This window comes from Meleagris gallopavo, chromosome 11 (assembly GCF_905368555.1).
Source record: "Meleagris gallopavo chromosome 11, MGAL_WU_HG_1.1, whole genome shotgun sequence".
NCBI lineage: Eukaryota > Metazoa > Chordata > Aves > Galliformes > Phasianidae > Meleagris > Meleagris gallopavo.
In genome coordinates, this window is record NC_139414.1 from 16,672,215 (window position 1) to 16,797,082 (window position 124,868).

The 124,868-nt window shown below is 38.2% G+C and overlaps 1 protein-coding gene, 1 long non-coding RNA gene and 1 other non-coding gene across 3 annotated transcripts; 2 read left to right on the forward strand and 1 right to left on the reverse strand.

The window, feature by feature from the left end:
* Positions 1 to 24,715: 24,715 nt before the first annotated feature.
* Positions 24,716 to 121,575, forward strand: PEX5L (peroxisomal biogenesis factor 5 like). Its single transcript, XM_085233407.1, has 15 exons — positions 24,716 to 25,228; positions 78,707 to 78,772; positions 80,491 to 80,595; positions 94,620 to 94,731; positions 97,400 to 97,609; positions 98,731 to 98,860; positions 99,276 to 99,372; positions 105,019 to 105,114; positions 110,721 to 110,837; positions 111,761 to 111,904; positions 112,725 to 112,795; positions 113,984 to 114,181; positions 115,415 to 115,580; positions 115,939 to 116,096; positions 116,801 to 121,575. Exons 1-15 carry the CDS (start codon positions 25,208 to 25,210, stop codon positions 117,003 to 117,005), a joined length of 1,896 nt encoding a protein of 631 aa, XP_085089533.1. The 5' UTR covers positions 24,716 to 25,207; the 3' UTR covers positions 117,006 to 121,575.
* On the reverse strand, positions 46,916 to 115,571 carry LOC116217059 (uncharacterized). The gene is made up of 4 exons (XR_004160976.2): positions 115,446 to 115,571; positions 115,212 to 115,345; positions 114,152 to 114,276; positions 46,916 to 47,630 (listed from the first exon to the last, which is right to left on the reverse strand). It is a non-coding gene; the product is annotated as an uncharacterized LOC116217059 (long non-coding RNA).
* Positions 87,618 to 87,722, forward strand: LOC116217072 (U6 spliceosomal RNA). Its single transcript, XR_004160999.1, has one exon. It is a non-coding gene; the product is annotated as a U6 spliceosomal RNA (small nuclear RNA).
* Positions 121,576 to 124,868: the final 3,293 nt, after the last annotated feature.

Here is a 124,868-nt window from a genome sequence, read left to right on the forward strand (position 1 = left end):
AGCATATTCTGACACACTGGGGAAGAGAACTGAATATTCATGTGCCGCACTACTGGTGAAGTCCCGATAAATTTGGGAAATGATGAGATTGTGGAGACTCTCCTTACTTTCACTATACCTCCTGGGAAAAGCATCTCATTGATACAAGTCATGCAATCAAAGCAGATGATGCCGTGGAAGAGACCTGAGCCTTGAATCAGAGCTCTCTTGTTCTTTAAATCCATTTTCTCCAGAACAACAAGGGATGCCACAAGTTTGACAACTGTATTGTTCAATCACAGTCACTTATAAATGATTGCTGATCACGCTGCACTCATTAGCTAATCAGTTCTGTAGCTGTTTCCACAATGTATGCATATGCAATCATGTAAACATCTGATTTGTGATTCTCTGTTGCCAAATACCTTCTTCTTTATTGATTTGTAGCAAGATCAAATGAGTGCAAAGCATAACTATTCAAACTCAGGTGGGTTCCACCCATTGTGTGTTAATAAAAGCAACTGGCTAATGCCCTTGACAATAAAGAGCAGCGCCTTCTAAAAGGTCTGACAATTGCATTTCAAAAAGACAAAGTAACATCAGTAACAAATTTAAGAGAAATCTGTATCAACACTAGTCAGGCAGCAGGAAATCAAGCCTACAATATTCCTCTTTTTAAAAATCATTTGCTTAAACCAGATAGTATTCTTGACACAGATAAGCTCTGGGTATACATACACTCATACCCATAAGTTTAGTGTCCAAAACTAGAAGTCCTCTGCCTCTATCCTTGCCCTTTCTATATCCTGTCTATACTATCAGCAAAAGCTGTTTGGTAGCTTTTAATCTGCCTGACACGTACTCCTATGATCTGAACAGAAATATTCTGAGTGCATCCTGACCACAGACACACTGAGCTCTTGTGTTCTTTTTTAGCTAGACATTATGACCCACAAAGGGTTTTGATGCTGCTGAAAGAAGAACAAAAATCAAAGCAGGTGTTGTGCTTAGAGTACCCAGTTTGCTCTTCATTCTTCAGAAATCCTGTTCTCCCAGCAGAGGAGCTGAACAGCCTCACTGAATGCAGCAGGGATATGGTGTCCATGTGGGATGGTGGTAACAAGCCATAGAAGGGAAAAAAAAAAAAAAAAAAAAAAAAAAAAAAAAAAGGTCTTCTCATTAAATAGAGCATGGAGCCAGAACACATGTGAAACTCACTTCTGACCCTCCTCTGAAGTTTGTGTCATCTTGGGCTTCTCCCTTAAATTTGTTTTTTTTGTTTTTTGTTTTTGTTTTTTTTTCTTTCCTCTCATTTTGTCCATCTGCCTTGAATTATAACAACTTGAAGACATAGAAAGTCTTCCAACTCCTTTCCAAGTAGGTTCTGTTCTTGTCTGGGATATTTCAGGACAACAGCTCTGCTATCAATACTTCAGCACTAAGTGATAGTATGAAGATTGTTCAGACTCTGCCTCCACACAACCTCTGTATTCTAATTTTCCCATTGCAATATTATTACGTTTTTATTTCTCATGATGTGCAGTGAGGTATATATTAGCACTGACAGTTCAGTACCTTCTTTGCATACAGTGCCAAAAGAACACTAAGGATTATTGTGCAAAGTGGCTGATAGCAGGTACTCCTCTATAAATGATTTGGATAAAATTAAATGATGTGAAGAATAAAACTGATGTTAATTGATGGTCATTGCAAAGAGTTATTTTCAGGAGACTATTCCCCATATTCTGTTTCACTAATGCAAAACAACAGGAGAGCAAGTTAAAGCGACTAAGTATTTGGATTAGGTTTATTGTGCAGACTATCAGTGCTGCCCTAAAAGCCCAGACACCCAATTTCTATGAATGCAAATTGAAAGCAACTGTTTAGAGCTCCCAAGCTGCCTTTAAAAAGCTCAGTCCCATAAAAGATAATTTCATCTAATGAAAAGATTTTTCAGAGGTCCTTTTTTTTTTTTTTTTCCCCACTTACGCTTCCAATAAGAGTTGTTGGTTTCTGCTGTAAGGCTGCAGTTACTCTCTGGGCAGCAGGAGTACCTCAGCAAGCTGAAACCACCTCTCCTGCCATGTTTCTCGGCACACTCCTACCCGTGTCTGCTGGCTACTGCTGAACATCAGAATCTTCACACATGTAGCTGCTTATTTACCTTCCAAGTTGCTGCTCACTCTATCATGTGAAGAAAATGAAACAACCAAAAACAAACCAGACAATCAAAAAACCCAAACTACTGTCATTTTAAAATGTGTCATAAGGTAAACAGTGTTCATAACTAAGCCACAGATTCTGTTGGGGTAAAAGAGCCACCGCACATACACACAGAGCTGCTGAGTTAAACTGTATCCATAAAGTGAATTACAGCATATTTTTCAATTATGGCAATCATTTGGCATTGGACTGCACCTTACAGTCTCTATTAGTCAATCCAGTTGCTTACTGATATAGCTAAGAAAATCATCTCCATGTAAACTAGACAAAGCATGGAACACAAATGTAAGCCTAGTCAATGAGTCTGGCTTTGGTAACTCAATGCCTTTGGCAGGAACAGCAGCAGGATGGATTCCTGCCTCCCATCAGTGCTGCTTTTTCCTCCCCATTGCAGCCTAACCACCCCCTTATTTGTGCCACTTAGTACTAAATCAAGTGCTGAGAGCTGAGCTAGATGTTTCCTAACAACATTTCTAAGATATTCATAAATACTGTTAATAATTTGCAGCAATTCTGCCAGACAGCAGACAGAGACACAAATATGGCAGATTCAAAATGTGTAGGGACAGCAGATCAGCCCCTGTGCTCCAACACTGATCATATATGTTGTACAAACATATAGGTTGTGTTAGCTGAGAGGTACAGTTTTGTTTCTGTGAGAAATACTCATAATTCAGATATCTCCTTTAGGATGAAATGAGTTACACCCTGAACTCTACTGCCTAGTAGTCCAGTCTTTTTTGGAGTTCGGCTCACTGCTTTGGGTGGATGTGCTCACTCACAGCCCACGCTGAACGCCCTCTCTGAGATGACGCAGCACCACGTTGGTGGCAGAGCTGGGAACAGAGCTCCAATTTCCTGACTCTCACCCCGGTGCCTTTGGTGCTGAATATTGCTTCCTTGCCTTTGGAACTCAGGCAGAAAATTGAACTTTGCCCAGGAATACAAAATAAACCACAGGATTAAAAAAAGTGCACACTGAAGACTCCTGTTTATAACACTGACTTGTCATTAGCACATACATAATTCCCACTGACATGTACTGCAATGTGGCATTTCAGGCTGCTGCACAGGGTATTACATTGCTGAAGGTGAAACACAGAGCCCTGTGAACCAGCCTCAGGTGGATTTAAATTACTCTCTGCTCTTTCAAAGTGACAGTTTCTGATCTCTGATTTCTATTGGTTACTAAGCTACTAGCAACAAGCATACTGTGCACAGGGAAACAGTTATTGTATATATCTGGGTCACTAGACAGATTGTAATGCAACCTGCTTTCAGTGGTAATGCACACCTCTACACATTTACTGGCTGCAGCAGCTTAGCTGTACTTAAATATTCTGATGTTTAGCTTCAGAAAGGCACAAGAGGATGTGGATGTTGCTGTGGTGAAGTAAATCAATCCTAAAAAATCTGTGGGATTTCACCACATGGATAAGTTCTTGGAAAGCTTAGAGCTATTTGGCACCTCTTAATGTTCCCACTTTTTTTGGATCTCTCTCTTCACTTCAGGACACATGGTTCTGTATAAGGAAACACAGGTAGGACACTCCTCAAGAGGAAATTACAAATGACAAAAAGCCCCTCTGAGGAGAACAGAAGTTGCATAAAATAGAGAATGCTTTGATTTGCATTTTAACGCATGGAAACAAACCAGCCCCATGTATCCATGCCCATTTCACAACCCTTAAACCAGGAAAGCAAGAGCAGTATTTTTGCCCACATCTCCAAATGGCAGCACACACTCATCCAAAGAGATCCTTTAATAGCATGAAAGCGTGAAAAATCAGCTCATATTGCAATTAGTTCTATATAGTTCCAGTAACAGAGGAAATACAGGCAAACAGAGCAAAAACTCTGAGCAGTTTTCTTTATGTAACAGAACCCTTCCAACACGTCTGCATAGCAAAGTAACCTGTTAATTGCTGCGAAGGCTGTGATGATACTCATAACTTGTTTACAAAATAACGATACCTCCTTAATCATTCTCTATTTCTTCCATGTTGTATTGCATATTAAAATGTTCTGGGTTGTTTTTTTTTTTTAAATAGGATCTTACTTATATAACAGCAGGCACATGTGAAGTTAACATGAAATAGGAGCCTTGGCTCCACAGCAATTCACACAAAGAACTATCTGTATGATTTCTCCATGGCTGCAAGCAACACTGTCTTCACTGAGAACCTTTTTTCCCTGCAATTGATTGTAAAAGTTCAGTACTTTTAATCTAAATAAAAGTGCACAATGCACTGCTCGATAAGAATGTCTCATACCTTAGCCTATAACACTGTCAGCTAATCATTCCTCTCTTAAGAATATTTGGTCAGCTGAAGTCAGCCATGTAGTTCCTTCATTTTAGGAGATAAACATTCTTACCTTTTATAAACAACTGCATACATTCATGAGGCTCGTGGTACTGACCTGTAACTGGACTGGGCTTAACAAGTGCTCCCAGGAAAGCCTGCCTGGGCTGGGGATCACCTGTGACATCTCGGCATGCATCAAGACAGGATCCTAAGTAGCACTGAAGAGGCTATGAGTGTCATGGTCCTTACGGATGATAATTTTATAAGGGAGGGTAACAGGCTCAGATGGCAAAATTTAGGGGGTTACCAGGAAACCAAATGGATTGGTGTGTTTTATCTTCTGGGATGAGGTCATGGGAACACATCATCTCTGAATGTAGCACAGACAGCACTCAACAAAAGTGTAAGAAGATTTCCAGGACTAGAATGCCTAACCTTACATAGAAATATTAATATAAAAGGCACAGGAGAAATTTGTAGAAGATAGATAGGATGATAACAGTAAAAGAAAAGCAAGTAGAAAGAAGAATGGAATTGTATGTTAAAGAAAGCTTGGAGAGAAAGAAATCCCTGTTTTATTTGGGCAATCCAGACCTTGGACTGAAATTTCAGGGTCAAGTATGAAAAGAACATCACTAGGATTGTGTCACTGCTCACCTAAACACGGTGGTGATAGCAACCATGACAAGCTGAAAGGCATCAGAGACTATGAGAGCAAGAAACACCGTCTAAACATAGAATGGGTGATAGACAGGATATCAAGACTGAATATCTAGACATCACTGACAATTGCTTCCTTGATTAGCTCCTCACAACTGACTGGAAGAAAAGCTATTCTTGGTTTGAGTCTGAGTACTGTGTTCTTATTGGATCACAGAAATTAAGATGACAAACTGCCCACCAAGAAAGAACAGCCATGCATCACTGCCTGCTAAGTCAAGGAGTTCTCAGTCTGTCAAGTCTGTCTGTATCCAGGCCAGGTGAAGTTTCAAATCAAAGAGTAATTCAGAGAATTAGTTCTTGGAATTTGGTAGCAACTTCAGATTATTTTATCCATACGCAAAAGAGAAGCCACAGGAACAGAATCCAGATACTCAACATGGATATGGAAATCTCCTTCCTTGAACTCATGATTCATCACATCAAAAGCATGTCTTCTAAAATGACAATTTAGTGTAAAAGAAAATATCACTTGTGCTGCTGCACAAATGCTTTCTAATAATGACAACAGAGAGCTAATATAGACCTTAACAGACTGCCCAGCCAGCTCCCCTTGCTGTTCAAGATGTTACCTTTGCAATTGTACTCACTGAAAATGAAGTCTTCTCTAGAATCAAATATTCCTCTATACATATAGAATGCATGGACACAAAGATACAAAAACAAGTACAGATTGTGATTCCATGGTGTGATGCAGCTAATTTGAACTTGTTCTTAGTGACTCTCAAAAAGCTAATATGTTTTCAAACTAGGCTCTTGAGGTTTGATCACGCTCTCGTTAGAGGCATTAACGAAATTCTCAGTGATTTTATTGAGAGCTGGGATTTGGCCCTTAGGAAGATAAGAAAACTTAATATTAAATGCTGCAATCTTCTTAAAAGATATTGTCACTATCCATTGATTTTCAGAAATAGCATCTCATAAGCAGTTAGATCATTTGTTATCATAAGAAGTTGCACTGACGCCTCAGGCTTCTGAGAGTTTCTTTTTACTTTATTTTCTTGTCTGGTAGAGAGATAAATGCCTGAGAAACAAGGCAGTCTTAAAATAATTTTCTTCCATTTCAATTTACAGGTTTTTGTGAGATTGCAGTTGCTGTGTGCAGTTTCCAAAACCATAATTGGCACACATTAAGAAGGTATGTGCATACAGTATGTCATTACTACTGTCTCCTGCAAAGCTTTTCTATTTATGAAAAGAGATTCAGAATTATGGAAAATAACTGTACAGAAATTAATAATACTTGGCATTTATTTTTTCCTCTTGAAAATGCTCACAACTGGGGATTGTTCAGAACTTGTCTAAGTGAAGACCCACTGGAGCCAGAAAATGTCATATTTTAACTCCATTTAGCTATCATTTAGATATAGTTTTGCACACAACTCAGAGCAGAATTTCCCCATTAGTGACATTCCCTCTTCTGAAACTTTAGTCTTTGTTTTGATCTGAACAACAAATTAACTAAAAAGTTCTAATTCACATGCACAAATATCTTCAGGTATTTGCTTTTAGAAAGCACCTCTACACATTCATAGTTCTCTGAAGAACATGTAGGAAGTCTTAAAGGTCTGAGATTTTGGAAATCTTGGAGACTCATCTGATTCCCCTTTCGCTAACTTCATAAGAAACGCTCAAAGATCTGCTATTCTATGCAATGCAAAACTAGATCAACTGAAAGCAATTGGCTTTAATCCTCATTACTTTAGCATCTATTTCATATCTGATTTCTATGCTGCTGACATGTAAAAAGAAAGAATATAAGAAACTTAGTAAGTACCCACATAATTTTTGGTCCTTTAGCTAGAACTGTACCAAAGTTACATATCAATTTTAATTAATTTACTTTTACCCTAACTTTTATTACTCATTTCCTTAGCAGGCCATTATCACTCTACCATGGCAAGCTGGGGATGTGGCCACTCAGCTGTGCACCTACTGGGATTCACCCCTTGTAGAACAAAACCAGAGAAACAGAAGTAAGGCAGCCTCACACCTCATCACCAAAATCAACTGTACTCTCTTTTCTAACAGTTGCCATCATATACCCAAGAACAGTGCAATTGAGCACCAGTCTGTCAAATGGCAACAGCACATTCAAGGAGCTGAGTGCCCCCAACTCCAGGTGGGAGACAGCGACATCTCAGGTAGTGTGACACAAACATTTCAAGGCAATAAGAACAGAAGAAAAATTTCACCCTGGAGTATTGAAGACAATCTGATGGAAAGATACCTGGCTCCTCTTTAAAATGTGGTGCCACTAAAGGAATGTGGAACACCAATTTCTATTCCTCTATAGGTCAATGACCTTCTTTAGCACTCTGCAAGCATTGCTCTATTAGTCAGCTCTGCTCTTTCTCATTCTCCTCCTCAGTGAAGAGTTCCGCAAACTCCTGCTAACTGAGAGTTGCAAAAATTTTTACTGTGCTGAGAATTATTTCTGGATGAGTGCAAATGCCTGTCACTATGAGCAAAGCCATTACCTGGAAGCATTTTGAATGAAACAAATCAGTTCCCTATCACTGATATGGTTTTGTAAGAGGAAAAATAATATAGTGAATTTATTGGCAAAATTCTTACAGCTTTTGTTCAGAAACTTGTATAGGAAACCTACAGAAAAAAGAGCATCACACCACTGTCAGAAGCTCTCAAAAACATCAGATGCTATAGGGTATCTGCAGAGTGGATCACTTTGGGAGTACCAATGATGGAAAATGCTGCTGACATATTCCCTGTCAAGATTTATAGGGCACATTTGCCTAAAAATAATGTGCCACAGTTTGACAGAAGAATGTAATTGTTTCCAGTGCCAATCACTTTCTTTGTCTTCTTTCTTTCACCCTTTCTCTTCTCTTTCTCTGTGCATATGTAGATGATAGATAGATTTACATCCAGAGATGTCATCTTGCTGTACATGGAATACATGTGTCACCAGCCCTTGAAGATAAATATATGAAGTGCCAACTGGATGTAGCAGAAAAATAGAATGCTCACTGCTAGAAGATTCTCTCTGTTGCAGAGAATAGTAAATAAAAGGATGCATGCAGAGATCACAGGAGATAACTAAGACAGATAGATTAGAGGTTACTGAGGGAGCAGGCAGCCAGACTCATACCATTAAGAGCTGGTGTGTTATTTTTCTAAAACACAGAAAAATAAGTAGTGAAGACACAGGAGTGACACAAAGTCTACCATAACTGTGTCTCTGCAGCTCTGTGCTGCCTGGAACCACTTGCAGGACAGAACTCAGGGCTAGACTGGGAAGAACAAGGCAGATTCACCATACTGAAGATATTATCCAAGTACCTTCTTTTTCTCTTGACAGCACTACAACATAATCTTGAAAATATTTATTACCTACAGTATTACACAGTGGCATGACAAGAACAAAGGAACTGACTACTCAAAGAGCAGCGCACTTGGTACACAATGGCAGAATCAGGTCCTTCCTTAGGTTATATGAAGTATTCATAGAAAAAAATCTGAAAACTTCAAAATAGGAGCCTCTGAATTTCATTTTGAAGTTGAAATAAAAGATTCCAGTTCCTTGGGGGAACTTCGGTCCTTGTGAAGAAAAAATTTCTCAAAACACAAGAATGGTTTTATTTTGCAAATAAATTTCAGAGTTGCATGCTTTCATTATGAATATAACTTTAACCTTTAGGAATTTCTCATGATTCTGCCTTGACTTAAGAATGATTTGTTGGAGAAAATTTCATGAGCATTTCTTAGTTTCTAAAATAATAGATAATATTTGTAATTATGTTTTCTATCAAAAAATATTTCAACTATTCATACAAATTTCTTCTCACCTGCATGCCACCTTAGGATTAACAAATCCTAAAATCCTACTGGGAATTTTTATTAATGAGAGCTCAAGCCAACTTTATGTTTACTGAATGCATTAAAATCAGTGAAATACGTTCACCAAAACAAGACTAAAACCAGAAATGTTTCATGACAGTTACGTACCTTTATGTATAAGATCATGCATAAAACATAAACATTCTTATATCCCTCAGAAATTCAATAATTTTACTAACAAACTGCAAGCAAGCAGAACTCTTAATTTCCTTCTTTCCTTCAAACTTTACTTCGTTGGGGCTTTTTTTGTTTTTTCCCTTTTTTCCCCATTCCCTTCTTTTTAAGGATTTCTAGCTTATGCCAGTTCCCAAGCGTTTTTACCATATTTTTGCATTTTATTAATATTAAGTTTGCAACAGCCCTTCCTTTAGATATTAGAATTGTAAAGTTGAATGACAAATAATGGATGACAGCTCTTGTTAGGTAATCCTCATCCTATTGTTGATATTTCTCAATGCTTTTCTTGCCCTATTTTTACAACAAGGTTCCTCATGCTTTATTTTTAACATTTATTATTTACCAGGTGCCACGTGTCCTCATTCTTCACAAAACAGCAAATGTTCTAGGCCTCTACCCAGCAAAGTTAAAGATTTACGATCAAAAAGATGTGGAATTTTTTAGTTTGAAACCCTCTTGAATTTTAAACCACGAAACAATCAGTAGAAATGGTAACAAATCATCACAGTCCACTGCTGACCAGACAAACCTAAGACACTGCAAGATCAATAAGTATACAGGTGCTGTAAAATATTACATAATCAGTAAGTATACAGAGAAGTTAGGCTAGGGAGACTATCATGTTGGAAAAGATAATCAGAGATAAATAGAAGTACTCACCAGGGTTGCAGGCTCACAAGGAACTTCAAAAAGAGCAATATCCAGAGAGAGATCCTTCCTCAGTAGCAGTGAGCCCTTAACTGGGGTCTGGGAGTGATGCAGCCAAGCTCCACCCCCTCTGGTCACACAGCTGAATTGCCTTCACCTGTGCTCCCAGGGCTGACTCAGTGCTCGCCTCAGGTGATCAATCAGAGGTTCAGCTGTGATTCAACAGTTCCAATACAGACACCGAGGTCTCATCTGTTATTGTAAACCCCCAATCTGTTGTCTTTCCATTATTTCCATTCCATTACTTCAAGACAGTGGAGCTGGTGCTTATATCACAATTTGCTATGCATCTATAGTGTGCTCATGTGTTTTGATGTTGATCTGTCCTTACAGTAGTTCAGTAAAACCTGGATAGATAACTTCAGAAGTGACCGTGACATGAAGCTCTGTTGCAAATCATAAAAAACTTTTCTGTTCTTTTAGGTAAAATTAACTGCTACATACTGGATAGCTGGCTTAAAGAAACAATTGGTCTATAAATATAACTTCTAGGTCTATAAATGCAACTCCTTCATTTGATCCACGTCTTGCACCCAGAAACATTCTATAAAATGCCAGGCAACCTTTTCTGCTTTCTCTGATGTACCAGTGAAATGCCTGAAAAAGACACAAAGATGCAGAATTTAACTGCTTTCTCATTATTCTTTTTACACCAACTAACAACCAGTTCAGCCTGTGACAACAGAAGCTAAAACCATTACCAGGCTTCTGAACACTCTTGTCACTTATGTAAGCATTTCAGGCCTGAGTTTTGTCACTTCTCAAAGATGTTACAGTACTGAGAAAATAGCAAATATGAAACAATTTCAGAGTTTAGTACATGCTCAAATTTTTCAACATTAAAAACAGTCCAATGAGTGATTCTTGTTAAATACTGTTATAGCCATGATTATCTAAAGTGATAAGCAGAGCTAGTTTGTTTTTCTCTTATCAAATCAACCGCAATAGCTGGAAAAACTGCACAAGCATTCAGGCATGTGAGCCTTTCTTCACATCTGAAATGGAAGTTAACCTTAAAGCTAAATAAAAGTTATAAGCAAGAAAATTCAGCATGTGTTGGGTCTTCTGAGGCAGTCTGGGACTATTAGTACAGGTGAAAGCTAAGATGGTTGTCTTCAGAAGGACAGAAAGAGAATTTGTAAAGCATGCTACTAGGGTGAGGAGGAAGGAAAGCTACTAATCTCTTCCTATAAACCATTTACTTCTAGGTATAGTGCAGTTGTGCCCTTTTTCCTTCTAAAGAAGAATTCTTTCTAAAACCACCAATTGGGACCCTCACGCTTCTTCACATCAGTTGTTAAGCTGCACTGTTCTACATGCAGCTCCATCACCAACTTACAGAATCCCAATTGTATTGGGATTGTATTGTATTTCCCTAATAATTCTCCAACAAAGACCATGTGCTACTCAGTGTCAGCTTTGCTTTGTGACTCTAGCAGTACATTAGAGCACGCTGTGGCAGAACCCCTTGAAAATGGGAATTTTCTGCAGTATGCTAGCACAACAAATAAAGCTGAAATAAAAAAAAAATAGAGAGAGAGAGTGAGGGAGTCATCTAGCTGTGAGAAGGGATGGTATTGTTTTGGCTCCAGTAGTTTAAGACCATGCTCCAAGGCTAGAGGAAATGTCTTGCTTCTGGAAGGCTGGATACAGGCTCCTAAACTCTCTTCTTTTGTAGCTAAGAGGTAACATGAGATGTATGATGACTTTGGATTAGCATGTTAACACAGTGAGGAGGGACAAGCAAACTGGTGGAGGGATTCAATTAACTTGAATCTGAAGCTTACTCATGTCTGTTCTACTTCTATTAGGTTCTTAATTGAACCAAGAGAAGTAACTGTTTTGAGGTGTGCTTCTTCTGGCAGGCTTTGTATTTATGGGCATGACAAAACCAGAAACATTTCTCTCTCTAGCTCAGAAGACTTTGCTATAGATTAGAAACCCATTATGCTAATCGAAGCATATGAGATGAACAAAAAAAGGCCTCAGGAGGTAACAATCTAGATTCAACCTGTCTTTGTTCTTGTGTGTACAGTAACCAGGAAGAAGCTAATCATCTTTTATTTCTAGTAACAGCTCAATTCCTACAGGATGGCCAATTGAGAATTGGTGGTAATTACCGGTTGCAGGAAGTGATTACTGACCTAAAGAAGGCCTTAGCAATACCTTAAATGTTTACTCGTTTCTGTGCTAGCATAAACACTTTTCTGAGTCCCTCTGGAAACTGCAGGTCATATTTTGAGAACACTGCTTTACAGAAATGACAATACAGAACAATCCTGTCTTTTCTAGAGAAGACTTCAAGCTTGGAGTTGTCAGTACTTCAAAGATCGACACATCTAACTTACCTCCGAGACTACATACATTCCTCTGTCTAAAGATGATGATGACCATAACCCATCTCATCATCTTTGGGGTCTAATTTCATTAATACGTACAATGTTTTGCAGTGCTTAGAGAAAAAAAAACCAACACATTACAGAAGTGGAAAGCTGTGCTAATTAGCTGAAGTGGGACCTTTACAGAACAGTAACTCACACTTCGCAAGGATTACACGTATTTTTCAACTGTAGAGTGTTTGATGTCAGAACACATTTTCTTTTATTTACCACAACCAAAACACATATGAAAGGACACTATGGCAACAGAACTTGCTAAAAAATTGGCTTTTCTTGACTTAGTTCTTCACATTTTCATCTGAAATTATATAGCCTTACTGGGGAGGAATAACTCCTACGTTATTTCTTGTTGGAAGGAAGTGCTGTGAAAATTAACATGTAGATTACACATAGGAATCATGAGTAGAGCTTCGTAGCTTGACAGCTCACAATGACAGCCCAATAGGTTGGAACAGCAATAAAGGGTAAGCAGGGGAATCCCTGGGAGTGCTGAGTGAATGGGAAAGAGCCGGAATTAAGGTGGGCAGAAAGCAATTACATAAATTGGAACTTAGACAAGACAGCAGAGCTAACACAACAGTAATGTAAGAAGAGTGAGATGCAGGTATAATAGATATTTTGGTTACTATTAACTCCCTTCACAGTTTCTGTAGGGTGACAGCACAATCTGTTAGCATGAAAAGAATTGTGAAGTTTTATTTGAACATATTAACATCTCTTTATCCATCCCTGGAGCAAAATCAGTATCATAAAGTCTAAGTGTGTTTTCCGAATCCTTAACAGAAAAAACAGAAAGTAAAATCTAGCTTGACTCATTTTTTGGAACCAACGTTTGCATGAATAGTGCTTGAGCAGCAATTTGCTTGCTTTGATTTATGAAGAGACTGGAACATCAGCATCTCTGAATCAGCTGTTGGAAGGATTTACAGCACAACAGAATGAGATGTCTTAGGTGTTATAAGGAGCAGATACACACCAAGCAAGGTTTCCCTGGCAAACAGAAACAGAAGTCAAGCAGTAATGCAGATTTTGCTGGAAATCACTCCATACTTCAGAGAAGAAAAACAATGGAGAGAGAAAAACAGGACTCAAACTTTTCTCCAAGATGTCTCCATCTATGGGTTTGGTTACAGAATAAAGCATGATGGTAAACAATCCAAACACAGTGAGTAAACGTGAATGTGTTACAAAATTAGGGTGTTCTCTAACTTAGGCTTACAAGATTTCTTCTTGCCAAAGCACAAATGCTCTATGTGCCCTCCAGCTTTCAAAACAAGCAATGCTTTTGCATCTCATCAGACAGACATTCCCGAAGTTCATTATTTTGCTATGACCTTGTCTAACTAAATCTTCCAGCATGTGCTACATATTCTTCCTTGTCTTGTGAAACAGTCTCCACAAGCTCCCTATACTCATCCTTATGTCTAAGCAAATGCATATATCTACTGCACGTGATATCTTAATCACTGGTTCTTTCTGGAAGAAAGTTTCAACATCTGCTCTGTCTTAATTACAGAATCTCAAGGGATATCAGCTGTCTTTTGCATTAGTTAGCAAAGCCTTCCCTATTAGTAATTCTTCAGAGGCCAAATCATTCATCTTAACGTTGCTGCAACACAGAGGGTGAAATGCAGCGCAGCAAAGCAGCACAAAACCTATTTGCCTTCCAAGTCCTTCACTTAAGATTTACTCCCTAAGCCTAAAACACAGGAGGTAAATATCCCTCTGCAACAAGATGAATTCCACCTGACTGAGGCGGAGTTGTTCAGTAAGGAGCAGGCCTTTGGCAGGTATAAATCACCACAACTTTGTTGTCATGGAGCTTTGAGAATTTATCCCTGCTGATGATCTGCTTTGGGATTTGCAGCTTTTATTGCTGTGTAGGTATTGTAGCAGTGAAAGGTTGTCTATCATGATGAAAGTAAGCGTGGCACAGTGATATGTTTGTATTTATAACACTCTGTGTATTTATATGTGATTGTTATTCACTACATTTTCTCTAATCACATCTGCTCTTGCTACTTTCTGAATCTGAAATCCCCCATTAAGATGAATTGCCAGTAACAGCCCGGATCAGCCAACGCTGGCCCTGTGGCATGTATAGCTAATAGCGTGCATGCCCCACTGCCCCAGTGTGCTACAGAGAAAGCAGGACCAGGCAGACTGAGATAGTGACAATTTTAGAGGACCAAGGCTACAGCCAGATTACAAGACATAAGCTCCTGAACCAGGTCCTGTGTTTACATGACCAGAGAACATTTTCTGACAAAGTGAGGAAGTGCTTCTTTCTGAAAATGATGCAAAGACACCATTACAGCAAAACAACAATTTATCTTAAGGTGAACAGAAAGGGAATAATGAAAAATTGTGGCATAACAGGGGTTAGGAATAAAACCTTTTGAAGTATTCTCCTTTGAAGATTTCTTTTATGTTTATTCTGTTGCACAAGTTTACAACATAATTTTTATATGGTTGTCTGAAGGAGAAGTGAGTAGGCTTTTACATTTTTCAGATGAGATTTGCAAAAGCACCAAAAAGATCTCACAATGAAAAAAAAAATATCTCATGACTTCCTGTGGGACTTGTGCTATTGCACCACTCATGTTGTCGTAGAAAATCATCTCTTCTGAATCCAGTGTTTTTATTCTGTTTTTGGCAATGGAGACAGAGCAAGTTACATCACCCCAAAGCCAAAGTCAACATATTTTTCCAAGGCTTTTTGTTTTTTTTGTGTGTTTGTTTCCCATTAAAGCCTTACAGTATCACATAGTGATGAAAGAGACTCTAAAATAAACTTGGTTTACCTGATACTGACAAAGTCAGCTTTCAGTCTATCAGTTTGTCAAAAGACAGAGTTCAGAGCCCAGCCATGCTCTGTCATCATTTGTTTTGCTGGTGTTAAAACCAAGACTTTTCCCACATAAGCATAAGACATAATTCTTTTCCTGTCTCAGCATGTTAAACACAATTGCTGCTGTTAATTGAGATCACATATACATATAAGGACTTCAGTCATTTTTTGTTTCTGTAACCATGAACATATCCTAAAATTGCAAGATAGCTATTTCATTTACAGTCAAAGAAAAGTTAAGATAAAATGCTTTTTCCCCTATGTGGAGTCAAAACGACTACAAACACTTTACACAGGTAATTTGGGAATGGCAGAAAACTGAAAGAAAAGATTCAGGAGAACTTGTTTGTGGTAAAATAGCCTTGCATACTGAGTCTCACAGTGTCTGGTCTATTTAAAAATGACTTCTTTGCTATTAATCATGTGTAGGCACTTCTATGACAGCAGGAGAAAAGATGAGCTGGAGCTTCTATACTCACACAATTCATGACCCTGAAAAATTTAAAAGTACCTCTCATATTCACACACATTGGCAAGGACATAGGGATTTGGCTCACTAAGCTGGAGAGATAGACACGTGCTCAGGATCCCACAGAGTCACGTTCCAGAACAGCCTTTCCTTACGTGAAACAGGCTGCCCACGGAGGTGGTGGAGTCACCATCCCTTGAGGTGCTCAAGAACCGTGGAGATATAGCACTGAGGGACGTGGTCAGTGGCCATGGTGGGATGGGTTGGGGTTGGACTTGGTGATTTTAGAGGTCTTTTCCAACCTTAGTGATTCTATGATTCTATGTGCTTCCCTTTCTGTGGTATCAATTTGCATTGTGTCAGCAACCTGTTCTTCATCTGTGTGATAAGAAATTTTTAACTGGCACAGATGAGATGCTTTGGATTGCTTCAGACAAAAAGAAGAAATAATAATAATCCAATAAAATAATAATAATTTTAAAAGTCTTCTAATAAAAATAACTAGGAACTCATTACACAAATTCAGCATCTGCAATGTGAACTTCCCACTCAGCAGAAAAAAAAGTAATAAGTTTTGGAGCCAGTGCAGCACAGGAAGGCCAAAATATGTAATGAAGAAAGGTTTGATGGCTCTAAGGGCACTGAGGAAAGCACATTCTCCATCTGATATTGGAGGGGTGTGGGAGATAAGCCCTGACTTCCCTGAAGAGCCCTCCCAGAGTGACATCAACTGTCCAGAGGAAAAGAGTTGATGTTTAGGTTTGCCATACACTGGGTCTCAGTGTTGCTGCACTTAACACAACAAAAAATACTGGCTTGTAACTGCTTTCTGGGCAAGGTGTACAGAAAGCAAGGTGTACTTCCTTTAACCTCTCATGCTGAGCTTGAAAGCAGGATTCACACACACACAAGCACATACATATTAAAGAAACACTGATCTAAGAAATGCCAGACTTTCTCTTACTTTGTAGGAAGACGTATGGTATTTAGGGATAACACAGCAGGCTGGGAAACAGCAAAAGCAGGTACTAGCCTAACTTTTGCCAGTAGTGTATCACATGGCCTTGAGTAAATCAGTTTAGAGATTACAAGAATTACAATGATCGGTTGGTTGTTCTACTGTAGCATAACTAAAGGAACACTCCAAATCAATTATGACTGGACACATTTTTCAGAAAACAAAGAATGTGAGAAGCAGAAACAAGCAAACAAAACCCCATCAGAGAAACATGATTTTTAAAACTCTAGACAGAGAATCCACAGCAATCATTTAAAAGCAATTAAAGTAATGTTTATGGTTTATTACCTTCATTGTGAGAATGTCCACCTAGACTCTACTATTGCCTAATTTTGATTTTCCAGCATTTTATCTTTGTGTAACTGCTATACTGAAAAGTGTTCTACTTCCCCATTCTGTATCCTATATAGATACAGACTGGGACAAATCATTTTTATTAAGCTAACCAGGTTCAAGCCATAGGGGTAGGATATGTTCCTACCCAGAATGTCCAGGCTGTCCATCAACCATCATCTAAACCTTCACCAACTCTTTATTCCTTTTTGAAACATGAATCTGAATCTTTGCACATGCTCAGATATTCAACACTGCTGACACCAGAGCAACATAACTTCATGATTCCTGTTTGAAGTTTCTTATTTCGTACCTCTAGGTATCTGGACACCACATGACAGAGAAACCTTACATTCAACCAATTATCTACTGTGATCTCCTAAATACTTTTTTGGCACTGTTTCTCCAGATAGACTGTTGCTCGTCCGGCAAAAGTAAGACAAATTATTTGTTCATATATATGTTTTGGGTTTTTTGTGTTTTACTAAAGGAAACGGCTTATGGATTCTTTCATAAGTTACTTTTATTTCCAAACTCCAAAACTCTATGCTGTCTATATACATTTGCCATTGGTATTTTTCAGCTCCTTAAAGGAAATGAGAAACAGAGCACGGCCTAACAATTCCTATGGGATCCCATTAGATAATGATTCCCACTTTCCGTATTAAGACCAACAGAAAAGCAATTTTAAGCCCCTTTAATGTGTTGCCCATCTGAATTCTCATTTCTTAATCAAAGGTTGTGTGTTACCATGATAAATGTCCACATAAATACATTACATCGCACTACAACATTTATTGACCAAACATCATATGTCAAAAGAAAGTTATTGAGTTAGTCTGGCAAGATATACTTTCCATAAACCAATGAGAGCTGCCATAAATTACATTATTCCTGATTATTACTTCACTAATAATGTCCCATATCAATCTTCCATTACTTTGCCAAGGATTGGCACCAGGCTGAAAGGCCTGTAATTACTAAGCCATCCCTTTTAAAATTCTGGCACAGTATTTGCTTCCCCAGTGCTGTAGCAATTAATGAAAAACAACATTAGCAGTCCGCAGACATTCTTAAAGGGTTCCTTGAAATCTCCCTCATGATTGCTATTGGAACCACTGATCACAAAAAGTCACCATTTGTGCTGTCACGGTTTAACAACCTCCAAAGTTAGTGATGAACTAGAATTTATTTCCCAAACTCTAGCTCCATCTGGACCAAATGTGGATAACGGCACTTTAAAATCAATAGTTTAAAAATAATTAATGAGAGATGAGTATTTTAGTTTTGTAACTTCTCAGTATTGCAATATCTTTGCAGTGATTAAGAATACTCATACTTCAACAAAAATCCTTCTACTCAAATATAACATTTCCTTCCTACCGAAGAGTATCTGTGATATAAAGAAATCAAGTGATATTTTCATGCTGGCTACCCAGAATTTAGCAGCACCATTAAGTATTTTCCTGCCAGGAAACCCCTCACAGAACTGCATGGAGTCATTCCTTAATTGGATGCTTCACTGAATCCAGTAAATTCTTAAGGTTTGTTGAGCACAACAAATAGAAAAGTAGTTAATACATTAAGAATATGCTGTCTATAATAGCAATAACCACAAGTGGATATCACCTAATTAAAGAGCAAGAATTTTCACTTTGAGATCTGAAATGCGTTTTTTTTTTCTCGTGAAGAAACTATCAGAAGAAAAACTTCACTGTCATTGTATCATTGTATCATTTAAGGTCTAGTATGCTTTATGTAGCAGCACTGTATTGACATTTTTAGCAACATTAAACCATTTAAACTAGATTTTCATCAATTATTTTAAGATAAGAAAGAAAACTAACCTCCAATAGCAGCAAGAATGCTAAAATAATTAATCAATTTAAGGAGAATGAGTCAGCAGCAGCTCAGATCGTTAACCCTGTACAGGGTAACAGGCATTACAAACAGGCTAAAAAGGCCAGGTATTTTCAATGAGAACTTTATGATATCGTCATAAGCAGCTAAGGAAACCGTGATCTACATGAAGTCACGGTTAGATAGCTGCATAATTCAACTCAGAAAACAGTTACTGATGATTCAGTTCAAACTAGAGGGGTTTCCCAAGTGGCATTCCATAGAATGACACATAATTTGGTATTCTGATTAATGATAGCTAAATAATAGAAAACATATTTGTTAAATTTGCAGGCAATGCAAAGCTATAAAAGCTTGTGAGAACAAGATACGGATGTGATCAGAATTCATAAAAGGCTTGATAAATAGTTTTGAGAAAAGAGGTTGCAAGCCAGTAAGTACAATGGCTAAATTCTGATTCGGTAGAGCTTAATCAACAAAACCCAATCTATATGACAAGAATTGAGACTGCTTAGTGAAGAGAAAAAGAAGTTGAGGAAGGTGCAGTGTTTTTTTCAAACACGTACAAAGCAGCTACAAGAAAAACATCTCCACATCTACTTTGGCTAAGACAAAAAGAGAAAAGGGCATAAATTTCGTAATGCATATTTAAGTGCAGTCAATAGTAGAAAGTTCCATATAGTAAGAGAGTTAAATACTACAGCTGGTTATCTGGGGGGCTGTGGACTTTCACACTCTGAAACTTCCAGAATCCCATAATCAACCTGATACACGTATGCTGCACTACAATCATAGTAATTCCAGTGAAGATTTTTGCTTCCATATTTTCCTATTTTTTTTTCTGCTTAATAATAAAAGAAAAGTTGAATTACGCCTGCAGTGCTTACAGAGACGAGGCCTTTATCCATGCATTCTGTTTCTGCGGAATCAAAAGGAAGTCTGACTTCACTTCAGCAGGAACACGACAGAGCCCAAACTCAATAAAAGTTAAAAGCATTGCCTATTTGGCTATTGAAATGCACACGTTCCTTGGAATCCTGAAAAGAGTATCTCTCCACTTTCTTCTCATTTCATTATCTATATAGCAGAAGATCCTTAATGCATAAAGCATTTCTATGTGGAAAATAGTGTTACACATACTCCAAAAACAACCTCCCTGCAAACAAACAAAACTTCCTCCGCTAGGAAACCAAATAGGCATCCAGACAAACAGCAGGGACTGCACTTATAGGATGAGGGCTGCACCGGTCTGCCCAGAGCTCATTTCCTGCCATGACTGGATGTGGGCTCTCATGGCTAGTGATGATTTGGGCCCATCTGCAAATAGGCCAAATCTAGCAAAACTAGGCATAGCTGAACTCAGCCAATTCAGAGCTCATCTTTGCCAAGGATGATCCAGGATCCTGCCAGCTCCTCCCACACGCAGGCAGGACAGCTGCAGGCCTGGCCCCACCATGTTCCTGTGGGCACTGCGGGGTGCAGCGCGGGGCGCTTCCCCTGCACTTGTTCTCACAGACCTCACACGGACACCCGGGGAACAGGGACGGGAAGTTCAACTCAAAAACGGACTGTGCAGTTGGTAACTCTGCCGGTCATAACCCGGAATTAAGCCATATTCTTCATTCTGCTGACAGGCTCCAGGCTGGAACTTGCTGACAGATTACAGGAGAACAGAAGTGGTGTGAGCGCAGCAGCACGAAGAGCGGCCTGTTAGCATTCTGCTCAGGGTAGCTACGATCTCATTCTATTTGTTACTGTGACTTGTGGTTTCTACACTGAGTCTTGTTAATTAAATGCTTCATACGCATCATTAACAAAACTTTCAGCTTTTTAAAATTAATTTTGGGTTATGTGTTGCTCAAGTTTGTTATTCATTATAGTACACAAAGCACCTCAAACACCTCCTTTATGTGCCTTCCCTAAAGACGCCTAAATCAGGCTAGCGTGTAAAGGCAAAGTGTAAATACACAAATAGAAATAATTAGCACTTCTATCAATGTGTGCTTGTACTGCTCATACCTTTCTGCATTTAGAAGAAAAAGTATAAATACAGTGTAATTAGAATCTGTCATGCCAACAATATTATACATTTTTAATGCTATATTACTAATAAGATATGAGACTATTAATGCATTAATAACTGAGACCAATTTCCATGGCTTTTGCACTTCACTTGACTGTAAGAATAAGCCAGGTTTTTTTGAGGTCCATGTTTTCAGAAAATTATGCCAAATATTTCTAGTTAACAAAAAAAAATGTTATTTATGAAAATATTCATTAGTATTAATGTTTGTAAAGATCTCTTTCTTAATAAAATATGTAGACTAAGTCTCAATGAACCCAAAGAATTTCCATGTATATAAATCACTTATTATCTCCACGGTTACATGAGCTCATAGACTGATGTTTTATGTAAGATATAGGCATCAGAACATTAATCTCCTATTGAACAAAGCAGCAAATCTGTGTCATTATGACCAAACATATGTTCCCATTGGGTGCTGGCAACACAACCTGTTCCATACGTGAGAAACACCAAATGGTTCATAGAATCTCACGTTGCACAGCAGAGCAGTGAAGACAACAACCTGCTGTATACGCAGAGGGCTGAGTTCCCCAAAATTCTCTCTCGAAGTTTTGCTCCTAGGGCTGCAGGAAGGCAGCACATCACAGGCAACAGCTACCTCCAATGCCACTAACAATCACCCTCAGTTTCCACTTAAATCTCTTCCACTGAGCAATTTTCATTGTGCAGAACTTACAGCTATGGAACTCTTCCTCCTTCAGCTTAACTGCGTCCCACATTCAGAAAAGTGTCCCTGTTGGAGAACAGCACTTAAGTAGATGTTTCACACTGAGCATACATTTGTTTTCCCACATCAGAACATTCAGGTCTGTGTACCACTGCGTGGCTTCCCCAACAAAAACTGTGACTTGCCCTTGCTGTGTGATATCTTGCCATAGAAAACAGGCTTTGCCATTCACATTAGTTCGTTAATGACAAAAACAATGATAACAGTTATTAATCTGAAGACTATGGGCTTCACCTTTTGCGGTTTCAAAGTTGATGAGATAGAACTATTTCTTAGACTGCCAAGATGAAATAAACATTAGTAAGGCCTAAAAGAATGAAATACCAGCAGCTATCGAAAATCAAAATGCCTCCCAGTGGGAGTTAAATGTCAGCTTCTTGATGGTAATGAGGTAACTGCCAGAACCTCCAAAAACACCTTGTGCAGGTCTGTAAATGTCCTCACACTCCCGTTACTGTCTCTAGGCTTCCTGATTACTCTAACTGCCCCATATAAGTACTTGAAAACAAATTCTGAGCATTTATTTGTGAAATAAGGATTTTTATTTGACTTTTTTGCAAATTTTCCTCCGTCGGTTTAATATTAATTAAAGTCTGTTGAGCCATATGGTGACTCTTCTTTAACAAACATTATGACTTTCATATTTTTCACCATGGTTTTTCCCATTTTTGCCATAACAAACAACAAAGCTTAGAGAGCTCAGAGCACACAGATATCATTGCTTCAAATCTTAATGCGGCCACACAAACTGCTATTAAAGGAACACAACAGAAAAAATGCTTTTCACAGAAACAAATGTTTTTAAAGCATTTTATGCAAGCAAAGCCTGCATAATTAAACACACCCTATAACAAAACAGAGCTTTACACTCATATGCAGAGCAGAGTCATAAACAGCATGGAAGCTAGCATTCACCTTTTTCAAAGCAGCAAAGAACATGCCTTTATATTACACATCAGAATTGAAAACTAATATTTACTGCCCCACACCCTGTGGCACATTTTTGAGATTTTATTTAAGCATTAAGTGTTACGCATCAGTTCCAGATTGGGAATAGACAGAGAGAGAAACAGTCTTGCTGAAGCTTCCTCTAGTGAGTATAGCTGGAGCAACAGCAGTTTACACCTGGGGAAGCACAGTGCAACGTGTGTGTGATTTGCACTGAAGGATATTTAAAGAAGAGCTCCTCGAGAAGAAATTGCTGCCATTCAACCAGTGATGCACACATCCCCCTCTGCCTCCCCACTGCTCTGACTGCTGCTGTGCAGCCCATTCCTCTTACTGTCTGGTGCCAAGTGATTGAGTTCCCCGCTGAAAAGAAAGGCAGAAGCTGGATCCACTTGGCTCTCCTGGATCTACCAGATCCTGACAAAATGCGGCATCAGTATGGCACTGTATCAACAAATTGAGAAACCAATGCACCTGCTTCTGCTGAATTAAGAAAAAAAGCCTACTTCAAAACACACTACAATGCAAAACCTCATATCTAGCACTGAGTCTTACCAAATTTTACCAGTGTTTGTCTGGGAGGTAGGGTGGAATGAGGGAAGGAAGGAAGGAATCTTCACAGAAAACTAAACTCTAGTTTAACTAGAGCAGAAAGAGTGCAGATGCAGATACACAACTATTAAAGGCTTGAGAGCCTAACACCTCTCTGTTTAACAAACTGCAGAGACACCAAGGCTCCAAGTTTACATAGGAGTGGCTAATTTTCATCTACACCTAACTTTTCTTCTATATTGAGCGCAGAAGTAGCCAGGTACTTCTCTTTGTAAATCTGTACTCTATATTTTATACCTTATGAGAAACCACAATAATTCACATCTGATCTTTCCACAGATGTGCACTCAATTCCTGTATTACAAAGTAGCATTTCACAGTAAAATACATCTAATGAGTATGCTCAATCCCCAGAAACATATTTTAAGCTCATTTGCTCTTAATTGAGGTTTTCAAAGTAGCTTAAAGGATTTAGGTAGAAAAATATTCATTTCGTATTCCTTTTTATCAATCATCAACACATGGATAAACTCTCAGGTTGCATGAAAACCTTGGTGAGCTGGATGCACATTCATTGATGTAAGAGAACTGCCACTTTGGCTCTCTGAAGGATGAAATAATAAGGTTAAGCAGAAGAAAAAAAAATGGCTAGATTTTGCTGGTGCCATTAATGATGACTTTACAAATCCCGTCCCTCCCCACCCCCCTCCCCCACCTTTTTTTTTAAAGTTAAATAGGAACACTAAAAAAAAAAAAAATGTAGCCTGCTGAAAGGATATCTGTGACTATACAGATGTGACAGTTCCAGGAATGAGAAACCTACTTTGTACTGCTCTAAAAGCAGAAGATGCCCAGGGTTGGTTTGCTTTGGTCAGTCTAAAACATCATAAAAGTTTTAGGGAGTTTATTAGCAAAACTAGAGAGCTGAGTGCTGAAAAGCTACAGAAAAATACTACTGGATGTTTACTGTGCTACTGAATACAGACAAGTTACAGCTACTCTTTCTAGCACACTGGAAGTTAAAGATCTGAGGTGAGGGAGAGAAAAAAAAGCTGGATCCAAGGCAAGACGAGCGGCAGCTGCAGGACGTCGCAGGCCCGGTGTGCCAGTTTACATACAAGGTCACCGCACCGCTCCGGGACACCCAACTCTCCCCGCACCGCAGCAGCGTCGGCGGGGGGAGCGGGGCGGCCGGGAGGGGCGGGGTGCGCCGTGCCGCGACTCCGGGACGCTCCGACTTTCGGTCGCGCTGTCACGCTTCCGTTTTTACACGTACACACATATTTAATTTCAAATGTTTTTTTAAAAATTATTATTATTTTAAGAGTTATCGCTATTCTTTATACACCTCGCCGCAGCGGAAGCCCGCAGGGCCCAGCGGGGCCGCAGCTCCCCGGGACCCGCGCAGCCCCGCCCGGCACCGCTCCGCTCAGCGGGCTCCCGCGGCACCCGGAAGCCGCGCGCTCCCTCTGCGGCCGGAGGAGGGAGGGAGGGAGGGAACGAGGGAGGGAGGGCGAGAGGAGGAGAAGAGGGAGGGCGGCGGAGGCCGGGGCCGGGCGGGGCGGCGGCAGCGGCGGGCCGAGCCCAGGCCCGGCAGCGGGCGGCCCCGCTCCGCCCCGCGGCGCTCCCCGCCCGGCGGCCCCGCAGCCGCCGCCGCCGCGGCCCGGCCCGCCTCCCCCCAGCACCCCGCGAGGAACAGCTCCGGTGCAGCTTGCGGCACCGCAGTGAGGGGGGAGAGAGGGAGAAGAGAGACAGGAGGGGAGGAAGGAGGCAAGGAAGCAGCCCGCCTCGTTGGGTTACCGAGAGCAATACGGGAGCTGCCAGGACAAACTGAATCTTTTACAGAAATAGCTCTTCCAGGGTTAGGCTTTTTTTTTTTTTTTTTTTTTTTCTTTCTTTCAGCCGAGCGCACAGGAGAGCTGCCCGGTGCCCCCTCCCAGCCTGCACCCAACCCGCCGGCCCGAGGGGCGCCCGCAGCACGGCCGGCAGGATGTACCAGGGCCACATGCAGGTAAGAGGCTGCACGCGGCCGGACGGCAGCAGCACCGGAACGCGATCCTGCGAAGTTTCCGCGGGGTGAGCGGGGGGTGTGCAGGGGATGGCACCGGGAACGGCACCGGGCACCGTGCAACAAGTGAGCCGGGGCCGAGCGAGCGGGCGCTGCCGTCGGGCAGAGGGGAACGACGCGCCTGGGGGCAGCTCTGCTCAAGCGGGAGGGCGGCAGAGGGGCGCGCTCAACTTTATAGCCAGATGAAGTTGTGTATTTATTGATGTATAGTGCCTGCTTGTTCACACAGATTCGAGGGAGCAGTCCAGGGCAAACACTGCTATGGCATGCTTTAAGTGACACATGGCTCTTGCCATCTTCTTGATGCATCTCTTCCTGTATGTCAAGTGAAGGACAAACAATAAGAGAAAAGACAGAGCGCTTGCTTTGCAAAATCTGCAAAGATTTCATGTCACACTGAAGCTGTTGGTTTGCGCAATGTGTTGTTAAAAGGTGATGGATTTCTATTTCCTCCCTCCCAAAGTGGGATGAGGATTGATTTTGCTAAGCCCTGGAATGACTTTGTAGAATGAATTTCAAACACATGTCTAAGTGACTTCAACATTTGAGGCAGAAATCTTGCCTCCTGCTGCTATTGATCCACAGTGCCAGAGCAGACAATGCCTCTCCCTGATAAAAACACACAGGTGCCTTGGACATGACGACTTTAACCTTGACTCCTGTTCTCCTTCACATGGCTCTTCCCTGGAAAGCCAAAGCTATTTTGAAAGAGAAGGAAATGCCAAAGCAGAGTAAAGGTTTACACGGCTCTCCCAAATTTCTTTGCTTTCGGACCCAATCTGGGTTTGCACTAACTGCGAGGAATGACGAGATGCTTGTATCGTGTACTGTGGCACCAGTGGTGTTTGTTTGTACTGAGGCTGTTTACAGAGCTGCTCTGGTAAGTGTGAGCTGCCCCCTTCTCCTTGGTGCGACTGCACAGCATTTTAAAACCTGCAGATGGTCATCTGGAACATCCAACTGAAGTCAGTGTCAGACACAGGAGTGTGTACATTGTATGTGTTAAATGTGTTAAGTGAGGGCTCTGATTCAGCACTCTGACCCGAATGATGCCAGCTACTCTTTTATGTTGGTGCTGTCTGATCTCCACAATGATAAATAACGTGTCACAGCATTGCTTGCCTTAGGAGAGCAAACAGGTCTTAACAGGAAATGTAATCAATGAAAGGAATATACATTTTACTATTTATGATAATAAGATTAAAGCATGCATTGTTTTATGGAAACACAAAAACAATCCTGGAAGGATGTTAATGAATTGGATATTGAAAAATAAGTATTTATACCCTGAAGAAAGCAGTTCTTTGCTCTGGCTAATACACCACAAGGTTTCAACAAACATACAACACTTTTAAAAAGGAAGTGTGATGGAACACTGAGGTCTCCGGCAACCTTGTAGGTTTTCTCCATCATTAAAAGGCCAAATCAAATTTGCAGTAGAGAAAAATCAAGCTCAAAACATATAAACATGTTATGATTTATGTCCTTTCATTTTTGTTTTCTTTCAAAATACATTCATAGCTCAAATGTAATCCAATCCTATCCAAATTCACTTTATAACTTAGCTGAATTAAAATACTATTCAGATTCACTACACTTGTTTGCTAAAAAATAGAAACTCGGCTGAGCAAATCAGCCAAGGTTTTTAATATATTTCTGCCCTAGCAGGAAACATTAATCTTCTTCAAAAAACACCTCAGAAAAGCTTAAAGCATTAGGAAAAATGTCCGTGTTTACTATATCCTTAATTAGAGCTTTTACGTGAGTCACACAAAAGACAATAATTACAGCTAATTACATTGCAGTGAAATTATCTACTGTAACATTTATTAAACCTTATTAGAAGGCAAATAGCCAAAGTTACCGTAGAAGTGCAGTACCCAGCCACTTGCTGACCAAAACACAGACATGTCCTAAGCATGACGGCTCCGTTCTGAATACCTCCCAAGAGTTTTTGTACCTTTACTAACATAAGGAAAACCATGTGCAATTACCTGTCAATGTAAAATGAACGTGAACTAAAAAAGTATTCAAATTCGAGTGGTTTAGTATCTGGACTGATTAATAACAATAATCTTGGTTTTAAATGCACTGAGCTCTCACAGCTTCCGCTGCTTTTGAGTGAAATCCTAACTGAGCACCTAAGCATCAAGTTTTATGTATCCCACTGAAAAGCGTGCAGCTATATACAGGCTGATCCCACACGCTGTAAGGCAGAAGTTCTTCTGAATGTACAGTGATTGAATTTAGGATCTGATTTAGAATGCCAGTCATCATTTCCTTATTCCTCGTGTTTTGGTCTCAGAAGTAAGTTCTGCAGAAATTACTCCTCAGTCTAATTACTTTAAAAGATGTTTACAAAGTCAATATTTTATTAATGACCTGCTGTAACTCAGCTAATTCTTCCAAGCCTTCCGAAAATTGAAAACATTAACAACTCTCGCAACATAATGAACATAACTTCCCAGCCTGAGAATTAACCTGCCTCAAACAGGCATCAAGCATTGTGAGCTTCAGTGAAGCATTTTTTGAGTCTATTGAATTCTTCAAGTGTAGGTGAAATATACTTTGTGTACTGCTGAAGTCACCTGAAATGAAGACATTTAAAGTACTATACTGCCTCAGGCCATAATAAGCGTGTCTCTTCTTAAATGTTAGTTGGCAGTACGTTGTTTTTTCTCAACCTCAGGAAGTTAGTTGGCTTATCCTGAGGACCTACGCTTACATTTCCCACTTACTGTTTTATAAATGGATCTTCACAATATGGAAACACTAGTCCTAACTTAAAATCCCAGGCAGAGGAAAAAAAATAAAGCAATAACCTCACAAGAAGGCGGTATTGGCTCAGCCACTGACTTAATATTTCCTGGTACCATTCTAAAGGGTTACCTTCTGATTCCTTCTGCACTGCATGCTTTCACATAAAAGACCAGGAGAAAAGCAGTGGCCTTCAGAGACAAGTAACAGAAACAGGATGCAAAGAGGAACAGTGCCATAGGAGCTCCCTCACAGCTATTACTCTATCACAGCCATTTCATTTTGGTGTACTGTTTACCAGCCCATTTGTTTCACGTGATTGAAGCCTGAGCCTTCGTGGCAGGGCTTTTGCATGAGAAGAACCTGAGGTTAGCTATGCAGACCTCCGTTACATAAGCAGCCCTACCGAGTTCCAGGAAAGTCAGATGTTGACAGGACAAAGGCTGATGGCTACAGAGCACACCTGAGTTACACTTCAGGTCCTGACCTCAGCAGTTCTAGGGGCTTTGCCTGTTCTGGGATTACACGGATGTGATTCCAAATCTGAACTGTACAGTTGAAGGAGAAAGAATTTGTCTAGCAGGGCAATGTGTGCTGTTTACCATCTTCTTCAAGGAAACAGTAGCAGGCCAGATGGAAGCAGAACGTGAGCTGAGTTCATCTCCCAGTCACTGCTCTAAAACGTCTATCATTTTAACAACCAACAATAATACATTTAAAATTTTTCACAGTGTATTTTACACTTGGTATCAATCCCTCCCATTGACTTTTATGATAGCTCTACAAACGGCTGGAAAGTAAATGACAATCATAGAATTGGATTTTCAGCAGCATTCAGCTTCTTAGGAAATTCAGAATAAATGCTTTCAAACCTCTTTGCCTTGATGCTGTACATAGCCAGCTTTCTCCAGCACAAATGCTTGAACAGAAGAGGTGCTTTGCCAAATGCTGGCATGGGATTTTATGTGTTATGTTTGGAAATGGCTTTATTTAGACAAAGCAGAAATTTTGACCACACATGGCTATCAGACTGAGTTCCTTTGGCACGTTTTTGCAAGAACAGACACAAAGTGATGATGTGTTGGCCAAGTTCCAGATCAGACTGTTAGTCTCCTCAGCTTTTAATTGAAAATGCAATCAACTTCATGCCCTTTGTTGTTGGGTTGCGTTCTGTACTGTTAAAGATACTTAATGTTCTACCATTGGCATTTCACATCTAGATGAAGTGATCCATAATGATTGCTCACATTTCAGTAAAATCTCATTCAAGCCCAAACATGCAAGACTGCAGTAAGTCTACAAAAAGAATCACTACATACGCATGAAAATTCTTGCAAAATTAAACCTCAGGAGCTCAGCGTGTTTTATTGCACCTGAAAAATGTTGATAAATATTTTAGAAATTATTAAAACCATTTTTGCACTGATTTCCCAACACCTAAGACACAGTTTCCTCACTGGGAAAAGTGGAGCAGAACTGTCACGGAATTAGTTGCTGATGCAGGTCCCATCTTTGCTTATTCGGTACCTATTAAAAATACTGTAGCGACATTGGTTACACTGCTACTTAAAATAAGTAAAACTCAAGCTATTCATCAATTATAGTTACAAAAATGGAATTGCTCAGCTATGCACTTTGTGCATGAATAAAGCAGCCCATAAAAATATGCAAAATGTAGAATTGAATTCAGTGCTAAATTGAATCTTTGTTCAGCTGTTAAGATCAACAGAAACTTAATAATTTTAAGCTACAAAATTCTACAAGTCTGAGCACAGAGCTGGAATGCCAACTGATCACTGGCAATGTTGATGAATCATAACTCCCAGCCTTACTGAAATTCCATTATGATAAACATGATTTTTCATTATTCAAATGTTTTCTAAAAGTACTTACAATGCTATGGCAGTGTTTATGGTGGCACATTTTCCATTTTGTTTTGATATTTTCCAGTTACTCACTAGTAGCTCTTTAGGTTTTGAAGAGTGGATTATGAATTGGTTATAAATGAAACAAGCTAAAAATAATGAGCCAGTTTTCTTTGAAAGACATTCATTCAAAGAGAGTAGGTGATAAACTGCTTTTGGCTAAGAGGCATACCAAAACTATACGAATGCAGAGTATTTGCAGTGCTGGTATAGAGAAGCATTCCTTGAAGCTGCTAAGCAGTCTTACAAGAACCCAGTAGAAAAGCTTACAAAAGGCTCAGAAACTCGTGGAATTCAGTGTATTTTCGCTGGAATTAAGGGGATTAAAGGAATTAAGAGGAACTCTTGGAATCACAGGAAATCCTAAATTGTAAGGGACCCACCACAAGGATCATCGAGTCCAGCTCCTGGTTCCACACAGGACCACTCAAAATCCAAACCCTGTATCTGAGAGCATGTGTCCAATCAATCCTTGAGCTCCAGCAGACTCAGTGCTGTGACCGCACATGTGGGAAGCCTGTTCCACACCCACCATGCTCTGATGAAGAATCTTTTCCTAACACTCAGCCTGACCCTCCTCTGAGACAGCTCCATGCTGTTCCTTTGGATCTCACATATTTATATAAATGATATTTTATTTCCAGTATATAGCTTTCACAAAAGAGGCACTATTTGTTTTTCTAAAATCCATATTATTCATTGAAGCCCTACCACTATTTTCACAATTCATAATAGCATAATGCAGAAGCTAGTTCTTTAAACTAGACATACAGAAACTCTGCCTCCAAGATATATCTTTGGCAAGCCAAGACACCTTCCATGTATCCATTTTGCCTCATTACTTAGCATGTATAATAGGCTTGAATAGTGATTGTCATTTATTTATTTACCTATTTAAAATAATGATTTTTAAAATCCTAAAATGCACAGACAGAACTATTAAAACCAAGGTTTGATCATCAGTAGAAAAATACTCAGTTGCACGGAGACTTACGCTGATTTTACTGGAAGAGTTCAGGCAAAATTATTCAAACACTTTAAATTTTTTCAATGAAGCTTTAGGTTTCTAAAAACTAAACCACAATCCATTAATGCAGTTTTAATGTATAAGCACAGATATTTTTATCTACATTGATATCAACAATTCATAAATCAATGCTGACTGCTGTTAGGCAACTGAGAATCAGCCTGTCCAAGGTTTGTGTTAGCATGTGTGTGGGTAAATATATTTGCTTTGTATACACTGTCTATTTCAGAGAGTCTATTTTGATTACTTCGCCTTATACTTGTTTGAAAGCATAAGTTTACACATATTTGAAGGCTAATTAGTTTAATGGGTCCCACTGTTAATAGAGCAAGTAGAGAGAGAGAAAGAAAAGGCAAGCCAGCAGCCTGAGAATGGAAGCACGTAGATGCTGTGCAAGGGAAGAAGGCAAAAAGTTTGACTAAAAGCTCAGAAGTTAGATTCAGAGTGAAATACCTAAATGAAAAAAAGCATGGGAAAGACAAGGGAACTGTATACAGAAACTTACAGTACACTTTAGGAAATGCTGATTCAAATATTCATCATTGGAAAACAATTTGTATCTTTAAAAAGATTTAATTTCTAAGTAAGCTGACCCTGCAGAAACTTTACAGAAAGGTTTTCATGTCTAAAGCAGATCTGTTTGAAGCCACCTGACTACTCTAATTAGCTACCCTTTTTGCAATAGTTAGAAATAAAAATGGTAATAGAATATTGTTTAGAATGAAGCTGACAAGCTTGTTTTTCTTACATATCCTGCACAGGAACTATCTACTAGTTGTTTGTACCATAAAGTTTGCACAATCTATTTCAGAAATAGCTGATACTACAAAACAGACAGAAGTAGTTGTCTTCCAAATCAGGTGCCATAACATGTAAACTAGGAGGTGACTTTCTGTAGTTATGCATTTTCATCAATGTCCAATATCATTACTAATAAAATGCCTAAGCATTATAAAGACTATATTCAGCAAATTCTTCTAGCAGTTTAAAATGATTACGAGCAGTGTAATATTCCATTGCTTTCTTCTCAGGCTTTTGAAATTCTGAGTCATTGGTACACGAGTTTTACTTCCAATGTTTGGGGTTTTTTTTGTCTGTATAAGAAACTAAGAAAAGTTTACAACATTTAGATTTGACACATATTACAATGGATGGAAAAAAAAAAGACGCCCAGTCACGTTATCTTGCCCCTTGAATAGAAAACACAAACCAAAGTTTAACATTAGCCCCTGAATATGATTTTTCAAAAGATTCCACACTGAGTCAACATCTCTGTATTACCTCAGTTCCTCCCTAACAGATTTGATTAAATTTCTGTTGGGTTGGCATAATTGGTGTGCACCAGGTTTCCTCCCTCCACCTCTCCGTGGCCTATCACCAAGACACTCAGGCAGATGTGCCAACATTTACTTCTCTCACTTTATCCTCTTTGGTCATCCTATCCCTCCTTCCCATGCTCAAAGGCTTTCTCAATTTTATTTTTGTCTCTCGCTGCTGTAATTTCACATCATTCTCTTAAAGGACCTCTTTTCCTAACATGGATACAAGAATGCAAATGTCTTTGGATAGAATTTTTAAATCAGTACAGAAAATAATAGATGTCAGTATAATTGCAGATGCATATGTGATAAGAAAAAATTCATTGCACTATGCAGTGAATTCAGACAAACAATCTTTCCTGATTACATTAAGACTTTGCCTGCTGTTATGAGATACTCAAATCCTAATAACCTTATCCACTGACATTTAGAAACAACAGCTTTAGAATGTTTTTGATACACTTGTATTTTAGAATCAGCCACGTTATTTTTTCTTGTTTTTCCTTAGATTGATCATTTGGCTTTACAGACTGGTTTTCAAAAGCTGAAGAAAAGCTAAAATTCACCTTAGCACTCATGCTATAGTCTAATTGAACTACAATGCATGGTGATTAGGTGTGATCAACATTAGAGCCAGCTGTATCTTTATTTACATATATGAATAGAAGTGGAAATTATACTGATGTAAATAAGAAAATACTTGGTTTCCCAAACCTTTTTTACAATACCACCCATCTTCCTAATGTCACCAGTCATGTCCCAGAGCTACCGTACAAAATAGAGACTACAGCATGTTCTGGACAGGGACAGAAAGGCTGTTACCAATTGCAACTTCTAATGCAATGGGTATTTGTTTCAAGAAAAAGGTTCAGGATCTCCTTTGAAGTCAGTTGAGAGATAATACTTGCCTGGGTCAGCCTAAGAATATGGAGATCTGTTTCTCAGGACGTACCACTGAATATTAAAGTTCACTTAATTTATTAGTGTTAAGCTAAATCTAGGAATAAACAAAAATTGTAATAAATTTTGAGCATATTATGTAAAATTGATAGAAAATCTCACATTTTGGTGTGACAGTTATCTGACAGTGCTTTTTAAAATCAGAAGCATACTCCTAATAAGAAGTTCTGAAAAAACAGCCTTGGTTGTTTTACACAGAAGAGCAGATTGATATTATTTATGTAAGGTAGGGGGAAGGTCTTAGCCTTCTCTAAGGCACTGTACACTATTGTTATAGATAAAATTAATGAAATAATAAAGTGTAGCTCAACATGTGTCTCATTAAAATGACAAGGTATTTATGCTGTCATTCACTAAGTTCAGATAATTTTTCGTTACAGGGTTCAGATGTAGATGAGATCTGAAATCTTTAGCTATCTGTCATCCAGCAGTCCTTCCAGGAACTGAGACCAACTTAAGAAAGAAAGAATTACAAGGAAGAACAACCAGCAGTAATAAATTATGGGGGGGGGGGAAGAAAAAAAAAAAAAGCTTGTCTAAAATAAAAATGAGAATTGTTAAAAGGTTAAGATTAAGCAAAAAACCACACATGGAATAGCAATAAATCCTCCCCAAAGACAGATGTAAGAAGCATAAGCAGCCTAAATTAAAGCTTAGATAGGCCTTGGAAGTTTATAAAAACAACAGCTAAAAGTTTTTCAGTTACATGATTAAGGGGAAAAAAATACTCAAAATGGTATCTATCTTATGGATAATCTTACTAGTGGTCCAAAACCAAAATGGTTATAAGTGCATGAATCCTGAAGCTGTCAGTAATGTATGAAGCAAAAGCTGTAGCAGAAGTACATGATACAATCTCTGTCCCAAACTTCTGATGGAACTGATAAAAGGAAATGAAGATTTGGTAGCGAATATTTAATAGTACAGATATGAATTCTGATGTGGTCCCATATAAAAGGATGATAGAAAGTTTGTCAAAATTTAAAATAGGATAAGAAAAATAATGATGCAACTAACAGGTACCCAGGTACCCATGGGGCTATCAATAATCTGCAGGGTTTTAAGTAGAGATTCTAAAACATACACAGAAAAGTGTAAGAAGTGTAAAATGGAAAAGATATCATTTAAATTTATCAACAGAAGATAACGTCAGACTGACTTGACAACTTTTTGTAATCATAACTGGATTTCTAGGCAAAGGAAACATGACTGACTGATTTCCATGGTCTTTGGTAAGCATTTGCAATGGTGCCTCAAAATAAATCAGTAGTGAAGCTGGGCAAAATGAGAAATGGTAGAGAAAACATACAGAAGGCAAGAAACCGTTCATGGGAAAATAAAAAACATAGTGCTGAAGTCAGACTGAAGAAAGTTTATTAGCGGAATTCTTTGTGGATGAGTTTTAGAACTGATGTCTTATATGTTCATCCATAAATACACTAAAACCAGAAAGATCTTGACTACATTTGTTAATTACTGGGAAACATCATACTGGTGAGCATCAGTGTGCATCAGTGTGCAGAGGGAAATGTGAACTTCAAGTTGGAACAACACAAACAGTGAAATTTAACAACACAGTATGCAGTTAATCACCAAAAACAAATAAGTAAATAAATCTACTCTAAGCTGTGAAATACCATTTGGAAAATACTGGGACAGACTTGCACATACAGGAGGACTATAAGCCATCAATATACCTGTAAAAAAGCAGGTGCGCTTCTGGTTTCAGAAGAGTTTTTCTAGAAGAGTCAGGAAAATGTCAGTGCCAGCTTACAATGCCACTAGCAAATTTTCAACTGAGTAAAGCTCTGGCTGAGAAGAGAGGCAGGGAAACATGTCCAAAGTAGAATAATCAAGGTGAAGGGAGTCTTATGAGAAGACACCAAAAGATTTTGGCTTATTTTGTTGAGCAAAACGATGGCTCAGCAGGAGCATAATCACAGCATGTAAATGCATCAGGGAGATAAACACCAGACACAGAAAACCTAAATTAGCTAAGGACAAAACTGGCAGAAGAACAAATGGATATTAACCGCCTGTGAATAAATTTAGGTTGGAAATTAGAAGAAGGTTTCTGATCATTAGACCAATCAAGATTTCCAATAGCCTTCCAACTGGAATAGCAGAGGCAGAAAACCTAATTACTTTAAAGATCAAACAATCAATTTGTGAAAGACTTTTTATGACATGCTGCTTATGACAGCAGAAGACAAACTCAATAACCCAACAATATTCTCCTTGTTTTCTGAAATTTCTCTAACTTCAGCAGAAACAAACCCTGATTCTTGGGTGAGGAGAAGTCTCATTCTAAAGCCATCAAGGCACAGTCCTGGAGTCAGGAGTCAGAGTTTTAAGAGAGGAGTTTATTGAACATGAAGCTTAGTGAATCAGGAACTCTCTGAGATAGTAGAACAAATTGGCTTGTACCACTGTGTCCCAGTCTAATCCCAGTTACATCTCACTAATCAATTGAAACACAATCCATCCAATACATTGCTTCATAAATGTTGTACGCTCAAAATCTGTAATAAAAGATAGTAATAGAATTGCTATTAACAGGATAACACTGCGAGGCCAGTCTTGATTTGCACAAATCGGTTTGCTTCACAGAGACACACTAGCAGATGATAACAACCTTCAGGAATAAGACAATGCTGCTTCCTTTGGTCAGAAACTTGCACTGATCAATTTTCGAAGCAGCTTTTCAAGGTATAGCACTGTCAAAAGGTATGAAGTGAAAGAAGTTATCGAACGCAGCAGATCCAGTATGACTAATTCTGAGAAAAGGGCAAGAAGCCGCTCTGAGCACAAAACTAGTTAGCAGGCGTTTCACTGCAGCAGAGTCAAAAAGCAGCCATGAGATTGTGCCAACCAGGGAGGAAGGTATTAGGCAGAAGCTCTTCTACAAAAGAAATGTGGCTAAGGTGTCTGAAATATCATTTTGTCACCAACTGCTTTAAAGTCTGTATCTGCAGAAGGAGACACTGCAACTTCATAACCAGTACAAACACCAGTCTGACCCCGTAGGCAGAGAGGGGAGGATACCCACGTTCACTTCACCCTTGTTTCCTAAGCTATGCTAGAAACTACAGTCCCAATGAAACCTACTGTTATGTGCCACAGCTTTCACTTCAAATAGTTCTGTTTTAAATGAGCTTCTTTGTGATTGGACTATGTGGGCTATTGCTTGTAAAATCCCAGACCAGCTTTCTAGGGACCACCAACCATTCAGAAAAGTTACAAAGGGAAGATATTTGGATCTCAATTCCCTTGTTTAGGATTCTTGCTTATGAGGAGGAAGGAGTCCTATTCTCCCTGTATACTGCAATACATTTAGAGCTATTACCACTAATGATCATGCTAAAAGTTTGCCTGTAGTGGATCTTAGAAATTTAAATGGAATAAAATCACACAGGGATCTTAAGATGAAAGGAACAGATCACTGCCAGTTACTGAGCTATACTCCTCAGACATCTACAGAGACCCTTTTAGTTTAAGGGATGACACAGACATAATTAGAAGAGAACCTGATGCAAGATACTAAAAGTATCAACTAAATAATATATACCATGGATTAATATTGAGAAGCTATTTGGCAATAGAAGAAAGAATTCTTTTTCACCAAATGCTGAAATATAAACTGTGCTGAAAACATCCAGAAACCATGAAACCCAATCATTTTAAGAGAAAGTTGCATAGATTTTTAGGAAAAAGATAAAGAACAGAGGCTCTGCTGGCTAGGTATTTGTTAATTTTTCATGTGAATTTATTGCATATGTAAGTGATTGAATTAGTAGCACTGACAGGAACCCAGGCACAGTAAAAGCTTCCTGATCCTGACACAGCACTGCTCGAGCTGTACAGTCCTCACCATTAGCAATACGCTTCTGAAGCCCTGAGCCTTTCTCTCGAGCAGAGGCTGCAGAGCACACTGGAACTGGACTGAGCAAGATACTGTTTCTGCGATGTGAATTTGCAGACATCCATAACAAAGACTAGGATGAGACCACTACCTTTTTTACATTAATGACTGCATTTGGACTCTGATGTCAGGCTCCAGGGAAGAAAGGCCAGTGCAAGCTAATACCATGCTACCAAGATATTGCAAGGTAAGTTTTGGGGGAAAATGTTAAAAGGATTTTGTATTTTGTGATAAAGAGACTAAATGAAGACAGACAGCTTGCATAAGATATATAATATATAGAAATCAGATTGATTTCCCACCTTTGAGAAAGAAGAACAGTTCCAGACATTCAGAGGCTGGAAATCCTTGAGTGAAATCCCGATCTGCTGGTACATCACTGAGAGAGATTGCTTCTCAACGGTGAGGCTTAGAGAGCAAAGTAGGGAAATGAAAATTGCATATCTACTAATTCAAGCATGCAAGTCTACTGCCAGATATAACCATCTAAAAGGAACGCAGGTATCACAGCTGCTAGGAAGCTCCTTAGGGAGGCTCAAGACCTTTTGGGAACCCTTCCCTCCCTCCCTGCAATGTATTAATCTCTTGACCACATCTGCACTTGGCTCTACATAAAGAATTCATACACGCAGACAGAGAGGGTTGGGGAGTGGTGCAAACAAACCTGCACAAAACATTGGGAATGTAGAATGTTACATGGATTTGGTATGAAAATCTCATATCCAAGAATAGATACAAATATTTTAAAAATGCATTTCAGATGTATTATGAATGTGCAGAGGGGCAGCCACAGCAAAACATTTCATGGCTGTCTTATAAACTTTATTTCTGTCGAGTCAGATTGTGAGAACTTGTAAGAATGAAATCTGACTTTTTTCTAAGAGTAATACTGCTGGAGCTAATGGTGCTGCTAATGGAGCAGGATTTCCATTGGAGTAAGTGTGCCATAAAGCAGCTCTCAGTCACCACTTCCTGTTTATTTCTTATGGTTTCTTCTCTAGAACAAACGGATTTGTTTCACTCCAAACTTCTGCTTGTTACCAAAAAAAAAAAAAAATCACTGTTTATTATTTTCCTTTTTACACCATTCATCCCCACAAATTCTTTCACTTAGAAAGAAATGTAGAGGAGCAAAAGGACTGTTGTTTTCTGATTAACAGTGCTTCACTTAACAAGTTCTTTCTCAGTACATTGAGACAGTCTCTTTTCAGATTTCATTTAGATATTATTTATAATTCATCTGAACAGTTTTATTCACTTAGTGCAGTTACTTCAATATTTTCACTTTTATTGAAAGTTATTGTACTGCTTTAAGCAAGGCATTTGGTTTGCTGAGTTTCCACATGGTGTTTCCCAAGGGGAACAGTACCAAACATAAAAGACCCCCAGAATAAATTCTGATCCAATTTAACAAATAGTGCAAGATAAATAAGGAAAAAACTCAGTCTCATGGTAGCATGAAAAAATGATGTCTCAAACTAGTTAAGTTGTCACTGGAAGACAAATGTTCTGTGAGCAACTGCAGACAAAAGCAGGCAGAAGTTCTCTCTGAACAATGAGACTTGAACCAATGACACATTTATGAATGGGAATTAAGCTACAAATTAGGCATAGAAATATGTTGAGGTGCACAATTAATGGTACAACTAATCCATTAAGACTAGATGGATCAATTTATTTTCATCTTTTTGACCTGTAACATAATACAAGTTGATGAACTTCACCTACTTCTCAACTTCAAGATGACACTTTGAATAAGAACAGCATACATTGAAAAAGCATCTAGTTTAATGTTAAAGACTTAAAGTGATGGGAAATCTCTATCTTCTTGTTCCCAACAGAGTATTTCAGTTCACTTGCAGTGGACAAAAGTGGCAGCTGGAAGAGCTGGAGGAACAACCCTCCAGGCAGCAGCACTCTTGCTATATATGGCACAAAATGATCTTACAGTGTAAAAGTTTCCATTGCCTTTGGATGAACCAGAATTACACCTCTGGTCTTGTTGAAGGAAATTATGACAAACTTTTAGAAAAAGGATGGGTCAAGAAATGGGAAGGCTGCTTTGCTAAACGAACTTAAAATCCATTTGCATGTATCTGCCAGGACTGTGCACTTCTGTACATTATAGTAACCAAAGAATATAGTCTGCCTCCTCCTATGCAGTTTAGTCATGCATGTTTTAGAATTTTATCAAAAAATTCCCTGTAATAAGTTCTTGTAGTTTAATTAACAAAACAGGCAGTGACAGTCTCTAGGACTTAAATAATTCCCCTCCAAGAAAAACCTGGACATGATTACAGATAAATAATTCCTCTTTTCTTCTCCATGGAAAGGAACTAAAGTTATTCACCAGATGGAAAAAGAAATGTAAGAACCATTTCTGCCCACACTCAGAATGAAGGAAAAAAAATAAGAGTCCAAACTTCTCTCATTAAAAGAAATAGGTTAGCATATGTCCCAATTTGGGAAGGTTAGTCAATAGTTAAAGAGCACTAAACACACTACTGTTGGAGACAGTCCTTTCACTGAAGGAATACTAAAAGTCAAGACTAAGGGAAAGCTGAAAAGAAAAAATGGTATTGTTTCTCATAAATATTACAAAAAACACAGATTAGAACAGCAAGTGTCTTATTCTACTAACAACCTTTTATTTCCACGTTCAGTGGAAACAAAAAACACAATATACAATGCCACCACCTCAAAATGCTTATTATTTATGGCAAGCAAGTCAATACTACCAAACTACTCCACACTTTGCAATTACATTCACAGGACGCATTTCTGTCCTGCCTATTTCATGAATATGTTAATTTATTATATTAATTCCCTTTTTCCAAAGATGTACGGTAGTAATTTCTATGTAACAAATACAGAAATTGAGTGTACTGATTTGTACTGTGTAAAAATGGAACAGAAACATGGTGACCTTATCTGTGAGATACATTACTGAGCATTTGGACATTGACCTGAACTAGTGAGTCAGGAAACACTAAGTTATAGAAACTTATATATTTTGCACTTTATGATAGTTAATTTGTTTTACAGAAACTACTCAAGATCGTTAATTCAAAGCTAAATACACGTATCATATTTTTTAATGCTGGATTAGGATTGAAGACAAGTAAAAGTCAACAAATCACACTATAGGGACTCAGTAGCTGAATCAACTTGTTTATGAAGCAATGCCTACTTTTTTATTTAGCACAGTCTCAGTAGACCTGAGGGAGGGCAGTGAATCTCTACCTGGATGCTGTCAGACTTACTTAGCTAGAACAGCTCCTTATCTTGAATTTCTAACATTTTTATGAAATATTTTTTCTCTCCCTAGTACTTTATTTATCCAGTAGCAAAGAAGTTGATGCTTCATAATTCACTGACAGGATTATGTGCCTGTACCTTACCCTTGCAGCTTTATTTACTCAGAACAAAGCTATTCAAATAAGCCTTAATCAAGACATATCATGCTACTGTGCTGGGTTTGTACAAATCCACACATCCTCAGCTGGGAGCATCAGCAAGGAAAACCTGGCCAGCAGTGCCCTGGACATGGAGCTGGATCTGTGTTTGGGGCTTTGTCTTACCCTGTGGTCATTGAAGGTTGGCAACTCCATCTGTAGGTTATGGCAAGCAGTTCCCTGGCAGTGGTGCCATATAGAGAACAGTGCCAAGAAGCTGTTAGGTGAAAAATCGTGGGGAAAGGCATCTCTTTCTTTTCTTAGCTTACTTTATTACAATTAGGGGTTAAATTACATTAAAACTGTTGGAAGTAGTTGCTAAAAGAATAATAATTAAAAGCTCTATCAGTAACTACAGCATGCTAGGAATCTTGTTTAACTAAGGCCTATCTCATGAATATCATGTCAGTATTATTTAGATTACATTTTGGCAGTTCAGCAGATCGAGTTGAAATATTCGAGTTGAAAGATACTGAAGAGTTTCCTCAGTAACTAAATGTGATACGTTAATAGCACAGATAGCATCTGAGGTGCTCGCAATTCCCCCGTATGTCAGACTTGTTGGATTGTGCCATGCTACCCAATATAACTCAATTAACACTGACTTCATATGTGTTAGCAAGCTGCAGTTGTATTTCAGAAAAAGGAGATCATTTTACTGAGCAATTATACACACTTTTAATTACATTTAGTCCCCCTTCAGTCCCTCACCTCCCACAAAAAGTAGAATTTAAAGTGCCTTCTGCGTGAAGCTATAAGCTGAAGATAATTCAGTGCCTAAACTTAACCAATACATCAAGCAGTGGCAATACTGTAAAACAACAGACTTCCAACGGCTCCAGGAAAATGGTCTGAACATTCAACCATGAGACAGAACCTACTGACTCTTGAAATTGTAAATTCTTCATTTTTTATTACCTAACCCCTACAAAAATACCATGGCCGGGTGCCAAAAAAAGGCTACCAGTTTTAAAAACATTTAGCAGTAAACTCTCTGCTGGTTCTCTTTGGGGGAACTTTCTGGTGCTGAGCATCGATCTGCACATCAGAGCCCTGTCTATGAGTGGATAAGGCACAAGAGGCCAAGCTGTTCTGCAGCTTCTTAAAATAAAGCTTTATACACTTTATCGTTACAGCAAATTGAAGTACCAGCCTCTTAGATGATTTCTCACTTAACCTAAAATGTGAAATGTATTTAAAAATAAAAGTTTTCCTGTAAAAGTATGGCCAAAATGAGAGGATAATGGGAGCCTTGGGGAATGTAAAGCGATTTGTGTAGGATTATGAGAGACTTTTTTCAAACAGCATACTTCTGAACAGATTCAGCTCTGTAGCTCTATTTACTTGAAAGTGCTGATTTTACCATGTAACTTCAATTCTCAAAGGGTAGATTTAAGACTAGACTATACAAATCAACTACAGTCTGATTTCCATGCAAGTTTTAGATCATTTATGTATACAAGATACGGGGAAAAAATGGACTTCTTATGCAGATAGTTTGTGTAGCTGTTACCTCAGGCAGAAAAAATGAAGGGTCAGAAAGTCATTTGAAAGGTCACAGAAAGAGAACACAAAGCAATTTCCATTCTGACTTCCTACCAGACTTATAATGAGAAAATATTTAGTGATACCATGAAAATTGGTAGAACTTTAACCTCTCCATAATAAGAACAGTCTTGTCCCCAGAAAATCAATAACTGCATCCTCATTATGACCACTCACTAAGGCTAAAATTGTGACTTCTGGCAAAACAAAAGTTGGGATTTTTGTTCTATACATATTTATAAATATAAAATCATGAAAAAAAATTCAAGGAGATGTGGCATTAATGCAAAGCTAACAGCAAACACCAGAATACCATCAGCAAAAGAATTCTAAAGATTCTCACTCTGTTTTTACAGACTTCAATATTTTTTTCTAACCTGAATATGAACCATAGTGCTATGCTAGAAATCTTCCCATTCACACAACAAAATTAGCAAATCAGCAATGAACACTACACTTACATTTCTTGGTGTGCTGTCAGCCCTGTACAGCCCTGTACATACCAAAGGTCTTCTATTAGAATTCCAAGATATTTGAAAAGCACCAGGACTCTCAAGAGTATTACTGCACACATGGTTCACTGTGGCTATAAATACAGTCTGTTTTCTGAGGTTCTCTATGGCTCAGTTCCTCTCTTTAGAAAAATAATTCAGGGCCATTACCCAGCCTACCTTACAGAGATGTATGAAGCAGTTATATTTACTGATGCTTATCAAGTGCTTCTAGGTTTTTAGACTAAAAGTGAAAGAGGAAAACGAGTCTTGAAGTACTGGGAACTGTTAACTATTATAAAACAGCAAGTTATCATTTTCGAGGCATAGGACAGGAAATCTTGTGCCATTAAAAATTCTCCTGTATGTACATAGCATGAAAGAAGTCGAGAAAGAACATATATGCGTATACTAAGAAGTAATCTGTTTTCCAGCACATCCACAGGGATGTGTGGGAAAACAGCTCAACCTGTTAAGAAGCAGCTCACATCAGCACTTTCTGCAGTATGACCCAGCTACTCCATCTCATTGAGCTTCAGCATCTTTTGCTGGCTGGCCGCAGTGAAAGAGAGACAAAATGAAAGTTGGGAGAAGACATTAGCTTGAGAAAGCTGCAAAGGGAATCAATCACTTTATTTCCTGTAGACTTGCAGGCCCCCAACAGCACAGTACAAAAACCTGCTCATTTTCCATTCATATATGCAAGAAAAAATAATTTGCATGAGACTGTCTTTAAAAATATATATGGGAAGTCTCAATCTAGGTTCTGAAAAGAAAATCACCATAAAACTTCATCATATGTGATCACTCCCAAGTTTTTAGGGATCTTGGATAACGATAAGAAAGATGCACCCTGTATATACATTATGAAGATGTATTTTCACTCTAAAGATGCCTTTAACTCTTCAATTTTTTACCAGCATCCCCATAAAGTCTTAGCAAAAACAACAGCAACACATAAGCCAACACGACAATGACAAACAGAAGCACTGAGTACACACCCATTCGTGTGCAGGCAAACAAGTGAGAGGACAGCAGCAGCCCAAGGATTCTGTCCTAAATACTCACTGGAGTAAGGGATGTGCAGCAGAAGTAAGGAGCTGGCTCTGGACTCCATTGCCCCACCACAGTCGGGATGTGGCAGAGAAGTGCTGTGCCCACAGTCTTATGCACACGGTGACTTTATCAGTATAGTATTCAAGGCATTCTGTCTTGTTTCCAGAATGCCATTGGAAACTGGGGCAGTAGTATCATCTCCACGTTGTAAGCCGTAAAATGCATAGAAAGGAGTCGCTTTTCTATTGTCCATGGGATGATGGCAGATTGGAAATTAAAGTAGAATTTGCATTCCTAAATTTCAGTATTTAAATTACCTCCCTAGGTGCCTTTGAAATCAGCAGGCTCCCCCTAAGGGCAGTGCAGGCTGTTCCTCTCACCTTCGCAGTTAAGACAAAGTGCTTAACTTAGGTTTACATGAATAGCTATCAGAATCCCACCCAGCAATGCCACCTTTTTCTTCTGCATTCAGTTCCTCCCCTCTCGCAAGAGCCAGTGCCTGAAGGAAACATGGCATTTGCAATTCCACTAAGCCCACACCATATGTGTGTGGAGCTGATCTACAGAAAAAATTCCTCCTCCTGCAGTCCCCCATGAAGCAACAACAATTTGTCTGACAAATTCATGCTTTTAGCTAACAACTGGAACACAGACCAATTTGCAGTCAGCAATTTTAATGAAACAAGTTACATTCCCTATTGCAAATCTTAACACTGATGCCTCCTCCTTCTGAAGCTCCAGAAAAACAAAATTGTATAAAATTTTTTTATGAAAATTGTTGTCTGTCTGCTTTCAATTTTGCTCACACAATTAAAAAAAAACAAAAAAACAAACAACAACAACAACAACAAAAAACCCACAGGCATTGGGAATAACCCTGAGCTATGGGCAGAGAAAATGTAGTTTCATTTCACAAAATTTGTATTCTTTTAAAAATAGTACCTCATATACTGTTAACAACCTATAGGCAACTGTCCCAAGCATAAAGTCTAAGTAAGCTAAACGCTGTCACCCTGCAGGTTACATTCCTGGACACTGGACTGGGATCCTCTGTGTTCTAGGCTGCTGTAATGGTCTTTGTCTTTGTTTTTGGCTCACACTAATGGCATTCTTGCAAACAGTTCCCTGACACAATACAGGAGGTGGCAGAGGACACCCAGCATTTCCAGTGCCGGTCTGGTTGCAGAAGTCTTGGGAGTATGGATGTTGGTTAGCTTCCAGAAAAGCAATGGTACTTGGGTGTCTCTAATTTCTTAGTGCAAGTGTAACCACAGGTACTAAGCAACCCTCAACTTCTCCCACTGCAGATCAAGTCCAAGCAGCATGTACCTGAAAGGAACAACTTACCTCCAAATAATCACTGCTTGCTCCTGCTTCAAACCATTCTGCTCTCAGCAGAAGCACATGCTGGTTTTGTAAGCCCTGTTTCCAGTGGGATGGCACGTTATGTGAAGAGAGCACCACAACCACGTAGTGTGATCTCTGGGGTAATACAAACCAAGGAACGTGACAGTGATTCCTCATTCAAGTCAAGAGTGCGTGTTCAGAATACATCTGCTGGAAAGCCAAGCAATGTCAAAGACAACAAGAGACAGACAAGCTGCTGCAGCCCTCGGTGCGTGCACAGTCAAGCAGTATGCAGCAGTTCATTTCAGATGCACACAGTATATTTTCAGCACTATTACCTGCTTTGTCTAATTAGTGTTTTTCCTAATTTCATAACCGGCACTAACCATGTGGTAATAATTACTTAGGAAGAAGCTTGTCATAGCCAGGGGAGAGAGAAGGCATTTTGCTTTAAAATCTCCAAATTGGAGATTCATTAATAGAAATTATAGCATGCACACTATGCAAAAATACACAGAATTATCTCAAAATGAGTAGTCAGCAAAGGGCAGGTAGACTATGCTGATGTCTCTGGATGATACGTATGTTTTGCTGCCTTAGCTATTCTCAGCACTTGCTTTTGTCAAAAAAATAAATGATGCTTTCTGAAGAATTCACAGGCAATCTAGTGCTTGTTGCAGACTTACAACTGAGAATTTAAGGTATTTTTCTTCAGACTAGAATACAGGCAGAGCTTAATCCTCGCACATGTCTTATCTGGGAAGCACTGATATTATATAAACATCTGAGATTTAAGATGACGAATTTTTGCAAAAACATATCTGCAATTGACAATAAAAATGGATTATATTTCTCTGTAAAAACTTGCATAAAAAACTGTGCCAGTAAACGAAGGATGCCTGTTCTCCATACTTGTTTGCATTAGGTCATCCTTTCTGTGATCAAATGCTTTTCAAACATTTTGTAAGGGACAACCAATTTTAGATGGTTTCCTGGCAAGACTAAATTTCACTCTTCTGTGATAGATAATCTTAACATCAAGTCAGCCTTCTTCTAAAACAAACAAGCAAGCAGTCAGCTGTACAAGGGTCCAATCTAATTTAACATTGCTGGAGCATCCCTTCTCTCAAAGCTACCCTGCCAAGCTCTGTTCCCTACTGATGGAAGGGGCTGGGCTCTCCAGGTGCCAGCAGCATGAAATAATAGAACTATATAACTACTCCAGCGTGGAGTGTGACATCAGATCTATCACTGCAAGCCAGAAAATCCATCAAATTGTGACTTTGTTCCCTCAAACACTCATTTACTACACATCACTGAGCTGCTTATTTAGTATTTATGCAAACTCATCATGATGTTATGCTAGGCCTAAGAAGCAATAAGGGCAAAGACAAGTTATATCTAAGGAGGCTAAACAGAATCCTAAGTACATAAAGGAACATTTGTTTCTACTTCGGACATAAGACCAACTTTAGCTTACAGCTCCTTTTGAGAGTCACCAGGAGTGATACTTCTGAAAGTCTTCATAAACCTATGCTGACACATACAGCTCCAGGACTAATCTTTGCACAACAAAAAGAACTGGTAAGGTACTGCAGGGAGCAGTGCTGTGCAGCTCAGCAGGGGCACAAGCAGCTGGATACAGTTGGAAGCAGATGGGTGCTGCTAGCTCCCTTCAGAGCGTTTCCATTGATCAAAAGCAGCTGGATACAGAGCAGCTCAGATGTACTTGGGCTGTTTTACAGAGGACAAGAGAAAACAAAGGAAAGCCCTTTCCTTTTGTGTTTCTCTCAGTTCCCTTAAGGAAGATTTTCAAGATGTAACCAAATGCAGTCACCTAACTGCAGTTTCTCAATTGCAGTTTCCTCTCCAGCACAGTTTCTAAATTGGAAGCACAGTACAAACCCAACTGCCTTCCAAATTGGTCTGTGTGGCACAGCAATCAAACCCCTCAGATGCCACACTGCTGATCAACCCAGCCCTTACACTGTGGGCTCCGCTCGTAGGAAAGTCACAAAGGCCATAATTATTTCAGCTCAAGCTGTTTATGATGCCAGAGGATTGGATCAGAATTTGTGTTATTTGATCATTTGGTTTTGATCAGAATTCACTTTGGGGAAGGCAAAAGATAAAAGAAAGGAAATTCACTTTGATCAGAAGTTATTTTGCATAATCTTGATTACAGAACTTCATCACTATTTACAAACTACAGCAGTGGTATCTGGCTTACACTTTACCATCCTAAGTAATTGATATATCAAATAAGCATAAAAATAAAATCCCTTTAATGCTTGAAATTTTAGAGGTGTTTGAGATACAGACAATGTTTATTAACAATTTCTCCCTTAGAATTATTACATTAATTTTATTACTCCTGTCATGCTCTGTCTGTTTAATTGGATAATAACTGCAGAGACATTGCTGCCATGTAAATATGTACAAGCACCTAACAGTGTTTATGCTAAGGACTCCATATGCTTTCCTGGGAACACGATATTTTGAGTGTGCAGCAAAGGGTGACAAGTTGCTTCATAAGCTGATCTGAAAGGAAAGAGCAGAACAGAAAGTGAATAAATCCTGATATCTGATCATTGCATTGAAATACTGCTGCTAATAACACGAGTGAGCATTAAAAGTTGACCACAAAATAGTATAGGGCTTGCTTTAATAGCATGAGGCCTTCTCCCGACTACTCCTACTGTCACTAGCCATACTCTTTTTCTTTCTTTCCTTGTGTTTGCTAGATCAATGTAGTAGTGAAAAAGAGGGATGAATTATCTGAGTACAGAGAGCAATAACTTCAGCTTTCCCCTTCTCACACTGTGCCTATATTTATGCCACAACACAACAGGTTCCCAGGTCATGTGTCAGTCAAGAAAAGCACAGCTTTGTTGCTTCCTAACCCGGCAGAATTCGCACACAAACAGGACCGCAGCCTTCAGTCAAGCTGCTTTGCACAGGCTCAACTTGAAGGCAGCCCAATTTCTCAACAACTTCATTGATTTCTGGAGTTTGTCTCCAAGAGCAGCTTATAAACATTTCTTTTATGGACGTGTCCTAGTGGAGGATCTGCAATATATCAGTGTTGTTGATCTCTGAAAACAGCAGGTGAGATGGTGTCAGCACTTGCCAGGACAGCACTTGGTTTGACATCCATTTTAAAGTTAAGCACCGTCTGAGAGCAATATCATCTGAAGCTCTCATAAAGGAGTTATCAGATTCTCACTTTTTGTAACTCAGCTTGACTTGCTTCAATAGGGCTGTGCAAGTATAAATATTTTCATTACAACGTATTAACAAATTCAAAGAAATGGTGCCTTTTCACTGCAAGATTATGAGGTAGCACAAAATTAAGAAGTATTTGCTTGAAGCCCTTCAGCACACAACAAAAAATGTGCTGCTGAACTCTTTACCCGTCAAAGTGTCCAGTTCAAATCTAACATATAAGAAGGAAATATATTGGCACTATCAGGCGGTGTTTGAGATTTGGGCTGTTCAAAGCAGTTAAGCTCTTCATAAAAGAACCACTGACAACTCATGATGTCATTTTGCAGGGCTCCACTCAATGTCTGTACATAAGTCCTTAATACAAAATGGGAAAATGTACATTTTCCCCCCTAAATTTAGTTACTCATCTCTCAATTTCCTTTCCCAGTGACATCATTCTTAGCAGATACAGAAGTATTGCTGCACAGTTCCATAGTCGTCATCTTAAGGTGCTGTGCATGCTTGGGAATTTTCCATAAAAACAGGTCAGTGCATTTTCAAATTCCCTTAACTTTATTTTTGGATTTAAGAGGATATGAGGAATAGGCGTAAGTGAAGAGAGCTTTGTAGAAATGGTATTTTTTATTAGATCAGCTGATAAAGCATGAAAAAACAAGCATGCTTTTGGACATAGGGTATCTTCTTCAGCAAAATCTAACTCAACACAGGCAATTTCAGTTAAATATTATTATATTGATGGCAATGCTATTACAAAATGGCTGCAGAACTGGGAAGCCAAGTAAGAAGAGAAGGTGAAGGTCTCTTCACTTAATTTGGAATTCCAATATTCCACATGAAGCCAAATGAAATGTCTCAATCACAATTATGGGAAAAAGAGCACAGGATTTATTCTGACCCATTCTTCCTCCCCTCAGGTGCTCATCCCTGCTCGTCAGTCTGGCTCTGGCTGCTGCTTCTAGTTTTAACCCCGACAAAACCAATAATTACTCTGATGCTGTTGTACAACCATAGAGATACTACTGGCAGAATTGTTCTACTCTTACTAGACGTGTAAAAGAAACAGTGAAATACCATCATTTTTATAGTCCTGTTCCTCTCTCAGAAATGTGGGAGATGTCCAAGTATGGACAGTTAGTGTGACTGCAACAGACTGAGAAAGAAAGTGCAATGAATGAGAGGCTATTGTGTAGCTTCACCATTTCAAGATCTAATGGTAACAGAGCACCTGCACTGAAAATGAAGACGAGGGGAGGGAACCAAACAAGGCCAGGAGAAATTGCTGAGGCCAGTAGGGAAGAGGTTGGGGAGCAATAAAGACAAACTTCCTCAGTGCTGAGATGACTAAGAAAAACTTAAAAATTGATGAGACTATAGAAAATACCAGCCTGCAATCCCATTAGCAAATAAAGACCAGCCTCCACTGTGATTCCTGGCAATGCCACCAACAGCTTACTATTAGATTTTTCCACAAGCAATACAAGAACTGCACAAATAAGCAAAACTCTACTTTTTTTTTTCTTATAAACAGCAGAAAAACAAGTCAGCAGTGTCAGTCAAAATTATCCTAATTAATTTACAGTTAACTTCTGAACAACCAGGTATTTATTAGATGAACTGCAAACAAGTTACATGCAGCATTAGTTATTGCATCAGTGCAATGTTTCTTCTCATCTGCATCAAGTACAAGACTTGGCTTTTTTAATTGAGTGTTCCTAAAAGCAGGACTACAAAAGCAGCTCTTATATGATGAAAGGCTGAAGGTTTTGCAACATCTCTCAGAAAGATCACTATAAGCGCACAAAACTATAGAAAATAAAAAGATACTGTTGGTAGAAGGTCCAACAGAGCATCAAAGCTGACATTGCTTGAACAGCGTGGGAGGAACGTAGAAAGTACTGAGAATGACACTGTTCTATTTTCTTCCCAGGCTTCAGCTTCCAATGTTCATTAATAGAAAATATTTCTATTCAGTATTCATTAAGCAGAAAATGAATGGGGAGAAATGGTCTGGCTGGTTTTATTCCTATCTCTGGTATTAGTTTGCAAAAACCACAGGCAAGTTATTTATCATCTTGTAATAAGGCACCATCTAAAACACAGAAGAAGGCAGCGTATTTCACATGCCTCTAGAGGCTACTAAGGAAAGAATAACAATACTGCTTCTGGACTGTAATAAAGAAAGAGACTCACTGAGCTCAAAAACAGGTTTAGTTCTATCTGTAATTACTATGAGATGGTACCGGCAATGGCCACTGCTCCTGGCTCTTCTCTGCCCTCATCGTCATGCACATACTGCAATTAATGGCACAAGGATTAAAGTTTGCTGCTAAGGTAAAAGAAAAAAGGCTATTTCTGCATCTTCTCTGCTTTTGTACTTTTGCTTCCCTTGGCTTTGAATTAGTCCATCTGTAAGACAGGACCAAAATAGTTCTTTATTGTACCTGCAAGTGTTACTGTGGCTCTGTAGCTCAAGTACCCAAGAAGGTCACACAAAGTGCTACTTAACAAGGAAGGCAGAAGTTGTAACTCCTTATTCACCGCCTTTCAACCTGCAGCACTGTGCTTTGCTAATCTAACTGGCAGGATCTTCAGTACGTTGATTGATTTGTGTTTTGACAAAGGCTTTTCAAATTGCATAACTAGAAACACGGCTTGTCTCTTCCACATATGATTGGCAGCAAGTTTCATCATCTGAACAACAATTTCATTATTGTGACTATTTTGAAAAAAAAAAAAAATTCAGCTTAAAGCTTTTTTTTTTTTTTTTTTAATGAAGAAAGAGTTAAAATTTTGGCAAGGCTTTTCCCCATGAGTTAACTTTGCAACAAGCATCCAGTCAGGGGAGCAGCAGCACAGAGGTGTGGCAGTGCTGAGCAGGGCATCGTCTAATGCAGAAGTATGCTGCTGTCTCCTAGAATGTATAGCACAGTCTGGGCCACATGCACCTGAGGGAATGAGTGCCTGAAAAAGGTCATTCAGTCATTAGAAACAGGAGCCACTTAAAAAAAAATCCAGTGCTCAGGGAAGTCTGATGTGCCTTGATTGCTTATTTCTAGGCTAACGAAACCCTCCATGAGAGTGCTTCTAAAGAATCAGATAGCCAACACTTTGAGTATGGAGAAGGTCTAAATCTTAAGTGCTGAGGGTATTTTGGGACTGACAGGGTCTGAGTCCCCCCTTGTCTCAAAATACAGAAAAATGCATTCCAGCATGCAGCACTCAAACTCCAGAACAGAGATAATTCTGTTATACAGTATGTGAGGAATCCAAACCAAAATTTGCCATCTTCAAGGTGTCCCTGAACCAACGGATGTAGGACAATCTACTATATTAAGGGTATTTCCATTCCTTCCTGCTGAATTTGCTCCACTGTGCATGGAATTGATTAAATATTCATAGCAACAGTCAGAAAAGCGATAAAAGCAAACTTGGATATAGCCCAGCAGCCATAGCTGTCACGTTGGAAGGGAACAATCACCTGAGTTTTAGACTTTCTTTTGCTGCTCATTTGAAAATAAATAATGAGAAGGTTAGCAAAGCAGCAGTCTGGAACTGAGGGTATTCCTTCTCAGTAGCACTTGGTGTGCAAGTATTACAATAGCGTGAGGAAGCTTACATAACTTTGGAAAGGACGGCAGAGATTATTCTAACTGTGGCTTTACTAGGTAAGACAGAGAAGGATGCTATGGTTGTGTGGACTTGGCACACTCTGAGAAGGCCTGTTAGGCTGAACCGAGCAGGAAAACTAGACATGAGAACATGTATTTAATCAGTCTTATAGGCACAAGACGAGATATTCCAAAGCTGTCAAAATGAAGATGTACAGAAGTAAAATGTAACGTAGTTGAGAAAACGCAAGGTAATTCATTTTAATGTAAAGGTCCCCATCCCTTGCTAAAAAACAAATGGAAGGAAAACCAAACACACACAAAGACCTTTGTATGGTTTTGGAGAAAAGACTGTGTTCCTTGGGCATTTTGATTTGGCATTTCATCAGGAAAAATACATTTAGAACTAGAGTGTCTAGAGAAGAAATTCTGTGTCTGAAGATTCACCTACCTAGGGGAAGTCATCATGACGAGAAAGGCAATGCATAAAAGAGGACACATACAATATGTAGTATTTAATGAATCTGGAAAATAACCTGAGCAATGGACTCAATTTTGGAGACTATGTGAAGTGCTAAGGAACGTGGACCACCTGCTGCAAAGCCATGCAACAGGGAGAAGGTCTCTCAAACATTCAGAGCCCTCCTGGGTCTGTTCCACACTTCAAGGAAGTCAGAGCTCTTTCTTCAATAAACAAGAAAAGAATTCTGGACCTTTCTAGCACAAACAGCATATGTCACACAACATATGACACACACAATACATATGGAAAGTACAGAAACAAAGAAAACATGGTAGCATATATATTTTTGGGCTCTAGACTGAAATGGCAAGAGGTGGGCACTAAAACTTGGGACTGAAATATAGTTGTGCCAGGGAAAAGAAAGGAATATCCCTCCACATGACGTACTCTACGTCGTACAATGAACTTTACTACACTACTAATTGCCCTCATCTGTCAGTGTTTTACATTGAAAGTGTGGAGTAAAATCACTTTGGCAATTCATTCCATGTAATTAGCTATTTTACATCCTTTCTATTGTAAAATAATCCAGTCTCATTTTATGACTTGGAAAACCATGTGCTATCAATTTAATGATGTTAATAATTGTGCAGTGTTCCAACCACTGTCAATAGATTATGTCACGTACACAGAACAGCTTATTATCAAGAGATCAGAACTGAGATGCAAATCAGTGAGAATTTAATTATGCTAAAATAGATGTTCTACCATTCACCAAACTATCTATTGACAACATTCAATAAAACATAAATTGAGCACAAGTTGTTAGCACATAACTGTTGCTTCTTCGGTTGTATGATTTGCATAAGTTATCCCTCCCCTGTATACACATTCCTGCTTCAATAAACAGAATAACAAAATGCTATGAATTTCAGATGACTTCAGTCCAAGCAACTATCCTCAAAAAGGATCTTTCTTCCATGCATTTCTTATTGTAAGTACTTCACTATGTTTTCAATGGCTTCCAAGACTCGTTCTGTTCTTCTGTTCGTTTTCAAACAACCCCTAGAGTCACGCGATTACATTTAAAGCTCTGTATTTTTGAAAAAAATGCTTCTAGGTTTCATGACTGGTGAGATAAACTTTAAAATATTTTTTAGACTTAACACACAATTAAAATATTTTTCACCAGTTTTTGTAATATCATTTAGGTAATGGATTGGTTCATATTTCCTAAAGGAATTCAGAAATTTTTGACTTTCAAAGCCACCTTAGGAGAAGTGAATCTAAGACATGCTCTCCTCAAAGACCAAGTTTTCAAAAGGCACACATCTGCTCCAGCTCAGGAATAAGAGTATAAACACTCCCATCAGGAGGAATTTTATGTGCAAAGTGAACTGTACACATGCACCAAGAATGTTAAAGTACATATAAAAAGGACTTTAACAATCAGTCCTGCTTAAGATGACTTGACTGCAGTTCGAAGTATGGATGACACACTAAATGAAAAGAAAAAAAAAAAGAATCTATTTTCATTTATCACCAAAGGTGCAAATTTATTAAGCAACTGATGTGACAGTAACAGCTAAAGTAGAAAAAATACCTTGATGATGAGGATATTCACTAAAAGCTCAAAGGTGCCAGATAAGTCTAAGTAATAGACAACTACAAAACAAAACGATTTTTTCTGATCTTTTCCACTGTAAGATGGTCATTCAAGTCCATATCTCACCCACTTGAAAGTTGCCTCCATAGAAGTGACCACCGTTACAGAATCCATGTCAATTTTGACATGACACCACAGGAAAGATTCATCATGTTGCTTCTTCACCTCCCAGGAACTGCCTGGGCTTATTTTTTATTTCCTCCAAATACTCCTAAATCCTAATTCTTACTGTGAAAAGCATCTTAGAGTAAGCAGCCCTTCTGTACTTAAAAGTAGCCAGATGTGAATTGCTCTTCTGGGCTTTGCTGTAGCTTCTATGTCCCAACAGCATTTGGCTTATAAAATATCTCAATGTGCATTAAGCTAGGGAAACATCTAGGGATTGCTTATTATTAAAACTCTGTAGATGTTTATTTCCCTATTCATCCTGTTTAGTTTATCTGCATAACCTGAAAGACTTTGTAAAAGATGAGCTACATAAACTAATTTGCTGCAACTAAATCTGCATTCTGAAGAGGGATTTGCTTCTTATTAAAAGCTGCAAGAAGCAGATGACTTCTGGTTCTCTGAGCATGCCAGTTTATACCGCACTTTAGCTTAGTAAATTAAAACATGTAACTTCTCATCTCTTTCTTGTGACAGATACATAAAGTGAGGCACCCCTTGTTGAAGGGGATGGGAGTGCTGATAAGCACAAATTACCACATTGTAGAAAGCTGGAACAGATTTATTACAAGCATGAATGGTCAGATTTGTGTTAAATATGGAGAACAAATTTGTTTCCATAACTTCATGCAGACCACTTCTCTTTGTCCTTCCAGTATTAAGTCAGTGTGACTTCTGCATATTTCTTTTAAAACATTTTTCTGCCTTTCAAGAGTGTTCTCATTATCACCTACGGGCCCCCCAGCTTTGGAGCTTTTCTGGCCCTGCCCCTGGAGCCAGGACACAAAGCTTCAGGTCTGTACTGCATTTGAAGCCCTAAACAGCAGCAAATGTGTGCATGAACACAGCAGATAGCTCTTTTAGGCTTGCCTTTTTCTTTCTTCCCTAGTATTTTAGTGAAATCAATAGCAAGTATTAAAGTGTATGGAGAAGGCAATTATCTGAGTCAAATCTTCAATGTCAGTTTGAGAAAGTCAATAGACAGCATTAACTGGGATTGGAAATATGCACATTTTCTCTTTTGTAGCCTAATTATTTTCTCAGCTTCAGTGGAATAACTCTGTCAACCTAAGTCCTCATGGACAACCCTGTATGGCCACAGCTCATGCTATTTACATTAATAGAATTAATGCAGCAACCTCTGAACTGAAAGCTAATGATGAATTGGAAGGTTGGTGCATTTTGGTTATTGTTTTGTGTATAGCAGAATGGATGTATTTCACTGCATAGGATTCAGCTGGCACAGGAGAATAGGCTGCAACAGTGGAAATATTTCTGCTCTTTTCTCCAATAAAATAATGTGTAGTCTCAGCAGTTTCTCGTCCTCTGAGGAAAACTGCAAAGATTCAGGATATTGTAATCTGCTGTGAATTCAGCATCTGCTCACAAGATCCTCAATAGGAAAAGTTGTTCCTTCATCATCTGCAGAAAATTAGAACAGAAAGACCTGCAAAACATTCAGAGATCAGGTGTTCAAGAGGAAAACACTTAGAATGAAATGTTGTTCTATTCAGGACCCTTCTGCTTGAACAAAAGCATCATGTAAACATAATACTTCACACTTTTGTTTCGCTTCCACCTGTGCCTCTTCAATTCACTTTGCAAACCACCGAACTAAGTATCAGAACAGTCAGAAGCTTCTGCAGATTGCAGAAAGGAGACAACCCCTGAGGTCATCACACTTGCACACTGAGCTCTGCACGTCTATCACTGACTACAAACAAATATGCCTGCTTTGCACATACAAAGTAAAATTTAAAATTTTGAATACTAACATACTCATTTTTTAAATTAATAAAGATGAGTGCATGTGAACATATTGACCTGCCAGCCACAATAAGATGCAAGGGTGAGTGGAAGTTTCAGTGCACATCTCAGAGAACATTCAGAGCTCCATTCCCCACAGATAAAGAGAGAAAAGCAGCTCCATGCTCAGAGACTCATTAAACTTGCCAAAATAACCTATGTAATTAAAGACACTATGGGCTTAGATGCATAGACACAGCCACCAGCATCCTAGCCCAACAGAGAATAAGATTCACTCTGTTGCCTGCCCCAAATAGAAAACAACTCAAGTTACTTAAGCTGCCTTCATCTATTGCACAGAATCAGAGAACTGATGTTGGCAGGGATCTCTAGAGATCATCTTGTGCAGTTCCTGCCCAGAGAAGGGCTAAACAGAGCAAATTGCTGGGGGAGTTTTGAGTGTCTCCTAGGATGGAAAGTCCCCAGCATCTCTAGGCAACCTGTTCAAGTATTTAATGAAAGGACAAGTTGGTTTTTGGTTGATATAATATTTGTATTCCACCTTAGAGAATTCCCTTGCTGCTAATTTTCTCCAGCTCTGCCCTTCTGCCTCATGTTTCTCATACCAACTCTTATGTCTGGTTCACAAGCTACTCTACTCTACTACAAGCAAGAGTAGGAGGCTGACAGAAGGAGCAGTCAGAAGAATGTGGGTAGTGAAGCAGGGGACATTTGACTGTTTTTCACTTGCTTGGTGCTGAGCACATACCATTTAGAAAGTCCAGACCAAACACAACATGTGAGACACTACAGAGGCAACTAACTGAAGGACAAGTTTTATAGCAGTGATTTGGTAGAAATTCTTGTGTGCTACACATGCTGCTATTGCACCTCCAACTTTTGCAGTTTAAGTAGATCCTACCATATTTTTTATATCACTAATTAAAATTGCCCAAACTTCCATTGTCAGTTTTCAGTGGGATGAATCTGTAAATATGAGTAAGTGTGAAGTTACAGGAAACTGTGGTTTCTGCTCAACTTTCAGTTAGCTAAAGATAAAAGATTTAACAGAGAAGACTTGGTCCCATTTTTGTGCTACACAGTAATGGTCAAATTTAGATGATAAGCTGCATAATTACAGTGGAATTTCATGTGAGGTAGGTAAAAAGATTTTAGCTTAAGTAATACAAAGGAACAAATGATTTGGGTACAAAATCTGGTCTAGAATGTTCAAGTGATTCAAGAGCCATCCAGACAGCAGTACTACAAAGACCAAAACAAAATAAAAAACAAACAAACAAACAAACAAAAACTTCTTTTCCTGTTGCAAATTGCTGATTTATCCAGACAACCTTAGCCCACACCAGTGCTTTTCCACTTGTGGGCCACAGGCAGGGAAAACTCACAGTTAAGGAAGAGTCATGGATCGTGCTGAGGGAGACTGAGAAATGGCATTAACAGAAGCAAACTCACTGTGTAGAGGTTCACACCTACACCTCCATCTGGAGGTCTGCAAGAGACCAATTCAAAACCAGCCATGCTTCCCAACTAAGAGAGAATGGTCCACTGACTGATTAGAAAGCAAGCTTTATGCAGTGGATAGAAATACCCAAATCCTTGCTCATCCACGGACTTGTGTGATTCTCAGGAAATCACTCTGTTCCTGAGAGTCTGCCTGCAAAACAGGGCACACAAATCCTTACCTCTTGAGATCCGTGTGGGAAAAGCTACATTAAAGAAGCGTACTTCAAATGGATTACTGTCACTAGAGGGAGGAACAGCTGCTGACTGAATTATTTCAGAAACATTCATAAAAGAAGCTACCTCTAATTATGAGCGGATTATCTGGCTTTACCACACCACAGAAGAAGGAATATTAGAAACAGCATTCAGTTAGCTGTGTAGGCATTTATGAGACAGCTATGAATAAATGAAAGATTTTTGTGGGGGAAAAAAAACAACAGAAAAAACCTACAAAAACTGCGAGTATCTCTCAACTGCCATGCATGAGATTAATCACGGAATAAAATCAGCCTCTACATTTCCCTACATAAACTATCCTACTAAACCAAACAGCCTAAAGGATGCAAGAGAAAAGTCAATCAAAAGTTTAAAATGATTTGGGATACAATCAGCCACAGCACAGAAGAGATTTCATGTTGCGCTTGAATTGAAAAGATATGGGATGCATTTTAATGCCGTTCTGAAGTATCTAGAACCTTCAGAACGACATTAAAATGCATCCCATATCTTTTGGCAAATTCAGACACAATAAAAGCTTCTAGCATTTTAAACAGCTAGTATTTCACCACCAATTCGGGGGTAGCATTTAGGGGAAAGGCGATGACAAAAATTGCAGAAATGGAGACGTGGGTCTTCTCTAGTGAAGGTTTCGCAAGGCTTAGCCTTGCAAACAGCATGCCCTATCTCTGGAAAATGTCTCTGCATCTTTGACTGTTTCAGATCACATAATATAGGGTGTTTTTTATAAGTCTTGGAATAACATGACTTTCTCAGTAGAAAAACAGGAAGAATATTAAAAAAAAAAAAAAAACAAAAAAAAACAACAACCAAGAGGTAATAAAGATGTTTAAATGAAACATCTGCAAACTCCCAAGGCTTCTATAGACAATTTTGTCATTTTGAAGGAGATGACAGCTTTATCATTCAGACAGCTCTTACTCTGTCTATGAGTGATTTCTTTTAACATTAGATAAGCAAATGAAAATAAGTATCCAGAAGCTGGACACGTGGTCAATCAAAACTCTCACTGAAATCCACAAAAACACTTCACAATACATTTTCTCTAAAATTTTGAAATTCGAATGCATCTGTAACTCATGAAGTACTAAGAGATTTCAGGGAAATAAGATTGAAAAGTTTGCTATCAAATTGTTACAAATTGCTTCAAAGCTGATTTATCCAGTAACATTACTCTTCTGCAGTATATTATAAGTTTCACTTCACCTTTCAACGTCTACTTTTAGACATTAAATGTAACATTTATATTGCCTTTAGGAACTCAAGTCTATCACAAGTAATTGTAATTGATGTAGTGCATTTTCTGTGTGCAATACAGTGCTACTCTATGTTTTTCAAACTGCTGAAATAATATACTTTCAATTCTTATTTTGGCAATAAATTCCTCCTGTAAAATTCACTCTTTGCTGTCCTAAACTCCTGTATAATTCGCAACTAAAAGGCAAACTGCTTTTTGGTTTGTTGTATTTCATTAGTAAATATTGCAAATCCTTTGCAATAGGTTTATAAAATTAAAGTTCAATAGTTTTGCTAGGAAAAAAAAAGTGCAAAAGAATTCCCCTTAAAGGACCTACATTAACTGGTTACACACTTCTTTTTTAAAGTCTATCCAGACAGAATTCTGCACAACCAAACCAGTACTGTAATAATTGTGGAAGTCTTGAAGGGAACAGATAATAGTGTTCAAAATACACAACTTTGCCAAAATTTCAGTCTCTTTTAGCTTAGACACTGACAGATAGTAAAGAATATTAAAGAAGTGAAAAAAGACCCTTGGAAAAAGGTCATCTTACCTCTAAGCAAGATCATCACCTAAAGAAACATCGTATCCTTCTAACATATTCTTTGTCCTAAGATAAAATCAGGTAAATATCCCTACAGCACCCAAACAACACCAGTATCTCTGACACAATAATAAAGAGATCTACAGAGTTAAATTTGTTTGGCACACTATTTCTTCCTAAATGTATTAGCACCATTAGCTTACAAAATTTGGTGATGATTAACATAGCTCTGGAGAGGCCAACGCTTAAATGATTTAAGTAAGGGCTTGAACAAATGCTCACAATGCCTGAGGCTCAAATCCTGACACAGAAATGCATACGCACATATGCTTAATGTTTCTCCACATCAAATATTACACAAGATATTTTTTTCTCATAACAATGCCTCTAGAAAGGTTCAGCTCAAGAAACCCAAAATAGAGTACGCAAAGATCCCTTATTCAGCCATCTTCCCCTATCAGCTGTTAAAAAATGGTTTTAGCTCTGATTATATTTCTGAAGTCTTTGCTAGAACCATATTCATCCAACCAAGAAATAGAGTGCCAATGCCACATCCTTAAAGGCAGCAAACCGCACAGAAGCAGAGTATTCAAAACACATCTGTAATCCTTCAGTGGCTGAAACATGTTTACATGAGAACCCGTTCAATAGCCTTGAAGAAAAAGCCTGTAATTGAAAATCGAGGACTGTTCACACATGATTTCTCAACAGGAAAAAGGGAGTGAATGCTCAGCCCATTCCTCATGTCATTTATAACGCAAAGATTCATTATTTACATCAAATACTCGCTAGAGAAAAAGGCTTGTACTCCAATTTCTTACTGTTTTAAGCACATTTTCTTTTCTTTCTTTTGAAGATTTATTTTAGCTCAATGGCTATGTGAGTGACAATGCCTGGCAAAAAGACTACTCATGATCTGCAGTCTAGCACCAGTAGTATTACTAGTATTGGTTAGTATTAGATCACAATTAATCATGAGTTGCTAGCAAGGATGCAAATAGGGACCAGTGTCTATATCACAATTAACGTGATGGAAAAGAACATGATGTTCAGCAGAGTAGGCAGAGCCTGCCTGCACCAGGTACACAAGTAGTGATTAGTTATATATAATAGCAGTAAGATGCACTGAGCATGGATCTGTCAGAGCATTTGTGTGATTGCTTATGCCAGATGATGTGCACCATCACAAAGAGTTTACAGCCGAAATGAACCACAAGGCAGTGAAAACAAATTGGGAACAAGTGGCTGTTTTTCTGTTTGAATTTTACATGTGAAAAAACCAAACTGATATAGATACATCAACACAGTGAAATTGCCAGAGAGCACAATTTAAAATCATTTCTCATTTGTGGCCTTCTGACATAACGTACTTGGAGAACATATTTCTTCAGAATCCTTATTTCTATAGCCAGATTCCATGGTTTAATCTTCAAAGCCACTCTCTCCAATTCCAACACAAATCATGTAAGAATTGCTCTTCTCAAAACAAAGGCAAACATTCAAAACTCCAACAGAAATCTAAAGGTCAGGCATTTACATTTCCCCTAGTTAGTATCTTTTCCAGTTAAAAAAAAAAGTCATGCAGCCATGCATCTATTCAGCACATTCCTCATTATTATAACATTTTTTACCCTTCAGAAAATAGAGGGTGATATATCCTCTTTTAATGAGAATACTGCTAGAAACCAGTTATTAAACAGATTAAACTTACTCTTAATATCTTAATATAGAAGCAAATTGCTTATAATTTTGAAGCGATTGTCTTGCATAACACTGAGTGCAACACTCCTTTCTGTGCAAGCACACTAATGAGCCATGTCTCCTCCACACAAGAGCACTGCTCATATGTATCAGTTTCAAAACGTGTCACAGACTGGGCCATCCGTTCTTCCTAGCAAAAACCAATCAAACCACATTAAAAGTAGAGATTAGTAACAGATTATAACACTGCAGGAAAGTGCAATTAGTTTCTGCCATTTGTGCCTACAAACCACAGCTGTTACACCATCAGCAATATTCACAAAATTGATTATGAACAATTTCAGAGGGAATCCTGTGGGAAGTTCCACCTTGACAGAGCTGCTTTGGCCACTTCCTCAGCTGCACGCTCTGCAGCCACGTGCTGTATTTTGGAAAAAGGAGGAACTCTTTGGAAGTTCACAAGGACCAAAGCTCGCTCACTCTCTGGCAAAGGAGATTTAATAACTTCTTTGATGAAGGAAGCTCTTGATGAAGCTAGAGAAGACATTGGTGCCTTGTACAAAGAACTCCCAATGGCTTAATTCCAGCCCCATGCTGTGGTGTCCTTTACTTCCTTCATAGAACTAATATAAAGGCTGAATCACAGTATTTGCTGGCAAATAATAGCTAAGTGAAGGGTTAGACAGGATGATGGTAAAGAAAAAATTGATTTACACTCCTCCTGCTTGCATACAGAGCCTTCCTCCAGGAACGGCCAGCAGAAGGAAAGTCACCTGCTAGACCCAAACCCACACCGGCCCATTGGTAACAGAGCAGTGAGATCAATGAGATTGTCTGGCAACAGCACAGATCTCAGCTGGAGGAGCTGTATTCAGCTATCAGCAATTTCACCTTCAATGCTTCTATCAACAATTAGACCCAAATCCTGTCTCTGCATGGACGCAGAAGTTGACCCACAGTTGCCGAAAGGAGGATGTAGGATTATATGTACTTTTAGCTGATTTAAAAAATACTGCAACACAAGTATAACTCCGCTTTTTTTTTTTTTTTTTGCTGTCAAAAATGCATTGGCCACTTGGGAGCTAGGAGCTCAAAGGAGGGCATACTGAAAGTTACAAAGACAGAATTAGGAGGCATGAGGCACCTGGCCTTCCTCAGGAAGCAGCAGACTCCCAGGAGAGACCCCATAACACCTGAGTGCTTCGAAAAGAGCTTGCTGAATTCACAACATGGATGAGGCCAAACGCTGTGCAATGTGATGTGCCAAGAGACCTAATTAGCTTCAGAAGGTCCATAGACATAGACAGGAGGAAAATAAAGCTCTTTACATTATTGAACACTGCTTCAAAATTAACTTTAATCTTTGTCAATAAACTGCCCTCTAGGAAAAAAACATTCCTAGCGTAGATTTTCAGCTTCGGGATATTTTTCAGCTGCTTGATACCATGATAAACAGCTGCTCCCTGTCACAGCACAAATACCACAGCCATGCTGTGCACTGAGAGCTGGAAATCCATTCTAAGAAGAGGACTGTATAGCATAAAACCAAACAGGCTACTCTCAAGGCTGATCAGTGCTCTGGACATTAATAGTTTAATTCGAGTTTTACTCTTCAGTGTTTGATTATGTGATATACCTTTGTTCTCAAAAAGAATTGTGGTATGCTCTCATCACTACCTGATACTTGACAAATGCGGTGGGTAAAATAATATGGCAGAATGAAACCTACCAAATTTTGGAAACAATGCAACTTTTCAGCTGAATCTTCAAACAGACTTACGCCCCAGTGTATGTTTAGAGAAGCACTATGCATAACCTGACTAATTGCAAGTGAGCGTGTGTTGTTGGAATACAATCATACAATAGTTAAAGCTCTAGAACTCCCACATTCATGTCTCTGCAGCTTCTGAATTTTCTTCGTGGCTTGCTTAAAATAAGACTCCAATCTGGAGAAATGAAATGTTTCACTTCACTGACTCTTTTTATTAATTTGAGCTAGAAAAAAAGTTCATTATGCAAGGGAGATCACTCATGTTTAAAAGCTTAATTGTTTAGATTACAACTTAACAGAGAATGTGTAAAGTTCAGCTAAAATACCCCTCCAAAACAAGCAAATGAGAAAAACCACCACTGTGCCTCAGAACACAAAAATGCCCATTGGCAGACAGCAGCTGGGCTATTTTCTAAGTGCACTGCATGAAGATGCAGAGCTATAGGATCACACAGGTCACACGTGTACAACATAATTCTGGAGCTTAAGACAAAACCTTCACTATTTATTACCAATTTTAAATTTACACCTCAAGCTCATTTCCTCAAACAGCTGAAGTCTGGATGCAAGATTGTTCAGAGCTTTATTAAGTCACAGCAAAGCTTCAGTTGAAAATCAGCTTATGCTACAATGTGCAAAGATTTCTCCAATCATTAATACTTTTGGATGACCACGAACAGATGCCATCCATCCTTTATAGTCACCCTTTTTGTGAAAAGCTCTAGGGAACTGGATCTTGATCTGCCACTGCTACACCTAGTTGCATGTGTCTTGTGAGACTATCAAAATGATGATATACCTTGCTGGAGACATGATTAGAAAAAGAATCACTGCAAAAAGTAACACAAAGACTGGGAGTTAAAATACAGGTTGTACTCATGGATGCTGATAATCCACACGCTGTCATAAAATTATGAAAAACATTACCACAAAACAGATCTATTTCACCTGCCCTCAAACCACAAGTTGCAGGTATAAGCTGGTACCATGAAAGCAACGTGCCTGCTGCTATTCCAAGTGGGTGTGAGATGGCTCTGACTTGAGCGGAAGTTTTCCAAAATCCACAGATCTTAATCATTATGCATAAATACTTAAAGTGCACCATGATGAGTTATCATTATGAAGGCACAGATCCTGAGCTCCACTCACTGTAGCTCTTGGTTGCTCCCATGCATTTTAAGCTATGCCACAATTTCTATGGCAAACTCCTCAGAAAGCTTAGGCTGTCAAATCCAAGGGAAATAACTGATTCTTAGCCCCCTCTGAGCCTTTAACCACAATAACGCACTAAAAATACAGAAATAAATCTGCACTATGCATATGAGCACAGAAGCAGAGGAACTTTCAGTGCTGAGTACATGCTTATAATCTCACTTCATCATGTCTAACACCTCTCCCTCCTATAAACCCTTGGCTGAGCTCATCCCACAGCACACTTTGTGAGGGCTGACGATCTCATCAGTCTTCTCTTTCATTTCTGACATATCTCATTATCTGTGTTCTCCCTTCTTCTGTCTGACCTCAGCAGTTTTCACCTCAACAGCTGTCTACATTCTCTAGAAACAAGTATTTATAAGAAAACTTAATCCCTGATTTGGAACAGCAGGTTGCTGTGAAACTGAAAATAGGACTGTGACTTCTGTCAATATCTATTAAATACATATGCAAAGTAAAACTGATACAGAGTATTTACAACCCAGGTTTCCCATGGCTTGCCTGCAGCTGTGCACACTAATGAGGGATGACTTCAGGCTCTCTCATTTTTAAATATTCACGACACTTCACGATTATAATTCCTGATCATTCATACAAAATATTCATGAGCTTCATTCGCTGCTTGGAACTACACTTAGGTCACATTAGAAATTACAATTCAGACATTGTTTTGTACTGGATAAACAGGAATTGTATGCAAATGTTTAATGTTTATTTTTAAAGGATTCTTAATGTTTTTGACTAACTTGGGAATACAACCGATTATAACAAGAGAAGGAGAACTTATTTTGGTAAATATAATTCCGGCTTACAGGATTTGCTGAGTACCCCTTATAGCTGGAGAGGGCAATGAGATTGTGAGCATTTACCATCTTACAGGGTCAGACCATCACTACTGCCTCAATTCCACCAGGTTAATGCTCTAAGGGCAGATAACAAATGCTGGCCTATGCCACAACCCCAACTATTAATAGAGCATTATATTTAGTTTCTAGATGTGTGAGATTTTGGTTTTATACATGTTCAGATAGATGGATATAATTAAATGTTAGACAAGCTTTCATCTTTCGCGTGTACCTACAACTAGAACATGGGATAAGTTTCTGTATTTATAATTGCATTACTCAGATCTTGATGAAAGTAGAGAAGATATACAAAACTATCTATTCCTGCTGTGAACTACCAACAGATTGGCTTGAGGAAATAGTTGCAGAACACACTGTACTCAGGTTCTCACAGACTTGCAACATAGCAATACCAACAAAGCAGTGTAAAACTTTACAATAGGAGTATTTGTTGCATTTTAACCTGGCTTGCTAATTGCTAGCTCTACACCACAAAAGCTATCAACTATTGGGGATTTCCATAACCCGAAATGGTATTGTAATTTTTCAATACCTTGTTTCACAGCTTAGATTTCCAGCAACGTAGAAGGAAAACAGAGTGGGTTTTTGTTGCCCTTTGTTCACTTCAATCACTTTATGTACAAATGAAGTAAAATTTTGACTTCTTGTAGTAATAATGGCTGCAGTTTAAGTATAGTTTCATCCTTTATTTTACATTACTAACCAAAACATTTTCCCTTGCAAGTGGTGAGGGACAGCTATGCCTCCTATTTACCCCATGTGCCACATTCCCTTTTCTCTTTCAACCCACCGATCACGTGGACGCATTTTTCACCAGTATGCTCCTATATGGCCTCTGGCTTTGGTTCACAGTTCTGAATCACTTTTAATTGAATTTTCTCCTGCAGAAGAGTTTCCTCGCACCCATCCACCCAGCAGGATGCCAGGAAAACAAAACACCAAGCTCCCAGGAGCTGCTCTGCTCTACTGCAGAGCCAACAGGCGCCTTGCAAAGATTTCCTGCTGACTGCTAAGCCTTGCCATCAAATTCAGAGATTCCTTTACATCTCTTTGCTCCCACTGCTTTTTTTCTTCTTGCTGCTGACATCAGGTAGTTCTTACAAAATGCACAATCAAGAAAAGAGAGAAGCTTTGAAACCTTGTTTTTCTCTTTTGCGTTTCATCCCTGAAAACAGTGAAACCAGCCCCCAAAATAAGAAGTATAAAGTAGAAAACTCTGAAACAAAAAACCACTTTCGATTTAACATAAGTTGACTTTAAATGTCCACATTTCTTTTTCACTGAAAAGGATTGACTGATATGACTGACAGTTGCATGCAGTTTCTGTAAATGTTCAAATGGACATAGGTTTGTGCAGAAATGTAACAGCTACTGATCAGCACACACCGAGTGAACGCGCCTCCAAGATGTAAGTTTGGACAGGAGCAGGCCTCCATTGCCATTTCATTTTAAGACACCTCTATTTATTAACACTATGAATTAAAGTATAAAGCCCAGCACAGAACACAGAATTTCATAACTTATATTACTGAACCATAGTCTGGGACCCAGAAAATAAAATAGCATGAGTTTTCTGAATAAAATCTTCTCTCCCAAGGAGACTAACACAGCTTGGTACTTCTTTGTTCAAGTTTTATAAAAGGAGAGAAAGCATTAGAAACATCAGCACTGTGTTCAAGGCACAGGTAATCTTTCAGGGTGCATTTACCTGCTCCCTAGTGAGCCTCACTCTGACAGATATAATAATCCCATGACAGCTGCTGTATGAGTTTGTCAACAAAAGCTTTGTCACATGATTCATGTGCCACAAAGCACACTTCCATACTTGTTTTAACATCAAAACTGTGTCACGGAAACATTTAGAAGATGAATCAGTTTCAGAATCTTTTTATAGATCTCTAACAGTGGGAAGCCTGCTGGCTCTGAAACGCAATTGTCCTGCTGGGAGAGAACAAAAATGCAGAGCTCAAGTCAAGACAAAGTTTCTTAGTTGATGTATCATTCAGGGAAAGAAGAATTAACTATGCAAAGACAAGGCTTAGTTACCCAGCAAGAAAGAAATAAGCCTCTTAGGTTGAGAATTTTTTGACAATTTTTGACCTTTGTTTTGAAGTGATTTTCTGTGTAAAACTGTCACACTCTTATTTTAAGAATACAGGAAGGAATACAATGAAGGAACACAGATTCACACGAATGTCCAGTCCCCTATAGTAATATGCCACCATCTTCTCTGTAGGCAGATAACAACCTTAAAAGTAATTTTTCCTCACGGCTGAGAACAGGGCCAGCAGTTCTGCTTGGGAACGGCTTTATTCAGAGCATTTTGTAAGGTGCTCTATCTTTCAGTCCATACAGATGTCCTTTTCTAAATAATATTAAATCAAACTATAAGTCAGGAGAAATGCCAACATTGAACAATAGCTGCTGCACTGTAATCTGTTCATAAGAAGTCATAGCTGTGCATTGCTGGTCTGCAGTGTAATTCTAACTTGCTGGTTTCATTAGAGAGTACTTCACAGGCTGATTGGTTCTAGGTATGATATTCAGCATAACAGGACAGTGGGCAACGTACATCAGGCCAAGCCTCAAAAAGTACAACAGAAATTCCTAATGTTAGTTCTGATACAATTTCTGACTCATTGAACACACAGTTCTCAGAGGACAAATTTCTAAGCATTGATATATTTACAGAAGAGTAAAAATGAGGCTCAAAGAATCGACTTACATTACTGTTTTACAGTAGGATGTATGCAAATATATGTTTTACTAGGAGGATGTATACAAATCATAAATTGAAACAGATAGCAAATGATAATTTGAAATAGAACACCATTATAACAAAAGGCTTCTGGGACCTTTTGGGTTCCACTACAAAAAGGAAGAAAGTGGCAAGAAAATAAAGAGGAAAGTCAGCAGAGAATTCTAAGGCCAATGATAAAAGACAAAGAACAGAAATGCACGTTCATGAAATCCTCACTGCACAACATCACACCTAACTTGAAGCGTGAACCTGGGAGAAGAAAGATAACACCTCTGCAAGTTCCCAGCAGGTCTAGCAGTGTCACTTGAGCAGGTCACTGAAGTCACTGGCTGTAGCAGCATTCTGCACCACTACAGTGGAGAAGTGACAAAGCAAACAGCAAAATGGCTTCTGTGGGTGCATGGCATGAGCAAGCAGTAATTCAGTCTCTCAGCTTCATTCTTCTCTGGACTAAGGGGAGAGCTAGACAGTAAACCTCTTACTCAGGGACAGCATTAGAGAGCTGAGAACTACAAATTCCATGAACTGATATTTTTTCATAATAAATGAGTGTATATTTGAGGGTAATCCCTGTGAGATATAAGTGATGTACAAAACAAAGCTTTTTTGGTAACTGTTATATATGTGGTTAACTAAGGTGAGCACATACAGTCTTACAGCTTTAAAAGACAGGAATTACTAGGCATTACTGCATCACATGATTCATGCAACCCCCAAATGTAAAGCTACTTGCTTAATGCTACAGAAAAACCCTACCGAAAACCCTTGCCAAGTTCTCCTTTTCTTAGCTTCTACAGTATTTGTAAAAACTAAAAACCATCCATGATTTACTGAAGCCTGTAATACTTCTCGTTAGATTATAATAACTGGCTTGAAATTGTGAAAGGCAGGCTAAAGATGTCAGGCGTGGTAATAGCAGCTCCAAGGTGGGCAGCTATGAGACAAACAAGGCCGGGTTTTGTTCCTGACCTTTCTCTTGTGGACAGAAACCTAATTGTGTATGTAGCCTTTGCTTTACAAATCAACAAGGAAACTTCATACTGGCATTTCACATCGCAGCACAAAACACACATACTGCTCATATTCATTGCCTGTACTTCAGATCCACACTTGTCACTTCTGTCAATGCCTTGTATCTATTAACAACTCATTTCAGGCTACCTGTATGTATTGCTCTACATACAGAGAGAAAAGAGGCGTGAAAGAAAGAGGTTTTTTTCAGGATAACACAGTAATATTTGAAAGGAAATGGTCCTTTGTGTAAGAAAAATAAGAACAAGTTCTTGGTCTACCTTAGCTAAACTGTCTTTAATCACTGCCGCTGTTACCGACCCAACAAATTTACTCTATTAATGAAATGAGACAAAATGTGTGAAAAACTGAAGTGTGGTTGATGAGAGGACATTTCAGTTTGGAAAGTGCGAAAATAGCTCCAAGCTCTCCTTTTCACTTCACTGATCACAAATCAACTGCTTGAGTTTATTGGCTGCTAATGATTCCAAGGGCACTTTATGTTAAGGTGTGAAAAGGAAGGGGAACGGAAAATCCTGACCATGCTGCGTACATTCAGCTCAGCCTTCACAGCTCAGCCACAGCTTGGCAGGGTTTCAAATAAGGCAGCTCCTTTGTGGAGCCAGACAACACCCCCCTGCACAGGGAAACACTGCTGTGTTCTCATTCTGCCAGGCATCCTGCAGGAGTACACAGCACTTGTCCTTCCTCTGACAACACAGAGCTACGCCACGCCAATACCACAGGCTGCCTCACTCCTGGAAGTCCTCATTGCCTCATCTATGCCTAATGCTCTCTGGCACAAGTCCTGTGGGACCATCAGACACATTTCTCAGTCTTCTTTTCTGCTCATAGACATCCAAGAGAAGGAATGATTTGATTCACATTTTACAAATACGCAGGTTTAGTTTCTTAGAGCTGGAGATTTTGGCACATGTTTGGTATGTTATCCCACCTCCCTCAGTTACTCCACTGGAGCAAACTCTGGGTTGAAGCACATGCCATTGGGCCTCTCACTGCTATCACCATCTGTGACAGCTTCTTTTTTCCTCAATTATGCTCATTCTATCCGGGCTAAAAAAATCTTCCACTCCTTGCCAGTCTAAGCATATGCCTATATGCTTGTTTTTGAAGTAACTGTTGCTGATCCAAGTTGACAATGCCATCTTTCATATTATTTCACCAGGGTCCTGTTAACATGAAATGCTGTAAACTTATGTCAAGAGTCACGTTTGGATCAAGCCTCCCTTATTTATAAGGCTTTCAAAGTGAAATAAAGCAGCAAAGCATTTCAGTAAACACAAAGTTCACAGTGCTGCCTGACAGACTGATATTAGCACTGCCAATAGAAAAGCTATTTTCTGTCTAAACCCACCAGGAGACCAGTGACTTACTGCTGGACAGCAAATCTACTGTTTCTTTTCCCCTTCTGGCTCAGCTGCACCCTTCTGAGCAGAACACAAAGCCAAGAAACATAGAGATACCTCCTGTTTGTAACATCCTATCTTATCCTCCTCACCCTACCTCCCCATCATGGGAAGGTGCTAGCTGTACTCTGACACCTCCCATGTTTTTGTCAGCTACATCCTGGCTATAGCACAAATAGCAAACACAAGCAAGCTGCTTTCCCTTATTACCTCACGTAACAAGAACATTTATTGAGGCAGTCTGCAAGCACTTCACAGCATTCACTCATCCTTGCTCATTAACTTGATCAAGATTTATTTTGATGTTCAAGAACTGCTCATTCTAAACAAACGTGTTCCTGTGGAAGGGCATACAAGCAGTGAGTGTATAGCACTGGACTACAAGATTAATACCGATTTTTTTTCTTGATAGAACCTCTAAGGAGAAATAACTCTGACAATAGCTGTCACACTGCTGTCAGACAACTTAACCTCTGCAGCCAGAAGGGATCATGCCCTGAGCTATGGGGAAGATTTATTACCATTTCTACCCCAAGAAAGCATTAAAGTGTCACAACAAGCATAACTGATGATTTAATAATTTTTGCACCTGCAATCCTAATTAGGAAGTTTTGAGAATCCAGAACCTCTCTGTAAAGAAATTTACAGTTACCAGCTTCTTTTTATTGCCAGCTTACAGAATTCTAAAAACATATGTAAACATCAAGAAACTACTTTTTTTTTAATAGATGTTTGTTACTATATAGAAATAAATGAGGTAACATTTATGACAAATATTACTTTTAACTGCATTACATTAACCTGATACAGGAGAAGATGAGCACCTGTTTAACCAAAGTGCACCTGGTATTAGTGATGTGCTCGCTGTAAGAAATGCAGCTACTGCCTTTGGGTCCTTGCAGCACAGACCCAGCATTAATCACTGTCATTGGAGTCAAATCCACTAAAGCCAAGAAGAATAATACAAAAGAGTATTTTTATAAAAGTGCCATGGATGTGGCCCATTATGCTAAAAATGGTATAGATTGGTGAATGAGTCTTTAACTGCCCAAGATTAGGCCCTAATTACTTTTTTGTGCCTCAGTTTTGTTTTTTTTTCGTAATTAGATGTCTGTAGTATTAGCAAAGTTCCTTCTCCACAGTAGTAGTACACACCAAAGAATTAAGAATATTTTAAGACTGTGCTCATAATACCTCAAACGTTAAGAACTTGTTTCCTGAAGGTTTCTAGACTGTGTGATAAACGAAGAGCTAAATGAAGGGATAGTAGCATAATCCCCTCCAAATGGGCTTATACGATGCTGTTAAGGCTGCTTTTGCAGCATTAACATACTTCAGATGAGATCATTCCAGGGCAGAAACTGTGCACAGAGGCCATCACCAGGTCAGGGACATTAAGTTATTCTGCAGTCACACCATTATTCCACTGCCTCTTCTACTACTGCTATCGTCTGATAAATGGCGAACTGCTATTTTTAGGGAAGAAAAATAAAGGGGTAAACATGTCCTACTACACTGTATTAAAAATAGAGCTTTATTCTCACCAGTAAGTACACTAAGATTCAGACGCCTTTGTTACCAAGAACACACAGCACAAGAGACACAGAATAAAGAATCTGGGGTCAAGGATATAGCCCAAGGCCTCTTTATCACCAAAGTGCTGTAACAGCTCTACTTTAGTTTCCATTTGTTGTAGAAAGGATTCAAATCTTTAAGTTCTGGCAGAAAAATGACATCATAAATTCGAGGGTACCAAAAGTTTCTGTTATGGAGAAAATCAAATGTTTATTTTACAGGAAATATTAAATGTATCCTGGCAGCATTCAAAACGTTGGCTGGTGAGAACACAGTTATTGCAAGAAATTAAATCTTAAAAAAAAAAAAAAAAAATTCAATCATAATCACCCTGATCTGTTGATTTCAAACCCATCACTCAGCAAGATGTGTTCTTATTAGTTCATATGTACAGGAGTAACCATGGGTCTGATGGGAGAGTAATTTCAAAAGAAATCCAGATCATACTCTTCTGTCTGTTTAACAAAGAGCCAAAGATAAAGCAGAAATGCTAAGCAGAATTAAATCTTCTCGTATAATACACAAGTCACTACATAAGAGTTAAACGGAAGGCATGGATTTTGATCCCATAACATTTACCCCAGCTTTACAGAACTCAAATCCTGAGATTTTCATCCTAATCTTCAATAAGAGTTAATATTGATGAGAATACATTACAAACCGTCTTCTGTGTCCAAGCTGCCCTTTTGTAAACAAAATCAGAATCAAAATAGCAGTTATTTTAGAAGTAACACTTGTTTAAAATAGTTCTGAAATGAGGCACCTAGCAAGAAACATCTGCCAAGTCATTCACTGATTACCTTAATATTCAAAACAGAGTGCAGAATTTTATCTGTATCTCAGAGTAACAGGGCATCAGACCAGTTGCCCTCATTCAACATCAATTTTACCTTTCCTAAATAATAATAATACCTTTTTTCAAGGTTTTCAGAGGAAAATCATCCCTACAGCAGCATTAAGTAACAGCCTTTCCCCCCCCCTCCCCTATCTGGTAACATAAAACCCAAAGGAAACAACAGAAAACCCTCATGTCCAGTAGTTGTGATTAAAATTTGTTATACTCTCTACAGGTTTGCCAGCTCTTTTCTATGCAGAAAACCTCAGTTTCAGGATTTAAATGATCTTAAGTCTCTCACAGAATTGTAACTACAGGATATGATCGGATTAGTATGCATGCAGAGCCTTCTTTAAGTTCTGTAAGAGAGACTTTTTTCTTTCAATTTGCTCTGCTTTGCCTCTTCTCCTCATTCTAAATGTCTGCCAAGTCTCTGTCCAAGCTACATACACAAAAAATACATACACAATCATACACAAAAAAGAGTGGGCAAGTGGGACCCAGTTCTGTTTTCAGTTATGCAGGTGTACAGCTAGAGAATGAATGGCTTCATAATGATACCCAATTGGAGGAAGAGTAAAGTGCTTCAGCTTGCAAACACTTGGAAAATATACATTTCTTCTATTTTTCAGTAAGACTGAGCAAAGATGACATCATTTTAACATTAGAGTCTGTATCATTTAAAAAAAACACCAAACACACACACATAAAAAACCACCTCAAACTTGCATCATATTCTAGGCACGGCTCTAGTTATCTGCTGTGCCTATGCACTTTTTGGAGACAGAAAGCAGCCCACAGACTTCTCTCTCCCCAGTGATCATCCCTCTTTATTCTCTGCAAAAGCTAGTTTGAGACTGAAGACAGAAAGCTACAAGGTACTTAGAGATAACATTTTATGCTTTTGCTTTATTTATTGCTAAACTTTTGCTTCTCAAAACATCCATATGAGAGTACAGGAACCCTTCCCAACAACAACAGAGTTTAAAAGTGCAGAACTGCAAAAACACATCCATGCAAAATCTGTTCTAATCGAGGTTCCCAACATCTCTAAACATTTGCAATGCAAAGAAATTAGTGTCCATCTCAAGCTTTGGAGCTCAAGGCATTGCCTGAGGCTAAATGAAAATGACTATCAGTTTCATTGAGGGCTACCCTACCACTACATCAAACTTGTTTTTAACTTATAAAGCATTTTATATAAAACAGGCTCAGAAACAGCTGTCTCGTAATCAACAATTTGTTCAGACTAATGTTCTATATTCTGAATTTCCTATGGAGACTATTTTTCATTCCTGATCTTTGATAAACCTCCAATTTTTCCAACTGAAAATTACCAGCTCTCAGATATTTTTTCCTAAAAAAAATAAAAATAAAATTAAAAAGCACAAGTTATTGTTTTTTGAACTACTATTGTTACTCAGTCACGTCATTAGCTCCGTGTTCTGTTTAGCTGTGGCATTACATCTTGAAGAGCATTAATAGTAACACAGAAGTTCTCCATCTATAGATCACTTCTTGTAGCCCAAACTCATTTCAACTGAATTAAACAGATGAGTCATTATTCTGGACTAACATCCTTGGTGTTGGGGGCAGGGCAGGCTGTAAAAGAACTGAAACAATTCTGATTTCTACCCCTTAAAACTCAACAAAGTGATTCTTATAGAAAAAAATATGTAAAAGCTATGTAATTCTTAAATAGTTTTCAAATCAAATACTGAAATATTTACTGGCTGTTTCAAGGCAAAAATTTAAGAATTTTTTTTACTAATGATCCAACTTCTAGCCCTCTAGTTACTCAGAAAATAAACTGCTTCAGCAGTTTTCCTCCTCAAAGGAGGAAGGCACAGACTGAGAGTACAGCCTTTAATCTAAGTTCATTGCTGTAGGCTGTTAGCCCACGTGCTCTGAGCTATGTAGGAGTTAATGCCGCTCACACCTGGGTAGCAGCTTTCAGGTGCAAGGAACCCCTAACACACTGGAGAAAAAGCAGTGCTTTATGTGCTGGAGCAAACTGGTTCACACATCTTGTGTGCAGTATGCATGTGCTTAATCACTGGTGATGAATACACCTCAGTCTGTTTAGTTTGCAAGTGATCTGGGAACCTTGAATTCCACTTGAACTAGTATTAGAGAAATGCCTTGTTCTAACTCAGTACAGGCATTAGAGTAATAAACTAATCCTGTTACTATTCATACGCCATTTCTGGGACTCGTGATGCTGAAGTCAACCACGTGAACCCCAATTCAAAATGACTTAATATTTTGGTATTAACTCTCTCTGCTGAAGATGACCAAATAAATTTTAAATTGCCAGTTAATAAACACAACAATTTCACAATGTTCCTTGATGCAAACTAAGCAGAGACAAAATAAATTCTCTAGCTATCCCCTGGAATTTTTGAAGTTGAACACAATTGTACAGGCAAAAGACTCACTCCTGTAAAATGTAGCTGAAAATCATCAAGTCAATCAAATAAACACTGAAGAGAAATGCTTCTACTTATTCAAAATGGCCTTAATAAAAGATGATGCTTACACAGAAAGAAGCACCTCACGCAGGCCTGCAATCACAAGCAGCTACATTATATAACCACTTCATAAAAGCACCAGAACCTTAAACAACCTCAGAATAGTTAGCTTCATTCCAGTCTTTGCTCTGAATTACAGGCTTTTTAAAAAACTATTTACAGCTAGACATACATTGTTCAAATATTAAAAATTGTGATCTTATTGAGTAAGTATGTTCCTTTGCATACTTTGAATAAAACTTTTTAACTCAAGTGGAAAAAAAAACCAATCAAGTTTCCTTTTTTTTCATTGTATTTTCATCATACTAGCCTGAAGGAATCAGACTAGTTGAGACAAAATGAGTTAATTTGGCAGATGTTTGACCAATTTACAGTTACAGTATCTTTCAGATGCATTAAGGACAATAATTCAAGGTTTCTTTAGAGCAAAATGGGTTCTGCAGAGCTTTCATTGGAGATGCTTTGGAAGCAGTCCCACTTGGCTTTCAAAATGAATCTGTAGGCATCAAAATGAGACAACCTCTAAAGGAAGCACACGTAATGCAACAGTTACTGATGAACAACATAAACCAACCAGAAACCCTAACAAAACTATTTTCAATGCAAATGTTTCTAAACCTAGAATGCAGTTTAGCCACAGTATTGACATTTAAATGGAAACAAGGCCAATTCAGTAAGGGTAAATCTGAACATTTGTGCCAATTCCTTTTTATCAGACATTATCTTTTTTTGTCGATTTTCTTTGTATGTAGCAAAATATATACATACATATTTATATTTCCATCTAAATATTGAAATCTAAATCATTCCAACAAAATGATCATCTTTGATTTCTCTCTTCTTTCATTCTCAGCACACATAGAACTCAGCCATTATTCATTTAGCTGCTTTATTGTAAATTATTTGTTGGGCAAGTCTTACTGTATACGCTTACCATAAGAATGAACAACTTGGTCATGAGTCAGAAGAGCTTAAACCACCATGAACAGAAAAGCTGATGAGAGGTTCTAAAGGATGCAAGTACAATATTGGAAATATTAGCTCAGGACTTGAAAGCTGGTCGTCCCTGACAACACTACTTCCAGTTTAGGACATGTAGCTCATTCATATACCTCCACACCTGTCAGCTTCACACTACCTAAAGGAATGATGTCCCCTTTACGTTAGGTATACCGTGCTTTGTTAAAAATGTACCAACAGCCTCAATTAAAGGGAGTTTTCTGTTTAAATATCCATCTTGTAGTGGGTCACAGAACTGCCTCACCATATGGCTTCTCATTATTTTTAATGATGTATAAGATGCAGTATATGTTACTAAAAGAAACTCGAGAAGAGCATAGATGATGAAAAGAAAGACATATGGAGAAAACACAAGCAGAAAAGCTTGAGAAAATAAAAATAAAAATATAAAATAACAACACATTCCTATGCAAAATCAAGAGCTCACAATAACCTTGTGGGCATTAGAATTCTCATGGTACCACTGCCTAGTTGTGCATGCTCATTTTGAGAGGTAAAAGTGTTCACAGCATAATGCTGAAAACATACATGTCCCTTCATCTTTAAATCGCACGAGACATAAGGGTTTACAGTGCATAAACCCATTCTGAATAGGTTGCTAAATTGGTACTAAAAGTCAAATATATCAGCTGCCTAGGGAGCTGGACAGCAGCCAAGCATCCCAAGTTCAACATATACAGGATCCCTGTTTGTTCTTCCTCATAACATAAATTATTACAGCTACTGTAACTGAAAGATTCTATTAAGGCATCTTCCATAACGTTTGCTGTTAAAGTCTCTCCCCAGCTATTTAAGCTGATTCTCATTTTAGCAAACGGGGATAATACTCAACAGAGTAAAGTACAGCAAAATATTCTGGACTGAAAAGTACAACATACAAAATATTCAGTGTACTCTCAAGGCAAAAGGCACAGAAAGTGCCAGGACTACCAAAATACCCGTTTTGAGCCTCTGCAGAAATTTGACTGGATTTCTAAGTGTTCATAGCAAGGATATCACACAGATTCCCAATTTTCACTTTTTCTATTCAACTGTGAGTACTGTGAAATTTGACCCTTGCTGTGGTCACCTCAGCATCAGACCACACAAAAACACAGCTCAAGCAAAATTACTTGAAAGAGTAATTTATGTTCACCAATTATTAGAAGTTTAAGCCACATTTCTGGAAGACGAACCACTCATTTCATGCAAACATCACCTCTGAATTCTACCTTTGTTCCCCAGTCTCTGATTTAAGATAGACTAATTAGTGCATTTTCCAAGCATGGCATCTCCACTGTATAAATACAAAGCATTTGGTTATTTTAGAAGTTTAAAGGAAAAAAATAAAGCCTAATACATAGAATATTCCCAACGTGTCTTTGGCTTCTATAAGAACTCTACAGTACGTTGGTCAAAACAGTAACCTACATGTGGTTTTCCAGAAGGTGAAGAGTATTATGAAGAGTTGTCATGGCCTGTATCACAATTGTTTCCATCAACATATTGCAGAGAAATAGAAAATGATGAGATTCATTCATTAAGCCTTTGTTTAGATGAGAAAATAACTTTACTTGCAAGTCTGCCTTATCAACTGCTTATTTAAAGATCTGGCAAATCTCAAATTGGCTGTTACAGAATTACAGGGTTTGATCGACTATAAACTGCTGTAGCAGATAAATATGTACAGCAAGCCAAAAAAAACTAAAACAAAAACAAAAACCTCCACAAAACTGAAAAAGGCCTAATAAATAAGCAGCCACAATTACCTTTTCTTTTAAAAACATAAATCTTGCAGTGGTTATTGCTAAAGATTTGAGTACTTTGAACATGGTAATAAATACACTACAGATCATCATTTCAGCTGCAATTCTAAACAGTAAAAAGGTTGTCCTGGTCACAGATGAACTATCCTTATTCTTTTCCAGTTCTTCAGCCTAATCACCTCATAGGTTAGGACAGAATGCAGAAGTATTCACTACAGCAAAGACACCAAACAAAATTTCTAACCTCAGATACCTTACAGCTAAATCCATCTTTAGTTACTAAAATAAACAATTGGACTTACCAATAGATTGGTCACTTGTATTATCTCTCCATAAAAATCTGAGTATTTAAGCTACTCTGTAGTCTCTCTCTTTGGTTCCCAGGAGACTGCCTATTAACTTCTACTTTCAGGGCAATGTTTTCCATATCATAGGCTGAGGAGCCAGAAATACATCAACCTAATTTTGTCCAGTTGTAGTCTTTTTGGAAGGCTAAAGAGACCCAATAAAAAAGTAGTATTTGTACCATTTGCTTTAAATAGCTAATGTACCACATTCACTCCTGAGAAACAGCACAAACATAAGTATTCATCAGGTTACTATTCTATATTGAGCTATATCCACACTCAGTTAATGAAACGGGTCATATACGGTACCAACCGCTCCCAAGGTTTTGCAGAGTTATGTTTATGAAAGGTTAACAGCAGGCACTAATACAAGTATCATGACTCTTTTCAGGCAGTAGGTGAAACCTTGAAGAAAAAGTGGCTCTGTCTTCAAAAAAGTGACCTGACCTTTGCTTTGGTGGGTTTTTTACTCTGCAAGAAATAAAAAGCACTGCATGCTTTCCAATGCATCCTTTCTACCTGATAACTGTTTTGGTCTATCACTCAGCACAAAAGGACTAAGTGTTATAAAAATCAAGTAGCATGGTAATAGTGCTAAAGATAGCTCCACATGGCATTCAGTAACGGAGCTTCATAGACCTGAAATGCATCATATGAGTCATGTACAGAGTAAATACGTAATTGGCCAAGAACCTTTGATATGCTTAGTAATAAGAAATAATTTTCATTGATTTAAGTATATTTAAATTAAATTTACCATGACCTTGCAGTTCTTTGGATATCAAAGGCACCACTAATCCAGCATGCTTATAACTTACTACACTTCTGCTCTGTGAATTTCTTGCAGCATGCAAAGAACTCTCTTTAGGGTAACAGGTTGCGCAAGCAAGGAAACCTATTAAGGATCTGTCAATTAATAAAATCTCTTCTAAAAAACACTTCAGTATGTTAAGTTTTTACATGCAATAGATGAAATGTTTCTGATACACCATACAGTTCAGTATAAAGAAGATGTTATGTTTGTGTTGTTTTGTTTTTTTTTTTTCTTTTATATTGGACACTGAATACTTTGCTAGAGGAAGAAGTTCTGTTATATGTTATGGTAGTAAAGAACCCCTTCTGTTAATAGAGATAAGCATTTAAATATATTCAAGCATAGTAGAAAATGCTGCTTTTATGGAGTCAGATCCTGCAGTCTTCGCATAGCTAAAACCTCTACTGAAATCAATGGGAGCTTTACAGGTACAACAGTGAGGATGTGCCTGGGGTCACCAGCATAGCACGGTTCTGCTGCTATGCTCAATGCATGATCAGGCATCCTCTGCCACTTCAAGAGTAATAGAAATGAAAATGCAGATTCTTAGGCAAATTCAAGAAGATAAATACCCTTTTAAAGCAAAGAGTTCAGCTACCAAGCGTGTGGCAGATAACATCAAGGCATTTTGTGCTTGGTTAAAATATTAAATTAGATGTGAATATATGTTTTTGACTCTTTTGAATCAAAAGAATGTATCTGAAGTGCATTTTAAGAAAAGTTTCTAATAAATTACATCAAGTTCAATGATTTTTTGGAAGATGCATAGCATTATGACAGCAGAATTTGGCTCCATACATTGTTAGCAAAAACACAGAGTTTATATCATGTAAGCTGCTTTTTAAAATATCGCTAGAGTTATTAAAAGCTTTGGGCCCAGCCCTATACGTTACTTCCAAATTTAAGTGAGAGTTTGCCTCAGTGAAACACATAGATCTGCACCTTATTTGCAGCATCAGCCTTACCCAATGTTTTAGTGGTAAACAGGTGTTCTGTGGTAACCAAAATTAAATCGAGGAGCTGATCACACAGCTCTTAGTCATTCGGACACCCTACCCTGTAAAACATCCCAATCCTTCAGATTGGCCTGGATTACTCTGGCCAGCCTGGCTGCAGCAAGGCAGCAGGAAATACTTCTGTTGACTTCACTGGGGCAACTCTAACAAATAACAAGACTATGGCTAGACACCACGATGCTAACTTAGAGGCTCACTACTGATTTATTGTTCTTTTTGAACAGTGTTTGTGCGTTCCACGTCGACCCAGACCTTGCCTCCTGCAGTACGCGCCGTCTCGTGTCGCGTTGCGCGGGCGCCGCTCGGGCTGCTGCTGACTCGCCCTTGTTGGTTTCCCTGTTGTAGGGGAAAGGCTCTAGGGCGGCAGATAAGGCTGTTGCCATGGTGATGAAGGAGATTCCGAGGGATGAGGCTGCAGAGGAAAAGCCCCTCCTCACTATGGCGTCACAGGTGGGCGCAGCGCGGGGCTCAGAGCACGCGGCCCCGGCCGGCAGAGTGGGGATGTGCATTGCGGCAGTGTGGGGGAGCTGCTCGGGGTCAATAGCTTGGGGTTGAGATGTTCTCACGTGAAAGTTAAACAAAAACATTTTTTTCCCCATTAGATAAAAAGATTCTTAGAAATTTCAGCCACATACCAGCAAGTTGCCTAAACCTGATTCAAAATACCTATTTATAAAGCCAGCAATCACGCAACCTATACTTGTTTCATATTCAGCACATACAGAGGAAGACTCACTCCGTAGTAGTATTTGAAATATTTCAGATGTCATCCCTAGGCTCCCAGTGGTCCAAGGCAGATTATTTGCTCTGTACATCCTGCTTCCATTCCCACAAGCCCAGTCGCTGGAAAGACATAACTTCAGTGCACAGAGCCCCACGTGTTAAGGTGCCAGCAAGCACCAGGAGGACCCCTCACCTGATGGAAGTCAGTGGCTGCAACAGTGCCACACAGCACAGCACTTCCATCTCACTCCAGCAGTGATTCCATTCCCTCGTGGTGTTCACATCCATGAATGTGCTGAACACCCAACTCTGCTTCTGCTCTAACTCTGATGTCTCTGAACTGACAGCCCAAAGAAAAAGGATGCTCTCTTTAGTCTGCCATTTCTAATTTTGCCCTTAATTGTTGATGAACAATTAGAAACTAATACAGAATGCTGCCCCTTCCTTCATAAGTGCAAAATTTTCATTTGCTTAAACAATGTTTAACGTTGAATGTTTATGCACCATTTGTACCAGTTGTCTGTCAGTCTGCTCAGCAATTGTGTGATACATTTATGAGTGAAATGTATGTCTGTTAGTGTAATTTCTTCCACTAAATGCAAATTCCAACTTCCCTGCTATGCACCAAAGGGGTGCAGAAGCCAAAAGGAAGCAGAATCAAGTGAAAAAGTGAGTATTTTCCATAGCCATCTCTGCATCATGTACATGTGATGTACAGCTCCATGACCATGTCGCATACATCATTTATACCCTAACTGTCTGGATGTCGTGTTATTTTGAGATGCTGTCTCCTTAGTGTGCCTGTGTAAACCTCTTGTTCAGACCATTCATTCAGAGTTACACACTGGTATGTTGTGGAACAAATTTAACCATTACCATTAGTGTTCATCTGGGCTCTCCACATGATGAAACAGATATGGTTGCCACACACAGTGGGAAATGTGCAAGTTCCAAATTGGCTGCAAACAGAATTCCCAAGCCAGACTAAACTAGGTCATGAAAATAAGGCCTGGTATTTCCAAAGTGATCAACACCACTAAACCCAGTAGGGTGTGTGTGTAGATATATTTCTCTATCAGGAATTTCATTACATATTGTCCTGCCTCATCTCTCAGAGTACAGCTAGCTAAGCAACAAAATCTGTAAGCAGAACGCCAGGATTGAGCCCAGATAGAAGAGTATTTGCTTTTAGAAAAGTAGATTCCCCAAAATCTTTAATGAATAGAGTACTAATCATGTCTAACTATAAAAGCAGACTACCAAAGAAGCAGAGGGGGAATCTCAGACACAAAGAGGAGATGCCAAATCCTTGTTTTAACTGATAAATAGTGATAATATAGAGAAGTCCCTGAAGTCTTATGTTTTCCTCTCTTCCTCTAAAAAAGATTAAAACCATATCCAACAGAGAACAATTCAGGTACACGCTCACATTTTATTAGCTCCTACCTAAGCCCTGTTTGTAAAATAACCTTATTTGTTGACGACTACTCAGCACGAATAAAATTTTGACAAAGTTTCCAGCTCGGAATTTATTTTATATCAGATCTCAAGGCAAATCTTCAAATAAACTGAGAAAGTACGACAGATTCCTGGGGGGCTGTTCTGATATACGGCAACAAGGAATGTGAACAATCATTCCAGCATTAATGAATCTACTACAGTAAGCAGAGGGGTATTCTTGGTAATTGAATATGCCTTTCAGCACCTATTTTCTGTGATTCTATCCCAATTATTTTCAGTGAAAGTCACTTTATTGGTAAGAAAAGGCATTCAGTAGTTGCCAGAGTTAATACTTTCAAGCATCAAGAGAGAGCTTTCTACACTAATGGGATTTTGTACAATGTAACTCCATAGTAAGTCGCTGTCTCTCTTTATCTTTTAAAGATAATTCAGAAGAGACTGGAACAAATGAAAAGAGGCACTTTTGGTATGAATAAATCTAGACAAAAGTGAAAGCAAGTTTGTGGAAAGTTCAGAAAGTAATGGAAAGTTAAGCTGTGAACAAACATACTGCTAACCAAAGCTAGGACAGAAATTATCTTATGCATAATTTTCTCATTTATAAGACATACATAAGAAAATTGTGCATAGAAGCTTGATTTCAATTCTCAAATGTTTTTGTTTAACCTCTCCACAACATTTTAGGCAGGAGGAAAAAAGCACGCTTAAAAATTATTTCCTAATAACTTTCTAATGAGAAGTTTAAACTTTAATAGTCCCAGGCATCAAAGTTTGATGGTACAGTCACTATGAATTCCCCATTTGCCACAGGTCAGTGAGCTTCAAAGGAGCTGATTCAATAAAGTACTTTGATCCACACTTAAACTTCAAAATACGATAAACTGCTTTATTGAACAGTAAAAAGAGCATGATATAATGCACTGCCAGCCTGATTTTAAACAAATTTCAAAGTGTCATGAGTTATTTGTTCCATATTCATCACACCTAATTCAGATTCTTCAACAGAACTCAAATTGGAAAGCTACTGGTAGTAGGAGCCCTTTTAAGGTGATAGAAGGAAATAAGACCTGCAGAAGGAGATTCATGTCCAAGATGATCCTGGGGCAGATACGCTGTTATTAAACAGCAGACTGGGAGTCCACGAAAAATTCTCCAACAGGAAAAAGAAATGCCAATTCTGTACTGAAAGCTATCCCAACTTCTGTTTATTACTGAAAAAAAGGGAGAATCATAGAGTCACCAAGGTTGGAGAAGACTTCCAAGACCATCCAGTCCAACTGCCCACCTACCAGCAATTCACTAAACCACATCTCTTAGTACAACATCTAAATGTTTCTTGAAGACCTCCACCACCTCCCTGGGCAGCCCATGGCAGTGCCAAACAACTCTTTCAGAGAAGGAACTTGTAGGAGAGAAGAACTGTCTGCTTACTGCACAGACATTGCTCAGAATAAAACCTTGGTATTGACCACTTATAATTTAAGAAGTTAACGTACAGAATGCTTCATTTTAGAATTTGAACTGAAAAGTTTAAAGATCTGAAGTTGCATTATTAGAATAAAACATGCTGAAGTTCAGTGTGCCCCATGAAAAGTGAAGGCTACGACTCAAGCATTCCATAGGGAGATCTTTCATTAATACAGGCCTATTAATTACATTAGAAACTTAAGGTTCTTTTTAAATTTTGTTTATTCTTAGAATCAACATAATTGTTCTTCCATATTAGAAGGGATATTTTCTGAAAGTGAACTTCACCTCCATGCCATTGCACCTTTTCTTATAACTAAAGATACTCAAATATTTCCAGTACCTACATTCTAGTTGTTTGTGTTTTCTTGTTGTGTTTGGCTGCTTTCTTGTTTGTTTTCCTTAAATCTAATATATAAACTGACAAATTTTATAGAGGATACAGAATAGAGATACATAAATCGCTCTGTTGTTAGTAAATTGAGGCATGTATCAAGAAGTACATATATTATATGAAATTGCGTAACAGTTTTCCATATAGAGCTTAACAGTCCTATCTGCTCAGAATCAATCACATTTATTCTAAGCCTCTTAGCATTAGACTTGCACTGAATGACAGTAAATGTTTCCTAAATAACATCAGAAGGGAAGGGAAGGGAGTTGAAGTGAACATAATGAATTTCTCTTCAACATTTCTCAAGTAGAAGTAACTTCATTTTAAGTAATTCATATACATTAGTGTAAAAAAAAAAAATCCCAATTTTAGGAAATTTCAAGAATTAACTCTGGACAACAATAATTCCTATCTGCCTTCTGAGAACAGTGGCAATTTCTTCAGTGATTTCAGGGGGACTTGATCTGTAATCATATTTCTGTATTCTTTTTACAGGATTAAAGATAAACTAATTAGCAGTGTTTTCCATACATCTCAAACCAGTCTCGATTAATCTATTATTAATAATAATATAAGCACAATAAAGTACAAAGCATGTAAATGCACGCTTAGCAGTACAAATATTAATTAAATCTTTACCTCCAAGTTAAACATTGCTTAACACTTTGCTTCTAGGGCAGTATGTATAATTTCAGTGGAAATATTCTCATGAGCATAGTAAAGAAAGTTGCCTTGACAATATGCTTAAGAGTCATAAATTGGCTGCTTGCCTGAAGTTATCCAAGTTTCTCTGTCACAAATTAAATACATTTTTCCATGAAATAAGTTTTACCATGGGAATTTGTAGTGTAATTTTTTCATAGAACAAAGTTTATTACACTGTTTAGTACTTTAAAGTGTGCTACAATTCCATAAGCACAGAAAACTGGACAAAATTGTTTGTAAATAATGCATTATGCTCATTTAGCCTTGCTTTTTCATATCAGTTTTTATGAATAGGAATTAATTTTCATAAATTTGTTGATTTTTAATGAATACTGTGAGTAAAAATATACCATCCTTTTAAAGAATTGCAAACCACATACTTACAAGTATTCTGTATGCAATTAATTTGTTATTTGGGCAATGAAATTGTTATATTGCACTGAAAGTCCAAAAAAGTCACAAGCACCTTTCAAGCTGCAAGCATTTCAGTTTGCAAATAAAACCATTTCAAAGCAAATACATGCCATACATACATGGCATATGGACAGCCATGACACGTGGGCAACCAGGATAACTTAGGAGGAAATGAGGATTCGATTCCTACGCCTGCCCATGGTAATGCATACAGAAACATGGATTTTACGTATGCTACAGAATGCTACAGGAAGGAAAAAGAAATTGGTGTGATTTTAAAATAATTACAGCCTGTATTCAGCGATAAAGCATGGGTAGAGTAACTGATGAATCTGTTTTAGACATGGGTCAAGTACTAAAGTAGACACAGGTCATTCTCAACACAGTTGAAGATCAGTAAGAATAGCATGATCTTTATGAAAGCAACACACAATAAGCGTGTATTTTTGATGCTGTTAACTCTCCAAGTTGCTAATGTCATGAAAATCTAGTCTTAAAAAAGCAGGTGTACATCTTCCATCTAACCTGACATTTGATAATGTTTCCTACTCAGAACAGTACACAAAGCTGAATGTAATCCACAAAAGCTCCCAAATTTATCTGTGGATCACCGGTGATTCACAGAGAATTAGCACAGACAGCTCAGTTCAATATGCTAGCAGGCGTCTTTTCTGTCAGCTAAGGAAAAAAACATTACATAATTTCCTACTATTCTGCAAGCAGTCGTTGTCTCAAGAATGCTGCAAGGGTACATAATACCTGCATTATTAATGAAACAGGACTTCTCTAGTTTGTCATTTCTTTAAAAAGCACTCACAAAGTCAGACCACTTCTTTAGCTGGAGTTGTCACACAAAGAAATCCCAATAAGTGACACAAGAAGTAGAACTGATAGATCCTATTTGCCCCCTGTAGGTACTGTCATAGCACTTCTGTGCCTCTCCATGCCTCCCTCAGAACAGGTTTATCTCTTGAGGGGCTTTCTCAACAGAATGCTTTGGGATTCCATAGCCTGCCCATTCTGGACGAGTTTCACTTATTCAGTTGAAAAGTCCAATCTGTTAATCCCTCAGTTAACCAGCAGGTCATTTTAGGAGTACAGACTAGATATTACCATAAACTAGTATCAACAGAAAACATTTTAAAGGAATATTTTGCAATTTGTTTTTTTGAGCATCTGTGTTATTTCAAGAGTCTCTAAGCATCTGTGACAATTAGTTAATTTTGTCTTTGACCACACCTGTAGAGTGGCTCTCCACTGGGAAGAACTGGGGTATTGGAAAGGGGCGAGGCCAAAATATAAATCACATGGTGACACCACAAAGACAGTGCGTAAGTGAGGGTACACCAAATCTTCCACACTCAGGAAATGGAGATGCACCTCTTTCAGCAAACAACTTCCCTTACCTTTAAAGTACACAAAGCATATCATTTTTAATGCAACAGACTTATAGTAATTAACATTTTTATATGTGTAGGAAAGGCCAAACTGTCAGTCACAATCAAAACACGAAAACCACATCTGTTATCCCTTTCCCCCATGGCTCTAATCCAGCAAAGCAGTAAAGTGCATGCTTAACCTTGAGCTTGGTAGGACATGTGTTAAGTGGCTTGCTGGAGTGAGCCCAAAAAAAACAGGAGCCAGATACAATTCCCAAATTTGGCAAGTGGTCCCTTTTAGTTTTCTTATCCAGACAAAGATCAGAGGGAAAAAGATTGGGAATTGCGAGATATTTAGTCCTACACTGCAGCTACACAACATAATCTGTCTAGGTCAGCACTGACAAACACAGACGTGCTACTGTGACACAGCAATCACAGCAGGAGTTCTCACCAATCAGTACATCTGTTGTTTCTGAAGATGCAACATAAACACATTATCATTTATTGATTTAGATATCAACCGTGACCTTTAAACAACACTGCTTTCCTGTGAATTTAAATATCCAATATGGTGTCTATAGAAATCCTTCCACAGCTTCTCAGTCTTCACACAAGCTCTGGGTCAGTCTGGGGCATTAAGCCCCAGGGAATTTCTGGGCTTCTGTGATTTCAGTAAGATATTGTCACCTCTGATTCATAAGCCACCACACACACTTCCTACTACTTAGCAACAGAGTACCAGTTATCACCTGCCGAACAAGACTAGTCTTCAGAGAAGCAACAACATCAAACTGCTATTTGCTGGAGGGCAAAACTAGCTTGTTTCCATTTAGAGCTACCCACAATTCATGTTAGGTAGAAGTCAGTTATGCTGTATGCCATGTATATTGATCTGTTCCTGTGAAAACCAAATATTTGGCTGAAATGTCAGTTTTGCTGGGACATAAATTCACACTAGAATGACAGAGAAAAGATTAGCACGACCCTGGCACAAGGATAATGCAAGAAGTCGAGCACTTATCACACTTACTGTATGATTGTGAATAAAACTGTGGCTGGGAGTGGTGTAATTTTTCCCTGTGAAATACTTACGGACATGCTAGAAAAGCGGGGGAAGAAAAGTACAGTTCATGCAAATTCAACTTCTAGCGTGAGACTCCTGGTTTTGTCAGGATGTCTTTTTCAAGCCTCCCTCTGAGAAAAAGGGAAGGAATTCCACTACTTTTCCTGCCAAGATCATTAGATCCATAGATACAGAACTTCAATTTATGCTTCAGTAAACAACCACCTCAAATTCTAGAACTGGTTTCAGCTTACCAATACTTAGAAATATCTAGTTAACGGAAATGAATCCACAGAAATTGCTTGCTTCCCCTTAACTTAGTGATCACCACTAAAGATCATGGTGTGCTAAATACATAAAGAGAATTTTCATGAGCATTATCAAGAAATTGTTGCTATATATATATATATAAATATATACTAGAAATTATTAGCGATTGAAGTCTGATGATGCCTCTGGTTAGGTTAAAACCTAAAACAACAGTATAGCACCAAAACTACTACATCTAGTTCACCTGTCTACCTAGTCTCACTCAAGTAACAGACAAGTTTCTCTCAGATTAAAGTTCCAAAACACAACTTCTCCTATAGAAATTCCAAATTAAAAGATTCCTGCTTTCTCATATACTGACCATTCATTACTATCTCCTGAGATTTTTAAGTCAGATCATTCCACTGGTCCATTCCACAGCTCCAACCACACTCCCAAGACACTGAGTGGGCAGAAGAATGGCAAAAGCCATCAATACTTGCTATCAGATCCCTTGCTCAACTGCACAGGGACATATCCAGTTGTAGTTTGGGGCTTCCTAAATTTATTCCTTGAGCAATTCAAGTGACAAAATTGGTAAAATCCTGTTCAAGTAACCTGTGTAGGTAATTAGAGCTCAGTTTTAGGTGCCTGTTGAAACAGTCCTACTAAATTAAGCTCCATACAGAATGGGCAGGAAAGCCAAGAGCCCTCGAAAGCCCCCTGAGGGAGGGCCTAAATTAGGCAGACAGTGCTCCCTCTGGAGTTGCTTTTCAAGTCATCTATCTCTCCCTGTTGGACGTAGAGGGAACGTGGGCATTTAATTTAAGAGAACTAGTTCACCATGTGCTCAAAACATAGGTGCTAATTAGTTACCTCTGCCTGGCTGGAACCCCACAACTTAGCTCCTTTATCTTAAAGACTGGCATTACGTTATCCTCTATTGATACTAATGAAAAAAAAGAAAGAAAGAAACAAAACAGCATTTATGGCGTATTGCAAACAGACAAACATCAGAAACATAGAAAGAGAGGATTTAAAAACAGTACATCATGACCATAATACCTTACTGACAGCCTGAGCATGTTCCACTCCTCAGTGCGGTGCAAGCAGAGTGCTCCAGGAAGCGAGAGCAGGCAGAGCACCTGCAACCACAAGCAGGGCAGGCTGCACAGCTGAACATCAGCTGTAAATGTAACAGGAGACATGGAGTTGGTTCCCGCAGCTGACCCCTGAGTACCAGGTGTGCTCAGCTGCTCTGTGAAAACCTTTCACAGCCCCATTTCATGGCACAGACCCACTTCCTCCCAAACCCAGCTTTTTTTCTTTTTCTTTTCGTTTTTTTTTTTTAATTTTTTTGGGTTTTTTTGGCTACCGTCTAGGAATGTCATAAATTTGTTTCCACAACATAAACTGTAAACTGAGAGCAAAACAAAACCAAAGCCTCCACAGCTGCTGTACCATACAATTTCACCTTTTCTCCTGCAGAATGTATTACAACACCACCACCATTAGCACCATGAAATGCATCTGCATTAAGACCACACACCAGAGGACCCAGGGACAGAAAATAAAGAAGTTTTCACAGGAGACCAAGCTGTCACCATAGCAGCAGCTGGATGCAGGCTGTGCCCACACAGGCCCACAAGGCAGCACCTCTGAGAATAAAACTTACCAAGCATGGAGCACCTTTACAAGGGGTGAAAATACAGCACAGGACTGTTAAGGGATGAATATAGGGCAGAAGAGGAGTTGGACAAGCAATTGGTAAAAGCTGAGACCAGGCTGCATATTTGCTAGAGAGAAGAAGAAAAGTCCCCTCATGGTTACATGCCTTTTCAGTGGGGCTACCACTTCCCCTCTCCTGGAACAATACCTTCCCTCCAGCTCTAGCACACTCATATTATAACCCACCAGGATTTTCTAGAGCTTTTTGATCCCAATTCAGCTGCTTTATCCCTGCCCATCAGAATTATACATACCTCTCACCACTGAGGAGCATACAGAGACGGACCATCACAAACCGCCACCTCCTTTCCTCACAGCCGCTCTGGGGGCAGCACAAAGAGCACCTACCACACCTGAGCACCGAGGAAGGCAAGAATCCATCAGTGCAGGCAGCTGTGAGAAATAAACTGTCCTGATGGGGAATGCAGACATCTGGGGATGAGGTGGCAGGGCACAGAAAATAGAGGTCTGGGGATTCCCCTCAGTGCTCCTGCTGCTGAGGTGGAATGTCAAGTCTGCAGCTGCTGGTGCAGCGCTGACTGCCTTCTGAGAAGGCCTCTGTGTCTCAGCTCAGTTCTGTACAAAACAACCCTCGCTGTGAATACATGTAAGGAATCAGGCTGATATTAGCCATCAAATGATGCTTCTGGCTCTCCTAATGTCCCTCCCAAAACACCACAGTTCACAGATTGCTTTTTGGAACATGGAGGTTCAGTGGCAGCACTGAGGGGAGAAAAGGCAGGTTTTTCTGTTGTGCTGGTCAGTGCCAGAAGAATGTAAAACTGTCTAAATTTAGGAGCAGCATTTTATACTGTGGTTGAGATTCTTCAAATCGTTAGTCAAGAATATCATCCTTCACAAATTTTAGATATGCTTCAGCTAAAGGCACGTTTTTAATTACAATAGATTTTGTGAAGAAAAATTCTCAGAGACAAGGTGAGAATTTATGGTACTCAGTCACTAAATGAGTGCTCAGAAATCAATAATTTCACAGGCTGAGTCTACCCAGCTTGGTGCCTGTACAAACACCACACGCATCACTGCTGTGCAGAACCAGCAGCCTGCTCCTGCTCCCAGCACCACAGGATGCTGGTCGGCCTCCTTCACTGCCTTTGCTTCTCTTGTCTGCAATGTAGAGATAATACTTCTCGGCTCCATGGCGCTGCCAGATTTGATTCATGAATGGTTTAAAGCATTCTTTGATACTCACCCTGAAAGGTGCTTGAGAACCATAAATTATTACTTTAATATAGATAATAATTTTCATCTCGTGAATGTTTTATAGCACTACTCCAAATTCATGCCTGATATAACTCTAATAAGTTGAGTAGAGTGAAAACAAGGATAAATTTGGTACAATATATGAGGTAGCAAAATGAAATTCGATGTGTGAGACTGAGGACTTACCAAGGGGCGTTGCATACACAGTAATGTCAGAAACTTGTCTCTCTGCCCATTTATCTACAGCAAAAATATCAGCTCATGGCAGTATTTAACTTCTTGAGGTCTGATCCATCACAAAACACTTCTTTCACATCAAAAACATAGTTTTCTAACATGTTGTATTGCCATACATATGTAGTTTGTATATACCAAGAATTAGTATACTTGATCCTGTATTTGCTTTCATGTTTCAACCTCAATACTTCAGTTGAAAGCACACTGTTTTTCACAGGAACAATCTTTTTAATAAGGCACTCCTACAACTTCCAGTCCTTAGTCATGAGAGCACAAGAGACAAGACTGGGAGGGATCCTCTGGGTCATACTCAACTTCTCATAAGCAATCGCATCATAAGCAGCCATGTATAAGACTGGAAAAGATAGGTTTTCTGTCTCACTCTCCAAAAAAATACTGTTTATACACTTCACTGCTGTGATACTTAGATTCTTTTAATTTCCAGAACAAATCTCTTCATTCTTGTGCCAGCCTTTTCAGAGTTGAAATAGCTTTCCTCCTCCAAGGTTATCCAGCCCTTTGTGTGTGTATATATATATATATATACATATATATATATATATGTGTGTGTGTGTGTGCGTGTATATATATATATATATCCTTTATGTATACAGGAAGAATAATTGTGTTCCTACACAGTCCTCATTTTGTTAGGCTAAACCAGTCAGCTGCTTTTAGTCTCTCTGTAAAATGCTTTCTTTATCCATCTGATAATCTGTGTGGCCCATCTCTGATGAATTTAGTGTACATATTCATGTAGCGAGAGAATCAGAGAACCTATTTTTTTCAGATTAAATAAAAAGGCTGCAAATACATCACAAAGAAGACACAACTTTGTGAAAATTAAATCTCGGCGTCTGCTGGCGAAGCTGATTATGAAAAAGTGGATGTCACCCTAAATCCTTCTATTTGATGGAAAAATTTTATCAAGGGACTTTGAACAATAATTCTGGTACCTCACTAATGAGGTCCTGTGGCTGAGCTGGTCTTTTTTATAAAAACAACATAATAAAGAAATGTGCTAACCAGCTTTCAAAAGGAAAAAAAAAAAAAAAAAATGATAGACATATGCTATTTCACACATCAGTCAAAACCATAAGAACCTGAGATTGGTTTTATTTTATTCACCTTCTCCTTCATGATTGTGATTCTCAGAATTAACTGCTGCTCTTCCCACAGTTTATTCTCTGCCAGCAGGTTTGGGCAATGAATTGCCTCTGCAGTTGGACTTCAGAGTTTCACTAGTGTTGCCAGTGAGTGATCCTGGCTGTCTTGGTTCTCATACTCCTTATTTATTTCTTCCTTTCCTCATTCTTTCCTACTGAAGAAAATTTCCATGGAACTTAATGGGAAAGATAAGCATCTAAATTGTACATGATGATGTGCCCTACTGATATACCTGTACCTATATGGAAAGAGTACTTCATATGAAGTTTTTACATTTACAGTTATTACTACTAGTATACTGTCACTCTTCTGTAATCCTTCCTGTCCCCCTCCAAGCAATGTCAGACTTTTCTTTAAGTTGGTAGCTTATCACAAAATAAAGACATGAATGATTCAGATGCTTTGACAATCTTTCTGCTGGACATTACGCTCACCAGAATATGCAATTTACTGCAAAAGTGCAACAGTTGTACTCATGCTACTTCCTAGAATGAAAATATAGAATTATTTGAGCAAATTTTACTTATATGTAGAGTTGATCATAAACCTTTAAAATACTGAAACTAGTTTGGTCAAGTATTACCTAGGCATCCACTCTTGTTTTTTTCCACCAATAGATCACCAAAGCACAGACAGAAAAATGCACCTACAGAGATGTCCTAAGTCATCTTAAGTCTTAAATATGATTAGTAGGTAAATGTATACAGCTAGAGATAACATGGACAAAGTAGAGCAACCTTTAATGGAAATCAAAGTTTTTCAGCTGGTATAAAAGCAATTTCCAATCATGCTCGAGATTTACCAAATTAAGCAAATAACGTCTGAGACGGCAACGTGAGTGCTCAATACAGATAGTTATAAAACAACTGATTAATTCCCCTTATAAGGTGCAGCTGCAGTTTCAGTCTAGCATGCAGAAGTAGAGTTTGAGGCAGTTCCACTGCCAGATTTCTTAACTAAGTGCCCACATTTCCACATTCTGCTACACCCAGTTGGGCAAGCAATCATTTATCTGTCTTCCATGTAAGTCATATAAATTGATATTTCAGTACAAAATCATAAGATTCCCAGCAAATAAATGAGTGGACAGATTATGCAGCCAGCCAGCTTTAGGTACCAGCTTAAATGTTTGATCTATCAAAATTATGGACTTTTTATTTCAAAAGTCCTAGTATTTCCTTGCAACATTGGAATATAAAAATCAAGTAACTAATGGCAGTGAACCTAAGCTGTTTTGCTATAGTAACTTTAGTGGCAATACTATTACTATGGTAGCTAAATACTAGTAATTAATAAACACTGAATGAGAATAAAGGAATGCCTTTTTCTGCCAGTTTTTCACCATATTAGCATCCTCAATTCAAAAGTTCAAATACGCATAAGAGAACAGTTGGATAACTCAACAGCATAAAGAGGAAAAACAGAAAGGAGTGGAGGAGAGAGGATTACAGTAAGGCTGAAAGAGCTCCAGATGAAAGTAACAGACACAGAGAAAATGAATTCATATTATTAAGATGAAATCAATGCAGGGCACACCATCAGTTGTCCGTCCAGCTCACCATTGGGCTTGATCTTTCAGAGCATGACAGTAGAGAGGAGATTTTTATTTATGAGACCATTCTGCTTATCTTTTAAAATACTTAATACATGAAAAGCCTGTCATATGGAGATTTATGTAGTAGAAAACCAATGCACAACTACAATTACAATAAAAAAAGGGAAAACTACTCATAAATACAAACTGTATTATGAGTCTCCATATAGTCAAAACTCATGCAGGAAGTTCATAAACTCACCAGAGACCATCCACTGTCATTCATATGTCCTTGTATTGCAGAGAAGTGTTTTCTGTCTCAGCAACTTACTGTTTAATGGGCTAATGCATATTTTCTGGATGGAATGGTGGTGTGGAAGTTCTGTAGGGAGGCATGCTAAAAAAAAGAATGCTTCCAAATATTAAAGTCTCCTGGTCATTTTAGTCTCCTGGTGATAGAGAAGGCCAACTTCACTGATTGGTTTGAAGGAAAGTTACACACCTTGAATGCTTTAGCCTTATAAGCAAGAGTATGCAATAATTCCCATGGAGTATAATAAAACTGCAATATAACTTTTTTAATTTTGGAGCTATTTGTGCATCTCCTAATTTCAATCTCTTACTCACTAACAATCCAAAATATAGCAAGATATTGTAGAAAAATGTTTCATTTCTTTAACCGTGCAACCCAACAAAACACTTTGTGACCCTGAGTTTTTTTGTTGCTAGCTAGTGAACGAGCAACAAGAAAGCAGACCCCTTCTGAGTCCCTCCATTGATGACTTTCTCTGTGAAACTAAACCAGAAGCTGTTGCAAGGCCTGTAACTTCAAATACTGCAGGTAAACAAATTTCTGTTCTATCCCTGAATAGAGATTAAAAATTTGTTTTAATTACTGTGCATTTTGTCAAGTGATTGCAATAAGTCACTTAAAAAGATTTGTTACCATTTGCACAAAATTATATACTGATTATAATTGATCAATCTATTATTCGAAAAAACATTGATCATTAATTTTGAGGTCAAATCTGGTGTGATCCAAGTCACATTTACTCCAGCAGATCTCTGAGTTAGAATTAAAGGCAACTTGAACTGGAAGTGTAATTCTACTCAACAAATCCTCAAACTTTGTTTTTGCAAAAATTTAACCTACAGGTAAGCCACATTTAATTTAGTTTTATCCAAACCCATTCTTTGGAAATATGTGCTTTAACCAAAACTTGGATGGGATGTCTGAGAAAAGGGGAAGAGATAGCAAAACAGCTTATCCAGGCTAAGTTTGGAAACTTCAGTAATGAAAGGTTTTAACAAATTTCTTTTCTGCTTTGTGTTGTGCTGAGATAGTAAAGCAGATAATACAGAGTGAATCCTGAAAGACATGTGAACTAAGAGAAATGTAGCGCCCTGCAGAAGTGCTTTTAGAAGTTGGTCATCTTCTATTCAAAGCATTTGAGCTGACGGACTGATCGCATAAAAATCAATAGAATTACTATGTTCTATTGCTATCTTATACAATGACTTGCCTTGTTAGAAGCAATTTAATTAAAATCTATATACGTGCAAATTATTAAAATGTCTAAATGACTAATTAACAGTGATTATCCTTACATCTAATTATATTATTATGTGTCTAAAGCAATATATGAGTTCTAATAACAAAATTGGAACACAGAACCGAATGAACACTTGTAAATATTATTTCCTTTTAGGTAGCTAAAGATATTACAGAAGTGAATATAAATGTTTCAGGTTGTTTAAGACTCTTGTTTGTTGTAAAACGAAATAGCCCATTTCTGCATCAAGTCCTCTATCTGCCCTGAGTATCAGATGTACTTAAGAACAAAATCAAAGTTTTTTATTCTGTGAAGACTGATGAAATTTGGTAATTTCCTAAGAACGTGGATAAAGCACTACAAGAGACAGTGCTAATTCCTGTGCCAAAAACACTTCCCCTGTAAACTGATAATGAAGAAGTATTCCTGTTCTTTACATGCTGAAGAATTTCAACTGTTACTCTTCAAATAACTCATAAATGAAAAACTCGGACTGAAGACTGGCTTACATACAGATACAGTCTTCACAAGCTAAAGCAATATATTTTATAATTATATGCAATATTTATCCTGAAAAGGACACACAGCAATGACAGTAGATACAGTTAATAACCACAAACTTACTCTTTTTCGACAAGAGAAGTTGGCCAAATTTCAGGCAACAGAGATTGTTTCCAGGAGGAAAAGATTACATTACAGTCTTCTGTGCAATAGCCTTCTTTCAGTACTGCAAAACCCTTAACTTCAGAATCTCAGATCCTTTGCTAGTTATGATTCAGATCCACAGCTCTCTTTTTGTTAGGATCATACTATCCGTGCTAGAGCTAGCTAGCTCTGTTTGCAGCTTTTCTAGCACAACTTCTTCTTTCTCAACTTTCATATGTATTCTGCATCTCTAATAGATATAGCCTTTGGAAAATAGTGGCATCTATTGGTTTCTGCCAAACACATGGATGAATCAAACATAGCTCTTGTTTTCTCTGGTTCCTTTCCTATCTTAAAAAGATTCATTAATATCACAAACATTTGCTTTGTCCAGCAATATATTCAAATATTTGTGATAGAATCTGATTGCAATTCCTTTAAATGACACAAAACACACTTTCTACTATGATTTTTTGAAGAATCTAAAAGAAGACAGACTCACTAACTAACTCAGTGAACTAACATGAACTTGCCTCTCTAGTTTTTAAGTTTTGTCCAGAAACACTGAGAGTGCAAGTTTAGATCATTTTTAACCTTACAGAATCAAATAATCATAAAATCATTTGGGTTGGAAAAGACTTTCAAGATCACCGAGTCCAACCATCAACATTACCTACTGAGTTCCATTACCAAAACATATCTTTAGTGCCACAAATCAATGGCTGAATTCATCATGCATAGTTCTGAGAAACTAAGGTGAGTTGCCTTCCAGAACAAGAAAGATGGGTTCAGTTTTTTTTTCTCAGAAATATGTTATTTTAAATATTTGTTTAATGAAAATAATTCAGCATCTCTGAAAAGGAAATCTCTCTCAATTAAATGTTAGAGAAAATTGTCCACTTGTCCACTCTTCCGTTTTTTTCTTACTGGCATGTGACACAACAATAGTGCACTAAGCAACTTTTATCAGTACATGGTAAGTCGAAGCATTAAACTAAATCTAATCTAAATGTTCCACTGTACAAGAAATCTTCAAAACACAAGGAAATGTGGACTTAGGCTACAATCTTAAGGCTCTCAGATTGAAAGCCTTTCTTGCAAATCAGTTTTTTTTTAAACTTCACCCAGATAAGCACCTGAAATCACTAGTTATATTTGAATTTGCTAGTTGACAGCCTTAGCCTGGAAAGATACATCTACTGTAGTCTAAGACATTAAATCATGTTCCAACTAAGGAAAAACAACAACAACAAAACAAATGCGAGCTATTTGAATTAAAACAACACTGAATTCTAACATTTTGTCTCTAAGTATTATCAACAGGTCTGGATCTCTTGGATCTTAGTGAACCTGCCTTACAAACCCAAAACAAAGCAAAGAAATCAGAGAATCCATCAAGAGGTGAAGGCTTAAAAACTTCAGCCCACAGAAAGAAGACAGACAATTCTGACCTTATCAGTGTGGATGCTGAACAGAAAGTTCAGACTGTCAGAGTTTCAGACAAGTCTTCACTAGATTTAGGTAAGAGTGTAGCTATTATATCAGTATTACATAGCCTTGCTTAGCACAAGTTTCACCTTGTTTCTAGCACAAAATAGTGAGCAAGATGAGACTTTTTGTTGCACTGCACTTTAACAGAGAGTGTACACTTAACTTTGTATAAACATTTTGCCCTTTTTGATACACCTATAAAGCTGTCAGTAAATTCGCAAATCAAGATCTGAGTTTCCAAAAAAGAATTTAGTCAGGATCAGTAAAAGGCAGAGAAATGCAGAGGGATATCATGAGAAAAGAACCCACATTAGAGACAGGCTACACTGAGTGTCCTTTTCAGAACTGCAAGTGCTACAAATAATTACACAATCTTTTTTTAATACTGTTTCATCATTCATACTAAAGAAAAAAAGTTCCATTCTTGATAAAAGAGTTATACGTTTGGACAAAAAACCCAAACACAACTCAGTATCCTGCCAAGCATGATCCATTGATGAGCTCTGGAAAAGGTGAACTTAATTTTGTTCCATACAAACTAAATTACTTGCATTGCAATTTAGAAATTTGCAAGGTAAATGTAATTTATACCAAGGTAGGAAATTTTCCAGTCACCAGCACAGAAATTCTTTTACAGAACTTTGTCTTCATCAGGAGTTAAACATCTCATTTTTGCAAACATACGACTGAATCCTATTGGTTGCCTGCACAGTTACTTGTAAATGGTAGTCACTAGAAGAAGTTCTATTTCTACAATCTGAATACAATACAAACACATTAAATATTTCTAACTAAAATTTAATCAGATCTGACACACAAATCACTGATTTTATGTCAATATTTCCACTGACATTCTGACTGTGAATGCTCTAACACCACACCAGACCCTCTGAAGAAAACAATTCCACCTCAGCTGAAACTAAGACACAGCCTTAAAAATCATTATTTAGTAAATGCTGCAAATTCCAAATATTTTTTGAGAATATTTGTGAGAGAGGTGCACAGCATTTGTGTACACTGGACCTTAATTAAAATAATACTTGGTGGCACAGCTTCGCAATTTCTTCTGACCATTTACTTAACAGAGGATAATAAATTTAAGAAACAGCAGTTTCTTTAAAAGATTCATATCTTCTTTTCTTATCTTTCAGTTGATATTCAGACACAGATTGAGAAATGGGATGATGTCAATTTTCCTGGAGACAGGAGCTGCAAGGTTCATCCTTCTGCAGAACGAACATCATCATCATCATCTAGAGCTCAATCAAAAGAGCTTTTATGGTACAAATTTTGCTTTCATTCATTTTCTAATAAGAATTGAAGTCTTGTAAAGTAGTGGTTAATTGTTAGACAAAGACTGCAGTTGCAGTCTTGTGTCATTACCAAACTTCATTTTGCTTTACTATGAAGTGATAGAGACATCATCTCCACTGCACTATACAAGGTTCATGCCCATATATGCTCAGTGCTTTACTGGTAAATTAGGTCTGATTCTATTGCATTAACTATTGTCTGCATGGGACTGAACAGCTGAATAGCAGGAACGCTCTAGAGGCTCCAGGCACTTTTGATATCTCCGAGTTCAACAACTCAGTTAAAAGAAATAAACTAACAGGCCAGCATGGGCTCTTAGCCTGAAATACAGACGGCAGTGTATTAGCATACAGTGATAAGTCTGTAAATGTGTTATTTCTAGGTCCACTGAAAATAGATCACAGTCTGAGCTGACTAATGTCAAGAGCGCTTTCGACACTGATTCAACATCAGAACTAGAAGTAGCACCTGCAATACAGGTAAGAGAGATTTGGTAGATTTAGTAACATTGAAGAGGCAAGTAGGAATTGTCCCACTGGCTAACTACTCACATGCTGGAAGAAATATTTAAGGGATATGTTCAGGATCATCAGTTAAAATCTTTATACAGCTGAATCTTCACACAGCTTCCAAATTAATGTTACAAAACCAGCCTATTTCATCATCTCAAACATTCAGTTTAATACTGCAAGGAACTGTGACCTTCCTGTCCAAAAGGCCTCAAACTACAATTTACAGCAGTATCTTCTTTCTCTTCTTCCAGTTCTGAAATTTGAACTTGTAATTGTTGCTTATCCCTGAAACATAACTTTTGATAACTTTTCTGATTCTGTTGGTGAATCAGAAATACACAAAATTGAGAAATGATAAGCAATACATGAGGCCAACATTGTTTAGTAGTTTACCTCCATGAGTGGGGGAGCGAGGTTTTCAAAGAACTTTTTCCTGCTGGAAAATGAACTCCAACACAGAGGACTCCGGGCTGCAGGTTTGTAGATTTGCCCAGTTCCACTATCATAGGGTAACCCTGAACAGGACTTTGTAGAAATTATTGAAAGTTGTATGGTATTAAGTATGTATGTATGCACAAATATGTACAAAAATACCTTTATATATGCATTCATTTAGTTCACATTGCATATTCATCTTCTTTCCTGCATTTTATTTCTTAACCAAAAGTTTTCAAATTCAGCTAACGCTACTGACAGGGGAGAGAGAGTTGTTCAGCAGATTCACTTCTAGTTAAAAACAATTTTTCTTCTTGCACAGCTATTTTTATGCCTGCACTTGAAAAGCTTTCTGTCAGGCAGAAAATCTAGAAATTAATGAAAGTTAATGGCCCCATTTGAAAAAGAAAAAATGAGATACCAAATTGCCAAATGCCATTCCTGAGATCATGCACTACTTTTTGCAGAAAGAGACTCATTTCTCTGTTGTTATTAGAGAAAAAGTCGTCTTTCCCTCCCTGCCATTTTTACATTGCAAACAGGATTTTTACCCCTTGGAAAGCCTAACATTAATTCCAATGCATAATGTCTTCTTTCTGTACAACATGTATACACTTTAATGGAATAGATCTGTTGCATAATATCATCCTTAGACAACATGTTTTCACAAGCTTTGTCCTTCTTATCTTTAAGAGCCCCAAAACACTTTTTCTTCAGTCTAATAGTACATATTATAATAATAATTAGTAATAATTATGTTTAAACTTAGATGTGTGTAAATGAAGTAGATGGTTACAGAATCTAAGTGCTGCTGCTCTCTGGAAAAGCAATTGCAAATTTAGTATATAAAATCTCTAATTTATATGTCTATTTCCTGTTTATCTTCCACTAGAATAACTGCAAGAGCAAAAATTAGCATTTATCACTTGGTTTAGATTCAATCATCTGCATCTCCGTAGTATTTTGTAAAACGAACAGTATTTAAAAATTAAAAACGTGTTAAGTTGAACCAGCCAACTTGAAGGACAGGCAGAATATAAAATTCCTATCTGATGAGTTAGCATATTTTTCATGTTTTGTTTTGCTTTATCATAAGCTGTTTTTTTTTTTCAAACTCGCAATCCCCTCAAGTCATGAAATGCTGACCTAGTAATTAATAATGCAAATAAGTGATCTGAAGTTCTTATTTTGGCTAGTTTACACAGAAATTTAGTATTTTCATTCACTGCCTGCTCTATCCTGCTTATATTTGGACTGCCAAAGTTGTCAGTTCCCAAAAACCAGGCTCATCTGTCTTGATAGAGTTCTTAATCTGTTTGTAAAAGAAATCACATTAGCGCTTTTGTCAAAGCATATGTTTTCCATACTTTGTCCTCCATAGATCTTGTCTATCTCTATTCAAAGGGTAGTCTTTGCATATGCAACAGACTCTGCCTTACCCTAAAGATTTCATCCTGTCAAACTTGCTGCAGTTAGCTATCAGCAGTTTCTCAGCTAATCATCATCATCACTCATCTTTGACATGTTAGATTTAGTTCCTCCAAGTGAAATACTAAGCAACTAGGTTACATTTTCTCATTAAAATTATACAATCTTCTTAACAAAATCCTATGTTTACCAGCACTTACGTCACACAAAATCACAAAGGCAAGCTCTGAATTAATAAGGAAGAAATGTGTTTGAAGGTTGGACAGGGCAACAGCATGGTAGCTGTCACTGGATGTGGCCAACTTCCTTCTTAGTATTCTGTTCACAACATACGTTCCCTACTAATTCTTAAACTGCATCAGACTAAGTATCTTTTTTCTTTCTTTTATCTGCCATAACGAAAAGTTCCTTGTTATGGTTTTACTGGTGAAAGATATCCTACAGTGATGGGGGTTTCTGAAAGTTTGTTTTCTCTTTGACGATTCCACAAATCAAAGGGAGACAGTAAGTTCAAACATATATGCATGAAGTCTGCTTATGTTTTAACTCTCAAAATATGATTTAAATCTCGGTCCTCTCTAGATATGTTAGACGTTGTATTGCTCATTCAGAATGCATACACAAAAAACCCTGACATACTAAAAACTACACCTAATTCTACTACTTCAACATTCTTAGACTAAGATGTATCCCAAAGACTGCAGAGCATTAGAAATCTGCAGCTTTGGCAGCATATTTAGAATGCATAATTTATTCCCCATTTCTTCCAAATGGCTATGATAAGACTAATGAATGGCCTGGCTCTTTTTGGATGTGCCAGTTACTCTAACAAAACTAAGTTACAAGGGACAGATTAATCTCATTATCTGAAGACCTGCTCAAAATTTAAGACTATAATTTAAGCCTCTCACCAACAGTTAAGGTCCAACAGCACATAAGCAGACTACAAACGCAGGAAGGTGTGCACAAATGTACTTGAATGGAAGATTTTGCCCCTGAAGACAGCAGCCAATGATCAACTACAGTACCTCCGCTGTAGAGCGGTGAGCATATCAAACCACAGTGTATGCAGACTGTCCATGCCTCAGACGTACCCATTCCACCTTGACCCATAATACACATTGGGCTCCCCTTAGGGATGTGGCTGCAGAGTCCTAGTCCATCACCAGCTGGAGATGTGAAGTTCTCCAGTGCTGGCACTCCATTTCCATCCCTTCTCCTTCTGCACTAGTGAAAGGCAGCATGCTTGCTACATACGGGTTTTTTCATTTCTGGATTATGGCAAATCAAAATACGACTGCATTGTCTATATGCAAATGCAGCTTACGTGGGTTTTTCTACTTCTGTCCCCTCTGACTGAGAGCAGCTGTGCATTTTATGGAGAAGGTGTATCCTGTGTGGATTATGCGAGGAGAATGTGTATGCTGACACATGGCAGAGAAAGGAATTTCTGTGCTTCTTTCTTATCCTCTTCCCCTCATCCCTCTATTGCTTTACTAAGCTCACTCTCCCCTTCTACACTACTAATCAGTCTAAGCATCATGATTTATGGTACTGTCTTTGACCTAAGGAAATTACAGTCACTGGAAAGAAAGGATTCTAAAGCTGATGCAGTCAAACATCTTGCAAGAGTCAACTCTTAAATAATGAAAAGGAGAGGAACATAATTAATGTCTATCAACAGAATTTTGTGTCAAAAGCAGATTTCATTCTCTGATCACATTACAGATTGGGATGATAAATGTTGCTCTGTGATACTCAACGAGATGTTTAACTCAGCATACAATATTCTGATTAAAAAATTAGTAACTTAAACAGATTAAAACTGGCTAAATTTAGGTTCTCAAGTTTTTTAGTAGGAACGGTAGAGTTCCTACTAAGTAAGGTAGAGTTCCTACCTATCATAAGGTAGAGTTCTTTGGTGACTGCAAAGAGAAATCGTTTCTTCAATATTATTGATCTGAAAATAAATATGCAAGCCACTGGTAAAACCTATAAATAATGCAAGAATGGAATGGAGAAAACATAAGCAAGACAGTCATGAAAATGAGCTGGTGACCAAGATACCTACATAACTAAGAATTCCAACACAACCACTTGAAAAATCATGTTTCTGAGTGACAATGCAGGCTCTATAACACTACACTGGAAGGCAATTCTGAAGAGGATCTATGTCTGAGTGTATAGGGATGTCAATGAGTGCTCCCTGTGCAGTATGGTGACAAGAAAAGCATAGAGAAAAAGGCATTATTTCTGGAAACAGGAGGTCTTTTGCTCACTTTAAAAAGAAACAGCAATACAGGTATTGGACTGTAGCATTCACTTTTGTTATCTGTATGGCTATGCATTTAAGCTATAACCAATTAATGAGGGAAAGTAAAAGAAACCAAAAAAAGGTTAAAATCTGAAGAAAAAAAAAAAGCCTCATAATGAGCTAAGATCTTAATCTCTTTATATCTTTTAAAAGACAATTAAAACCTAATTAAAGTAATGGGTATCTTTCCACAGAGAAAATAAGGAGTACTAGACATGCTTTAAACTACTGAAGAAAAGCTAAGAAGTAACAGCTGTAAAACTGAAATTAAAAGGAGTAAGAGAAACAAGGAGGTCAATTAAATTTCCGAACAGTGATAAGATTAAGGTCTCCTGATAACTTTAAATTAAATCCAAGCACCTTCCTCAAAGACATGTAATCCAGACAACCTCCATTTATTCTCTGTAGAACATCAGATTCATCTTATGGGTGTGAAATGCTGTCATATGATATAGAAACAGACTGTTTGAAACAGTTACATCTTCTGTCTGAAGTTCTATTTATTGTTAAAATGCATAGGAACAAAACAGAAATTTTAGGGCTAGACTGACACAGGTATGTCATCCTTTTATTTAAAAAGACATGAGCATACACAGAAAGATAAACATCATATGAACATATAAGAATGTACTGCGTGTTTCATTCCAGCAATGCACGTTTCAACACTTGCAGACACAGCCCCGTGTGTCTGAAATGAGCAAAATCAGTTTTTTTCCAGCAACACGGCTTATTGCAAATAAATACTGTAAGTATAGTAATCAGTAATATCATCATGTAAATTAATGCACTTAGGATCATGGTGAGGCAAACGGCTCATATGTATAACCTCTAACAAACACAAGGGAAGAGATTAGCACTCAGAGCTCTCTTTTGCAAGATTAAGCCACTTCGTTGTTTTCTAAGTTATCACTGAATACTGCTTGTTTTTGTACTGTCCCTTATATGGAAAAACAATGAATAAAATATTTTTAATAAAGAAATAGGGGGGAAATGGTTATATACTTCCAATAGGATTGACAGATATTATGGTGCAGAATAAAGCACTACTGATTGTAAATTAGATTTATCCCTCCAGTTAAAGTCATAGCAAACCTGGCTCTCTAATGAGTGGAAAGCATTGCCACAGTCGTAATATAGGAGTAGGAATAATTAAGATAAAAGTCTTAACAAAATAGCCATCTATTCTCCTGTTAGCCCAACTCTTCCACTGTCTTTTCTTGGCTCTCTTTTGTCTTTAAAGCATCCTGAAGAATAAGAAAACTCTAGGAAAGACAAGTTATTCTGCTTCTACAGCACAGGAGAATTATTGCAAGAACACAGCTAGTTTTGCCCAAGAAAAAGGACATTCTGTGCTCCAAGCGGTTAAGGACATAACTCAGAAACGTGGCAGAGTATGTCATCCCATTCTGATTCTTTTATTTATTTTTTTTTTTTAGGTGCGATCAACTAAGGAGCAGCGTTGGGGAGGGCCTCTTCTCTCAAGAAATCACTCATTGGAAGAGGAATTTGAAAGAGCTAAGGCAGCTGTGGAGGTATTACTTCATTTACTCTTTTCCTCTTCAGCTAATGCTCTACAGATTTCATATTCATTTTGCCTCACAAATAGAGAAGAAAGTTTGTACTACATTTTTCAAAGCAGAGAAAAGATACCGTTCCTGTAGTTACTCATTTAAGATACCAGTTTCTCTCTTAACAAAATATAAAATAATAGTTATAAATGGAGATGATGAGAATGAATTTTTCAGAATTGATTTTGTCTTACTATAGCAAGTGGGTCAAGAAAATCCCCCATAAATGTAAGTACTTCCAAACTGAAGTTATAAGAGTGAAAAATATTTTTACCCCAGTAACTGAATGTGTGCAGTCACTCAGACACAAACCAATTCTCCACACTGAAATTCCAATTAAACATCATTGATAAAGAGAATGATTACTTGCTGTAATGGGAGAATAACTGCACACACAGAAGTAACCAATGAATTTTTATCATCAGTGACAGAATGTTAAGTACTGAAGCACTTCCTTTTCCTGATAAACATAGTTTGAAAAGGTACAGGTATTCAGAAAAATACCACCATAGGTTCTCAATGCACATAAAAAAATTGTCTACATTTACAAAGTTAAAATGAATAGAGCAAAGTTAGCTGCTTTATAAACCATGCACTTAAGCTATATACTGAACACTGAATGCCACACACATTTGTTTGTGGCAGGAAAGGAGAGACTTGCTTTCAGATTACCACTGCTTAAAACTTTCCAGTTTTTCCTACTTATGCTGCAGTGTGATCTTTAAGGTGGGACATGTACAGAAATCTGAGACTGAGACACAGGGAATTGGTGATTAACATCTCTGCATTGCAGTTAGTTGTTAAGCAAATGGTGTCAGTACTCTTCTAATTGCCAGAAATCACATGTAATGGTGGAAACCAGACTTTAAGTAGAAAAAAAAAAAAAAGTGTTTTGAGGCTAATAAAAGATTATAAAACATTACTGAATACTTTTTAGAGTAAAATAAGGAGGAGAATGTATTGTATAAAAAAAACCCTGCACGTTAAAAGGTTATTCTAAGGCACCAAAAATTATTAAAATGCTTTAACATAGTCTTGAAAACAGCTATTTAAAATAATCTAATTAAATGTTTCTCTAACTATGTAACTGGCAGTCTAAGCAATTCTTTATACTTAAAATAGAAACTTGGACCAGGTAGTTAAAATAAAAAGGAGAAGATTCTTCAAGACCTTACAGCTATTTTCATTTGCATATGAAAAGAGATGAATTTTTTTGTAGCAAAAACGAAGTGGTAAGAAATCCAAGGTGACTGAAATAAATTGCAGGCCATCTCAGAAACATTAGTGCTTACTCAAGAAGAAAACAGATATGGTGTTCAAAAAATTCCTCTTTTAGGCTTTCTGTAATACTCTTCAATTGGGAAAGCTCCAAGTGGTAAGATTAGCCAGAAAACAGATCAAGAAAAGGAAGTAAATCTCAGGTTCCTTGTGGTTTGCTTCAAAAATAATTAATTAACAATTCAGTAAATGAAGACATCAAACTTTATCCTCCACCCAATTTTCACTTTAGAGCTTTGGGAATGGCTTTGAGATGTCAAATTTTGAGATAAATGAAAATCTGCAAGGCAATTCTTTCTTAAGTACATTTAAAGATATATCTATGTCATTGGGGATTCTTTAAGTAATAAAGACATAAGTAAATTAGGGTTTGGGCTTTTTTTTTTTTTTTTTTTTTTTTTTTTTTTTACTAAAGAAGGTCTAAATTCCCTTGTGCTGATCAGGTCTGTTTAGACTTGGCTACATTTTTTGTCATTCTGAAACTAGATTTGAATTTTGCCACATTCCTTTGCTACACACCTGAGGGAAGCACAAGGAGCCTCATGCCATTATTTCCAAGTGCCATACATAATCTTTCTAGTAATTAGCTGCGTTTTACCAACAGTTGGCACTACTGAATTAAAAAAAAAAAAAAGCCAGTAAGGGAAATCAGATCCTTTCTATACCTACACTTATTATATTTATATAATAATTGTTTATTTAAATATTAAATTCATACATTTATTATATTTATTCTGCATTATGGTATTAGAAATAAGTTAGAATTAAAATACATGAAACCAAGAAAGTGGAAAAACTTCCAACTGAGAAACATTTCAGATATAGAAAAAAGCAATTCTGATATTTTCTTATGCCTCATTTCCCCAGCATAGAGATGAAACTGCAGATGCCACAGCATTGTGAGGTTACATAAAGGAAACGTTAAACTGCTCTTCTCAGTATCATTTTATTTACAAGCCAATGTAACGTGAGACCTTGCTGCACAATGTGCTGTTATGGAGCATCAGGACATATTACAGCTATATTTTGTGACAACAGTAGTTAGTAATAATTAGTAAGTGCACAAATTTAACATACCGTGTCAGTCACATAGAGCATATTGATGCAGTAATTCAGAGGAAGAACAACCACAAAACTTTTGTTTTTTATGCACTGTTCAAGAAGGAACACTGCAAATTGAGTTTTGGCAGTAGGGAAAGTTCTAACAGAAAATGATGAAAACATGGGAGTTCATAACTTAGCTATTAGTATTCCTCCCCGCTGTTCTATCATAGGAAGTAAAGAGTCTGGGGATATTTTGCCTCTTGTTTAACTGCTTCAGCATGTTTTTAAATACCAACAGTAAAAATAGCCTCTTTGATAAAATGCAAAATATTCTGCATGGAAGGAAAAAGATGGCATGAAACATTTTCCCTAGTTGTCATTTCACTCAGATATTACAGATTACCTGAGAATATGTTAAAATTGTTCATCTGCTCTGAAAACTTTTGGTGTGACCAAAGTAAATTGCCAGCATTAAGGTAGGAAAAACACCGAAATGAAATAATTAGCACCAGTCACATAGCAAATGGAGTTAAAATTAGATTTAGGAGTCTTCAGCCATAGCCAGATTTTCAGAAGCACTCAATATTAATTTAACCCCCCTGCCACTGGAGTCAATGGAAAACTGCTACTCATAACAGCTAAAATAGACTTAGGTCTTTAATAAGGACTGTGTAATATTTACCATCCTCTTCCTCAAGGACACTGAACTGCTCTAATACTGAAACTGTTGCTTGCCATGGTAATGTTATGGCATTTTATCAGGTGCCATGATTGAGCATGATCCAGTTGCTCCACATAGCTTTGCCTCACGTGCTTCAGAAACCCCAAGTGCTGGATGTACTTGGAAGCTGTAGCTGGTGCAGGAGCCCTAAGACTGAATGCTGCTCACAGGGCTGCTGTACACAATGGAAGTGCCCACTCTGCCCAACCTTGCAAATTCCTGGTTACAGCTGCAAAGTACCAGGTGGGTCCTGACCCACATCCAAGTGGCTCGAGATAAGTGACCTTACAGCGTAACTCTTCTCTTACTTTCATTTTTCCTCCACTTTTGATTCACTATAAACATCAAGCACCGTTACTTAAACACATTGTAATTCATTGGCTTTTTAAGTGCAGTATGCACACAGCAAACTTCTGGGTGATAATAAATATGCAATTGAGCAACAGAATTCGAATTGAAGACCTAAAAATACTTACATCTTTGCTTAAGACACTTAAAAGTGGTTTTATATATGCTGAAGAAATGTGATTTATATGCTTCCAAGGCAGTGGGTTCTAAAAGTGATATTTGTGCGAAAAATAGAAGAATAAAAACATTACAAGCATCATATATACATACATATCATTAGATCTATAACTTAATCTGTTTTAAAAGACATTAATAATTACTGTCTATATAGTGGTTATATTAATGTTAATCTGCATGAAAGGGAAATTTCCACTACCTTTTCTCATCCTGAATCTCAAAATTACCTCTAGTAAAAACACAGTCAAGTAATTTTCTTCTTCAATGCAGTGCAGATTTGCACTGAATGCAAAATAGTTCATGGAGACATTTGTTGAACAGGATAGTTTAAGTGATTCAAGTGCTTCTGCTCACTGTTGATAAAAGAGGGAGCAATCTGAATCTTTATCCCAGCCTTTTCAGTTCCTAAGCGGACATTTCAGTACAATCTCACAACTATTTAATTGACTCTATTTCCATCAAATTTGGAATGAAAGCAAATTTTGAAACCTTAGAAGCTGTTGTATAACCAAGTTGTCATCTTCTGTTTGCTTCTATTAAAAAGAATATAATTTTCTCTTTGGGCATGAATGATTCACACTCGTTTCCTAGTCTGCAGAGTAACATAGCAGGTATCTTCACAGATCTGCTAATTGCATAATTCATACAAGTCTGAGCCTCCTAGAAGGAAGTGCTGGATATCCAAGTGAGGTGATACAGCAAAAACCAAAGGGAAATGCCTGTTAGATTCGTAGGGAGGGAATGTACATTGCCATTGTAAACAGCATTGTGATTTACAGCGATTGCACCTCCCGACAGTGGCTATGGGTCCTACCCTTTACATCCAGACTCAAATATTCTGGCTGCTGACTCATTCTAGATCTGTTAACAGTCTCCACTTTCCTTTTTCCGAGTCCCTGAGGAGTAGAGTTGTGGCAAATCACGCATTCACAAATCACGCCTGGCTGCAGAACAGTATCAAAGAGCAATCGATCTTTCAATAGAGATTCAGACAAAACTATGTGAGCAATTTTCTAACATCTCAAAATAATTTTGTACCTTACCCTCAAGTAGTTCTGCCTATACCTCAATAGAATTATTAATTCTCTGACATAAATAAACTGAGAAACTGTGCTCTCAGTAGTGCCACTTCACTGAAGTCCTGGCCATGCCCTGAAGGAACTGGGGAACTTTGCAAAGGCTTGCAGCATTGAGCACATATTCTACTATGGCACTGCTTTTCAGGGTTATAAGTAAGGTGAGAAGGCTGAAAAAATAGATACTGGGAAGAAATTCTCTACTGTGTGGGTGGTGAGACATTGGAACAGGTTGCCCAGTGAGGTTGCGGATGCCCTCAACCCGGAAGCATTCAAGGCAGCAACCTGTTCAAGAGGGAGGAGTCCCTGCCTATAGCTATGGGGTTGGAACTGGATTATTTTAAAGGTCCTTTCAAACTCAAACCATTCTATGAATCTATGAATATTAGGATTTCCACATATCAGAAGACTCCATTTATTTTAAATATCTTGTCCACACACTCTCTAAGCTTGGTGATTACTCTTTTACATAGTAAAAATGATGCTGAATCCATCAAAGTAGGACAATTGTTTTTGTTAGTTTTTTAAAGAAACTTTTAACTATTGTTATTCTTTAGCACATATGCTTAGGGTTTGTTTTTCAGTTTGGCTAGGGATGAGCACCATTCATTTTCTTCAAATTTTTAAGTTACAATTTACTGTTAGCATCAACGAGACGCAGTGTAAACTGCTGCAAATCCTGCTTTAGACAGAACATATGCTGCCTCTGAGATAAAGAGTCTTCTGATGAAGAAATACATTCCAAGATAGGAGATGAAATTTAATTATATGAAATTCCATATTTATACTGTAGTATTTCAGTCAGCACGATTATTAATAGAATGAACACTGCTCAGCAAAATTGCCACTTGTTAAAAAAAGTATAATAAAAGCCTGTCATTTTATTTTAGGATTTTGTTGTTCATTTTTTCATCTTTTTCTTCTAGTCAGACACAGAGTTTTGGGATAAAATGCAAGCAGAATGGGAAGAAATGGCTCGCAGGAACTGGATTTCAGAGAACCAAGAAGCACCAGGGCAAGTCACCATCTCTACCATTGAGAAGGTAACAACACAAAGTTGTTTTCAAACTGTGCATCCTTCCCATGAAATTTTTAGATGAGCTTCAGCTGTTTACGGGATTCCAAGAAAACTTCTGGGATATGGAAGCTAATTTTATCCAAAAGAACTCATCCTTTTTAAATTGACTCTGAATAGGATAAGATTTGAGAAAGTACCACAGTAAGAATACATTTAGACATGCAGAGTGTATGAATTCAGCCAAATGGATTGCAAAGCAAACTGCTGGAGTCTGAGTACTTTTGAAAACAGCCACTCAAGGAAGAGCACCAAGTACTAAAAAATCCAGACAGGCAGACTCAAACACTCTTCTTCATTCCCTTCCTTGTATGCTAATATTAGCTACATAATATATGTTGAATTAAAACATACATTCTTTACACTGCAGTGGCATGAAGAGGAAAAAAACAAAACTTAAAAAAAAAAAAACACAACCCAAAAAACATCTAAATTCAACTCAGGCACCTGAAACACTACTCTTTATCTTGAAAATTAATTGAAGATTCCAGAATATTAACCAAATAGAGATGAAGTTGCAGGCACTGCAGGGAGTCAGCCTCTTGGTTTGTGCTCCTTATGCTCTTTTCCATAAATTGGATGTACTGAGCTCATGCTAGCTTCAATTCTGCTGCTATTGCAATGTGAGCTGTTGCCATTATATTTGACACCCAACATAAGTACCATTAAGCATAACTTTAGTGATCAAGTAAATATACAGAGAGCACAAATATAAATGGCCATTGATGTTTGCTTTTACAGTTTTTGTAATTCAAATTTTATAGGGTAGCTCATCCATTTTTTCATAGAAAAAATGTTTACGTCCTGTTAGAATATAATGAATAACTTAATTTTATAGTTGCTATCCCTCACTACAGGGCTAAACATGGGTCTCTTCATTCTCTCCTCCAGGGATATTATTTCCATACAGAAAACCCTTTCAAAGACTGGCCAGGTGCTTTTGAGGAAGGACTGAAAAAAATGAAAGAAGGTGACCTGCCTGTTACAATCCTGTACCTGGAGGCTGCTATTCTACAAGAGCCCAATGATGCAGAGGTATTCACTCTTGTGCTTTTTGTTGACAAATGAAAGGGGACTCCCTTTAGCATACAAAGATGGAATGGTTTCATGACCCAAAGCTTTGATAGTCATGACTGACTGAAACAGCTTGAACAACTATGCTGGTTCTGGAATAACATATGCTCTGAAATAGATAACGGTGAGCTCTCCATAAGATGAGAATCTATTTTTGAAATGATAGAATTGCCAAATTGTCATTTAAAAGCTTTGAAGAGAGACAATACTTGAAATGCTTCATTTATTTTCCCAATATTTTCAACCTATTAAGCACTACCATTAAAAAAAAAAATTGATTTAACAAGAATTCTAAGATTTTTCTTAGAATTATATCATTTTTCACAGTATTAATGAAACCTGAAAAATATTTACAGTGTAAGTATACAGATCTCTTTGAATTTATTGCTACTGTAAAATAAGCAGCAGTGTTTCAAAAAGCAGAGATAATTCCTAGACCCTCAAGAATCCCTTAAACATATATAACTTAATCATTGTTGTTCAGTGCTTTCTGTAATAGTCTAGCAACATTTAAAATGTGCAGTAACTTACATCTGAGAAACCAGCATGTGTTTATACACTGACAAAATACCTTTGCATCGACTGATTATAAATATTATCATGCTCAAAGGCATTCAGAACTGCACTGATTCATACTATTGGTCTGTACACCGTAGGAAAAAAACTGTAATTACTGCTGAACAGATCTATCTTTATTCTTCTCCCCACTGGAAGTGATACTAGTTGTAACTGTTTGCACTTGGGTCTATATAACAAAACAAGATGATGGTTATTTTTGCAGGCCTGGCAGTTCCTGGGCATAACACAGGCAGAGAATGAAAATGAGCAAGCAGCCATTGTCGCCCTCCAAAGGTAGATAAAGATAACCGCTAAACAAGGGGTCAAATGAGTATTTGGGTAATGGAGACCTAGGTATATTTAACCTCATACTTGTCTTGTAACTTGAACCATGTATTTAACTAAGCAAAGCATTGACACAGGTGTAGAAACAGTGACAGAGAATTGATTAGTCTTTCTATTTTATGAAATAAGTAGAATATTTAATCTAATAATGTAATTAGTTGCACTGAAGAAAAGTTGCACGGTCTGATAAACACAAGTTAGGCATAATGCAAATAAAGTACCTTTTTAATATCCTAGCCACTTAGCATATTTTCTGTTGTCTGTCCTTTAACAGAGAGGTTGGTGGTGTTTTTTTTAATTAGAATGAACCACCTCCAGCTGCTGACTACTAATCTGAGAATATTTGTGGTTGATAGAGATACTTGTATGTAAAAGTCAGTTCCAAAATATCAGCATTATTGTTACTTCCTCTAGTGGGTTTTCATGTTCCCACTTAAAAAGTACCCTCTCAACATTCAATTGCATTAGCAGCATTAACCGTCAAGATATCACCTAGGGATGCTCTCACTTATACCTAACTTTCCATTTTACCTAGACAGAAGACCAAGGGGTTGCCTGAAGTAGGGCTTTTCTATTCCCCCAGTTTTAAAGCAAGAGTGATGTTCAAAAAATAGGCCAGATTTTGTTTTCAGTTCATAATATATAGTCTGTAAGAAGACTATTCCAGTTGACTGGCTCCATCATTATCAAAGAATTACTGAGAATTTAGTATTCGTGAGATGATTCATAGGAAAGTGATTTTTTTTCTTCAAAAGACCTTTTTGCAGAGCTGAAAAATCATATTAAACTGTTTGCATGAATTTAAGTTAAACTTTTTGTTTGCTACACAGAAAATATAAGACCAATCTACCCACTCAACTTACTCATAATGAAAAAGATGAGAGCATTACCTGTGTGCACATATTTATGTACATACATGTGTGTATGCAAAGGTCCATGCATGCACGTTTGTGTACAAATGCAAAACACATTTATCACAAAATAGTAAAACAAAGCCCCTTCTTTGAAAATATTGTTGGAAGATCTTTTTTAAGTGTCTTATTTATTTACAGGGACTATTTTGAAAGAGCTCAAGAACTGTGGTTGGCTAGAAACAAACAAACAAAAACCCTCAACATATTTTTACTTTCTGCCTAGGTGTTTGGAACTGCAGCCAAATAACCTAAAAGCTCTGATGGCACTAGCTGTAAGTTATACTAACACAGGTCATCAACAGGAAGCCTACCAAGCTCTACGAAACTGGATAAAGCTAAATCCAAAATACAAGTATATAGTGAAAAGCAAAAAAGGGTCCCCAGCACTTACCAGGAGGATGTCTAAGACATCAGATGAAAGGTAAATGCAGTTAAATCCTGCTGGCTGAGATGTAATGACCACTGCAAACGATGGTTCATGCTGTGCCTTTAATGTATAGAAGTCCAGCTCGTTGCCTGTGATGGAAACCCAGAAGCTGAATGTCCACAGAGGCAGGGGTAGGAAACAAACAGTTCATTCAGTTTAGGGATTGAGGACTACGTTATTCCATCCATGGAAATTAACAAACTGCAAGCAAAAGATATGTTTTGCTTCAAGTCCCATAACTTTCTACTAATCTTATTTACCCTGACTGCAGCTTCTTTATTCCCAAAATCCTTGTTCTACTGCTTCCAAATTCATACCAGACTTGTATAGCTCTACATGTGTGTTCTTTCTATTGTTCATCAAATTTCCTATACCCCAACCAAGCCACTAGTATCCAGGAACATCAGCCATTTTGCCATGGGACATGGCTTCAGTTCACTGAATATAACTGGGAGGTAGCATCTGCTTGTTTAAAACTCATTTTGTTTTTAAACAAAGAGACAATGCAGTCATTTTATCTGTCTCTAGCCCAGCATACTGTAATGGGAGCTGGCAACCATTTTAAATAACAAAAGAAATCATGAGTTGGCAGCTCTTCATCATATTTTCATGAGGCCAATAAATTAATCTCTCTGAAGTTTGAAATTCATAATAAATTAATTAAAGGCATAAACACCATTTATAGAACCAAAACACTAGTGCTATCTCACTGCATATCATTTTGAAGACAGGCCTTATGTTTTCTCTTATCAGTAAGGAGCCTCAGGTTGACGAGATAATGTCAATAAGATGTAATATGCAAGTTCAGCTTAATTGCTAAGTGTGTTGCTCTACTTTGGCCTCATCACCCAGAGCTGCCAGTGAGGTTTTATGAAGCCTACAGCACATATAGGAGATGGAAATTTTGGCATCCATCTGCAGGGGTCTTGGCTAATCATTTATGGCTCCAAAAATGGCTACTCTTTTTACAACTGAGAAACCCACCTGATTTCATTAGCTTTAATAAGCATTCATGTTTTCTTACTTGGATTCATAGCTTCACTTTGACTTCATTACACAGGTAAACTTCTGTATTTCAGAAATGAGTTTGCAACAGGACGGGGAAGCGTATCTCTGCTAGGATTGAACTCAAGCAGCTTATTTTCAAGTTTATCACTTCTGAAACATCAAGTACAATAATTATGATTTCTAAGATGCAACTTCATGTTATTTTTCACTCTTGTCTAGCTCATTACTTGAAGAAGTAAAGGATTTATACCTGGAGGCTGCTCACCAGAATGGTGACATGATAGACCCTGACTTGCAGACAGGACTTGGAGTTCTTTTCCACCTGAATGGAGAATTTAACAGAGCAATAGATGCATTTAGTGCTGCTTTAACTGTTCGGCCAGAGGTACATTTTATGCTTTTCCATTTTTAAGAACTTAGTTTCACAGTTTTCTTCCTCCTTTCTTGATCAGACCAATACTAATGAGATGCTGCTTCGGTCATTAAAATTTTAACACTTGAAAGAGAAATGTTAATTATCAGACAGCCCCTTTGGAAGTAGACTTATATATGTCTGATTTTTAGCTGCATAATAACTAATGTACTGGTTATTTAAAGTCGCCTATAATCATGAGTCAGAACCTTCCATTCTATATTAACGAAGAGAGGATATGATATTGTTATTTTCTGCCTTACTTTGCAATCAAAAATGAGCTATTATGCCCCCTTTGACACCGACAGTAGAAAATTCATTTTCTCACCAGGACTATACGTTATGGAACCGTCTTGGAGCAACCCTGGCAAATGGGGATCGAAGCGAAGAAGCTGTTGAGGCTTACACACGTGCTTTAGAAATACAACCTGGCTTCATTAGGTCCAGGTACAATTTAGGCATAAGCTGCATCAACTTAGGAGCATACAGGTAAGTTACAAATACGTGTAAACGAAGGAGTCAGGGATCATATCTACCAAGAGAAAATTCATTTTCTAGCTGGAGCTGTTCAAGAAAAAAAAAAATTAGAATACAGTTTAATTATCTCAGCTAATATATATATATTTTTAAAAGCACTGATAAATGAGTAATATTTTGTTTATATCCATACAACCTACATAACAGAACAACTGAATTTAAAAACTGAAATCCTCCATTCAACAAGCTGCTTAAGCATCTTTCCTAGCTCTAAGTGCAAGTAATCCTATCATCATCTATGGGATTGTTCTCACATTCAATCCTGTATTAAAAGAAAAAAGAAAATATAAAAACTGTGTCTATAAGGGAAAGTCCAGTTAAAATGCTTACAGTAGTTAATATTGTCAAAAGTACTTTTAGTACATCCTTTAGGAAACACAGGTTTACTATATAGGGGTCCTTACTGTCAGCTTAAGACGTTTAAACGTACCAATAAAATAAACAATAAAGCAGACCAATAAATTAAGGTCTGGACTACCACAAGCCACGTCCACTTGTTTAAAGAAAATAAAAGAAGAGTAACACAGAAAGGCCTGTGAGGTGCACACACACCCGAGTGTATTTAAAAAATACACTCAATTCTAGAATGCTATTTCCTGAAGTTTTATGCTATTCATTAAGCAAATTACATTACATCTTTCTTTTCTTTCCTACAGAGAGGCTGTCAGCAATTTTCTCACTGCTCTCAGTTTGCAAAGGAAAAGCAGGAATCAACAGCAGGTTCCCCATCCTGCTCTATCGGGCAATATTTGGGCAGCACTTCGAATTGCTCTGTCTATGATGGACCAGCCAGAACTATTTCAAGCTGCCAACGTGGGCGATCTAGACATTCTGTTAAGAGCTTTTAATCTAGAGCCGTAATACAAAGCATCCACAAATTAAGTTATATTAGGAAGCAGAGAACTCTTTTATTACTCATCTCAAAATGATCACAATTTAAAAAAGATCACGGTTGTAGATCAGTAGGGGAATTCTCTCAGATGTTATTCAAAAAAGAAAAGTTCAAAAGCACAAAATATTCTAAATATGCTCAGACTCAAAGGATCCAAATGAGCAGCAGCTGATCTGACGAAGCCCTGAGTTAGATGAAGATCTTCATCCCATGCAAGCTCTCTCTCTCTCTATATATAGTCACACAAACAGATATATGAAGAAATATATGAAAAACAAACCTAGATAATAATTATCGCACGTTAAAATGGCAAGCAGCGCATCCAAGGAACCTGCATAGTTGCTCATCTCACTCTGCTGACATCACTTTGCCATGCAACATGAATCCTCCGTCCTTTGCTTTCTCTGAAATATCTTCAAGGTTCATCTTTAACACAGCTCTGAAAACAGATGCATGAAAAAGGGATGCATTTTGTTTTGAATGTATTTATTAGTCGGCAACTTTGCTTCCAGAGGTACCTTGATTAATTTGGGCCAAGTTTGATGCAAACCACGTGCGATATTAACGGGAACACTACGTGGAGGTCTATGAGATGAGGCTATGTATATATTGAAAGGACAGCTGTTGCAAGCAGAAGCAGTAATTTGCACTAGAATTGTTGCTGTTTAAACCAGCTACCCCTGGTCGTGGACAGAGAATGTCTGCTTCAAAGGAGCTCACAGCAGGATCTGTCAATGTGTACTTATGCACTTTAATCTTTCTTTTTGTAAAATTGTGCTATGCTTTATTTTTATTTTAATTACTAAAAACAGAATATACAGGATAGCCTTGTTGGCACAGAGGACCAAATATCATTTTCTGAAATGTGATAAGAGGGTTTTCGATATTCTTATGTTTAAATGATGCAAATACAATATAAACTGCAATATCTATTAGAAAGATTATTCTATTATGCATCAGGTACTACATATGCATGCATGTGCATGCACATATTATGTGTATTATGTCATTCAAAACATATTAAGCCACAGAGCACTTTTGCAAATAAAAGAAGTCTTCATAGGAGCTCATACCTGCAAAGCATGCTCAAGGGAAAGTTTCTGCTGAAAAGTATCCTCTATTTAATGCTTGTATGATGGGGACTGAGGGACTTGCCTGCTGTTGTGGCAAACAGTAGCAAAAAGTTTCAGTGACATCTATCACAGCAGGCTAAATGCTTAGATATCATCAGTACTTCTAGCTCCCTAAAAATATATATGCATTTCATTTTAATTTTTCCCTGCTTGGATGAATGGGGAACAGCATCGAGGGATGGGGCTGCACAGTTACACAACAAAGTTACAGCATGCAAACAGGCTTAGCTCGAGATAAAGGTGTCAATCAAATACAGGAATATATATATTTCTAAGGGGAGTCACTTTCAGTTATTTTATTTTATTTTTTTTTTACTACTTTTTCTGAACAGTGGAAAAAACAAATACAATTGGATAGCACTGCATTGATTCATGGCCAGGGATGCAAGGTGCAGGGTAGACACTTGAGTGTGATGAAGTGGAATGAGCAGCACATTTCCTGTAAACAGCACTGAAAACAACAACAAAACAGAAGAACTCAACTGCTTAAGAAAAAAAAAAAAAATCGCATGCACAAATCACAAAGTAAGAATCTCTATGAGAGTTGGACAGTTCCACCAGTATGAGCTTTTAAGTTTCTTGCAGCTGTCTGTTATTTTGAGCAATCGCTTAAAGGAAAATTCCATCTCAGTTAGTGCAATCACTGCATCTAATTAACAACATAATTGGTTAAAATAATCATTTCTTATTAAAAATAAGAGGCTTACCTCTCATTCAGACCTGCAGAATAGAAGTGCTGAAACAGCTACAAGAATTTTTTAATAGTGCTCTATTGATTCACTGTTTATAAACATTCCTATTTATCTATCAAGCATATAATGGCAAATTATTTCTTCAGTTTTCCCTAAGGACTGGTTATCAAAGGCTGCCTGGGAACGACATTTTAGCTAAGCACGCTGCTGTATGCATATCTGCTGACAACAGTTTGCTCTTTGCTTTGACAGCGATGTGTGATGACAGCCCCGTATTGATAAGGCAGAGCAGAAGGTGCACTGCAATTGAATCTGGGAAGTGATAAGAGGGAAGGGAGGCAGCTTTGAGAAGAGACTGTAAAGCAAAGGCATATGTGCTTAGATTTTGCTTGATGCCCTACCATCACACAAGTCCTTCTAGAATATCAGCTGTGCTGTGGGATAATTAGGGATTACCCAGAGGAATGAGCTGCTCAAAAATTATATTTTTATACCTCTCAAATAAAAAAACTCAAGTCAGAATGACAAGGAACATTTGATATTGATGAGGGTTCACTAAACCTCTATTTTTTTTCTCTATCACGTGTATGACTAACACAGAAATTTTGTTAGGAAAACTTGCTGGGCAGCCTCTGTGCCAGACTTCCCTGCATTCAGCAGCTCTTGGTACTTCTAGGTTCAGTGCTGTGCATACTTCAGTATTCTGAGCCTTACTGTCCTCCTGTAGCCCCCACCATCAAACACTGTCAGTGCACAGGACAGGACTCCGCATGGTCAGGAGACTGCAGCACATTAACATCCTAGGAAAGAAGTGCAGCCACTGTAATTTTGACCAGGCACAAGGCAGGATAAATAAGGCTGCTGAACAGTAGCATATTAGTTTGAGGGTGAGAGACAGGAAATCTGGATCTTCTTCTCATTGCTCCCTGTGAGCTCCCCCCAGTCAACATCTCCTCCTATCCCCTGCTCATCCAGGTGTGCAGGGAAGGAAGGGCAGGCAGCCACTGTGCACTGTGGAATCACACAAAGGCAGAGGAACGCTTCTGTCTCACAGACTGTATGTGTAGGGTAACCCACGTAAATTCAGAGAAGGCAACACAAGTATGTGGTTGCCCAGATCCAAGCAAGAAAGCAGTTTTACTTAAGGACTAGAAATTTCAGCAGAGATGAGATCCTGAGCACTCCTGGGTCACAACAGCACAGAGCCTACAGGCTCATGCTAAATAATGCTGTGATAGTTTATCATCACCTCCCATTCCTGCTTCCCCTTCTTGTTACTCCCTTCTTTCTCCAGAGGTAATGTATCACTGCCAGATAATTGATTCCAAGCTTTTGAGTCATTCCTCTGTTTTACATATTTCACGCAAGTAAGCAGTACTTTCCTAACCCAAGCTTGTGACTGTCCCTCTCCTCTGCAAAGATTTACAAGTATTTATTTATAACAAGTCTGATCCATGAAGCTGCTGAATGCTCAAAGTCTGTGGTCTTTGCATGATTAGCTCAAATGCAGTTACCAGATGAGGGCTGCCCTCTGATAGCACTGCATGTGCTGAACAGTAACCAGAATCAAAGGGATTATTTACAGAGTGAGGCTTTACAATGAAAGCAATAGGCTCATTTCTTGCTGATCTTTTGAAACTGTAATGACTCTAATACCCTTGTTGCAATAGACTGGTTTGTTTGCTTAAAGTGTGGATTTGATCTTTAGGTAAATACAAACATATCTGTATGTAATGGTATTTTCTTAACATCTGTTAAATCAGAGCACTTCTGCAACTATCCAAGGGGAGGTTCCATTAAAGCTAAACCTCCCCTTGACAATATTGCATGCAACCTCACTAACAAATAACTGTACTGAAATACAAATACAAAGCATGTGGTGCTGCTACCCAAGTATATGTTTAGAGAATGCATGCAGAGGGTGCACACACAGGGTATTTTTTAATCTATTAATCAATATCTTCTGTGGGATATTTTAAAACCACTTTGCATCTGCCAAATTGAAGACTGAGTTCAGGTTATTTGGAAAAGTTTAAACAAAACACAGAGCCCTTTTTAAACCTCAACCTCAGAAATCACTGTGTTGTGGATTTCATGTTTAATTATTGACAAACATCTGCAGCAAGAGAGCCTGCAGACAAGTTTTGGTATCCTCTTAAGAATCAAGAAGTGAGATGCACACAGTTTTCACCATGAAGCTGGGTGATTGGGTTTGCATGTTTCCTTTACTAGTTAAAATTAGACAGCACCAAACCAGAGAAAAAGATTCCCAGAACCACTGAAGCCACTGTCATCTTGTGTGCACTCACCATGGCCAGGCTTCTCAAGCTTGCCCACTAGCTCTGAAGGCTGCCCGTCCCTCTGACTGTTCTGGTTAAAACACGTAGACGTAGAACTTCACAGAGCTGACAATCTCCTCCATCCACCAATTTCAGCTGCGGGTGCCTGACTCAGCTGAAAACTCAGCACAAAGAGCTGAGTGGGTCAATTTGGAAAACCTGGGCTTGACTGCCAGGCAGGCAGGAGGATCTCAGCAGCACCAACAGATCAGCCAGATGATCTTACCAACATTTGTAGAGCACAGGCCTCTACATCAGGAATAATAACTAAGGAATTACCAGCAGCTAGAGGCCTAAATCACTGTCTGTCAGAGCCAGTGAGAATTGGGACTGTCACACAGATTGGCTGTAGATCTCTCTTGCCTGACCACGCGTCTGCAAAATGAGACATATTAGTTACTTCTCATAATAACCCGCAGAGTTAGAGAGATTTCTGGTCAGCAGTGTTGTTAATTTTGCAGTCTGTACAGTAAATCTATGTTGTAACTGCTTATAATACTGAGCATTTACAGATAGAAGTGGCAGAAAATTGCACTGCACGTTGTGAAAATAATTGGTGGTTTAGGCCATATGAAATATAGTATTATCTATTATTCAAACCTCATCTAGGTAGAAATCAGATTATTTCATTATAGTTCTATTTCTGGACTGCTGAAATATATCAGAGACAAGGGTACCATATGCATGAAGTGACCACTGATGCTTTGAACAAAGCTAAGCAAGAGGAAAAACAGGCATGCCACAGAACCCACAGAAAGTGTCAGAGCCTCAGCCCACAAGCAATAGGTACTATGCACGAGAGAGAGACAGAAGGAATACTAAGCTGTAACTTTACAAATGCTTGCACATGTGACAGCAAGCTTGCACGGTCAAGACTTAATGTGCTTTGATCTTTTTTTCCCCTTCCACATTTACAGACTGTCGATGACATTGGCTAGAACTTTAATTTAAACAGCCTTTTTAACATCAGCAATTATTGTAAATTCAGAAAAATCAAAACATTTATAAATATATTTTATATATCAGAGTATAACATATCTAAAGTAAAATAAAACTATATAGTTTTGAAAGGTATTCTGTGCAGCTGCTTCTATACACTGTAAACTGTTTGAAAACCTTTGCAAACTTGCATTCGTTTTTTTGGCTTTATTTTTAAGCCAACGTACAAGAAAGAAGAGACTGTAGGGTTGGCAGATACTTTCACCTGGGCTGTCTGAAGAGCCGCGCTGCTGTGCAGACGTGGTGGGTCACATCTCCTGTTGGTGGGCAAGTGTACGTGCAAGGCATCGCAGCGAGGTGGATGCAGAGGTGGGAGTTCAGCCCTACTCCTGAATGTTTACATTCTGTTACAAAGGTCCATACAGACTCAGACTGAGAATCTGAGTCTGCAAGAACGTATGGAGTTTTAAAAAGAAAATGTTTCTTATGACAAATAAGTCACCTCTCTATTCCCAGTGCGTTATCAGTTGTGTACAATATTAAACACAGAACTGTAGTTTACTGATGCTTTAATTTGTTGTTCCCTTGCACTGCTCTTGAAAATAGTTGATTTTTGAAGAAATAGATTATTATGTGCATATTGGATGTGTGAAATTTATTATGCTCATAGTTACTATTTGCAGAGCACCATTTAATGTAGTATTTTTGTACTGTAATGGAAGCATGCCTTCCTTGGGTTCTTTTCCACATAATAAATTGTATTTATTTATCTGTATTTATATCTGTGCAATTTTTAAATATGTTTTAAAAAATAAAACTTTGTCTGTGGCTTCAAATATTTCCAAATCGCTTCTCCATTTGTAGAAGGTTTTCATTTCAAGTAAAGAAGTCAAAGAGGGACCTCTTTGAGAGAAACAAAGGATTTTTAATCCAAGGCTTCTTTCCTATTGTTTATGATGTAGCTGTGCTTCTCTGCATAAACATTAAGCCTAGAAGATTTTAATTAATTCATCAAGTTGCTCTGAGGTCGTTTGTTTGGTTATTTTTTTCCTCTTTTTTTAATTCCTTTTGTTTAATTTCTTTTTTATTTTTAAATATTTCAATTATACTTACAACTGGAATTCATAGCAGCCAAGGACTGGACCAAGGGGTTTTGCACATACGCTCTGTATGAAGAAAATGGAAAAAAAAAGAAGTATGAGAATTTTTCCTGAAGATTATGCAACTGCACACTTCAAAATAAAAGCAGAAGTAATGTTATGGCACAATCCTTCTGGATGGAAAAAAGAATAAACAAGCAAACACCAAAGCCAACTTCAAGTGATTGACAGACTTGCAGAGGAAGGGCTTTTTGCGAATGGTTTTGCTATCGGAGACTGATGTAAGCACAGACATGAGACAAGGACAGACTCCTGTGCCCTGCTGTGAACAGAGCAGCTGTGACAGTTACAGCAAAGGGCCACTAAGAAACAAAGTTAGAATCTATCTGAATACCTGTTGTCACAGCCAGTGGACACTTACCACAGGCCAGAAAAACAAATAGCTAGCAAACAAACAAACAAACAAAAAAAAACAGACAAAAACAGACAAACAAAAGGACAACAAACAGGAGATAGAGCCACAGTTTGCCTGTGGAAGGAAACCTCTTGTCAGAGAAGTCAGCTGGCTGCCTGTGGCGTAAGCAGCCTTTCACTACAGAAAAAAAGGGAACAGACACTAAAAGCTCACTAACTCTTAGGTTGAAAGTAGTTGTGCTCTTAACAATGGTGTGTTTTGCCAGGAGATGTTCTGGTTAGTTTTTTGTTGCTTGGATGTACTGACAGAGAATAAGCAGCAGTGTCCATTAGTTATGTGCCCCACGGCACAGACCAGGGACACAGTACTGCAGTCCTGAAGGCAAAGCAGGAGAGCGGCTGGGAGGAAATCCTACATACAGAACTGCTAAAAAATAAAAACACCTTTAAAGGCACAATATAATCACTTACTGCACACCAGCTGTCAGACATGCATCGTCTCTGGTATGGTTACAGAACTCATCTTTCATCACAGCAGTCAGTTCCATGCTTATCCATGTTAAGCCTGTGGCACACCTGAGAGACAGAGAGGTGTTATTTCCCACTCTTGTGAAGAGGAGTAGAGCACAGAGGTGGTATTCACCTGTCAGCTACTTAATATTGCCTTCTCCAAGCAATCTGCAGAAGTCAGCAGGCACATCTCCAGCACGGTACATCACCACATGAAGTCTGAACAGAGCCCTAAACTCTGCCACTCAGCTTGCAGGAGGAACCACAATCCCTCACCTTGTTCCAGTTGCTGCAAGTGGTAACAGTGTGGTGCAGAGCGGCCTGCCACGGTCACAATGGACATCTGTGATAAAAGGAACCAACAAATCATTACATTTAGACTTCCAGGATTGAACCATCTTTACCTTTCTTGTCATCGCTCAGTACTTAACATGGCCCCGACTTCCATGTCAGAAAAAGCCACTTAAGACCTGGAAGGTTTACCTCTCGCATCTCCTCTGGCTCATGATCCCCATGATCCTGTGAAAAGATGAAAGGCTCACCATCCATCAGACTCCTGTTTTGGCCTATTCCTCAATCTACCAAAGATCCCAGTGGTTTCATGCTACTATGCAAATTTATTGCATAAAAGGAAAAATAAAAAACACCAAAATTTCTGCTTTATTGATCAGCAGGTCAAATTCCAAAATGAAAATGAATATGAGG

Bases quoted from the DNA above. Each gene is read 5' to 3' on its own strand.
- PEX5L (XM_085233407.1), top strand. From the start codon at position 25,208: ATGTACCAGGGCCACATGCAG. The intron at 25,229-78,706 runs GTAAGAGGCTGC...GACTCTTTTCAG, and splicing joins TGTACCAGGGCCACATGCAG to GCAGTAGGTGAAACCTTGAA. The intron at 94,732-97,399 runs GTAAACAAATTT...TTTGTCTCTAAG, and splicing joins TGTAACTTCAAATACTGCAG to TATTATCAACAGGTCTGGAT.